Below are 129,232 nucleotides of genomic sequence, written 5' to 3' on the forward strand. Positions count from 1 at the left end.
AGGTTTCTGAATGAAACGTGGCATTAAAGCGTTGTAAATGTGACAAAGTAAAAAAAAAAGTACATGTCGATGGATGGCAAACGTGCAGGATGTAAAAGGATGTATCTTAGAAGTTTGGAATAGAACGAGAGCATGGTGGAGGGATGCCAATTTATGTCGACTTTAGGAACGACTTAGGGGAAAACTAGCAGACGGTAGGGATGGTGAGTTGGTTGTGGTGGCATCAGCATTGATCACGTTTACCTCTTGACCTTGAAACAATGTTTTAAGCGTGTCGATCTTTGGAAACGTTAAAGGTTGGAAGCTGCTCTTGGGACAGCTAATTGCGGTGTTTGAGAGGCGGGATTTTTATGCATAAATGGGACCCAACTAATCGGCCACAAACGTAGTTCATTGCAGATTTTAGTTGACGAATCGTCAATAACACCGCCTTAAAAAAAGAAAACGTTTATAATGGGCATCGTTTTGGACAATGCACATTCACAGCACCTCCGATAATGAACGTACGGTGAAAAACAAGTTCAGCACCTCTGGCTTCTGTGTTGTGAAGAAGTGCCATTGCCCGAAACGTCGTTGATTGCATTTTGTTTAATATATTTCTGTGTTTAAGGCCTCGGTGTTATTGACAAAATGTGTTGATTGTTGTTAACTGTGTTTGTTGCACTACTGCTCACACAGCAGCAGCAAATGGTGCAATTTTCAGGACAGTTCTGATCGTGGTGACACTGGTGGTGAGAATAGGCCCTAAAGAAAGCTGTCTCTGGTATAGGCTAATCAGTTTCAAAGACACTGCATATCTTATTAGTGTTTGCATGTTCACCACAAGTACGTGTGGTTAATGCGAACTTGGGATTCCTCTATTTGGTATATGGACATCTTAACACATCCTGTTTTATTGCCAGAAGGGGTAAAACCTATTGTTATTTTTTCACACTTTGATACTGGCAAAAGGGCCCCATTTTGTAGCTGATCACCCCAACCTATAAATGCTCTGATAGTGGCATTATTTTTGCTGTTCGCCTTTTGGCGTGCTCTGGTTTGACACTCCTACTGAGACTAGGTCCTAAAAAAGTCTGTCTGGTGTAGGTCAATAAATTTCATAAGACTGCCATATATTATCAGATCATCTTTGCTTGAATTGTTCACCACAAGTGTGATGATTAATGCGAACTTTATTCTTTGATAAAAGTTTATATTTGGCGTTTGAACATCTTGAACACCTGTTGTATTGCCATAAAGAGTGAAACCTATTATTATTTCACAGTTCTGTCGTTTTTGCACTGTGAATTAAGGTGGCGGAGTTTGTGTTGTTTGACCTTGTGCATCATTACCAACAGTTGACCCCCCTCATTAGCATCTCATGGTCAAGTGTGTCAGAAGAAGGTCTACATCTTAATCATTACTTAATAAAAAAATAAGTTATAATTTTGTTAATTTATTTCTGACATCGATGTGGTGTGTATATTAGTTTAAGACCAGGTCGCCCCTGAAAAAAAATACTTTTTTGCCAGTAAATTCTCACCTGGTTTTAAATAAATGTATTAAAAATTGATTTCACAATGCACAAATCATCATAAACCGTGGTCAATCCACTGTTGAATGAAGGCCTCCCCAAACCTGCAATGTCTTCGACCCCATCACCTTTGGGGCCGTCTTCTCTGACGTGTTGTCGATAAAAATAAATAAATGTCTTGACTTTAAAGGTACAATGTTTACAAGTTGCATTATTGGTGAAACATTTATCTAAAACACCCACGTGGTTTAATGCCAGTCCGTTTTAGCATTCGGACACAAGCGTACTAACATGAATAATTATTTACAGCCCTTTGTCCAATCCACTGCTGGATGAAAGTCTTCCCACGCCTTGTCGGTGGTGGTGATTTATTGACCATACTTCACCACACTGGTCAGTATGATGGTCACTCTGACCAACGAGACAAAACCTCCCCCCCCTGCCTCATTACACAACTCAGTATTTCACAGAGGTGTGGACTCGAGTCATGTGACTTGGACTCGAGTCAGACTCGAGTCATGAATTTGATGACTTGCGACTCGACTTGGACTTGCATAACAATGACTTTGTCCCACCTATGAGATGTGGACTCGAGTCATGTGACTTGGACTCGAGTCAGACTCGAGTCATGAATTTGATGACTTGCGACTCGACTTGGACTTGCATAACAATGACTTTGTCTCACCTCTGGTATTTCATAGTTTCTTCGTCACGAGTACAATTATTACCAATACCATTATTACTAGTATCGCAAGCACACCGCGATCAACCCTATAACTTCCAATTCGTAAACAAATAAAAACACAACACAAATGTCTGCACACGTAGGAAGGATGGGGTAACGGAGGGGTCAAGGTGGAAGGCGGGGTTGGGGGGAAGAGGGGGGGGGCTCGTCAAGTCCACTCAGTATAAGCCAATGGGGGGGGCGATGCCGGCAACCCCCCCCACTCAATACAAGGGTGAGGGGCGGGGCTGTCGGGGGGAACGGGGGGGGCGTTGAGAACCCCACTCAATACAAGCTAATGGAGGGGGGCGGGGCTGCTGGGGTTGTGGGGGGTGGGTGTCTGATAGCCCCCCGCGGCGCCCCCCGCGGCGCCCCCTCCACTCATTACAAGCTAATGGAGGGTGGGGGGCTGCTGTGTTTTTTGCGGCGGGGGGTGATGGGGGAATGGAGTTGAGGGGGGGGGGGCGAGGAGGAGGAGAGGGGGAGGAGGGGAGGAGGAGGGGAGGGGTGGAGGGGGGAAGGGGTGGAGGAGGGGAGGAGTGGAGGAGGAGGGGAGGGGTGGAGGAGGGGAGGAGTGGAGGAGGAGGGGAGGGGGGAGGAGGGGGGGAGGAGGGGGGAGGGGGGGAGGAGGGGGGAGGGGGGGAGGAGGGGAGGAGGGGAGGAGGGGAGGAGGGGGGAGGAGGGGAGGGGTAGAGGAGGGGTGGAGGAGGGGTGGAGGGGAGGGTGGAGGAGGGGTAGAGGAGGGGTGGAGGAGGAGGGGAAGGGAGGGGTGGAGGGGTGGTGGAGGGGAGGGGTGGAGGGGAGGAGGAGGAGGGGAGGGGGTGTAGGATGATGAGGGGAGGAGGGGAGGAGTGGTGGGGGAGGAGGGAGGGGGAGTGGAGGGGGGGAGTGGAGGGGAGGAGGGGAGGGGGTGTCCCGGAGCCCACGCGAATCTGCGCGCGCACGAATCTGCGGCTGGGCCTGGTGGGACGGGACGCGGGGGGCATCCACCAGCAGCAGCGGCGGCGGCGGCGGCCGCAGCAGCAGCACCACACAGGGCACAGAGGCGGGAGGCGAGCGAGAGGCAGTGACTCTCCCACAATATGCGGCCACACGCCTCTTCTCCTGCTGCTGCTGGCAACCCTCTTGCTGCTGCCAGTCGTCTTGTTGCCGCCGGCGCCCCGACGGGACTACGCGGCCAGACGTGGGTGCCGTTTTGTGGAAGCTTGATGCTGATGCTGCTGATGGTGGTGGTGTTCGTGTGAAGAGGCTTTGGTGGTCGGTGGTCTTCTGGCCGCCTACTACTTCCCGGGGTGTCCTCCACCCCCTTCCTCCTCCTTCTTCTGCTGGGAAGAAGGGCAGAGGGTCATGTCGTCCAGGTCTTCGGGAGAGGCGAGACCCGGGCAGCGACCGGCTGTCAGGGTTCACGAGCAGACGGGAGCTGGAGACAAGAGAGGAGCCGCTGCTGCTGCTGCTACTGCTGCTAGTGCTAGTGAGAGACATACAGTCTACACTGTCATCTGTGTGGAAGCTTCAGCAACATGATAAGCATCGATAACCGCTTCCTCATCATCATCATCAGCAGCAGCAACATCAGCAGCTTCTACATCATCATCGTCAGTCATGAGCGTGGTTATCATGATCAGGAACTTCATGGGCTTCATCATCAACTTCATAATAATTGCCAACAGCAGCATCTCCATCATCATCAGCAGCAGCAACAACTTCTTCATAACCAGCTTCATAATCATCATCATAGTTAACACCAGAAGCAGCATTTCCAGCATCAGAGGCAGGAGCAACTTCATCATCATCAGCAGCAACTTCTTCATAACCAGCTTCATAATCATCATCATCATAGTTAACACCAGAAGCAGCATTTCCAGCATCAGAGGCAGGAGCAACTTCATCATCATCAGCAGCAACTTCTTCATAACCAGCTTCATAATCATCATCATAGTTAACACCAACAGCAGCTTTTTCAGCATCAGAGGCAGGAGCAACTTCATCATCATCATCAGCAGCAACTTCTTCATAACCAGCTTCATAATCATCATCATAGTTAACACCAGAAGATTCATTTTCAGCAGCAAGCGTGTCATCATCATAATCATCCACTTCATTATCATGTCACCATCATCAGCATCATGTCACCATCATAATTACGAGTTACCAACATGATTTGTGTCACGATACAGTATTTTTGTCACCAGCATCATCATCGTCATCGTTGTTTGTTGTCGTCTGAGCCTGGCTGCTGATGCTAAAACGAATTTCAGAGACACAGACTCTGAACACACTCATGTTATTGTATGTACAGTGTCCATGTGTGAAAAATGTATATGTGTACTTTGTTAATTGCGTGTGTCATGATGTGGCGTGTTTGGTGTCTGGCCCGAGTTCAATGTGTACACACACACACTGTGTACACACTCACACACACATGCACAATAAATAGTATGTGCCTTGGACAATATGCTGTGTGTATTATGCATGCACAACATGCTGTCCAATACGCAGTGTATTTTATGATACAATACACTGCTCATTGTACATTAGTATTCACGCAGCACACGTGTGTAGCACACACAGTACATACTAATAGACTCACACCGTTTGGACTCTTGCCATGTGGACAGTGTCGTGTGTGTTTTGCACGTACAGTACACGGTGTGCACTGTACACGCAACACACGTGTTGCGTGTACAGTGCACAGGGCACTGTACGTACTGTATGTCACGTGGGGACACACATACAACACAGACGACTGTGTTGTATGTAGTTATTTTTTGGAAAGTAATCACTCTGTGCGCGTGTGTATTTTGTGTGCTCTATGACGCTTGGGCAATATTTGTGCATGTTCTATGTACGTACACATTTCGTACTGCACACATTTACACAATAGTACTGTTTATCACGTGGACATACACTTTTGTGTATTAACATTCCTTGGGGGGTACATACTTTACACGTGTGTACATTCTTGTCATGTGTTTGCAGTGCATGAACTGTCACGTGTTGAAACAATCTACTCGCTACATGGTACACGTACAGTATGTATTCTGTCACATGTATACTTGTTTGTAGTGTGTTCTACATACATCATACGTATGTGCGTCCTGCCTGTGAAAGTTTGTACGTGGAACACTCATGTGCACAAACTCTTACACTTGTACACATACGATGTGCCCACACTGTCTGCTACATGCAGTGCAAGTCTCAGAAATATGTACCAGTGTGTACACACTGCACGTGTATACACTGTAGGTGCACACGTGCTACAACATAGACTTTGTACTCCACTTGCACGGGGAGTGTATTTCGTTTAATGTCTACATAGCAGTACATGTGTGTACTGTATCTACACGTGTATACACAATGTATGCACACACTAACAACATAATACATGGACAATGTCTTCATCACTGTATTGTACGTGTGTGCATTCTACTTGAAGTACACGTGTGTGAATGCTGTACACGTTTTGCTTACAGAACACGCGTATTCGCACACGTGTACACACTACGTAACACATTTGTACTGAATGGCACGTGTAGAACACGCATTGTGTGTGTGTAATCCACGCGCAGCACATCTGTTTTAGTACTGTACAAGTGTGTCATACAGCCCACGTGTGTTCCAGACTGCGCACGTGTACGCACGAAGCATGCCACAAAGTACACCCATGATGTCCGCCACTTTTACAGGAAGCCCACTTCGTTTTTTCTACGCACGGCTACACGTGTATAAAGTCAACATGTGTGCGTACAGCACAGGCGTGTACGTCCTGCCCGTTCGCACACCACCGATACTGCACGCACATTCCACGTGTGTGTACAGTAGTACAGTGCACGCGTGCAGCACAGCGTGGTATAAGCGTAGCACCACCAGCGCACGTTGTATATGTTCCGTATGCAAGTTCTGGGCACCGTGATGCACTGTACGCACTGTACACAATACAACACATGGCATGGGTATGCGCCTACGTATGAGCGCATTGCACCCTGTGCACGTGTGCGTTATACACCAAGTTGTTTGTTTGGGGGACGGGCAAACATGTTGGACGAGTATGCGACGTGAGTCTATGTGTTCGCGCTCACTTGTACTCGCTCGCTCGCTCGCCTTCCACACGGTGCAGTGTCTGGCTGCTGGAGAACGACCCACGTAGGTTTGTAAGATCGTGGTCGTAGGGATGCTACTGACGTCCTTTCGCCGTACTCGCGGCAGCAGTAACAATAGCAGCAGCGCTGCTCCTGACGGCGCTCACCTCGCCGAAACCCCCCGCCGCTGCTGCCGCTCCTTCTACCACCGTTACTGCTGCAGTCCCTGCTGCTGCTACTGCTGCCACGAACACTGCTGCTGTTGCAGCTTTCTGCTACTGCTGCTGCTGCTGCCACGAAGCCTGCTGCTGCTGCTACTGCTGCTGCCACGAACACTGCTGCTGTTGCAGCTTGCTGCTGCTACTGCCACGAACCCTGCTGCTGCTGCTACTGCTGCTGCCACGAACACTGCTGCTGTTGCAGCTTGCTGCTGCTGCTGCCACGAACACTGCTGCTGTTGCAGCTTGCTGCTACTGCTGCTACTGCTGCCACGAACACTTCTGCTGTTGCAGCTTGCTGCTACTGCTGCTACTGCTGCCACGAACACTTCTGCTGTTGCAGCTTGCTGCTGCTGCTGCCACGAACACTGCTGCTGTTGCAGCTTTCTGCTACTGCTGCTGCTGCTGCCACGAAGCCTGTTGCTGCTGCTACTGCTGCTGCCACGAACACTGCTGCTGTTGCAGCTTGCTGCTGCTACTGCCACGAACCCTGCTGCTGCTGCTGCTACTGCTGCTGCCACGAACACTTCTGCTGTTGCAGCTTGCTGCTGCTGCTGCCACGAACACTGCTGCTGTTGCAGCTTTCTGCTACTGCTGCTACTGCTGCCACGAACACTTCTGCTGTTGCAGCTTGCTGCTACTGCTGCTACTGCTGCCACGAACACTTCTGCTGTTGCAGCTTGCTGCTGCTGCTGCCACGAACACTGCTGCTGTTGCAGCTTTCTGCTACTGCTGCTGCTGCTGCCACGAAGCCTGTTGCTGCTGCTACTGCTGCTGCCACGAACACTGCTGCTGTTGCAGCTTGCTGCTGCTACTGCCACGAACCCTGCTGCTGCTGCTACTGCTGCTGCCACGAACACTGCTGCTGTTGCAGCTTGCTGCTGCTGCCACGAACACTGCTGCTGTTGCAGCTTTCTGCTGTTGCAGCTTGCTGCTACTGCTGCTGCTGCCACGAACACTTCTGCTGTTGCAGCTTGCTGCTGCTGCTACTGCTGCCACGAACACTTCTGCTGTTGCAGCTTGCTGCTACTGCTGCCACGAACACTTCTGCTGTTGCAGCTTGCTACTGCTGCTGCTGATACTGCTGCTGCCACGAACACTGCTGCTGTTGCAGCTGCTGCTACTGCTGCTGCCACGAACACTGCTGCTGTTGCAGCTTGCTACTGCTGCCGCTGCCAGTCACCCTGCTGTTGCTGATACTCTAGCTGCTGCTACGTCTACTGTTGCTACTCCTGCTGCTGATACACCTGCTGCCACTAGCCCCTGCCACTGCTGCTACTGCTGCTACTGATACTCCTGGTGCTGATGACCTCTGTTGATACCCCTGGAATTGCTGCTACCTCTGCTGCTGGCGGTACCCCTGCTGCCCCCTAAAACGCGACTGTCACTCCTGCTGCAGGCTCCGTCAACGGGGTGATCCCTGGAGGAGGAAGCGCTGCAAGCGGAGGAGCGAAGAAGCAGCACTGGAGGAGCTACAAGCTGCTGGTGGACCCAGCGCTGAAGAAAGGCCAGCACAAGCTCTACCGATACGATGGGCAGAGCTTCCAACCGCAGGTGACGTGTGTGAGCGAGTGAGTGTCTTGGCTGACTGTCTGAGCAAGTGGTTCATAATCAACGTTTTTGGGTTTAGAAATAGTGAACTATTTATCTTTTGTCAACGTTACACTTTTTTACTGATTGGCCGTGTCGGGTGGTGGAGGGTTACGACACATTTATAAATAATGCGATCTAACCCAAACACGTTTATTATGAATAATATTGGTCGCGAAAGCCTACGTGTTAAACTGAGCAAGTGGTGTTAGCGAGTGGCACCTATGAAGGCCGGAAAGCTACGTATGGGGGTGGGTTGGCAGCACCACGCCCGACCACCTTTGTCTCCCCAGTGACGATGTTTGCACAACGCGCAAGATACTCAATTGAGGTTGAGTCGACCTAGGGGAGGGCCCAGGACCGATTTTGGCCGTTAGCGGGAATCAAACTCGGGTGCTCGCTTACAGCACTTGATCTTTGTATTTTTCTTCGTCTGCCTGACTGTGAGTACGATTGAGTGAGTTTTTGAATCACTTAGTGTTACATGTTTTCTAATTGGAGTGTGACAGTGTGTCAGTGTTGTAGTGAGTGTCTGAATGAGTGTAGCGGTTGAATATCTGAATGAGTGTGAGTGTGTCAGTATGTTTGAGTGTCTGAATGACTTGGTGTCATACGTGTGAGAGATGGGAGTGAGTGAGTGTCATTGAGTGTGAGGATGTGTGTTGCTGTGTTTGTGTGAGTGTCTGGATGACTAAGTGCGTGAATTGGGTGTGTGAATTAGATTGGGTGAGTGAATGAGTGTGAATGATTGTGTGTGTGGGGCTTTGTGTATGATTCTCTGTGTATAATGGTGCGTGGAACGATCCATGTGTGTGTGTGTGACTTTTTCCAGCAGTATTTGTCACTGTTTATGTGTAACTTTGAGACTGTGTCTGTGTGTGACTGCTTGAAGCTGTGTGACTTTGTGTGTGTGTGCGCGACCGTGTTAAGAGTGAGTGAATGAGTCTGTGAGTTTGAGTGCAAGGTAAAATTAGTTTCTGCGTTTTGGTGTTTGAAAGCAAGAGTGAGTGTCTAATTGAGTGTGATCGAGTGGGTATATATTTACGTCTGTGAGAGTGTGTGTGTTTAAATGCGAGTGAATGAGTGCCTGAGTGTGTGAATGTGTATTCGAGTTAGTGAGAACCTTGAGTGTATGGGTTTGTGAGTGTGTATTTAAGTGTGTGTGTGTGTGTGTTTTTTCTGTGTTCATGGTGCCGGGGAGTGGTGGAACAGCGAACCCAGAAACCTGAGTTTGATACACCGCTGACTTCAGTGGCGAAGTGTTATCACATCCGTTCCTGGGCCTCCTGCCTAGGTCTACTCAACTTTAACACGAGTACCTGTTACAGTGTGTAAGCGTAGGCAACGGGGAGGCCACACCACACATCTGAGCGCTCATGGTGCTCCCTAACAGTGTTTTGAGCATTCTCACATCAGGTAAACCTTAGAGCTATTCTCTGTGTAATCGGTGACTGGGTGCTGTCTAAAGCAGCACCCCAGCCCTCCACCAGGCAAACCACACACAACACCACACCGCCAAGACAAAAACCCGAATCACAACAACTAAACACCACAGCCTCCTGTCTGCCCTCCACCCTGGGTTTCACAGCGCACACATTGGCCTACGGGAGCTCGCGTAGAGCAATAGGGCAATTTCATTGTCCTTTTTAGCTCCTTCCCCCGACAGCGCGCTGATTGAAGCCATTTCACCTGCGAGTGTTTTCACCGCAGCCTCGCCGTGTCCCACTCCTTCGCTGGCCCTCCCCCCTTTGCGATGCCCCCTTCGTGTGCCATGACCTTGCCCTGACCCCTCGCCACTGCCATGGCCCCCACCACCACCCTCCACCCGTGCATCTTACAGAATCCCGGACTGCCGCCCGTCACGTCCGTGCATGACCCGCGCGCTTCCCGGCGATGGACGCGAATCGTGGAGGCCGAGTTGCCACTGCCCAAGTTCAAGGTGAGGCCTGCGACAAGGCTTGTTGTGACGTGGGCGACACCACAGTTCGTCGTACGTACAGTGGTTCGCGAATCGTACGCGCGCTGTACGCAATGCCTGCATGTCACCCCTGCAAGCCAGCAGTGGGCTGTTACATTCACTGCACTGTTTAAAAGAAAGTAATTGTTGAAAAGATTTGCTATCCTGAGTTGTGACAATAGCATTGGAGGGGTAGTTGTGAATGGTGATTCCATCCACCTGTCGTGTCTCGATTCTAATTTCGGAATTAGTCGCAAATCGTTACACACCTAATTAATATGACACTTATATGAAATCATGAGCTGATGGCTGGTTTCACTCGTTCTTTTCTCCGCTAATGCCCCCCCCCCCCAATCCAATGACCCTCACCCGGCAGATTGATGAGTATTACGTGGGCCCGATCCCGCCGAAGGAGGTGACCTTCGCGAAGCTCAACGACAACATCAAGGAGCACTTCCTAACGGACATGTGCAAGAAGTTTGGCGACATCGACGCCATGGAGATCCTGCACCATCCCAAGACGAGGAAGCACATGGGCCTGGCCAAGGTGATCTTCACCACGGTGAAGGCGGCCAAGGAAGCTGTGGAGAAACTGCACAACACGTCTGTGATGGGAAACCTCATGCACGTGCTGCTAGACAACGGAGGTGAGGGGGCGGCAGAGGTGTGGACTCGAGTCATGTGACTTGGACTCGAGTCAGACTCGAGTCATGAATTTGATGACTTGCGACTCGACTTGGACTTGCATAACAATGACTTTGTCCCACCTCTGGGGGGCGGTGTGGTATGCTGCAGCGTGCAGTGGAGGAATGAATGAGAGATAGTCCCTTTCACTTGCTGGATCGTGGTGACTAGAATGTGATGCATAAAAGTCATCGACAAGGGATTCCCTTATAGCCTTTTCAGAATGTTGTGGCAACTGACAACTGCCGTTAGTGTGCACCTAGGAAGGCTAGCACAGCGCACGAGGTGTGGACAGAACCATGATGTTTATACAGCACACCAGGTTGTCCTTCCCCGTACTTCCGATAAGCGTGGTTAGCTATGTACGGTGTGAAATAAGTTCAACATACATACATACTGAGAAGGAGGCCCAGGACTGGTGCAGATAATGGCCATTGGTGTTGGCCGTGAGCGGGAATCAAACTCAGGTCATCGGGTTCGTAGCGCAACGCACTAACCGCTGTACAACCACTCCCCACAAACAAAAAATGTGTCTATACACACACTCAAACACAAACACTGAAATATACATTCACTCCCACGTGTGCACAAAATCAAACACTGTCATTCACTCAAATATGCATTCACTAAAATTCACTCATTGAAACGTGTGCAAACATACACTCACCTCCATGCACATTCAATCAAAGACGCACACCCTCACTCACTCACACACTCACACTCAATCAAACACACTCACTTCAACGAACTCACACTCAAAGATGCTTAAATACACGCACTCCAACACACATACTTAAACACACACTCAACCAAACACTAGGCCACTATCATCCCTTCTAGACATGATGCATACCTGTCAACCCCTTATCAGCGCCTACCTTATTACAGACCAATTCAGACCTTATTGGTCACCTCGAGCCCTTGTAAATCTCAACGTTCGTCCTACAAAGTCCCATCACAAGGGAGAAACACAAACAAATAGACAAAACATTATTTGTGCCCGTATTGAACGGCTTTACACCATATGGACCTGGGTAGGAGCCATGATGCCTCCTACCGAAATCTACTCAACTTTATAACAGTCAAGAACATCGACATACTCGAATCAAAACACATCGATCTTTGCACGTGCAATTTTCTGAATGCATGTATCGGAAAGTAGAAATGGGGACGGAGTTTATGACCTCGCTGATAGCCACTCCTGTGTGTAAGAGCTTTCCAGCTTGATGAGGAGCTTGCGCTCTTTAATCCTCACGGACGCCGATGTTTGTAGCACACAGGCCGGTCAATTCCACGACACAATTTCTCCATTTGTCCACAACAGGCCACCTCGCACTCAAAACTCCGCACGGATAGATTCTAGAATCCGTTGCCATACTGTGATCTCCTGGCCGCTGCGCGGTCCTGGACTGCCAATGAGATTAACGGGACTTTTTTTTAAGTAGCCTTATCCTTTCCTCGAGACGCAAACCTAGATATGTGGCGGCCTGGAAACTGGTGTGTGTTTTGTACTAGGAGCGTGTAAAATTAGCTGGCACCCTTCCTTAATGATATGTGTGCCCGGGCACGTAACGACGCATCACCAAGGGATGCTACACGTATCCATTGTTTCTCGCGAGGATCCATTGTTTTCGATCGATTGTATTGTCACTTTCAATTGGTTAGCGTCATCCCTCCATCCACGGGAGGCGCTGCTCCATTCACCGCAGCGTCAACAAAAACGTTGATTGAATTTACTCGCAGCCTTGAATCGTGACGATTGATTGAATCGCCGGGGTCGGAGGGCGGTGATATTTTTCACCCTGGCTAGGGATCCACAAATTCCTCTCACCCAAAGTTCGCTGTAAAATTTACCAGGGTTGTCAGGTAATTTGAAAGTCTGAATCCATCTCAAATAATTACAGGATTTTCAATCACCTGCAATACACTCCGTATGTGTGAATCGAAGAACTCCTTACGCAGTGTGATTTGATACATATGTGGTGAGCTCAAGAACCAATATTAATTGGTGAATCTATGCATCGTCACACCCTTAATCACCGGCATACTCTGGCGAAATGTTAGAATGCACGGGCCGGAGGGAAGAGAGGTTGGCAGTTGCCAAATTATTTCCCTTTTTAGCATCGCGTGCCGGTTGAGACAGGAGGCGCTTGCTGTGCTCATACATTTCTCTCACACGCAAATGTTTAGCGTCATAGGCTGTCAGGGCAAGTACTGTTGGCAAGCATGTGGCACATTAGGAAGGCCGATGTGGCCAATACCATTCCACAGCCGCCTTTGTCTCCCAAGTACTGATGTTCAATAATAATGATGAGGATAGGAACGGACATGTCGATTGCGCGTAACAAGGGCCCTTAAATCACCGCACCAGCTGTTCATGTAAAGCTGAGTCGCCCTGGGGGAGGTCCAGCACCTATTCAGATGACGCTTGCCACTCGAAGTTTTAAGTTTGTTTTGTTGAACCAGGTGAGAACCCAAGGGACGACGATAGAGTCTCACCTGCAAGAGTTGCCCGGGGCATTAGTCTGCCAGTTGGGGGCGATGATTACTGCTGTGTAATCTCAATCGAGTAACTTGCGACGTCATTTTCGGACTTGGCAAATTTGGATCTTCACGCCGGCACACAATGGCCCGCTCTTGCGAATGACATCAGGGGCGTCTCGAGTGTCAACTGTGAAGCAGACGCAACAATCGTTCCGGTTGTTGTGCTCTTCGTAATAACCAGGGCGGCCGCCGGATTCGAACCGTGAACCTCTGCGACAAACAAGCGGCGAACGCGCCGCTGCTCGGTCACGCCGCCGTACCACTAAAGTTGGCCGCGGTGCCAATAATCGATGTCAGGTCATTGGGTTCGTAGCGCAGCGAATTACGCTACGTCACCGTTCCCCACACCGCCCACAAGTCAAGGCTAATTAAATGCAGCCTTAAGTCTTAACAGACTGTTGGGGAAATTAGCTCGGTTGGCTCCATACGGTGCGAATGATGTTCAACATACATACGTGCGTTAGCGAACACCTGTGAAGGCTAATACGGCAAAGTAATGGGTTGATGTGTGGTGAGCGCCAAGTTTGCTGGGGACACGCAGACACAGCGAGTGTTTGCCTCGTTTGCGTAAATTAGCATGGCGACACGGACGCAGCGTGTGCGTCTCCCAACTTGGGTTACCCGCGACAAACAGACATCAGCGGACCCCAGACAATGTCGTGTAATCTGAGAACAACTGTGCTGTTGGCCGGAAAATCGGCCCCTCAGTTAACTCCCCCTTCCCCTACCTGACCAACGAGTTTGGATGTACTTTTAATTCGTACGGTTTTGGTTAATAACGAACTTTGGGGCCGATGGTTAAGTTGAAAAGTTAAAATTGCTTTCCTCGCCGCAGCATTTTGCGCCGGGCGAAGTTGTCTGTGATGCTAACACACGAGCGTGCAATTGCTGTGGGGTGCTGTGGAGATGCGCCGGTGTTTACGCATTATTCGGCGAGCCCCGTTGCACTCGGAATGAATGAGTGAGAGTGCGGGAGTGTGTGCTTCTGAATAACTGCCTGTGTGAGTGTTTGTGTGTTTGAATGAGGTGTGCAATCAGCTGTGCGGTTTTCAGTGTGCACGTATGATCTCAGGTCAGGTGGCCCAGCGGTAGAGCGAGAGGCTCGTAATCGTAAAGTTGCCAGTTCAGATCCTCATTGGGGTTTAACTCGGCCTATCATCATCATCCGTCCGGGGTCGATAACATTGGGAACCACATGCTGGGGAAGTCAATAGTGGTCGTCATACGAAGAGTCCCACCCCACGCCAAAGGAATTCGGAATTTCCACCACTGGCTCAGGCCTGTAAACAGGAGATGAGCCCCATCGTTTTTTGCCCAGCTGTGACAACTGTGACTGACCATCCCGCGATGGCCCACCTGTGACAGCGGCGAGTGACCGCCACCGTTTTGTTGTTCTTCTGCCCAGGGGAGATGCGGGGGAAGCTTTACGATCTCCTGCTCAGCGGGAAATTCACGCCGCAGACGCTGCCGGTGGAGAAGCTCACGGAGGAGGGGCCCGCCGACACGTGCCAGGTGAGGTTGGCTCTCCTGTATTTACTGTTCGTGTTGTTGTTGTTGTCGTTGTTGTAATTCCCTCTTCTCTAAACTTGTTTTACGGTGACCAGAGGCCTTGGAGGTCAGAGCGCTGAGCTGGCGCTGCTGAAATCCCAAGTTCAAATTCAGACAGACACCGGTAAAACCCCAGGTTCTCAAGCGCAGTGAGTCGATGGTCTCAGCCCAACCACCAATGACCAAGCAAAAAAAATAGCCACCACGTTAAATTTGGTTGTGCACTTAAATTTTCTAAATTCCAGCAGTGTAAATAACATTCTTAATTTTGACCAATCATGTGTGAAACATTACTCTCAGCGACAGGACTGGTGGGAAAGTGCTGCCCCTACTGTATGGACCACAGGCCACTTGAGGTCTCGCTGGTAGCTCTGATATTTGTTTACCTGGGTCGTTGTCTAGCACGAAGGGGTGCATAATGCTCATAGCACAATTGGGATAAAGACATTTCTTTCTTGAAACCCATTTCACCCGGTCTACACTGTGAGCTCACGACAGTAACTCCTTGATGTTTGTGCGTGCCGCTGCTGCCTCCGCTGCCATCTCAGCCCTGTGACCCGCGCCGCCGGACGTTGAGCGAGAACGGCTGCTACCAGAGCGCTGCGTCGGCGAGCCTGGCGTCGGCCGACACGCCCTACTCCACCGACACGGCCTACTCGAGCGGTCTGCGCGATACCCCGGCCTCCTCCTCGGTACTGCCGCCGACGCCGCTGTCGTCGGCGACGCAGCACGGCACGCCGGGCTCCGTCGACTCGCTATCGTACGGCTCGATGCACAGCGCCGGCACCCCGGTCTCTCTCGAGCCGCCGCAGACGCCCACCGCCTCTTGTTCCTCCTCGTCGTCGGCCGCCCCTCTTCACGAGGCGGCCTACCTCCCGACGACGGCGAAGGAGGGCGGGCGGCGCACCTCAACCGGCGCGACTCAGCGGTTCTTCCCGGCGGAGGGGTACGCCGGCCAGGGCCTCGAACACAAGTCGTTCGCGGCGCCGCCCGAGACGACGGCGTGGCAACAGCCACTGCTGCCGTCGCCGTCGGCGTTCCACGGGTCGGCCCACCACGGCCGCCCCGGCGGGTTCCCCAATCATCCGCCCCCCCCGCTGCCTCCCCCGCCGACGACGACAACCTACGCAGGATACTCGGGCTCGTCGGCGACAACCCCGGCGGTGCCGGCGGCAGCGGCGGTGACCGCCACGGCCGCTCCGCCGCCTTCCGCGCCGTGGACGGGAGCGTACGGCGAGCCGGAGCGGCCAAAGTCGCCCCCCGGCGAGGGAGCGCCCCGGCACGGGGAAGGGAGTGATGGCTCGTTTGTGACGGCCAAGGCAGCGGTGGCAGCTGACTCGCCGTCGCTCTCTAGGGAGAGCGGAGTGAAGGTGAGGAGTGATGGCGGTTTGCGTCTGTAGAATTGTCTAAAGGGGCTCATCTTAGACCCACCTCGATGACACCTTTACAAGTTTACAGTCTATTCCATTCAAACAATTCCCACCTTCCCCTAGAGAGCTATGATTAAAATGAATATATCTGTTTTTTTTGCAATTAATGTAGAAAGCATGAATGCATTAGCTCTGGCCGTCCGTCTGTTATGTTGTGCAATACGAAGAAAGCATTGGTATAAATGAGTGTTGATGCAACATTAACGCTGTGTGGGAACTCGCAGGTGTCACTGTCGAAAATTGCTAAATTGAAAAACTACTTGTGCAATTGAGGGTAAAGCCACGTCGCAAACCTCGCCCCCTGCCATGAAACTGCTGCGGACCTGAGCCCCGCCGTGATGGTTCTGCATCGTAAGAATGGCGCCAATACCAAACGCACCCGCGTGATTTGATTCGGCGCCGGTTTGTGTCGCTCTTTCTCTCTCTTGCCGAGAAGACTTCCCGCCGCACGCCGTCGCCCGTGCCCTCCGCCTCCTCCACGCCGCCCCCCTCCTCGAGCCTGCCCGGCGAGAGTCCCCCCGGCTCGGCGCAGCCGTGCAGCCTCGACTCGCGCATTGAGATGCTGCTCAAGGAGCAGAGGGCGAAGTTCCCCACCTTCCTCATGGACGACAACGTCCCCAGCGGCGAGAGGGAGGCGACGCGCGGACGGAGGAGGCCTCCGTCCCCGCCCACACCGCCCACCCCCATCTCCACCATCTACGGCTTTGAGCTGGAGGAGATCTCGCCGACACCATTGGCTTTCTCCGACGAGTCGGACATTGGTGATGAGGTGTATGACAGTCGCGACGAGAGGAGCTCGGTGAGGATGGATCAATTCGTAACTTCTCCCCCGCTGCTGAAAAGCGATTTCGATGAATTGTCGCGATTTGGGCACGGGTTGTGATTTGATTGATAGAATCGATCCTGTATGGTTTTTTTATTTTTCACTGTGTCATTTGAATCGTTACTCACATCTATGGTATTGTGAATTGAAATTCTTTCGCACCGTATGTAGCCAATCGTGCTAATCGGAGGTGCGGCGGAAACACAACAAACTAAACACAAAAAGCATTCATAGATATACTTATTCACATTTAGGCGATTTAATGAATTGTTGTGATTTAATATAAGAATCAATACTTTTTGTCCCATTTGTCGAACCTATATTTGTATGGTTTATTTTTAGTTTGGCGACCTCTAAGTTCTAATTGGCTGACGTTTTATGCCTAGTGCTTAATTTCCGCCTGGTCTGCCCAGAAAATATTTCAGCACCTGGGACGCCACATCCAGTTTTCCTCTCACTATGGCTGTGGCTACCAATTACGAGCCATCTACTCCAGTCCAGCGACCCGAAAAGTATTCAGTGAGAAATGAACCCCTGACTTTGCCCAAGTTAAAAGTACAGGTCACAATTACACTAACGATCGCCCATGTCTTCTTTAAAGTGTCTGCAACGTACGTCCGAAATCGTGTCGTTGCCCTCGCTCGTCGCGCCAACCAAACAAATGAAACGACACTGACTAAGCGCCGCGCCGCCGCTTTTCCCGCAGAGCTCAACGATCCTCAAGGGCGTGGAAGCGATGGTGTCGACGCTGCGCAAGGACAGCGAGCTGAGGCCCTCGAAGCCGGACGTGTTCAGCCCGGACACGCGCCTCTCGTTCAGCTCCGAGAGCGGCGGCGCCCACACGCCCAGGGCCGAGCAGCAGCAGCAGCAGCAGCAACCTCAGCAGCCGCCGCCGACGACGCCGACGACGTCGTCTTCGTCGCGGCCGAGCAGCAGGACCCAGACGCCCAAACAGGACGTTTGGCCGCAGACGCCGAAGCAGGACAGCTGCCCGGCGACGCCCAGCAAGAGCCTCGGTGGCGCCAAGCCCGACAGCCGCCCCTCCACGCCGAGCAGGCCGCCGCCCCTGCCAGCTAGGTCGGACGGCGAGGGCAGGCTGCCGTCGGAGTGCGCCACGCCCATCGTGGACGCCGAGGACAGCAGGGGGGCAGACGTGGAGATGGTCGAGGTGCCCAGCGAGGTAACGCTCCGCGACGGGAGGCGGCGACGCTCGCCTGTGGCACGAGGGTCGGTGGGTCGTGTCGGTTTGTGCGCGGCGGTTACTGGAGCCGAGGGAGTGGCGGGATGTGGAGGGAGAGGGGACGGGAGCGGTAGTAGAGGGCGTGCAGGGGAGTAGAGTGACACGAGAGACGAGAGGGCAGAGCGAGTTAATGGTGGATGTTGGAAGATCGTGAGTGTGATCTCTACATTTATCTGCGATTGGATTGGGAGCCAGTAGAGGGATCTGAGTGTCAGGTGCGAGTCAGGAGCCTGGCAGTGGCATTTTTTATTTTATTTCTCATGACCATTGTTCACGTTGTAAAATGTTTGGTGTTTAATTGGCCTTGTGTTCTTGTTGATTTCCGCAGCCTCCACCTCCCAAAGAGCTGTCGGACGACGACATGGACATCTCAGACAATGAGACGGGGCAGTCCTCGTCCATCTCCGCACCCATCGAAGTGAACTCGCCCGTACCCACCTCGGTGGCCCACCCCCTACCAACGTCCATCCCCCCCACGGGGCCGCCCCCCATCAACCTGCCCCCCCCGCCGATCCCCCCGCCCCCCCACCAGCCCCCGCCGGGATTCCCCCCCTCCATCCCGCCCCCCTTTTCCATGCCACCCCTTCCGCCCCCTCCCTGCGTTCCGCCGCCCCCTCCTCTGCCAACGCTGGTGCCGCCCCCTCTGCCGCCTCCGCCGCCGCCGCCGCCTCCGCCGCCGCCGTCCTCCGTCCTGAGGCCTCCGCTGCCGCCCCCCCCGGGGCTGCCCATGCCCCCGCTGCCCCCGCCGCTGCCCCCGCCCCACTCGGCCATGCCGCCGCTGCTGCCCCACTTCCACTACGGCATGCCCAACCAGGCGGAGCTGGTGCGGCACTGGTTCCGCAGCACCGCGCCGGGGGCGCCCATGTCCTTCCAGATGCAGACGCAGATGCTGAGCCGCATACACATGATGCAGCGCTACTCGGCCAACTCGGCGGGGATGCCGGGCCAGCCCGCGCCGGGCCAGCCCGCGCCCCAGGCTCCCTACCCTTACCCGTACCCGCTTCCCAGGCCTTCTCACGCCGGCGGCGCCGGCGGTCCCGGCGGTCCCGGCGGCGTCGGCATGGGCGGCATGGGTCACTTGCAGGGGCCGCCGATGTCTGGCGGCGCCGGGCCGCCCTTCCCGTCGGCGCAGCTCTACCCCAAGCTGCCGCTTCCTCTGCCGCTGCCGCTGCCGCCGGTGACGTTCAACCCGGCGGTTCCCCCGCCCGGGTACAGGCCGCCCCCCAAGAAGAAGGACGACCCCCACCAGGCAACGATCGATGGCGTGCTGGAGGCCGTGATGACCGAGCTGAAGAACATCATGATACGGGACGTGAGGAAGCGAATGGTGGAGGGTCTCGCCTTCAAGACCTTTGACCACTGGTGGGAAAAGCAGGAGAGGAATTTCAAGGTGAGGTGCTTGAATGTCGCTCGCCGGGATGGGGAGTCTTTTCAGGTTCGTCACCGTCGTCATCCTCGTCAGCTCCGTGGGCCTTACCTAGTAAAATGAAAATAGTTTAGTTTGTCTCACACGGACCACGGCACTGTTATCCCCTTATGCTTGGAGGGGGGTTACAGGTTCTCTGAATTCCTCCGACCTGAAGACGAACGCTTGTTAATTAACTTAAAATATCCTCCTCACAGCAGTCGGTTAACTTGACAATGTGAGTTTTCACAGCCAATATGCCATTTGGTTCATAATGAAATTTTTAGGTCGCAACTTAATAATTGTAACTTGGCCAAACTCAACTCCGTTATGAATCGCGCGACTCATTAATTTAATTGGCCAAACCTCTTGTGGTGTAAACAGAAGATTACTAAAGAAATCTTGCCCACGCAAATCAACACATTAATCTCTTATTTGTCAACCATTCATTCAATATATTTAGCGAATTAAATACTGGACGCACCCGTAAAGACAATGTCAAAGCGAGTGTCGCGCTCGTGTCCCAACAGTGCTGAGATCCAACCGCTCGTTCTTTTCTCTCCTGCGTCCGCCGCGCAGACGCCCTGCAAGGAGGAGGAGGCCGGCAAGTCGGAGGAGGTCGCCAAACCGGAGGACGCTGGCGGAAAGAGCGACGAGCCGGGCAAAGCGGCGGCGGAGCCCATCTCGGCGTTGCTGTGCGGGCCCTCGCCCTTCGAGAGCTGGGGGAAGGGCTCGGTGCTGGGCGTCGACGGCCTTGGCTTCGGCATGGGCCTGCGCGGCGCGCTGAGGTTGCCCTCCTTCAAGGTGACTCTCAGTCCCAGGCCAAAGGGATGACTCGCCCTCGTGACGTCGCTTGGAGCCGACGTTGTTGTCGGCCTCCTGTAACTTCACACTGCTGGGCGAAGGCCTCCCCCCCCACCCACCTCGCTCTCTTCCGTTACTTTCTTTCCTCAGCTGCTGCTGTACAATAGCGGCCTCCAAACTCTCTCTCTGTGGTGCCGTCTCGCTCCTGCCTTCCCTTCCCCTGTCTTCCTCCGATTCTCTTCCCTTCTGCCGGTCTCCCCTCCAGCGTTAATCTTCCGTCTCTCATCAGTCGTTCTAATCACGTTGTGCTGCTCCATTTCCACAACATTTTTATTATAACTTGACAGCAGCATCGTCAGTGACCACCGAACGGTTCCTTCCCGTCTTCCTATGTCCCCAGGTGAAACGGAAAGAGCCCCCGGAGCCAGCTGCCGTGTCGGAGCAGAAGAGGGCGCGCGTGAGCCCCTCGTGCGAGCTGGAGGAGGAAGACGATGAAGGTTTCCACCAATAATATTTCATTATACTTCGCCTGTATTCTAGCATCAGCGTGGCCTTAAACCGTTGCATGCCGGCACATCTCCACCACTGCCAATAGCACAATGGACGACCACCTTTGTGCGTGTGCTTTTGTGTGCGTGTGTGTCTGCGCGCGTGTGTGTCTGCGCGCGTGTGTGTGCGTGAGCAGAGGAGAGGATGAGCGACGCCTCGGAGGCCGAGGGGCAGCCGGTTGGACGCGTGCGGAAGCACAGGGTGGCCCGGCCGCTGGAGCTCGACAGCGAAGGGGAGGAGGAGGAGGAGGAGAAGAAGGTGGGGATCCACCATGTAGTCGCCCCATCCAAACGGCGATCCACCCTGCGTCGCCGTCGTCACACGCGAAGGGCGCTCCACGCCATGGAAATAGTCGATCGATCCGTCGATCATTGCTGCGATGAATTAAATTGTGTTAGCAGAATACGGTTGGAGACCGGGGGAGAGATGAAAGGATGTGGTGGAATGAGATATGAGGATAGTGCATGGCACAGAATAGAAGTTCATGGAGAAAGAACATTTCATCAGATGACCCGATGCCGTCATCGGACTTTGGGTCAAAAAACAACAACCCTTTTCAGATGAAGCTTCACTTTACACTGATTCTATTCCGCCCTTTTTTCCCAGGAGCAAGAGATGTCAGTGGAGGAGGAGGAGGACGAGGAAGAGGAGGAGGATGAGGAGGAGGAGGAGGAAGAAGATGATGATGTGGAAGAGACGGAAGAGGCAGCGGTGGAATTGGCGGAGGTGGTGGAAGAGGAACGCTCTGACGTGGAGAAGAAGGCCCGAGCAGTCGACGTGAAGATGGAATCGGATGGTAACGAGGCCGGCCGGACCACAGACACGATTCCAACAGTCGATTCGCAAAATCGAGTTTAGACTGCGTAATGTATGCACGTTTTGAACCGGGACATGATCCTGCAAAGGGGATCGGGCATTCCTCGGGGCCGCTCGGTTCAACACAAATACAAAAACCGCCCTTAACGCTTTTCTTTCCTATTGACTCATTCCACAGGCGCTCAGACGGCCAGCGAGGTCTCCTCAAAGTCCGGCACGGAGTCGACCTCCGCATCCGGCTCGGAGTCGCCGTCGGAGTCGCGTTCTGGCTCGGAGACGCAGTCGGAATCGGAGCCGGAGTCTGAGCTGGAGACGGCGAGTCGCGTGTCTCCATCGGACGCCCGCCCCGCGGACAAGGCCTCGTTGTCCATCTCCTCGTCCTCCTCGTCCTCCTCGTCGTCGTCCTCCTCCTCGTCGTCCTCCTCCTCCTCGTCCTCCTCGGAGTACGAGAGCAGCTCTTCGTCGTCCGAATCGTCCGAGTCCGAGTCGGAGGAGGAGGAGGAGAGCGCTCGGCGTGAGACGAGAGCGCGGGCGAGCGCTGGTGCCGTGGCGGCGGCGCTGGCGCGCGACGACGAGGACTACACGTTCGACGCCGACGACGAGGGCGACGAGGTGCCGACGGCAGGTATGGGTTGCCCCCTCTCGCTCCGCCGTCCCCGCCTACCCGTGAAGTGTTCACCGCCCCCCCCCCCACCCCCGCCAGCAGGCTGGTGCTGGCCATGTCGTCGCTGGCAGTCTCGTCGGCCTGTGCGTTTGGCGTCGGTGAGATCGGTGGTCGTGCCGAGGCAGCTTCGGGCATGCAGGTCAAAGTTTGGTTGGGATTTGGGATCCAAAACGTGCGCTCTGTAGAATTCAATTGGCTCCATAGACTAACAAAGCGCCCATGGACTGCTGTAGAACCCTTAGATTAATATAGGACTTAACTAACGTTGAAGTCATACGAACAGAACCCATATAATAACATAGGACCCGTAGACTGATATTGGACCCATAGATAATTATCAAAACCCATAGACTAACATCACGTGCCGATACTGTTGCAGACGTGCCGGCGTTCTGCGAGCACAAGAGTGAGCCGGGTTCCCCCGTGGCGGCATCGCCGCCGCCGCTTGCCGTTGCGGCCGCTCCGCCGGGCCGGCCGGTTGCACCGCTCGGCGTGGGGCCGGCCACGCCACCGGGCGCCCCGCCGCGCTCGGACGAGAGCGACCTGGAGACGGCCGAGTGCGATGACGAGGAGGAGGGGGACGTGCCTCGGACGCCCGGCAGGGACCCGCCGCCGCAGTCGACGTTCTCCGACGTCGACTTCCCCGAGTCGCGGGGGCCGCGGCTCTCCTCGTCGGACGCGGACTCCTGCGGCGGCGGCGTCGTCGCGTGGAGGATTGCGGCGCAGAGGCCGCCACCGACGGCGCCGCACGGCTTTGCCGTGCCGCAGAGGGTATCTCCGACGGCGCGGACGTCGCTGTCGGACTCCGTCACTCCCGCGTCGCTCCTGGGGTCCCTGTCGGGGTCGACGTTGCTCCCTCCGCGGTCGCCGAACATCCCCGTGACGCCCGGCAGGGACATGGGCTTCGTGTCGCCATTTGCCGAGGCTTTGCCGCGCAGCCCGGCCACCGGTGACGGCGAGAGCCAGCGGCGCGTCCTCGCATCGGCCGACTTTGGGCCGCTGCCCGGCAAGGAGTTTCCTTCGTTTCAGAATTCGCGAACCTTTGTCGGCAAGGACGACGACACTGCGATGGACACCTCCTTGCCCCCGCTGGACGGCAAGGAGACGTCGAGCGGCCAGAAGAGGACCGAGAGTCTCTTCAGGAGGGGCGAGATCGAGTGCGACATCTCATCGGACGACGACGTCCCGGAGCACAACGGGGCCGTGTCGGCCATACTCTCCTTCCTGTCGGAGGACGAAGCGCTGGAGGAGAGTCGTCCCTCGCCCGAGCCGCCGGTGGACGAGAGGGATCGGTCCGAGACGAAGGACGACGTCGCTTCGCCGCGAGCCTCGTCCCCCGCCGTGACCCCCGATGACATCTGCAAGCCGAGGTCCGAGGCCAAAGTCGCCGACGTTTGCGAGGAATCGAAGAGGTCGACGTCGGACAAGATCAAGCTGCGGCCCGTGGTGATGCTGCACTCGAGGGACTGGGAGAAGCTCAAGCAGTTCCGCTACGTGGACGCAGACCGGACGGAGAAGGTGGTGACGCTGAAGCTCTCGGCGCAGCAGTCGGCCTTGCAGGCGGAGCTCGGCAAAAACCTGCGGTACAAGGCCGACTCTGGCACCGCCGCCGACGTCGCCGCCGAGCTGCTCGCCGAGATCACGCAGAAGGGCGCGCGGGAGTCGCGGGCCGACGGAGCGACACGGCCGTCGGAGGACGAGCGGGAGGACGGAGAGCTCGGGCGCCCGGCGGCGGAGAAGATGGAAGTGGAGGTCGTGTGCAAGCGAGAAGTGGAGGCGCCGGAGGAGACCACGGAGGAGACGGAGGAGGCGGAGGAGGAGGAACGGGAGGAGGATCGTCGCGTCGTCGGCGAGCTGCGCCTGCGAGCGGCCTCGTTCACCGAGAGCCCCAAGCCGGCAGAGACCAAGTTGAGATCGAAGCGCAGGGGAGTTGTTCCCGTGGAGACGGTGCCCGCGCCGTGCGTCACGAGCGAAGCCGCCGCCTCGTCTCCCCTCCTCCCGGGGCCCCCCTCGTCCGCCGAGAAGACGACGCGGTCCTCTTGGGACGGCGGGGAGCTCGTAGCCCGGGACTCGGAGTCTCGACCGATAGGGACCTCGATCGAGACCGAGTCGAGGCTCACTCCGCCGGACGAGGAGATGTCGCCGCCGCGTGACGAGGTGGAGGGCGACGCTTCGGCGGCGTCGCCTGCCGAGGAGGCGGTGCGGGATTCCAGGACTCATGACGCGGAGGACTTGAGGCGTTCGGGCGCGGCCGAGGAAATGGTTGTTCAAGCCAAGCTCGTTGAGAAGGTGCACGACCTGAAAGAGGAGCTGGTGTCGGTGGAAGAAGAGGAGTTGAAAGAAGAGGTTTTGAAGAGGAAGGTTCCAAAAGAAGAGGTGTTGAAAGACGACGTGGATGTCACCAAAAATGACGACGTCATCAACAAGAAGACGGTGAAGGATGAGGTGTTGAAAGAGGAGGTAATGAGAAAGAAGCCACTGAAGCAGGAGGCCTTGAAAGACAACGTTAAAAAGAGGACAGTTCAGGAGGAGGTTTTGAAAGAGGAGGTCTTGATAAAGGCACTGAAAGATGAGGTTTTAGCAGACGACGCTGTCATAAAGAGGACGGTGAAGGAAGAGTTACCGAAAGATGACATCGTGACAAAGAAGGTGCTGAAAGAAGAGGAGTTGAAGGAGGAGGAGAGGAGTGAAGACCGGCTCTCCGAGACGATCAAATCCGAGGTCCTGCCTGAGGCCTTCCTCCCAAAACCCCTCGCTCAGGAGCCGCCCCACTCAGAAGCTCCCAAGGTGGACGTGAGAACGTCCACGCCGCAGCCGGGCGTCACGCCGATCGCCGCCGCCGTCGCCGCCGTCCCCGTCCCCGACGCGCTCACGCCCGTCGGCGTTTGCGGCGGCGGCGGCGGCGTCAGCAGCGGCAGCGACAGGGGCGGCGTCGAGACGGCGCTGGCCGAGGGCCTCCTCGCGGAGGCGACGGCGGCCACGCGGCCCAAGATGGGTCGGAAGGGCCGGCGGCGCGGCCTGCGGCCGTCGGAGGGCCTGGCGGCGCGCATCCCCACGCCGCCGCCCTCGCCGCCCGACTTCCAGTTCCGCCCCCGCAGCCAGTTCGAGGAGATGGCGATCCTCTACGACATCTGGGACATGGGCATCGACGCGGAGGACGTGGAGTACCTGCGCACGACCTACGCGAGCCTCCTGACGCAGGACAACAGCATGGAGTGGCTCAACGACACCCACTGGGTCCCTCACCCTCATATCCTTCCCGTGATGGCGTCGCGCGCACGCACCCGCACGCGTACACGCCGCGACACGCCTGCGTACAGACGGCTGAAGCAGAGGTCACTTCTTTAGCCTTGAATGTACGTAAGTGCCGCCAGCGTGCACCTATTAAGGCTGGCATGGCCAGACACCTTATAGGGGGGGGGGTCTGTGGCCAGTTCAGGAATTGCTTGCTACTCACGATGGCCGTGGCTGGAAATCGGATTTGGGTTATCAGGTTCACAGCACTAACCACTGTACCACCGTTCCCCACCTCCCCCACCCCAATGCACGATCACACAAATATAAAGATCCTCCGTATAGCCTTAACAGTCTGTTGAGGCAAGTGCTGTTAGCGAGCACCTATGAAGGCCGGCACTGCACACGAGGGTGGCCAGCACCACGCCCGGCGAGCTTTATCTTCCTTGTGGCCATGTTTTACACACAGCACCAGGTCCTCATATGAGGCTGAGTCGACCTAGGGGAGGCCCAGGACCGGTTCAGATAATCGTCACTAATGTTGGCCGTGAGCTGGAATCGAACTCGTGTTACCGGGCTCGTAGTACAGCTCGCTAACCGCTACACTACCACTCACACGGGCACACTAACTCAAGCACACAAATACACCAACACCACCAGATGCAAACACATGAACACATTGATGCACGGACACACAAACGTGAGTACAGCAACAACAAAACAAAAACATCAATATTGTAGAGAATGACTACATGGTCTTCGAGCAGCATTGCACGACTAACCGAAGAGAAATTTTACGAGGTAAAGGGAAAAACCACAGGTGGTTATGGGTCAACGCAAACACGTGGGTGCGCGGTGACCACCACGCGCGGTGACCACCACGCACGCACAATTCGCCCCGCTGCGCTCCTTGACGGCGCCGCACACACGCACATCCCGCGTGCCGAGCGCCCCGGCGGGCGCGGGCACCGCAAGAAGGTGGCGAGCGACGGGCTGCGCGAGCACGCGACGGGCTGTGCCCGCAGCGAGGGCTACTACAAGATCAGCATGAAGGAGAAGGCGCACTACCTGGCCGAGCGACTCGTCGCGCTGGACGAACAGCTTCCGGCCGACACGCAGGTGACCCCCCACGACCGCCCGTCCCCCGTGCGCGCTTCGCTCGTTGCGCGCGCACGGCCCGCGCTTTGCTAATGAGACCGTCCTCGTACCTGGGGTCCTCACCGGCGGGCGACGCGGTGGCGAGATGTTAACCACTTGGCCTCGTATGCAGGACGATCCTGACCTTGACGCCCGCTGTATATTTGGACTTTGCGTGTCTCTCTCATGCTTTTTTCGCGTGGATTTTTCACCGGGTCCTCCAGTTTTTCCCCCCACATTTATAATCAACGTGCTTTTGGAGTATTTGGCTGCAATACATTTCCAGACGATAAGCCACTTTATTGAGCTATCAGTTGTGGCCAGGTCACTTCTGAAAAAGAGCTATACAGCTCAGTGGGTCTTACTCGGTAATTTTTTAATATAGAGGGTGTTTCAAAAAGATGGACCGATTTGAGATCGCTATATCTGCAACCACGAACCGCCCATGAATGAAACTCTTACCACTTGAAAGGGCGGGGCATAGAGTTTCAAATGATTACCGCTCGATGCCTCTCCCAGTGCACAAACAGCCCCTAGCCTCAGTTATTCGCAAGATGGTGACCCCGCAACACAAGGGGCGTTTTGCGTTCTGCAGTTCAGCAAGACCGAATTCGTAATTGCGGTGCAGCAGCGTGCGTTTCAACGGCGATTTGTCATTGATCCGCCGATGTCAAAGAGCATTCGTCGTTGGTACCGACAATTTGAGGAACCAGGCTGTTGATGTGCGGGGAAGAGCACGGGGCGACCACGCACCTCGGAGGAAAACGTGAGAAGAGAGACGTTTGGGACGAATTCAACTATCGTCTCGATGTTGTCCGTACAGCAGGTGGAGGGCACATAGAGCATTTATCAAATGTTTAGTAAAACGTGATAACTCATTAAACCGTTTGTAACTTTTTGTGTAATTGTAAGATGTTGCCGTCGTGAAATATGCTGCTTTGAAATAAGGTCCATCTTTTTGAAACACCCTGTATATCTTGATTTGAAGCTTTCGTGACTTCAGGAATCCATACTCTTTGGTTCTTTCGGTAAAGTCACGTAGGTAGAAAATAAAATAAATCACGACGTTTCGGGGGCAACACAAGCGTCCGTCATCAGGTGGGAAAGCATGGTCTGCTGCTGAGGCAGACGGACGCTTTACCGAAAGAATCAAAGAGTATGGACCCTGTATATAGTTGATAGTTTCACTCTGCTCGTTCCGCATGCAGGGGCACGCTTTGCCACTGAGACCGTCCTGGTCCCGTGGACCCTCACTGGTGGATTAACAAACTCGCGAGCCGGCCTGACCCCGACGTCATTTTGTTGTGGTTCCATCCTGACCACGGTGAGATGTTGTTGTGCTTCCGGCCGGCCTCATCCTGGCGTCGTTCTGTCGGTCGTCTCGCTCGCAGGGCATGAGCATCCCGGCACAGCCGTCTCTGTCGACGCGCGCCGGCTCGGAGCGGCGCTCGGAGCAGAGGAGGCTGTTGGCGTCGTTCGGCAGTGGGGGTCCGGCTGACAGCGACCTCTTCAAGTTCAACCAGCTCAAGGTGCGCACCGCTCACGATTACAGGACGACGCCTGTCCGTGCGCGTGTGTCCGTGAGCACGCTGCGCTACGAACCCGGCGACCCGAGTTCGGATTCTCGCTCACGGCCAATTACGATGGCAGAGATGACCTGAACTAATCCTGGGCCTCCCCTAGGTAGACTCGGCTTGAAATGAGAATCTGGGGTGATGCGTAAACATCATCACTGGAGAGACGAAGGGGACGATCAGGCATGGTGCTGGCCACCCCATCCCTCGTGTGCCATGCAAGCCTTTATAGGAGCTCTCTAACAGCGCTTGCTGCTCCAACAGTCTCTTAAAGGCTGTGCGGGAGATCTTTACCTTTGCGTGTGTACGCATGTTCCTGTACGCATATATGTGGGAATATCTATATGGCTGACTTAGGCCTACTTGCAGGCCATTCCTGCATACACCTCGTGCCGCACAGAGACGGCTGTCACTCAAGTTCAAGTGTATTTATTAGGTGTAGCCCTGTGAGCCATTCGGCTCTTGATTCGGGTGCGACCGCAACAAAAAAAACATGAACAAGAAAACATCTTAAAATGAATATGTGACTAAGTGCAAACAGAAAATCCACTGAGGGGGGTCTCCTTGGCTAGACCGTAGCAAGCAGTCGGAGATGTTAGGCGCTCATGAGACACAGAGGAATTTAAGCAAGGTCTCCGTATGACCCTTTGTGTGTGTGTGCGCGCTCCCGTCTTTGTCTCCAGTTCCGCAAGAAGAAGCTCAAGTTCACCAAGAGCGACATCCACGACTGGGGCCTCTTCGCCTTGGAGCCGATCGCGGCGGACGAGATGGTGATCGAATACGTCGGCGAGGGCATCCGGCAGGTGGGTAAACCCCCCCCACCCCCACCTCCCCACCCACCCCAACTCAGCGTCGGACGCTCTCGCTCGGAACTCGGTCTGATTCCAGGGACCACGGAAGCGTGCCGGTTAGCTTTGCCGCAGTGACTGAGGGAATTCATCGGCGTAGATTGTCGGGGCAGCCTTGGATACCGCGTTGCCATGGGACGGCAGACTCGGACTTGGCCTGGGTTGCTCAAATTGCGTGCCGATCTCGAGTTGAACGGACAGGTTGATTTGATTGAAGGAAAAGTAGTGGGTTTTTTTTCCTCTTCTGTGATGTGCGTGCCAAGTTACCAGAGTTGGGGCTGCCCTTTCCCAGCATTACTTTTGCGAACCAGTAGACAAGCAACTGAAGATGCTGCAGGCGCCGTAATTGTGAGAACGAAAAAAAAAACTTGAATTCATCGAATAGCTGAGCGGAGGCCGAACTGAGACGTGGCGAGTAGCGGTCGATGGATCGTGCGCACGCACGGTCGTGGACGCGCGAGTAAAGGGAGCGTCTTGAGTCACACATCCCATCCACAAGCGAGCAGCGGCCGCGTGGATGTACCGTACCGTACGCTGAACTTCTTTCGCACCGCACGTAGCCAACCGTGATTATCGGAGGTGTGCGGCGGAGGGCGGAAGGACACCAAATTGAACACGTGAAGCGGTTCTAAAGAAAACGAGTGGTTGTGCGGCGTGAGAAGACGCTTGCGCGTTTGGCCGGGCCATGCCATCGCGTATTCACCTCCGGGGGACAGGCGTACGTCAGGGGACGGGGGGGGGGGTGCGGCAGGGGGTGGCAGGGGGCGACGTTCCTCGATGGGTGACGGTTTGGTAGGAGGGTGGGACGGGTTTTGGGGGAGGGTGGGACGGATGTGGGGAGGGGGGGGGTCCTTCTTCCATGCGGCTGATGTAGATGCAGAGCAACAACTACAATTTCACATTCGGGTGGTCGTCTCCTGCGTATTTGTGGTGGGTGGTGGTGGTGGTGGGGGAGGGCGGGTCCTGATCGTGTGCCACGTGGCGCCGCAGGTCATCGCGGACATGCGCGAGCGGCACTACGAGAAGGAGGGCATCGGCAGCAGCTACATGTTCCGCGTGGATCACGACCACATCATCGACGCGACCAAGTGCGGCAATCTGGCGCGGTTCATCAACCACAGCTGCAACGTGAGTGGCGGCGTTCACCCGCCCTCCCCTCCCTTCGCGATCTCACGAAGGAGGCTTCCGTTGTTCGTGCTCCTCCAGGCGAGGAGCGGAGAACGTTGTGAACCATCTTTCTTTTGGAATCTAGGCCTATGGAAGTTTGCGTCTGCAGATTTTATGGGGTGCTGAATACAAATATAAATGTATTTAATTTGATCTTGAAAATAACATTCGGCCATTTGGGCTGCCAAAAATATGTATCAACTTTTATTTTATATTTTTTGTTTAATTTTTTATGCTAGGCCTACAAATGTTTAGATATGGAGGTTTTGAAGGGTGCAGCTTCTTGACACTTGTGCCTGATCCGTTGGCCTCAGTGTAATCTTTGCATCTAATTGTCATGCGGTGTAAATATCCGTTTCACACGTGATTGTAAGCATGGCTAGTGTTGCGTAATAATTGGTTTCATCGCAGGCTTTCTAATCAACCCCCCTATTAACTATCCACGTCACGTATCAAAGCCTTTGTTGGTTGGTTCGTCTGATGGGACACGGCGTGCCGAGTGACGGTGGCGCTCTCACTCGTGCGCGCAAAACCCAGAGCCCGCGGCGTCGCGTGCGCTGGCTGGCAGTGACGACCGCCGCCGCTCACCTCCCGTTCGCTTTGTTTTCCCCATCTTCAGCCCAACTGCTACGCCAAGATCATCACCGTGGACTCGCACAAGAAGATCGTCATCTACTCCAAGCAGGCCATCGCCGTCAACGAGGAGATCACCTACGACTACAAATTCCCGATCGAGGACGAGAAGATCCCCTGTCTCTGCGGCGCCGAAAACTGCCGGGGAACCCTGAACTAGCGACGCCGGCACATCATCCGTTCGCCCGCCCGCTCGCTCGCGCGCCCGACCAGCTCGGCCGATCTCACCTCCTCGAATGGGGCAGGGCGAGCGGGCGAGCGGGCGGGCTAAGTTCCCTGGGTCGGCAACGAGGACAGGAGCTGCGCGTGTGGGTCGATGGTCAGCAAGGGCAACTGGCGCGTCGCGTGAAAGGCCGTGAAGGACCTGAGCAATTCTAGGGCAATGGTTACCGGCAATCTACTCCAGCAAACGCATTCACGGTGGCAACTTGGTACGCCATTTGGTATGGAGGCATAGAGTTCCCCCCTAGCCAATGAAAATAGAGTTTTTCTTGAAAGTAGCAAAACATACCAACACAGAACAGTCAAATCGACATGTGCAATAACATACCAAGGAAACAGTAAATCTATGATTAAAAAGTGCGTTTGATGAAGAGTGATTGCTTTACAGAGCACATCACCTCGGGTAACCATATAAAGCCACGTGACGCCTGTCTTGTGATCCGATTGGCAGCCGCCCATGGGCAGAGCAGCGGTCAGATTTGTCCAGATTTTGGACAACTGCATTGTTGACGATAGAAAGTCATTTAGCAACTTCACTGCCAGCGACGATTCCCACCGATGATCGCCCTAAAATGAGCGTGGGGGCGCCACGGCCTTTGACAGCGACGCGAAGGGCCCGACCGGTCTGAACGGCGCGGTGACGAGGACAACGACGACGTGGAACCGGCACCGCCGAGAGGAGGCCGATTGTTTATTTTCACATTGCTGCTACTGGTGAACTTTTTGAAATGCGTGCAAAAGCAAAAAAAATGTAAATAGTATATTTTTGTGACGGGAGAAGCACTCGCAAAGGAGGGAGGTGGAACTCTTTTTGTTTGCTCAATGCTGGCGAGGAGGAGGAGGAGGACGACATGCCAGCGTTTCATTATGCGCACACGTTTTTACACGCCCAATCCCCCGTCCCGTTCTGCGTTTTCCGCGGAGCTCTCGTCGTCATTCGCGCCCGGTTCGAGGAGCTCGTTCACGTGTTTTTCTTTCCCCGGGTTGACTTGACATGGGGGGGGGCACGGGGTGCCACGGTTTACAGCGGCGAACAGCGAGCACGGTTTTTTTCCGGGAAGATCGCAAAACTGGGAAAACCGTTTTTTTGGAGAAAAAGTTTGTTGCTTGAATATTTAGTTTTCGTTTTTGCGAGTGTGACTTTGCGGATATGACACACGTGTCCCCGTCGCCACCGAGAATCTGTCCCTTCCTTACCGGCGCGGCGCAGGGACTTGCCGTTCCGGCTGGCTCGGACGCCCGGGCGTTCTTCGTGTGCGAGATTGTGGATTTATGGTTTTGTTGTTGCGAGTGACTGCGTTAGGGGTTTTGTTGGGGGGGAGCTATGATGACGATGTTTTCTAAGTCACTTTCATTTGGGGTGGGTGGGGTGGGGATGTTTGCGTATCTTGTATTTTAATCGCTTTGGTGCTGTACATAAGACACCCGGGGGTCCAAGTCCGCGCGGCGTGGGCTCCCACCGGAGCTTCTGGCTCTTTCTCCGTGCACTCTTTGTAATTCTGTCCTGTATATAGTTTTGTAATTGAGCGCTGGCGAATGGAAACACGTGAGTACTGTTAAATGGGGCGTTTGTGATTTTTTTTTTACTTTGACGTTAGCCGAATTTTTGGTTTGGCGGTGACGTGGGGAGCGCGCTCGGGTTCTCTAGGAGCAGCGCGTCATTGTCGTTGGGGTGATGCGGGAGTGAAGTTTGCTTCGCCGGGCGAAGTCACTTGTGTGCGGGCATGGTTGCTGGTCTCCGGCACAGGTAAGATGGTGTGCGGCCCGGCGTGACGCCATCGGGATCGGAGAAGTGCTCGCACCGCACGCTCGGACCTGGATTTGACACCGGAGTCGATCGTCGGGATTTTAAATGTTTACCGCGTATCAAGCTCAGGAGCGGGGAAAGCAGGAGCAACGTTTTCTCTGAACACTGTGCCCATGGTGCACCGCGGGTAATTTTAGGATGGTCGCCGTCTGCGAATGAATGGTTTGCTGGAAAGGCTTCATCACCCCACATTCATATAACCCATGCTAAACTTCTTTTTGAACAGGTTACATGCCATTTTCATAGTTTTTATTGTGTCGTGTACGCACACATGGTCGCACAATGACCTGAATCACATTTTTCATCCGCTTAATTAACTGACTGTGAACAAAAGCCTCCCACTACTTTCTGGACAGATCTTGTGGCTTGTCGAGTTTTTTCAGCACATCCCTCGATTTATAATGATATCAATGTGGCTGTCCAGACCCGGACAAGTGTATTATCGCTGCTCCCCTTCGTGGGCAACTGTGATGGCAACGTCCATTGGAGTCACCAGCAAGAGGTAAAAATGACGATCCGAGGTTGTTGTGCTCTCAAATCGAATACATTCTTTCTAAAAAGTTGTTTTAATTGGCCGGAAAGAAATGTGTGTTTCCCTGCCCTTGTCGATGCCACCGCGTTAACAAATGCTTCACCGATGGCAAATTGGCCGAGTTTTATCCTGGCGTTTAGAAATCTGCAGCGCTGGCCCATCGTCCTTCGCGCGCACGGTGACCGTTGTCGAATTGGCTGTTGTAGAAATATCGGTCCGAGTCTTTTGGCGTTGCCGGCGATCGGCGAGGCGGTTCGAACTGTGAAGTTTCTCGGGGGGTTGTGTGCCCGCGTGCGAGGAGCGATCGGTCCCTCGGAGACGTTGGTGGAGCGGTGTCGCGACACGGAGGGAATGTTGCCGCTCTGCACGACGAGCAGTTCGGTTGGGATGAGAGCGGTGTTTAGTCAGTCTCCACGTCAGGTCTGTTTCGAGTCTTGTCTTGACGGCAACCTGTGGAATTTTAGTCTGGATTTTATTTTGTCAGCATTTTTTGCTGACGAGATGCAATCCGCCGACGCATTTTTGTTTTTAACTCCACGCGTATCGTCTTCGACTCGACTAAGACTAGAATCATTCACACACCGATCAAACGAACACTTGGACGAGAGCGAGCGAGTGCTGTTAAGTTTGTTTTTTGTGTTTGTGAACGCGTCTGGATAAGAACGCGTGTGCATCCATCACTCGGTCTGGAGGAGATGTGATTCTAACCCGCAGGGATCGACGACCAAAATAACGAAATCATTTTTTTTGACTTCCGAATTCAATAGAAAACAAACCCCCCCCATCCCTCAATATATCAAGAGCCACAATATGCACCTGATGAAAATACGTGACGGGAGGCCATTAATAAATAATGCCACGAAGCAAGTTCATTTTTAGAGCCGCAAGGTTTTGTGACTCCTGTTCCAACTCGTACCTTGGATTTTTTCTTTTTTTCTGTCTCGAAATGTGTCCGGGGCTGAAATTCGTTTTCTGCAACCATTGTTTTGTTTGCCCTAAACTCAGCCTCAACTCTTTTTTTTTTTAACGATTGTTTTTCTTTATATATTGTGCCTGTTTTGGTGCTAGACAAATTTAAAGCGCGTGAATATTTATTATTTTTTCCCAAACAGTCGTGGCTGTAATGTACAGAGTTGTATATATCTTGTAAGTTAAAATTTAACCCCTTCTCTGCCAGGACCGCGCCTGGGAGATGGATGCCGAGCGGTGATTTTGGTTCATTGTTAAGCACTCTTGCGCTGTGTACATAATGTTTATAGCCGGACGAATCTACCCAGCCCTACATTGTCTAACTGTACCACAGTATGTTTTATAATATAAAGAATTAAAGCCTTCAAAGGTCTTTTTTTAAAAATATGTAACAAAGATACCTGCTGTGTTGGTGTGTATCAGTCATTTTGGCAGTGGCCTTATATTCATGATCGGTGCTAAAGAGCAGAGCTCTCTCATGGAGCCCGAGCCTATGTTATATCCCAGAGCTCTCTTGCGGAGCTCTGTCGTGGAGCCAGAGCTCCCTCGTGGAGCCAGAGCTCCCTCGTGGAGAGCTGTCGTGGAGCCACAAATGTCTCATGGAGCTGAGTCTGTCATATCCCAGAGGTCCCTTGCGGAGCTCTGTCGTGGAGCCAGAGCTCTGTCGTGGAGCCATTGCTCTGTCGTGGAGCCAGAGCTCCCTCGTGGAGCCATAAAGGTCTCATGGAGCTGAGTCTGTCATATCCCAGAGGTCCCTTGCGAAGCTCTGTCATGGAGCCAGAGCTCTGTAGTGGAGCCATAGCTCTGTCGTGGAGCCAGAGCTCTGTCGTGGAGCCAGAGCTCCCTCGTGGAGCCATAAAGGTCTCATGGAGCTGAGTCTGTCATATCCCAGAGGTCCCTTGCGAAGCTCTGTCATGGAGCCAGAGCTCTGTATTGGAGCCATAGCTCTGTCGTGGAGCCAGAGCTCTGTCGTGGAGCCAGAGCTCTGTCGTGGAGCCACAAACGTCTCATGGAGCTGAGTCTGTCATATGCCAGAGCTCTCTTGCGGAGCTCTTGTCATGGAGCTAAGGTCTCTCGTGGAGCCAGAGCTTCCTCGTGGAGCGAGAACGCCCTCATGGAGCTACAAACGTCTCATGGAGCTGAGCCGATGTCAAATCCCAGAGCTCCCTTGTGGAGCTCTGTCATGGAGCTAAGGTCTCTCATGGAGCCATCAAATCTCACGGAGCCACAGAATCTCACGGAGCTGAGTCTCCCCCCTCTGAGCTGCATCTTTGTCGTGGACCCGGGCTGTCGCACGATTGGGACGTGGAGCTGAGTGGACTTGCCGATGACCGGTACCAGCGGTGTCAAGATCGGCCTCTGTGGAGGAGGCTCGTGGAGGACGCTGCTACTGGGCAGACGGAGGGCAGAGGAGCGACGCCCACAACAACGAGCGGAGCGCTGGGCGGATAAAATTGGCACAGATTGGAATACAGCTGGCGCATCTGCCACTTATCTCGGTCGACCCACGGCGCCTGGTTCTGTGCTGTGACTTCCTGCCAGCGAGCCATCGACTCTTCCGCGTGGCCTCGGAGTGCACGTGGCACTCGGCACAAGCGCAGTGGGGACATCACCGCCACTTAGTGGCGAATGGCGGGTTATTGTGCGCGCGTAATAATATCGATATGTTATACAGAACACGTGGCCCCTAATACGCAACGCATGTACCGGAACTCGCATTACCAGCAAGTTGAGCTCTCGGCTCATCGAGTGAATTATTGTCCATTCAGTAAGTACGCATGGAGGTGGGGGGGTTAACTCAAATGCGTTCGCTTGCATATGGGGGGGGGGGTCTACTGACAATGTACGCATAGGAAACGGGGGGGGGGGGGGGGGTGAAGCCTCGATAATTTGTCGACATTGGCCTCCAAATGAGTTAGATAGTCCGGCGGTGGACTGTCTGCTTAAAACACGTTAATATTATTAATCATTGATCGTTTCTGCGTGGATTAAATATCGCCGTTCTATAGGATTCGGGGGGGGGGGGGGTGTAAAAAGGTCAAAAGTCCGCGTGTGTACAGGGAGGGGGGAGGGGTACATTTTTTAGAGATGTGTGCGCACCTACTAAATGGATGGCCCCTTTTCAGCCCTACTGCTCTCAATGGGTCCCAGGCTCTTTGATGGATCGCACACAAAATCCCAAACCTGCTGGCAGTAGAGGAAGTGGGATCGTGACCCCCCCCCCCACCACCCCCGCTGTGAGCAATGCTTGGGTGAATGTTTCCCCAGGGTTCTCGGTTATCCTCCAAACACCAAGCCAATGAATGAACATGGAATTGGCCAAACATTCCCAAAGTGGCGGGGGGCCCTTCCTGGGCGGACACGCGTTGGCATTGTATCTTGAAAATTGGCTTCATATCTTCATTGGGACCTCTATTGCCAGTATGAAAAAAAACAAGAATAAGTTTGACCCTTTAACAGGAAAACCGGTGTTAAGATGTTCAAACGCCAAATAGAAACATTTCGCAAGGAATCAACTACTGCATTAACCGCACACTACTTGTGGTGAACATGTAAACAAACATGCTCTATTCTTGGTTCTTTCGGTAAAGTCACGTAGAAGGGAAATAATAAAATTATAAAAATAAAACATTATAAAATACAATTCTCACGACGTTTCGGCCACAACGCAAGCAGCCGTCCTCAGGTGAAGAACAGGTCTGTCGGAAAGACAGCATTTGAATGTCTTTCCGACAGACCTAGAGTATGAATCCCTGCAGTCACGAAAGCTTCAAATCGAAATTTAAACATGCTCTCATCATTTCTAGATTTGAAGCTTTCATGACTGTAAGGATTCATACTCTAGGTTTTTTCGGTAAAGTCACGTAGGTAAAAAAATTATGAAAATTTAATAATAATAACTGATAATAAATCAATTAAATACACCTGATGAAGGAAGCTTGTGTTGCCTCCGAAACGTGATTTAATTGATTTATTTTCATTTATTATTCTTTTTATTATTTTTTACCTACGTGACTTTACCGAAAAAACCTAAGAGTAATGCTCTCATCGTGTATGATGCGTTGTCTTTGAAACGGATTGGCCAACACGAGAGACTGCAGCCTTCCTTATAGGGCCTCGTCTCACTGCCAGTGTTAGGGGCCGTCCATAAATGACGTCACGCACCTAGGGGGGGGGGGTGAGAAATGTGACGTCACATCAAAATGCGCAACTTTAAATAAATATAGAAAAACGTTATACTTAATTAAATAGACTTTTTAATAAATGTTTTCTCCTACAACTTCAGAGTGCAGCGCCACATTAAATACGCATATATGACAATAGTTTAAAGCGATTTGAAGCATTTTTTTTATTTGGGGGGGGGGGGGGGGGCAGAGCTTTGTGACGTCATTTTTGAGGGGGGGGGTCTGACTTTTTGTGACGTCGTGTGACGAAGGGGGGCGGGGGGGTCAAAAATCGTCCAAAATCGCGTGACGTCATTTATGGACGGCCCCTTAGGTCAGAGAACGCCAAAAGGCGAACAGGACAAAGACAATGGGGCCACGTATCAGACCATCATCATCGTCGTCGTCGCAACAATGTTCCAAGTCAATCGTTAACCAACACGTGAACACTTTGCGAAGCACTTCTCTTGAGCAATTGTGATGCTGAATCTTGGGGCTGGAAAGCCAAGAGGCTCACGGACTAAACACGTGCACGTGCAGACACACAATGGACTTGTATTATTGTTCACTCCCAAGGGAATTATTGACGGTAAAGTCGCAATGATTTTGAAGATTTGAGCTCGGCTCCATGGGGTTGAGGTAACTGCAGTGGGAGGCGACGTTGAAGTCGATCTTGTGTTTCTGTGGGAGAGTGTTTCTGTGGGAGAGTGTTTCAAGGGATAAGAGGAGAGGGAGGGGGGGAGCGTGGCTCGCGGTTGTACCGCTGACCTCAAGTGACCCAGGTTCGCCCCCGGGTCTCTTGCCACGTGACGACCACCCGAGTCTCCATGGCGACACGAGGCCATCAACTTCTCTGTGGTCGAGTGGGGAGTGCGCGGGGCTGCGAGTCGCGAGCTCGCGGGTTCAAATCCCCCCCCACGGCTCGATCGTTTAATATTTTTTGTTAACGTCATTTTACTTACAACGATCAAACGCAAAACATTCATGGACAAGAAATCGTGTTTCTCTCTCTCTCTCTTCTCTACAGCTTTTATTTTGTACGACAAATACATACGTGGAATTGTCACTAGGGAGACACCTGGAAGGGACAAAGGCGGTCGAGACCTGAACACATTTTTTTTCAGTTTTCAAATCTTCGCCACCAGGGGGCGCTGCCCTAGCGGCAAACTGCCACGGGGCGCTGTTCGTTGAAACATTTTCCATCAAACCCTCGTTTTCGTGCAAAACAACGACTTTACATCGGTTTCTTCAACAATTTTAAGCCGTGAGCGGTGGTTTGATGCAAAATTGCGGCGAAATGCAGCAAACAGCGCGCGCAAACGTGCCGTGAAACGGTGAAATCGCCAAATGCTCTGGCAGATGACACTGAGATTTGGAGCAAATCCACTTAAAACCAGCATCCCAAGCAAGCCAACCAGCCCCGCCGCTCCGCAATTCATCAACGCAACGTTGAAGGCCTCCAGAGCGAAATGTGAGGTCTTGTCAAAAATATCTAAACAAATAACGCAGAAGATCGATGTCATCGCCCTTCCAAAAAACCCCCCACGCACCTCAACCCAACCCATGCCGGACGAAGATGCCACCGATGCCGCGTGGGTAGCCTGACGATGCCACGCGCAGCGCACGGTGCGTTATCGTCGTTTATTGTGTTTAGGTCGTTTATTGTGAAAATTCGGTCACAGTTCCTATGACCTGCACTGTCTCATTGCTTTCATGGCTTTATTTTGGTGATTTTCGATCCGTTTTTTGGTTTGGCCACGTTTGTTTGTTGTAGTACGGAGTTAGACTGATGGGCCTTAATCTAAGTTGTCTTGTGGTTGTTGTTATTTGACTTGAATCCCACTGGGATTTTTGCACATTTTTGTGTGCGGTGCTTTTTCAGCAACATTTTACTGTCTTTTCTTGGATTTTCTGTTTTGCACTCAGTCACATATTCACTTTAAGATGTTTTTGTTCATGTTTTTTGTTTGTTGCGGTTGCACCCGATTCAAGAGCCGAATGGCTCACAGGGCTATACCTAATCAATGAACTTGAACTTGAACGGCGTGGCCACCACGCGCGTCCGGCCCGACCTCACGACTCGAGCTGAATGGAATCCCGGTGAATCTCGCCGTTTTCACCGTCACCAACAAGCGTGGCAAGCCGGCCATGGCGATCGTGCACAAGAACTCCGACGGGAGTCACGGCCACCAAAGTCCCCCACCAACCGCTCACCACCCACAGCCGTCTCCCAGCGTGCACCCCGCAGAACCGAACCCCGTGTGGGTCTCCGTGTTAAGTCGTAGTGCCTCTGTGAGTCTATCGGTCCGTGTGTGAGGCTGTGGGTCTCTATGTGTAAGTTTATGGGTCTAGGTGTGTGCGTCTGTAGGTCTGTGTGTGAGTCTACGGGTCTGTGTGTGAGTCTACGGGTATCTGTGTGAGTCTATGGGTCCGTGTGTGAGTCTATGGATCTCTGTGTGAGTCTACGGGTCTTAGTGTGAGTCTATGGGTCTGTGTGTGAGTCTGTGGGTCTGTCTGTGAGTCTACGGGTCTCTGTGTGTGAGTCTATGGGTCTGTGTGAGTCTATGGGTCTGTGTGTGAGTCTACGGGTCTCTGTGTGAGTCTATGGGTCTCTGTGTGAGTCTATGGGTCTCTGTGTAAGTCTATGGGTCTCTGTGTGAGTCTGTGGGTCTGTCTGTGAGTCTGTGGGTCTGTCTGTGAGTCTACGGGTCTCTGTGTGAGTCTATGGGTCTGTGTGTGAGTCTGTGGGTCTGTGTGTGAGTCTACGGGTCTGTGTGTGAGTCTGTGAGTCTGTGTGTGCGTCTATGGGTCTGTGTGTGAGTCTATGGGTCTGTGTGTGAGTCTATGGGTCTGTGTGTGTGAGTCTACGGGTATCTGTGTGAGTCTACGGGTCTTAGTATCAGTCTGTGGGTCTGTCTGTGAGTCTGTGGGTCTGTGTGTGAGTCTACGGGTCTCTGTGTGTGAGTCTGTGGGTCTGTGTGTGAGTCTACGGGTCTTAGTGTGAGTCTATGGGTCTCTGTGTGAGTCTATGGGTCTGTGTGTGAGTCTACGGGTCTGTGTGTGAGTCTGTGAGTCTGTGTGTGCGTCTATGGGTCTGTGTGTGAGTCTACGGGTCTCTGTGTGAGTCTACGGGTCTTAGTGTGAGTCGATGGGTCTCTGTGCGAATCAATGTCGCCATGAAGTGTTTTTAGATTTGCTGGTTTATCCAGGATGTTACTGTTGCGCGTCGTCGCTTTTAGATGTTCTCTGTTCATATTTTGTTTGTTGCGGTTGCACCCGACTCAAGAGCCGCATGAAACTTGAAACCAGGCGGATGTTCGCGCGGCTCCCCCCTCGCGGCACGGGAGACGCAGAGCTCAGTTGGATCCCATTACCCGGCGCACGCAGCGAGAGAGGGGCGGCCACCACACTCGCACTCCCTGGAGACAGCCGAGATATCACCTGACCTCCCGGCAGTGCCGGATTAAGCTAGTGCGGGGTCTGTAGCAGATCCTATAAAGGGGCCCTAAATATATAATAAAAACGACACGTAAATATGAAAACACAATTTTTTTTACTTGCACAGTAAAGTAATTGTATTTTTTTCATTTGCTATACAGCCAGATAACACGAAAAAAATCGCTAACCTTAAACACCCAGTCGTTCGTAAAGTTATAGTACTATAGCAATAGAGCAAGTGCAGAATCACTGAACCGGAATTGATAGCTTGAAAGCATTTAGCGCGGGGCCCTTGAAAGTGCGGGGCCGTAGCTTCATATGTAGCTACATATGTAGCTTCATATGTAGCTACATATGTAGCTTCATATGTAGCTACATAAGTAGCTACATATGTAGCTACATATGTAGCTTCATATGTAGCTTCATATGTAGCTACATATGTAGCTACCTTTGCTACGAGGATAATCCGGCACCGCCCCCCGTCTGTGTTCACCCGAGTCACGAAGGGAATTCCCCGCTTCTCACCCTGGAGTTGAACCGATCCGTTCCGTGGGTGAGGATCGACTCAGTTCCACCACGTGACGTCGGCACTTGAGCCGACAGCTCACCTGGCTGGTAATGTGAGTTCCGACACATATGTTGTGTGCTAGGGGGCCACGTGTGTGTGTGTATGTAGATCGGTATTATTACACAACACACACAACAACCCGACATTCGTCACTAAGTGGCGGTGATGTCCCCACGGCGCTTGTGCCGAGTGCCACGTGCACTCCGAGGCCACGCGAAGAGTGGATGGCTCGCTGGCAGGAAGTCACGGCACAGAACCAGGCGGCCATGGGTTAGAGGCCGACCGAAATTCGGGTTCGGCGCCGAAAGTTGACAAATGGCCTCTTTCGGCATACTTTCGGTTTCGGCCGAAAGTCAATGTTTAACTTTCGGTTTCGGTCGAAAGTTAATGTTTAACTTTCGATTTCGGCCGAAAGTCAATGTTTAACTTTCAGTTTCGGTCGAAAGTCAATGTTTAACTTTCGGTTTCGGTCTAAAGTCAATGTTTAACTTTCGGTCTGGTTTCGTTTTCGGCCGAAACCAGAAATTCAGTTTCGGTCGGCTTCTACCGTGGGTCGACTGACTGTGTGGACTGGCAGATGCGCCAGTTGTATTCCAATCTGTACCAACTTGCGCGATTTTATCCGCCCGGCGCTCCTGCGCTCGTTGTTGTGGGCGTCGCTCCTCCGCCCTCCAACTGCCCAGTAGCAGCGTCCTCCACGAGCCTCCTCCACAGAGGCCGATCTTGACACCGCTGGTACCAGTCATCGGCAAGTCCACTCAGCTCCACATCCTCCTGCACCACATCACTCCATCTCTTCTCTAGCCCGTGCAGCGCCCGTTTAGCCCCCACGCGTCACACCTATAGAAACGTGTGTGTACGTGTGTGTGTAGATATCTTAATTACACACCACACCTGCATACGCGCGTGTGTGTCAAACAGATCCACCTGTAAGTGTGTAAAGACAAATATCCCCCGTATAGCCATGATAAGATTCGTGGCAAGTGCTGTTAGCGAGCACCTATGAAGGCCGGAGTGGCACGCGAGGAATGGGTGGCCAGTACCACGCCCGACCGCCTTTGTCTCCCTAGTGGCGATGGACAGACATCGCACCAGGTACTCATTCGAGGCTGAGTCGACCTAGGGGAGGCCCAGGACCGGTTCGGATTATCGCTTGGGTTCGTAGCACAGCGCGCACCAATCACTGTGCCACCGCTCCCAACTAACACACACAACACACACAACACACACACCACACATACACAATACACACACAAAACACACAACACACACACACACACCAGCGCGCACGCACAGACGATTAAATGCCCCACCCAGAACGTTGCACCATCAGCAGCAGCACAATTAAAACTGGAACAAAAATTAACAAAATTTGAAATGATTTTTGCCTTCGGTTGTCGGAAGGGGGAAAGCAAACTCAATCAATACTAAAGCCGACACTGCCAGGATCGATAACGCTACAGCGATCATTAATGACAGGGTGACGCATGCGTGGTTCGGGCTTCGCGTTTTTTAGCGATCATCAGCGACGAAGCGGCCTCAACGCCGTCTGCCACCAGAGGGCGCTGATGAGATTTGCGTCCCAGTTGCATTCAATTAATCAGAATCATCATCAGCCATGATCAATCCACTGCTGGATGAATGCCTCCCCCAAGATGTGTCGCTCATGGAGGTTGTTTGACCATACTTCACCACGCTGGTCAATGCGGATGAAGGAGGATGAGAAGCTCCGGAATCGGTTCAGGTAATCCACTCGCCACTGATGTTAACCGTGGTCGGGAATCGATCTCGGGTTGCGCCTACTAACCACCTCCGAGTTTCAGGTTTGTTGAACCGGGTGAGAGCTCAGACTGAGCCCGAATTAGGGAGTCTCATTTGCAAGCGGGACCCTGGGGATCACCAAAAAACGACGAAAGCAAAATAAATACAATAATGTTAATCGATTAAGCAAATAGAAAGCAAAATAAATGCAATAAAGTTAATCTATTAAGCGGATAGAAAGCTAAATAAATACAATAAATGTAATCGATTAAACGAAGAGAAAGCAGAATACAATAAATGTAATCGATTAAGCGAATAGAAAGCTAAATAAAAGGCAATACATTTAATCGATTAAGCAAATAAAAAGCAATACAATAAAATTAATCGATGAAGCGAATAGAAATAAAAATAAATACAATACGGGTAATCAATTAAGGGAATAAAAATCGGCGCAAAAAAACAACCGGTTGCAGGAGAAATTTAAAATATTGCGCAACACATAAATCATCGTGAAATGATAAATGCCCTGAAGCGTGAGAGATTATGTTTAGACTGACCGTAGTGCAATTAAAAACTTCACACAATCGTCAATTCCCCTGCGGCCTTAAAAATGGAAAGTAAACAATTCGGCGACGTTTCGGTGCAGTGACCCTTTCCACACCACAACACGTCTCGAGGCTGGGTTCACAACAAAGGTCGCAAACGAGTTTTGATTCCTTACCCGTATCCGTACCCGGCCGCACCACGGTCGCACCACGGTCGCAAATGGGTACCCGTACCCGGCCAAGTACGGGTAGCCGGGTATCGGGTAGGGTACCCGGTTGCGACCTCTGGTTCACATCCTACTAGGCTCACCAGGGGGCAGCTTCTCCTCGCGGCGCGCTATGACGGCTGCTCGCTGCGCGGCACTCGGGCTGATATCAAATATCTGAATCCTCAGCAGAGCTGGAATGTACGGAAATTAAATGTTAAATACAATCCAGAGCGATGCGATCGTTGGTGACCGGATTGAGACTCATTACCCTTGAGGTCCCGGTTTGATTACAATTCAGTCGATGCTGGTCTATGTACCTCTATGGGAGTCTATGGGTCTCTATGGGAGTTAATGGCTCTCTATGGGAGTCTATGGGTCTTTATGTGAGTATGTTACTGGTAGGAACCTCCTGGTTAAACCAGCCCACAGGGGATTATTTTGTCCGTCCGTCCGTCGTGCATCCACAAATGAGAGGGGTGGGGCTGAGTGGAGAGGGTGGGGAGGGGCTGGGTGGGGAGGGTGGGGAGGGGCTGGTGGGGAGGGTGGGGCTGGGTGGGGAGTGGGAGGGGTGGGGCTGGGTGGGGAGGGGCTGGTCACCCCGTGGTGCCCTTATAAAACGCAACATTTAACCTACTCACGCCGGCTTGTGCCCGTCCTCACAGTCGGGCATATTTGCGGAATACACCACGCCGCCGTTGACCCTGGCCATTGACCGAGCAACCCAACGTTCCTACCAGCTCCCTCCGCAGGAATGTGTTAATCTGCATGGGAGCCTATGAATTGATGTGTCGGTCACGGTGAACCGGGACTGATGCCATCGACTAAAAATACAGTTGAGAGCCCGCAGCAATCCCTGTTGTTGGGGCGGCTAACACCTGGGTTCAAACCCAGGCTTCCCATCGTCTGTGACCTCTGAGCCGCCCGACGCATATGAAAATGTTTTCATACATTTTTATTTTATTTGTAATGTCTGCAGGGTTTACACAACTGCCAACACATCCACCCAATTTATTTTCTTACTTGATAGGAAAAAAACAACAACCCAACACGTCGAGACACTTTGAGCATCTCTTGAGTTGTGTTGCATCATTGAGGTTTGGTTTTCTGAAGCAGGAGGAGGAGGAGGAAGAGAGAGAGAGAGAGACGACATCTCGAGGGCGCGATTACCAGGCGATGATGCCACCCCGCTCTGGGGCAGGAGGTGGTGTGGGGTGGGGAGACGGAGCGAGCAGTGCGTGGATTGATGCGGGTAGCCACACGGGTGCCCGGTGGTGTGTTCTTGGAAGTGCCGCGTGCCGTTTCAGAAGTTCGCGGTTCGAACCCCACCCCCAACCACTCATCCAAATTCTAGATTTGAAGCTTTCGTGACTGCAAGGATTCATACTCTTAGGTTTTTTTCGGTAAAGTCACGTAGGTAAAAATAAAAAATAATAAAAATAATAAAATGAATAAAATAATCACCCATTCAAACCCACGGCCGCCCTGGTAAATACGGCGGGCGCATTAACTATGAATACAGTGTGCCGTGTGCTTCGCAGTAAATGTCACAGATCTCGTGATTATACTTGTAACGCCGGCGCTACGGTCCAAATTTGCTGATATTTGAAAAACAAAAAAGGTTAAATTATCCGAATACCAAATGTGCCACTCGTGAAAAAATGCCTATATCCTGTCTCTCCATTCGTGGTGGCTATAGAACGTGGCCTCTAATCCAGCACCGTCTAGGCGACGGTTGGTAGATCAACGCAAAAATGTCGTGAAACTCCCCCTGCCCGCGGGCGTCGAGGAGGAGGAGGCGTAGCCACCAATACCACCACCACCACTGTCACCACTGTCACCACCACCACTGTCACCACCACCACCACCGTCACCACCACCACTACCGTCACCACCACCACCACTGTCACCACCACCACTAGTCACCACCACCACCAGTCACCACCACCACCGTCACCACCGCCACCACCACCGTCACCACCACCACCACCACCACCGCTGTCACCACCACCACCACCACCGCCGTCACCACCACCACCGCCGTCGTCACCACTACCACCACCACCGTCGCCACCACCACCACTGTCACCACCACCAGTCACCACCACCACCACTGTCACCACCACGGTTACCACCACCACTGTCACCACCACCACTACCGCCACCACCGCCACCACCACCGTCACCACCACCACCACCGTCACCACCACCACCACCGTCGTCACCACCACCACCACCACCACCGTCACCACCACCACCACCACTGTCACCACCACCAGTCACCACCAGTCACCACCACCACCACTGCCACCACCACCACTGTCACCACCACCACTGTCACCACCGCCACCACTGCCACCACTGTCACCACCACCGTCACCACCACCGTCACCACCACCATCACCACTGCCACCAAAACCACTGCCACCACCACCACTGTCACCACCACCGCCACCACCACCCGCTCACAGATGTCCAGTATAGATGTCCATAGTGGGCCACGTGTATCCCCGTGTGTGTGTGAGCATGCAGTGCCATGCACGTGTCGTGTGTCTGCAGTGTGCGTGTCGCGTATGCGGTGTGATGTTGGCGCTGCTGCGTAGGCATTGGTGCACAAGCACAAAGAACAACTCGACACGCTCCGTGTCGTTATCCCCACGTGGCCTTTAGATGAATTATACAACAGGCGACGTGTCGGGCAATGTCCCTTCTTCATAATGAGACTTGTGGCGGTGCAGTAATGAGACTTCTGGTTTAGAAGCAGCAGCATCAGCAGACGAGGAGGAGGAGGCTCGCACCCCCCCCCACTCTCCCCGGAACGCGTGAATTATAAACGAGGAGATGCGAGAGAGTCGTGCTGATGGGACCACGGGGAGGTGACGGCCAATGACAGAGACACGTGGGGGTGGGGGAGGGGGGGATATGTGCGGCGAATGAGGAAGACAAGGAACGGAGGACACGTGGGAAGAGGAGATACAGATATGATGCAGGGGTTGGGAGAAGAGAGGGGATGTGATGAGCGCACGATGATGGGTAGAGAGAGGTTGATGTAGGGGATGAGAGAGAAAATATGAGAACGCGTGAGAAGACAGGGATCAGAGAGAGAGAGGGAGGTGGGAGACACTAGGAGGAGGGAGTGAGGATGAGAGGTGAAGGTGGAGGATGAGAGAGGGTGGAGAGGGGAGAGAGAGAGTAGGCGGTGCTGCTACTCGCTACTGACAGCACTTGCCCCTACAGCCCTGCTAGAGGCTACCTGGGGGAGCTTTATCTGTGTGTGCATCATAGGTGGTACTGCTACTCGCTACTGACAGCACTTGCCCCTACAGCCCTGCTAGAGGCTACCTGGGGGAGCTTTGTCTGTGTGTGACAGCACTTGCCCCTGCAGTCAAAACAAAAGAGAGAGGAGGAAGAAGAAGAGACAGCGCGGACGAGGAGGAGCGAGTGAGAAAACACGCGGACGAGAGAGGGAGGAGGGAGACGGAGCGAGAAGATGAGTTGGTAGGCGGTGAATTACTCGTGGGCGGACGGGGACCAGGAACGAGAGGGGGGGGAAGACGCGAATCTTGAGCGCGGGTGCAGTGGCGGCACGGGACGACTCGGCGCCCTGGATAGCTCGCAGCGCTCACGGCGGTGCCGATAAGTGGCAGCAGAGCCACAGAGCCAGAGACTCCGTGCCGAGTGTCCTCTTCTCATCCTCCTCCTGCTGCTGCTGCTGCTGATTCCGTCTTAAGTGCTCTTGGTTGTCGTTGTTGACGCCGCGGCTACTGCTGCTGCTGCTGCTTTGACCTTGGATGCACGACGCACCGTCGAGGAGGCGAGCGGGGAGTGGGGGGGGTGAGTCCGTGGTCTTGAGTGGTGGAGGTGGTGGAGGAGGTGGTGATACAGCAAATCTGGCTGTGACGGTCCCACCCGATGAAGGAGACTTGTGTTGCCTCCGAAACGTCGTGATTTTTATTAATTTATTTTTTATTAATTTAATTTTTTACCTACGTGACTTTACCGAAAAAACTAAGAGTACGAATCCTTGCAGTCACGAAAGCTTCAAATCTAGAGGTGGGGAAAGATGGTGGAGGTGGGACGAGAGTGCTGCTATCGTTACTCGGCTCCATGAAAACCGCGCCGGGTTCCTCTCCCGCAGAGAGACGACGCCACGCGCACTGCTGCTCTGGTGTGTGTTAGTCTGTGGTCATTACCCCGCTCCTCCGATGAGCGCGGTTGGCTACGTGCGGTGCGAAAGAAGTTCAACGTAGTACGTATGTACTCGATGGTGAACTTATTTCGCTGCTGCCGCCTCCTGGGGCACAGGACGATCCCGAGTCAACGAGGACCGGTGGCAGCCGTGGTGGTAGTGGTGGTGGCGGCGATGATGGTGGTAGTGGTGATGATGGTGGTGGTGGTGATGGTGGTGGCGGCGATGATGGTGGTAGTGGTGATGATGGTGGTGGTGGTGATGGTGGTAGTGGCGATGATTGTGGTAGTGGTGATGATGGTGGTGGTGGTGATGGTGGTGGTAGTGGCGATGATTGTGGTAGTGGTGATGATGGTGGTGGTGGTGATGGTGGTGGTAGTGGCGATGATTGTGGTAGTGGTGATGATGGTGGTGGTGGTGATGGTGGTGGTAGTGGCGATGATTGTGGTAGTGGTGATGGTGGCGATGATGGTGGTGGTGGCGATGATGGTGGTAGTGGTTGTGGCGATGATGGTGGTAGTGGTGATGATGGTGATGGTGGCGATGATTGTGGTAGTGGTGATGGTGGTGGCGATGATGGTGGTGGTGGTGATGATGGTGGCGATGATGGTGATGGTGGCGATGATGGTGGTGGTGACGATGGTGGTGGCGGCGATGATTGTGGTGGTGACGATGGTGGTGGTGGCGATGATGGTGGCGATGACGGTGGTGGTGGTGATGATGGTGGCGATGATGGTGATGGTGGTGATGGTGGTGGCGATGATTGTGGTAGTGGTGATGGTGGTGGCGATGATGGTGGTGGTGGTGATGGTGTCGATGATTGTGGTAGTGGTGATGGTGGTGGTAGTGGCAATGATGGTGGTGGGGAGTTGTGGTGCAGTCGCCAGCGCGCCGCGCTACGAACCCGGCGACCCCAGTTCGATGCCCGCTCACGGTCACCAACACCACGTGACGATTACCTGAACCGGGCATTGGGCCTCCCCTAGGTCGACTCGGCCTCAAATGAGCACCTGGTGCGATGTGTAAACATCGCCGCTCGGGAGACAAAGGCGGCCGGGCGTGGTGCTGGCCACCCCACCCCCTCGCGTGCTGTCCCCGCCTTCATAGGCGCTCACGAAACAGCACTTGCCCCTAACAGTCCGTTACGGCTACACGGGGGTTCTTTGTCATTTATGGCGGTGGCAGCGATGGCTGTGATGGTGGTGAGACATCTTTCAAATTCCCTTCCCTTCAAGTTCATTCACGACCGGCCCATCACGTAAGGGGCCGTCCATAAATGACGTCACGCGATTTTGGACGATTTTTGACCCCCCCCTCGTCACACGGCGTCACAAAAAGTCAGACACCCCCCCCCCCTTCAAATATGACGTCACAAAGCTCTGCCCCCCCTCGCCCCAAAAAATAAAACATGCTTCAAATCGCTTTAAACTATTGTCATTGTAGTGCGTATTTAATGTGGCGCTGCATTCTGATGTTGTAGGAGAAAACATTTATTACAAAGTCTATTTAATTAAGTAGAACGTGTTGTCTATAGTTATTTAAAGTTGCGCATCTTGATGTGACGTCACATTTCTCACCCCCCCCTCGTCACACATCGTCACAAATGTCTGACCCCTCCCCCCCGCCCCTAGGTGCGTGACGTCATTTATGGACGGCCCCTAATAGAAGAGGCCAACGTTTCGGGCAACGCTCCTTGCCGCAGCCACCGCGAGAATAAGAGGGCGTCTCTGTCGCGAGGAACTAATCTTGTCTTCCACGAGTTTAGTATTCCAGGGCTCCGCACGATTTGGCCGCAAAGCAAATGACTTCGCTTCCCCACACAAACTGTTGACACGGCCCGTGGCGGGCACCTCTCCGAGCGGATTAGAGCGCAAATAAACGTTTAACGTCATAGCAGTGCCGGTCTTACATGTAGCACGTGCTGTGTGTGTGTGTGGGGAGCGGTGGTGCAGCGGTTAGCGCCCTGCGCTACGAACCTGGCGATCCGGGCTCGTTTTGCCGCTCACGGCCAATACCCAGTGACGATTATTTGAACCGGTCCTGGGCCTCCCCTAGGTCGACTCAGCCTAAAACGGGTACCTATGTGTAAACATCGCCACTAGGGAGACAAAGGCGGCCGGGCGTGGTGTTGGCCACCCACCCCCTCGTGTGCCGTACCGGTCTTCGTAAGTGCTCGCTAACAGCACTTGCCCCAACAGTCTGTTAAGGCTATACGGGGTACCTTTGTCTTTGTGGTGACTAAAAGAGGCACAATTCCCCCGTGTATCTTCCACGGGCCGGTGGGGCAAGTGCTGTTATCAGCAGGCACCTAGGAAGGCCGGTGCGGCGTGCCCGGACTGCTGTGTCCGTCACCCCGCGTGCGTTCACAACACAGCGCCGGGTTCTCATTTTAGCCCGAGTCGACCTAGGGGAGGACCCAGGGCCGGGTTGAGGTCATCGCCACCGAAGTGGGTTTTTTTTTGAGGCCGAGTTCGACCTCGGGGCAGGACCCAGGGTTGGCTGCGTTGGCTACGTACGGCGCGAAAGAAGTCCAACGTCCGTACATAGGCAAGATAATAACCACCGACGATTTGGGAACGGAACACACGGGTTTTCGGGTTCATAGCGCAGCGTGCTAACCACTGCGCCACCGCTCCCCCCCCCGCCGCCCCGTACCATCGACAGAATCACCACCACCACCACAACCACTGCCAGCAGCACCACCACCGCTACAACCACGAGCACCGCCAAAACAACCACAACCACCACCACCACTGAGCGCCACTCTCATGACAAGAGGCACGGTGGAGTTTCCACAATGGGGGTGGAGAGGGGCGGGGGGCGGAGTTATTGATTTATTGAGCGAATGCGGATCAATGGGGATGATAGGGGGAGGAGGGTGGCGGTGTTCGCCACACTGGGAAACAGCACCCCCCGCATCGATCGACGAGACCGCCCTCCCTGCTTCCTCCACCCCAATGAAGAGCCCTGGGGGGCAATTGCAGGGCTGCGCCTTCACTCCCCCCACAGCTGTTGAGTTGTAGGGTGGGGGTGGGTAGTGGGGGGGGGGCACGGATTTAGCGATTGGTGGGTTCCGTCTGTGGGCGGGGCGAGAGTCGTGACGTAGTCAAACTACAACGCCCTTGCTCCTCCCCTAACCGCTGATTGGCTGGCAAGCTCAGGGAGAATATTCTTAGTTTTTTTCGGTAAAGTCACGTCATCAGGACGGAGACTTGTGTTGCCTCCGAAACGTCGTGATTTTTGTTTTATTTTATTTTCATTAATTTTGATGTTTTACCTACGTGACTTTACCGAAAAAACCTAATATGATTCCTTTCAGTCACGAAAGCTTCAAATCTAGAACTCAGGGAGAATTCCTCCCGAGAATTCCGCCTGGTGATGCTGGTTGTAATTACTGGCGAAACGTCGGACTCGAATTGTAAATGTTGTGGGTTTATTCTCCAACACACCAGTGTTGCTGTACCAGTACGTTGCAAACCTTACTAATTGGCTGTGTCGGGTGGCGGCGAGTTTAACGACACATTCATATATTCACGCGATTTCACACAAAACACCTCTGTTATTGGAGCTTTAGGGTTTGTATGTGCATGTATGTTGAACTTCTTTTGCACCGCACGTAGCCCAACGGCGATAATCGGACGCTGCCACGCCCATTGCCTCCTGCACGCCGAAGCCAGGCGGAGCGTTGCAGAGCTCAAGCGTGAGGGATGGCGGAGACTTGGGTCGTTATGTCTTCATCCAGCAGTGGATTGATCAAGGCCGATGTTGATGACCATCACCATGACGACGATGATTGTACATGAATCAGGAGCAGTTGACAATCCTGTACATCGCCCACCGGTGGAATACTCACAGCCAATTGGGCCAATTGGTACTCAGGCAATTGCCTGAATATGGCTGATCGGTACCTCTCAGGGTGAAATATGCTAACAAGGTTTTTTTCCAAGCGCCGCACCTCTAAATCACATCTGTGCGTGATAGCAAGGTGCCCACGGTAGCTTCACTGAAAGGCACCGAAGTACCCATTCAACGACCTTTTCTTCCGTGCCGTGCTGCAATAATCCACGGCACGTGGAGAACAAACAGCGAGCGGCGTGCCTCTAAAACCGACGGTCGATACCCCAAGCATCGTGCTCACGGTGGACACTGGGGGCAATTGCCACCCAAAGTGGTAGCGACCCACCAACCGCCTTGGCACACGCGCTGGCAGGGCGCGCTCGCGTGCCAACCAGCAATGGCACCGGATAGCGCCGCAAACTCGGCTTGGTGGCAACTCTCGCGCCTGACAGCCAGGGGAGGCTGGGTTCGACTCCCGCGTGGGGTGTGCACGCTCTCGCCGCGGTATTGCTGCAGACTCTCCGGTGTGCTCCTCCCCACAGTTAAATAAACAACGCGCCGTGCGCGCTGTAACCGCGACTGAACCACACACCGCCAAGATTAGTTAACTCGGTTGGGGTCACGCACGCTCACTCTCGCTCGCAGCAGCAGCAGCTGCGGCGGCGGCGGCATCACCCGCCCACCTTACTGAGAAAAACTTGGCAGGACCCTCCTGCAAAAAAGTCTTGAGACTCGGCGAGGCTTTACTGGGTAAGCGAGAGGTGCAACGACGACGACGACAACAACAACGACAACAACAACAACGCGACGCGCGCTTCTGCGCCAGACTCGATATCGGCACGAGGTCTCCGCCTTCATCGTCCGCCACCGAGCGCGAGGCCCGGGTCCAACGGAGACGGGGAGATGCGGGGGGGGGGGGGGGGCTCCCCGTGGCGAGTGGGGGGGGTGATGCCCGCCAGGCCCGTGGTGGAACGCGGCGCGCTCAACACGCGTGTCGCTACCGAGCGACAGCGAACCGCTCGTTAAACAAGAAGGTAAGAAGGGTGCAACGGGTTCCACCGCCGTGCCGCGGCCTCTCTTCCTCCCCCTGCACCCCCCCACCACCACTCCCGCCGCACCCCCCACCGCCACCACTCCCGCCGTGGCGACATCGCTCAGCTACCTGGATTGAGGATCGCGATTCATTTAGGAGAATCGGTTGTGCGTGCTGTTTCTTCTTCTACTTCTACTTAACGTTGCGCTGAGCGGTGGCGCCTCGAGTGACGCGAAGCTGCGGCTGACGATCCAGGGTCGGCACCGCTCGGCGTCGCGAGCGAACGACACCCACGGCGCAGTCAGAGCGTCTCCCACGGTTCCAGCGGGCACCGCGCGGGCGGAGGGGTGGGTGCTGCGGCAGCTTCTATCCCTTAACGACGGTCCCGAGCCAGCGGTGTCAACTCCACATTCACACGGCGGGGGGCCCAGTCCATCCGTATTCTCGCCACCGACGCCGACGCCGCCGCCTTCCGGCAAAGTTCGTTGCGCGGGCTCCCTGGCCCAGGGCTCGAACTCGCGACCTTCCGACCGCCGCTCGCGCCCCTCTGTGCCCCGGACACAGTCACACGTCACACGCGCTCCTTGATGCGCTCCATGTAGTTCCGGAAGGCGTCGGGCTCCCGCAGTCCCATGTCGCGGCACACCCACTCCAGGTCCTCCGCGCTCGCGCCCACGGCCGGCGGGGACGGCGGCGGTCGCGGCGGCGGCAGCGGCGACGACGCCGACGGCGCCGCCGCCGCCGCGTCCGGTGCTCCGGCCGCGAACGTCGTGAACTTTACCCTCTTGCGCTTGGACGTCGGCGAGTTGAGCGAGGCTTCCGCGACGCCGTTACCGACGCCACCGCCGCCGCCGTCGACGTCGCCGCCGCCGCCGCCGCCGCCCGGTCCGAGCGGCGCCGCGTCGGAGCGGCCGCCGCGGCCGGGGGGGCCGCCGCCGTCGGTGGGCGTCACGTCGGTGGGCGTGGGCGAGCGCGGCTGCGGCTGGTTGAGCCAAACCCAGTCGTGCGGGCGGCGAGGCTTGGCGCCGGACGGGCAGCGCTCGTTGCCGTTGGCGGCCGCCCCCGCCGCCGCCGCCGCGGGGCCGCCCGCCCCGTGCGCCTTCTTGCCGCCGGCGCCGCGGTAGCGCAGGGCGAAGGTCAAGCAGTTGACGAGGAAGACGGCGATGGCGAGGCAGAAGACGGCGAGCAGCGCGTACATCCCGATCTCCAGGTCGGTGAGCGAGCGCGGCGACGGTGGCGGCGGCACCTCGGTGCGCACCGCGTCGTTCCCCACTTCGTTGTCGTCGTCGTCGTCCTCCGACGTCATCACGGCCTCCCGCTGCTCGTCCGGCTCCTCCTCGTCGTCGTCGTCGTCGTCGTCGTCGCCACGCTCGCGGCTGCGCGGTGTCCCCTGGAGGCTCCTCTCCAAGTCGACGTCGTCGGGGATGCCGCGGAGTCGCTCGTCGCTGCTCGTCGTCACCGCCGTCGTCGTCGTCGTCGCGGTCGACCCCGCAGAGGAGGAGGCGTCAGCGACCCCGCGGCTGTTGTCGTCGCCCTCATCCGAGGCCACGGGGAGGCCCGGTGGTGGAGACGATATCGGAGGCGGCGGTGGCCGCCTGTCGCCGCCCGGCGGATCGCCGTCAGCGTCGCCGCCGTAGTCTCCGTAGTCGTCCCCGGCGGCGGCGGCACCGAACTTGACGTTGACGGCGCAGGTGCTCGCCGCCACGACGCCGCTCCTGCGCTTCGACTTCTGGCAGACGTCCGGCACGCCGAGCTCGGCGCGGAGGAGGTCGCCGCGGCCCTCGCCCTCGGCCGTCACCGTCGGACCCGCCCAGGGGTCACCGTCGCCCCGGCCCCCCCGGGGAGCCGGAGGGCGCACGGAGACCACGGACTCGTCGAGCGACGTGAGCGTCAGCGAGAAGGAGCCCGGGTCGTAGATGTCGAGCGGGGCGGCCGTGTCGTCGCTGAACTCGAGCCACGCGCTCAGCACCGCCTCCTGGGCAGCGCACGCAGCAAGGTCAGAGGTCACCCGAGGAGCCTCATCAGACTGAGGGGGCAAGCGCTGTCAGCGAGTGGCACCTAATGAAGGCCGGCGTGGCACACGACGGGGGGTGAGGTGGGCAGCACCACGCTCGGCCGCCTTTGTCTCCCCAGTGGCGATGTTTACACATCGCACCAGGTACTCCTTTGAGGCTGAGCTTACCTAGGCGAGGCCTAGGAGCAGTTCAGATAATCGTCACTGGCATTGGCTGTGAGCGGAAATCGAACTCGGGTCGCCGGCTTGTATGTATGATGTAGCCAACCGTGCTGACCGGAGGTGCAGGGGAAGGACAAGAAACTACACACACAAATAAATGAGTTTTCAATCTAAATGATTTAAAAGTGCATAGCTCCAGTGGCTTCCTAATATCGCAAAGAAGAGCGTTCCAGACGGCCGCAAAGCGCATCTGAAAGCTCGCCATGTGGTGACCGTCTTTGTTCGATGGCCAGCCAAAACCTGCTCCTGCTGCTTCTGCGTGGATGAGTTCACGTGATGGTTTATCCAAGCGTGAGTGAGCGAACATCTGTGAGCGAGCATTTGTTAGTGAGCGTGAGTTTGTGAGCGCATTTGTAAGTGTCTTTGTGAGCAAGTGAGCGTGCATTTGTGAGTGTGTGTTTGTGAGTGTGTATGTGTTGTTGTTGGTTGTTTGACTTGCATCCCACTGGGATTTTTGCATACAGCGTTGGTGTACGGTGATTTTTTCTGCAATATGTTGCTGTCTTTTCTTGGATTTTCTGTTTGCACTCAGTTACATATTCACTTTAAGATGTTTTCTTGTTCATGTTCTTGTTTTTTGTTTTTTGTTTGTTGCGGTTGCACCCGATTCAAGAGCCGAATGGCTCACAGGGCTATACCTAATGAATGAACTTGAACTTGTGAGTGTTCGCTTGTAAGCGAGCGCGTGTTTGAGCAAGCAAGCGAGTGAGCGAGCGAGCAGACCGGACCTGCTTGTGGGCGTGCAGGCGCTGTGCGGCGACGCTGGCGAGCACGGCGGGCAGTGGGCCCGGCGCGGCGCCCACGGTGAGCGAGAGGCCGCCCACCAGGAGGAGACGCAGCGCAGCGAGCGCCACGCGCTCCTCCAGCACGGACAGCGGCGCCTCGCCGTGCACGCCCTCCGACAGCGGCGACACCACCTGCACGCACGCGTAGAGCGGCACGCGTGCGGAGACACGCGCAGAGTGACACATGCGCAGAGACACACGCACACGTAGAGACACGCACACACAGAGACACGCGTAAAGTGATACGCGCGCAGAGACGCGCGTAGATTGACACACGTGCAGAGACACGCACACACACACACACACGTAGAGACACACACACACCACAACAACCGACATTCGCCACTAAGTGGCGGTGACGTCACCATGATGCTTGTGCCAGGCTATGTGCACGTTGAGGCCATGTGAAGTGTCCAACGCCCGCTGGCAGGAGGTCACGGGGCAGACCCTGCAGGTGCCACGGGTCGACTGACTGAGATGACTGGCTGATGCACCACCTGTGCCCCCAACTGTGCCAACTTGTTGTACTTTAGCCACCCGGCGATCCGCTTTGTTGTTGAGCGTCGCTCCTCCGCCCTCCGTTGTTGTTGGAGGGCGACTGCCTCCAACTGGCCAGTAGCATCCTTCACAAGTCTCCTCCACAGAGGCCGATCTTGACACCGCTGGTACCAGTCATCGGCAAGTCCACTCAGCTCCACATCCTCCTGCACCACATCACTCCATCTCTTCTCTAGCCCGTGCCACGCCCGTTTAGCCCCCTCAATCCAGCCGAACAAAAGCTTTTTAGGCATGCAGTGGCTGGGCATGCGGGCTACATGACCCAGCCAACGCAGCCTTGCCTGCAGGAGGAGCTCACCGATGGGGCTTTGTCCAGATCTTTCAAGGATATGTGAGCTCCTCACACAATCCAGCCTAAATGTTTATAACCGGCGAATATGTTCAATTAGGGGGGTTCACGTTTTGCAAGCGTCGATAAAGGAGGGAATGATTGTGGTCGAGAAGACCTGAAGCTTCTTGTGGAGCGACGGACCAGGTAGCTTTGAAAAGATAATGCCGCTCGACTGATTCGGAGCGAGATCTCTGCTGTCAAATCGGAGCCAGTCATGAGCACACTGCCCAGGTATGGGGAAACTCTTCACTCTCTCCACAACTGCCCTATCACCAATTTGGAGTTGTGGGGGTGGAGTGTCCAATGGTACAAAATACCCAGGCAAGTGCTTAGTTTTGGTGGGGCTGATGGTAAGTCCCCACCTCTTAGTGGCAATCTCCAGGTTCAGCAGCAGCGCCTCCAACTCCTCCTCAGAGTGAGCAGCAATTAGCAGATCATCGGCATACATAACATGGTTGAGCAATAGGGAGCCATCCCTTGACCGCACCTGAGCATCGATCAGCCTCCCATTATATCTGTACCAGATGGAAATTCCTCCGGTACAGCTACTGAAGGCTTCATGAACTACGTGGTCAAAATAGATGTTAAATAATGTGGGAGCCAGAGGACATCCCCGTCACACAACATAGTCCTAAACCTCGCCCAATTCCCCTCAACATCAGGAGGAGTGAGGGACGATGCCAACCCCAGCCGCAAGCGATGATGATATTCTCGCTTGCAACTTTCATCAGCTAGCTGAGACCATACAACTATGGTTTGAATGGGGTCCTGGGTGTACACTCACCACCGGAGTGGAAAAATGGCAGGCGCATATTACAGATGACAAGTCGATGGTCAGTGGGCAGATCAGCTCCACGGTAGGTCCTGGTGTCAAGGACATGGGCCCGCATCCGCTGTTCCGTCACTATGTAGTCCAGCAGATGTTCTTGCTTGGACCTGGCATGCATCCATGATGTTGTGTGGATGCACTGATGCCGGAACAGCATGTTGGTAATTACAAGCCCATAGGCTACACAAAAATCTAGCAGCTTCCTACCGTTGTTATTGAGCTGATCTGGCCCATGGCTTCCAATCACTCCAGACCAGGTGCCAGTATCATGACAAACTCGGGCATTGAAGTCACCCAACAAGATATCTCTATCCCGAGGGGCCACTTTAGTCAGCACCTGTGACAGGAGGTCATAGAAGGCATCTGACTCATCGGCTTTGCCTGCATCCCTCCACGGATGTTCATCTTCGGTGGGGGCATAAGTAACCATGACCACCACTCCTCGCCTCTGGTTGATGGGAAGGCGAGCCCAACGCCTGGGGCTTACAGCTTCCCACAACTCACCGCCACGCTCCCACGCCCCCTTCATTCTTTTGTTCAGAAGAAGAGCCACTCCCTGTTGTTTGGCAGTCTCCTGCCCCGAGGAGAGGACTGTCCACCCCTCATGGTGGCAGGAGCCAGATCTGGTCCACCGGACGTCCTGAATACCACAGAGATCCAGGCGGTACCGGTCCAGCTCCCGAAAGAGGAGTGGCAGCCTCTCCTCCGCAGTGAGTGTTGGAACATTCCACGAGGCCATCCGAAGTGGCTTTTTGTTGTTTCTGGAGGAGCCCCGAGGGTAAGGATTTGGCCAGGAGACGTCATAGACGCCTGTCCCCCCGGGGCCTCGGTAACAAGCTTAATACGTTTTTTACATCGTAATTTAGTGGTAGTTAATTGAAGGTGGAGGGGTTACCAGCCCCTCGCACCCATCCAGAGCCCCCATTTGGCTGCTGTGGTGGTTACAAACGCCATGAAGGGAAAGGCCAATCTAGATTGGCCCTCCCCCCATGGTACTGCCCACCACAGCGTTGCCGTCCGGCACCACGAGGAGGTAGGGGTTGTTTTTGCCGGATGACACACACACGCACACAGAGACACACACACACGCACATGTAGAGACACGCACACGCAGAGACACACACACACGCACATATACATGTCTAGACACACACACGCACACGTAGAGACACACACGTAGAGACACACACACACATATGTCTAGACACACACGCACACGTAGAGAGACACACGTAGAGACACACACGCACACATAGAGACACACACAAGTCTACATACACACACACGCACACGTAGAGACACACACAAGTCGAGATACACACGCACGCACACACACATAGGGCCACGTGCGTGACCACGCGCGTGCCCACGCGTGGCGATGTTGCCGAAGAGGCCGCGGGCGGGCGCGTCACCTGCACGGCGGTAACTCCGGCCTCCCGGGCGATCACCACGAGGCCCGCCTGCTGCCGCACCTCGGCCACCGCCGGATTGGCGACCCGCACCAGGCCGGCGCGCGCCACCACCTCGCTCACGTCCAGCAGCCAGTCGGGCCCCAGCATGGGCGTGCGCAGGCCGGAGCCCTCCGAGGCCTCGGCCTCAAAGCGGGCGAGCACGCGCACCGTGGCACGCTGGGAGAGCAGCGTGCAGCCACGGCCGCGGCGCTCCTCCGCCTCATCGGCGGCGTCGGCCCCACCTCCGGCCCCACCTCCGGCCCCACCTCCGGCCCCACCTCCGGCCCCACCTCCGGCCCCACCTCCGGCCCCACCTCCGGCCCCACCTCCGGCCCCACCTCCGGCCCCACCTCCGGCCGCCGCCGCCGCTTCGTCGTCATCGTCGTCGCGGTTGTCTTCGCCCCGGCTCGCCCTTGAGGATCTGCGGGGTGGGGAGCGACAGTCTCGACTCGGTAAGTCTGTGAGTCTCTGTTGCGAGTCTATGAGTCTCTGTTGTGAGTCTGTGAGTCTCTGTGTGAGTCTGTGAGTCCCTGTGTGAGTGAGTCTATGGGTCTCTTGAGTGACTGTCTGAGTCTCTGCGTGAGTCTATGAGTCACCGTGTGAGTGACTCTATGAGTCTCTGTGTGAGTGAATATATGAGTCTCTGTGCGAGTGACTCTATGAGAGTGATTCTGTGAATCTCTGTGTGAGTGACTCTATGAGTCTCTGTGCGAGTGACTCTATGAGTCTCTATGAGAGTGACTCTATGAGTCTCTGTGTGAGTGGCTCTATGAGTCTCTGTGTGAGTGAGTCTATGAGTCTCTGTGTGAGTGAATCTATGAGTGTGTGACTCTATGAGTATCTGTGCGAGTGACTCTATGAGAGTGACTCTATGAGTCTCTGTGCGAGTGAATCTATGAGTCTCTGTGCGAGGGACTCTATGAGATTCTGTGTGACTCTATGAGTCTCTGTGTGAGTGACTATGAGAGTGACTCTATGAGTCTCTGTGTGAGTGAATCTATGAGTCTCTGAGTGAGTGACTCTATGAGTCTCTGTGTGAGTGACTATGAGAGTGACTCTGTGAGTCTCTGTGCGAGTGACTCTATGAGTCTCTGTGCGAGTGACTCTATGAGTCTCTGAGTGAGTGACTCTATGAGTCTCTGTGTGAGTGACTATGAGAGTGACTCTGTGAGTCTCTGTGCGAGTGACTCTATGAGTCTCTGTGCGAGTGACTCTATGAGAGTGACTCTGTGAGTCTCTGTGCGAGTGACTCTCTCCGCGTGGACCCTACCTGCCGGTGAGCGGCACTGCCCCGGCGGCGCCGGCGCCGTCGGTGACCGGCGGAGGCACCGGCACCGCCGCGGCTGCTCCGCGGGGGGCCCGCCAACCTTTGACCTGCTGCAGCTGCGAGTCGGAGAGCAGCACGGTGAGGGGCAGCCGGGGCAGCCACACGGCGACCGTGAGCGTGGCGCTCAGGTGCTCGTAGGAGAAACGGACGCGAGCAGCCAGCGAACCCTTGCTCTCCTTGCCGTTCACATAGACGTAGTCACAGCCGTCGGACACCTGTGGGCGGGGTGATGGAGGGCGACATGCCACCGAGGTGATGATGGTCAGGGGTTTGGGTCATCGTTTAGGTCGATCTATACGGTGTGCAGTGTTTGATGTCGAGATCCCCCGTGTAGCCTCAACAGACTGTCGGAGCAAGTGTGCTGAAAGCGAATAGCACCTATGAAGGCCGGCACGGCACACAAAGGGGGTGAGTGGCCAACACCACGCCCGATCGCCTTTGTCTCCCGAATGGCGATGTTAAACACCGCTCCAGGTACTCATTTTAGGCTGAGTCGACGTAAGGGAGGCCCAGGAACCAGTTCAGATAATCGTCACTGGTGTTAGTTGTGAGCGGGAATCTAATTCGGGTTGCCGGGTTCGTAGCGCAGCGCGCTAACCACGCACACGCACAGACGCACACAGATACTCGCGCAGACATGCACACACACAGACACGAACAGAAACACGCACGCAGACACACACACACAGACACACACACACACACAGACACACACAGACACAGACACACACACACACAGACACACACACAGACACACACACACACAGACACACACAGACACGCACCTTGACGGTGTCGGGGCTGGCGGAGGAGCACTCGACGAACCCCGACACGTCGGCCAGCGCGCCGCTCGACTCCACGGAGAGCACGCGCACCGGCACGGCGACGGTGCGGCCCGACAGCGCCGCCGTGTTCACCAGCTCCGTGTCCTGCCGGCGGCACCCACCACAACGCCGTCACCGCGCGTAACCGCCAACACCACAAACCACCACAACCACCACAACCAACACCACAACCACCATAAACACCACAATCACCACAACCACCACAAACACCACAACCATCACAACCAACACCCCAACCACCAGAACCACCACAAACACCACAACCACCACAACCAACACTCCAAACCACCAGAACCACCACAAACACCACAACCACCACAACCAACACCACAACCACCACAACCAACACCACAACCACCACAACCAACACTACAACCACCACAACTAACACCACAAACACCACAACCAACACCCCAACCACCAGAACCACCACAAACACCACAACCACCACAACCAACACCCCAACCACCAGAACCACCATAAACACCACAACCACCACAACCAACACTCCAAACCACCACAACCACCACAACCACCACAACCAACACCACAACCACCACAACCAACACCACAACCACCACAACCAACACCACAACCACCACAACCAACACTACAACCACCACAACTAACACCACAAACACCACAACCACTAGCACGGCCAGTACGGCCACCACCAACGCCATTGCTACCAGCACAGCCACCACTGACACCACCACCACCACCACGGCCACGACCACCATTACTACCACCGCAACCACCAACACCACAGCCACCACCACCACCACCATAACGCCGTCGCCACGCATTACAACCGACACCACCACTACGGCCATCACCACCACCGCTGCAACGCCATCCACCACCATCACCACCACCACCCTAGCATGGCACAAGCGCCGTGGTGATGTTCGCGGATGTGGGGGGTGGGGTGGGGGGATGCAGATGAGGACCTGGACGGGAGAGAGGGGATGAGAGGGAGAGAGAGAGAGATGGGCAGAGCTGTGGAGGCCTACACATAGATTAAGGCCACAACAGAAGCCTGTCCATTTAGCAAATCCAATTTGGCACTGTAGGGAGATCAATGGGGCTTAGGCGAACACACAGGAGGGAGGGAGGGGGGGGGCAGGAGTGAGGGGGGCTGTTTCACCCACCACTGGATAGATTTACACGGGGAAATCTCTACACTGTAAGTGACGGCAGTTGTCACAATTTCCACCTGCGCCGTGCCTTTAAAATCAAGCGTTCGACATCAAAAGGTCAGCACATGGGGTCAGGTTGCATGGGTAGAGGAATACGAGACCAGGTGTGTCTCATGGTCGTCGTCATCATCATCATCATCAATATCACCAGCAGCCATTGTCAATCCACTGCTGGATGAAGGCCTCTCCTGCGATGTAACGACCCACCCCGTGCCTCCACACGGAGGGATTCCATCGCTCCGTCTCTCCCGGTGGACGCCTCTCGGAGGCGTTTCCACTCCTTGGCTGTCGCTCCGTTGTTGTTCTCGACCAATCGCACGCACATCTCGAGATACAAACACTGCCACGTGTAACACTGCCATCGGTACATCCCGCTTGCTATGCACAGACCCGAAGCAAATAAAACGGCAAGCAGCCAGCAACAAAAGCTATTAAACTTGTAGGATAGTTTATACGTTCTCTCTGAATCACGCGAGGCTATAAGGATGATGTGTGAGCGATCCCTGAGTGATACCTGAAGTGACACCTGAGTGATACCTGAAGTGATACCTGAGTGATACCGAAATGTTACATGAAGTGAGATGCGAGCCGGACCAGGGGGGGGTTCCCTTCACACAAAAAAGTGGACCGTTGTGGTGAAGTATTGTGAAACAAAGACCCCACGTGATTGGCATGGCATGGGGGAAGGGGTGGCTTTCATCTAGCAGTGTATTGAGAAATGCGCTGTCAATTCTGGCTACGAGGATTATTGTTAACGACTGGCTGTGCGCTTAAGTTGATTCACCTCATAGTTGTTGATGTCACAGGCCGCTCGACTATAAACTAAACTAGATAAAAACTATTTTTTATTTTTTTTACCAAGTAAGGGTCCACTGAGCGATGTAGCTCTATTTCAGAAGCGACCTGGTCACAAGTGGTCGCTCAACGAAGTGGCTCATCACAATGTGGACATTTATAGCAGTATCCAAATACTCTAAATGCGTGTTTCTACAAGTGGAAGGAAAAACCGGAGGACCCGGAGAAAAATCCACGCGACCACGGGGAGAGAGAGAGACACGCAAACTCCAAATATACGACAGGCATCAAGGGTTGGGATCGAAGCCACGACCTCCTGCGTACCAGGCGATGCAGTTAACATCTCCTAGCCCACCGCGACGCCAATTGACTCTCATTGCCCGCGTCTCCTCCCCGCCGCCTTTGTTTCAGATGTCAAGGGACACCACCACGATGCTTCGTCGTCGCCTCACCCGGCCTCAGAGCGCACACAAGGGCCCCAGCCAGGGCCCTCTAGAACGCAGGCCTCACGGTGAAGGGCCGGTTGTGAACTGAGCCGTTTTAGATGACGGATGATGATGGCGATGATTATCTGTACCATTTGTCCATAATATAGGTTTTTGGGTCAGATCGCGTTATTTATAAATGTGTCGCAACCCTCCAACCACCCGACACGGCCAAACAGTAAAGAATGTGTCACGTTTTTCAAAGGACAAAATCATTCACTTCTTTAGCCCACCGGTGTGCTGAAGAAAGAATCAACAGCATTTAAAAATTTGCTGAAGAGAAAATCAACAGCATTAAAAAATTTGCTGAAGAGAGAATCAACGGCATTAAAAAATTTGCTGAAGAGAGAATCAACGGCATTTAAAAAAATTAAATGCTGTTGATTCTCTCTTCAGCACAGCGGTGGGCTAAAGAAGTGAATTATTTTGTCCTTTGAAAAACGTGACACATTTTTTTTTACTGTTTGGCCGTGTCGGGTGGTGGAGGGTTACGACACATTTATAAATAACGCGATCTGACCCAAAAAAAAAATCTATATTATGAATAATATTGGTCGCGAAAGCCTACGTGTTAAATTGTACCATTTGTGCTAGTTTTTACCAGGGATAGCCCCAATGAGCTATTTTTCAGAGGCGACCTGGACGCACGTGATGACAGCTTATCGTCGAGGTGGCTGATATCATCATCATCATCATCATCGCCACCACACATGGGCACGTGTAGCCACTGCACTGCCGCTCCCCATGCCAATAACACATTCACCGCACACGCGCACACCAAGACAAAGACCACCCATACCATAGCTCGAACAGGCTGCCTAAATGTTGTTAGCGAGAAGCACCTATTCAGGCAGCCACAGCACACGAGGGGGGTGGGTGGCCAGCGCCACGCCCCGGTCGCCTCTGTGCGTCTCCCCCAGTGCCGGCGTTTGCACACTGCCATCAAGATGCTTGTTGAAGGGCGAGTCTACGTCGTCACTGGCGTTGGCCGTGAGCGGGAATCGAACTCGAGGCATCGGGTTCGGAGCCCTCTGCGCTCACCACGACAATGCCACTCCCTCAACATCGCCCGCGTGTGTGTGTGCGCGCACACATACACACAGATAAGAAGTGTGCACGCCTGTGCAGTTTTGGCTTCCGAAATGAATACACTTGACAAACGTCTTCATTAATTTTCGGCGTCTGACAAACACATAAATCACGGGCTGCTTGAGACCACGCACGGACATCGCTCATAGGGGGCCCAGAGGGGAGGCGGTACAGCGGGCACGTGGGTGTATGTGTGCGTGTGTGCGTGTGTGTGCGTGCACGCATGTGCGTGCGTACATGTGCATGTGTGCGTGTGCATGTGTGCGTGCGCTCGCGTGCGTGCGCGTGTGTGCGTGTGTGTGTGCATGTTTGTACGCGCGTGGGTGTGTGTGTGTGTACGCGCGTGTGTGTATACGTGTGTGTGTGGACGCGAGGAAGGGAGGCGGGCAAGGGAGGGTGGGAGGGAGGGGGAGGAGGCAGGGATGCAGGGAGGGGAGGGAGGAGGCAGGGAGGGAGGCAGGCAGGCAGGGAGGGAGGGAGGCAGGCAGGCAGGGAGGGAGGGAGGGTTGAACGGACGAAGAGAGATAGAAAAGCGACGGAGGGAATCGGGAAGGTATAACAGAGAGGGAAAGAGGGAGGGAAGGAAGGGGAGAGGGAGCAGAAGATGGGGAGAGAAAGACAGAGAGAGAGAGGCGATAGAGGTTGGGAGGGAGGGGAAGAGGTTGGGAGGGAGGGAGCAGAGGGAGCGGAGGGAGGGGGGAGATCGGGATGGAGGGAAGGCCACAGAAGTGACGGATCAGAGGAGAATGATAGAGTCGGGGGTAACGAAGGAGGGTGGCTGGGCAGGGAGGGGTAGTCAATCAGGTACCATGGCGACCGGGACGATGGCAACAATGTCCTTCTGCATGGCCGTGAGCTCCGTCATCACTCGCTCCGAGTCGGGCGACGAGGTGGACGACGAGGTGGACGATGACGAGGAGGAGGAGGCAGAGGCGGTCCTCTTGGCGCCGTGGAGCTCCAGCTGCCAGAGGATGCGGCGCGTCACGGACTGGCTCGTGAAGTTGCCCATCGCGAAGTCCACGCGCAGCACGGCCACCGCCGCCTCCTCCCTGCGCGCGCACCACACCGAGCATCGTCGTCGTCACCATCATCGTCGTCACCATCGTCGTCACCAACATCGTCGTCGTCACCATCATCATCGTCGTCACCATCATCATCGTCGTCACCATCATCATCATCGTCACCATCGTCGTCGTCATCATCGTCGTCACCATCGTCATCGTCATCATCGTCGTCACCATTATCATCATCATCATCATCGTCGTCACCATCATCATCGTCGTCACCATCATCATCGTCACCATCGTCGTCGTCATCATCGTCGTCACCATCATCGTCATCATCGTCGTCACCATCATCATCGTCATCATCGTCGTCGTCACCATCATCATCGTCGTCATCATCGTCGTCATCATCGGCCTCACCATCATCATCGTCGTCACCATCGTCGTCGTCACCATCGTCGTCGTCACCGTCGTCATCGTCATCGTCGTCGTCACCATCATCGTCGTCACCATCGTCGTCGTCACCACCATCATCGTCATCGTCGTCGTCACCATCATCGTCGTCACCATCGTCGTCGTCACCACCATCATCGTCATCGTCGTCGTCACCATCATCGTCGTCACCATCGTCGTCGTCACCACCATCATCGTCATCGTCGTCGTCACCATCATCGTCGTCACCATCGTCGTCGTCACCACCATCATTGTCATCGTCGTCGTCACCATCATCGTCGTCACCATCGTCGTCGTCACCACCATCATCGTCATCGTCGTCGTCACCATCATCGTCATCGTCGTCGTCACCATCATTGTGCTTGGTCTCGTTTATAAAACCGGCATCGTCATTATCACTGCTGGTAAATCTGAATTTGTATTTATACCGCAGGAGGAATCCGATGAGCTGTGAAGCTCTTTCTTAGCGGGCACAGGGGTCAGAATGTTACAACAACAAACACAAAATAACAAAAACACGATAGGAGTGCAAAGTATAGTAGAGTTAAACAAATCACTTCAAAAGGATATACAGTACAAATATAACTAAACCGTTTTTTTTTATCTTACTATATAAAGCCCATTGAACTATTAATATTATTGATTTAAAGCATTCGTGACTGCAGGGATTCATATTCTTGGTTCTTTCGGTAAAGTCACGTAGAAGGGAGATAATAAAATAATATAAAACAATAAAAATTCTCACGACGTTTCGACTGCAACACAAGCAATCATCATCAGGTGTGAAATCCACAGCAAGAAAATTTGTGGATTTCACACCTGATGATGAATGCTTGTGTTGCAGTCGAAACGTGAGAATTTTTTTTATTGTTTTATACTTATATTATTTTATTATCTCTACTCTACGTGACTATACCGAAATAACCAATAATATTAATATTATGTTGAACTTCTTTCGCACCGTGCGTAGCCAACCCTTGCTAATCGGAGGTGTTGGGGAAGAAAAACAAGCTCAACACAAAAATCAGTTATAAAAAAATGAGTTTTCAATCTGGACAATTTAAAAGTGCATAGCTCCAGTGGCTTCCTAATATTGGAAGGAAAAGCGTTTCCAGACGGCCGCACAAGCGCATCTCAAAGCGTGTGCATCATTAATATCATCGTTAATTTAACACGTAAGCTTTCACGACCAATATTATCCACAATAGAGGGTTTTTTGGGTTAGATTTGCGTAAATATAAATGTGTCGTTAAACCCGGCACCGCCCGACACAGCCAATTAGTAAGGTTTGGTGTCGCGTAGTTGGCGAGTAAACCCACGACATTTACAATTGGAGTACGACGTTTCGCCAGTAACTACAACCGGCATCATCAGGCGACAGCCGGAGTTGTGGAGAAATCCTCCTCCTGTGTGTCGGTCTTAAATAGCGGGCTAAATGTGATTCCAATCAGCTGTGAAGACCAGAGTGGGGTGGGGGGGGGCGGGGTTAATGTATGAATATTCATTACAATGGATATCCATTGCCGGTTGGGTTATTCCGCGGGTAATCAACATACATTGCGCGTGCACTTGATGCACGCGCACCGTGCATGCACATCCTGACGTTTTTGGGTGCAAGAAATGGCAGTAGCTGTTATTGGCTGCTCACAGTTAATGACCATCGACTTATGGTGACCTGTACAGGCATTGCAGTTAAAGAGTGCGGTAGTATTACTTGATAATAGGCTTCCAAGCAGCTCATAGCCTGTAGCTATCAGAATGGTAATTTTTTTTCTATCTCAATTTCAATAGGTTATCTAATTAGTCTTGGCTAGTAGTAACTAGTTTTTCACAGAACTTCCAACATTATCACAATCTATTCAGCGTGTTCCTGTTGGCACGCGTGTTTTGCCACTGCCGACAAGCTGGGAGTATCTACACTATGGGAACCTCATTTGCCAGTAAAAATATGATAATTGGTTCTTTACCCTTCTATCTGGCAACAAACTGACACCTTTTTACAAGGAGTCATGTTTGCATAGACCGCAATACCTGCAGCCATAATACAAACAAAAGAACATAACTCTGATAATGTATGCACTGTCCTTGAAGTTGATTGGTCCACACCCGAGACAGCTTTCCTTAGAGCCTAGTCTCACATGGGTTGGACCAGATGACGCCAAAAGGCGCACAACTCAAAGACAATGCACCATCAGAGTATGAGAGCTCGGGGCAAGCATCTACACTATGGGAACCTCATTTGCCAGTAAAAATATGATAATTGGTTCTTTACCCTTCTATCTGGCAACAAAACTGACTCCTTGTAAAAAGGTGTCAGTTTTGTTGCCAGATAGAAGGGTAAAGAACCAATTATCAAGCTGGGAGTATTTAATATTACTTTGGTGTTTCTTTATTCTCGTGCGGATAATTCGCCCTGTCTGGCCAATGCAGCGTTTGCCACAGGAGCAATTCAGTTTTCAGTTTCATGTATTAGGTGTAGCCCTGGGAGCCATTCGGTTCTTGAATCGGGTGCAACCGCAACAAACAAAAACATGAACAAGAAACATCTTAAAGTGACTACGCGCAAACAGAAAAATCCAGGCAAAAACAGCAAAGTCTTCCAGAAAAAGCACCTTGTATCAACGCTGTGTGCAAAAATCCCAGTGGGATGCCAGTCAAACCATAGCAACCACAAGACAATTTAGATTAAAGGTATCAGTCTAACTCTGTACTACAACAAAATAAATATGGCTAAACCAAAACGTTTTCGAAATCACCAAAATAAAGCTATGAGAGCAATGCAACAGTGATCATAGGAACTGTGATTTAAATTTCACAATAAACGATATACATAACAACTAAAAACGGCAGGATGTGTATGCATGGTGCGCGTGCATAATGCGCACGTGCAATGTATGTGCATCGCACATTCAAATTTTGTATGTTGATTACCAGAGGTGTGGACTCGAGTCATGTGACTTGGACTCGAGTCAGACTCGAGTCATGAATTTGATGACTTGCGACTCGACTTGGACTTGCATAACAATGACTTTGTCCCACCTATGAGATGTGGACTCGAGTCATGTGACTTGGACTCGAGTCAGACTCGAGTCATGAATTTGATGACTTGCGACTCGACTTGGACTTGCATAACAATGACTTTGTCCCACCTATGAGATGTGGACTCGAGTCATGTGACTTGGACTCGAGTCAGACTCGAGTCATGAATTTGATGACTTGCGACTCGACTTGGACTTGCATAACAATGACTTTGTCCCACCTCTGTTGATTACCCTATGAATAACCCAACCGGTGATGTCTAATCCGTTGTAATTTATATGCATGCGTTTACCCCTGCCCCCTCCTGGTGTTCACACACGATTGGTTCAAAAGTGACGACATCACATGCATCCCGCGATTTAAGATCGGAACGAGAGGAGTTCTCCATGATGCTGGTTGCAATTACCGGCGAAACGTCGTACTTGAATTGCAAATTTCGATTTAAAGCTTTCGTGACTGCAGGGATTCTTCTTCTTGGTTCTTTCGGTAAAGTCACGTAGAAGGGAAATAATGCAATAATAAAAATAAAACATTTTGTCAAGGCGCTCTTCCCCCTCCAACCCAGCTTAAATATACGCTCCAAGCCTGGTGGTGTTTCATTCAGACTCTGTCTTTCCGACAGACCTGTTCTTCACCTGAGGACGGCTGCTTGCGTTGTGGCCGAAACGTCGTGAGAATTGTATTTTATTATGTTTTATTTTTTTTATTTTATTATTTCCCTTCTACGTGACTTTACCGAAAGAACCAAGAAGATGAATTGCAAATGTCGTGGGTTTATTCGCCAACACGCAAGTAAGGAATCGGCACTCTTTGTTTACGTGGCAAACCTTACGAATTGGCTGTGTCGGGTGGTGGCGGGTTTAACGACACATTTATATTTACGCGATTGAACCCCAAAAACCTGTGTTATGGATACTTGTTAATGTAATGTTATCGTTAATATCAGCATTGAATCTTAGCAGTGCAACAACAACAACAATGTGGAAACACACGTGGCGGTTGTTGTTGTTGTTGTGCTTCAATATTCACAAAGGTCAAATATCCCCTGTATAGCCTTAGACTATTGGAACCTCATTTGCCAGTAAAAATATGATAATTGGTTTTTTACCCTTCTATCTGGCAACAAAACTGACACCTTTTTACAAGGAGTCATGTTTGCATAGACCACAATACCTGAGACAGTGCACATTATCAGAGTTGTGTTTTTTGTTTGCATTATGACTGCAGGTATTGTGGTCTATGCAAACATGACTCCTTGTAAAAAGGTGTCAGTTTTGTTGCCAGATAGAAAGGTAAAAAAACAATTATCATAGCCTTAGACTGTTGGGGCAAGTGCTGTCGGTGGCCACCAGCACCATCACGGCGGGTCGCCTCTGTCTCCCAAGTGGCGAGGCCCACGACTGGTTCGGATGATAATCACTGCTGTGTTTGCCACGGGGCGCAGTGGCTTAGTGACGATATTAGCAGCCGAAGGGGTGTGGCAATCGGTCAGTTGGGGGCCCCAATATTTGATTTGTCTCGCACGGTCGCACCTGATGCCATTATACATCCGCTGGCTCCTCTTGTCCAATCGCATCCTTGTGACGCTCACCGTCTCGGACACTTAACGCCGTAGGGACGCGAAAAATCAGTGTCGTCGTTCTTTGACACCGTTGTTGAAAACACATCTCGCCGTGGTTGTCAAAGGGGCCCCGCAACTCGTAGCTTTGGCTACCAGTGGGGGGCCAGGGTGGGGGGGGTGGGAAGGCACCCCACCTGCCCCCCCCGCTAGCTACGCTGTTGGGTGGGCGGCAATGGAGCTGTGGACGGACCGAGAGCGGTGGGACGTGGACAGCTTGCGGCGAGAGAATGGACGACGAGCCATTCATTAGCACCCCGCGGGGGAGGAATTACAAACCACTGCCTTGACACCCCCCCACCCCACCCCTCAAACTCCCACGCGACAACCCTCAATCAGCTTATCTCCCCACAATTATTCTCAACTTTTTTTTTTGTCGTGGAAGACCACCTTCCCCTCCCCCCTATCTTATCGCCACCAGAAAATCGCAAACGACCACCACCCCCCCCCACCCACCCCACTCAAACCCAGCGTGCCCCCCAGACACCATCGCAGTAGCGAGCGCGACACTACGGGGGGAGGGGGGGGGGGTGAGGACCACGTGAGTTTTCACGCAATCTATTCACGTCAGCTGTCCGTTCGGCGGCTGCCCCCCCACCCCCCGACACGACCGAGGGATGGCAGGAAATCGATAGAAGTCTCCGTGGGGAATATCCTCATCCCAGATGACGCGGGGCCCTGCCCTACTGGTGGCCAGCAGCGACGGCAGTGACCCAGATAACGAAGAATGGCGCCCAATGATGCCACTAGGTCCGGCGGGCTCTGTTCTTGACATGAATAATGCAGCGTGTGTACACGTGTGTGTGAGTGTACGTGTGTGTGTACGTGTGTGTGTGTACACGTGTGTGTACACGTGTGTGTGTACGTGTGTGTGTGTGTACACGTGTGTGTACACGTGTGGAGTTGTGTGTGTACACGTGTGTGGTTGTGAGTGTGTATGTGTGGGGTTGTGCACGTGTGTGGGGGTGTGCGTGTGTGTGTGGGGTTGTGCGTGTGTACGTGTGTGGGGTTGTGTGTGTTGAAAAGCTCGCGAGCCGAGTTCGATTCCCGCTCACGGCCAAAACCAGTGACGATTATCCGAACCGGTACCTGAGCCTCCCCTAGGTCGACTCAGCCTCAAATGAGTACCTGGTACGGCGTGTAAAACCTTGCAAATGGGGAGACAAAGGCGGCCGGGCGTGGTGCTGGTCGCTGTGTCGACCCCCTTGTGGTCTGTGCCGGCCTCCATTAGGTGCTGCTCGCTAACAACCCTCACCCCACACGTCTGTTATGGCGAAATGTGAGTGTCTGTGTGTGTCACACACACAGAGACACACCGACGCCACATCCTGTGCATGCTACAGCAGAGGTGTAGGGGATTTCAACAGGACCTAGTGGCTTGGTCAAGCAAGGCCTGCGATACTATCGACAGGCCAGGGCTCTGGATCCCTAACTGTCTGCTCGTCATCACGGAGGGCCTTGTTGATGGTGGGCAGGCTCAGGCAAAGCTGCGTTGCCCGGAGCCAGAGCCATTTCCCGTTCACCTTGGGGTGCGCGACAGGGGTGTCCTCTGGCCTCAATACTATTGAACATTTTCGGTTGACAATGTCGTTCAATTAGCCCTTCATGGTTGTACCAGAGAATGCAATACAATGGGAGGCCGATCGATGCCAGGGCGCCGTCAAGGGATGGCTGCGTCTTACTGGCCATCCATGTTACGTATGCTGAAGATGTGGCAATTGCTTTGTGCTCAGACGAGGAGTTTGAGACTCTGCTGTTGAACGTAGAGCGTGCCACTCGGAGGTGGGTCCTCACCATCGGTGCCACTTACAACAGAGATCAGCCTGCCTGGATATCATATTCTTAGGTTTTTCGGTAAAGTCACGTAGGTAAAAAATTTAAATTAATAAAAGTAAAATAAAAATAAAATAAAAAATCACGACGTTTCGGAAGCAACACAAGCTTCCACCTGAAGGCGGAAGCTTGTGTTGCTTCCGAAACGTCGTGATTTTTATTTTATTTTTTATTTTACTTTTATTAATTAAACATTTTTACCTACGTGACTTTACCGAAAAACCTAAGAATATGAATCCTTGCAGTCACGAAAGCTTCAAATCTAGAATGCCTGGATATCGTCTGTGCCATGGATACTCCAGCCCCGGAGGCGGTTTTGGAGTGGGTAGAGGAGTTCCCGTACCTGGGCCGTTGTGCACTTGGTCAGCTCCAGTCTGCCAGCGGAGATGTCACTTGATCTTTTCATCAAATAGTCAAAGTGATATCCTCCTCCAATGAGCATCGAGGTGGTGATCGCTGCCTGTTTCCAGCCCTGAGCCCGTGATGCAAGTTCCTCATTCATATGGCAGGGGCGAATATACCCTGTGTGGCCTTTAAGGGGAAAAAAACAATCTACAATGGGAAACGTTTCAGGTAATGGCCCTTGTCCATAGCACACGCCCATATTACAACCACTCATGACTTCCCCTCAAAGTGGTACTCGCTTTATCGACCCCAAGAGGGATGATGGGCTCATTCAACCCCCAGTCAGCCGTTGAACTCGTGACCTTTTGACCTCGGGCCGCTCGCTCTGCGCGCCGAGCCAATCGGTCCGTCTGTGGCGACGGCCGTGACATTGCCAGGGACCTCGCGGCAATCCGTCCGGAAACAAATCGGCCAATAACACCACAACAACAACAAAGACAAATCTCTCCCCCCCCCACCCACCGCCGTATGGCGTTAACAGACTGTTGGGGCAAGTGCTGTTAGCGAGTAGCACCGATGAAGACCGGCACAGCACACGAGTGGGAGGTGTGGCCATAACCGCCACCCCGACACCGCCTTTGGCTCTCCAATGCTGACGTGTTTTTTTTCTTTTTACGAAATGTACGCACTGCACCAGGTACTCGACAACACCGCACGCAGACACACACACACACGTGCGGGTGGGCATGTGCTCCATCATGCTGACGGTGGAGTAGTAGGAAGGGGGGGGGATGTGGGAGGTTGATTGAGCACCATCAATCAGCTGGTGGCACTGCAGTGGGGGGCGGGGGGGGGGTTATGGGGGGCTTAGACGGCAGGGCACGGTGTGGGGGTCCCGGGGACGCGGGGGAGGGGGGGGTCAGTTAACGAGATATGACATATTCTTTCGGTAAAGTCGCGTAACTTTACCGAAAGAACCAAGAATATGAATCCCTGCAGTCACGAAAGCTTTAAATCGAGAGATATGACATTGCAAACAAGCTGGTCAAGCCAGTCGATTAAGTGAAGCCCCTATCGTGTGGGGGGATTTGACTGTTGAATGGAGGCCCACAGAGACTCACATTACAGAGAGATACACAGACTTACGAAGACCAATCGACATATATAGAGATCCATATACTTAGGCAGACTCACAGACTTGCACACACAGGTTGACGAAGTTTAAACATCACCAATACATCCGTCAACAACCCTGCCCTCGTATAAATATAGCCGAGATACCATTAAGAAGGGCCATTGCCCGGAACGTTGCCCATTAAACAAATTTTGTTGAAGGGGCATCCCTACTCAAATTAGCTTTGAGGCATTGGTGCTCGTCTTCTCTATACAGCCCCTGATTGGAAATTCCACATTCCTATGGCGGGGTGCGAGTCTCTACATAGGACAGTCACTGTTGTTGACTTCCCCCCGCCCACCCCCATACAAAGTGGTAGTAATTTTATCGACCCTGGAGGGATGATGGGTCAAGTCGCTGCTGTTATTGCTGATACTACAATAACTACTACTACTGCTGTTGTAGATGATGGTGATAATGATGATATTGCCATTGACGCTACTTGCTGCTGCTGATGATGATCACGACGAATATTTTAGAATTTCTTGAGCTGCTCGGAATGATCAGGATGATGATGATGCTGATGACGACGACTCCCACTGCACAGCGGCCATCTCGGTCATTTCCAAACGACCTGCATCTGTCACTGACACGAGACAGATGGCCTTCGCCAGTCAGCCCTGCTGCTCGATAATTACAGCAGAGGAAGGCCACTTCACACCCACGTGCCCCCCCCCCACACTACCCCTCCTACCTCATCGCGTGCCACCGCTCCACTCGGCTGCCTCCTCTCAGCTACGCGCGATACAAAACTTGCGACAGGGCCCCCCCCACCACCCCGCCCCCCCAACCTTCGCTTTTTCCACTGCCACACATCTGAGCCGAGCCAGCGCGGGTGCCGCACGGTCACGGGTGGTTTTCTGTCGAGTGTCGTGGACTCGCACATTTACCCACCCAGTGACGATAACAGCGATGACAAAGATGACGCCAAAGTTGACGTTGACAACGATGGCGATGGGCGATGACGATGGCGTTGCCGATCGAGGCTAAAATGATGACGAGGAGGAGGAGGAGGGTGATAATGATGACGGTGACGACAGAGTTGGTCTCGTGATGACTGCGATGATGATGATGACGGCATGGCGCCCGCCGCCATCCCCCTCCCCTGCGCTCCTCGTCTCCCACCTCTTCCTCCTCGACGAGAGCGGCCTGGGGCGAGCGGCACGAACCCAGCGCTCAGCGACGCGCTCAGCTCGCTTCACTGAGAGACCTGTGCGTGGCTACAGCTGATGAGGGCCAGCTCCCCCCCCCTCCCCCACTTCCACCCCACCCACTTCCCCCCCCCCCCCACTTACATCCTCCCCCTCCACCTTCCACCACCCGAGTTGAACCGCCACAACGTGGAGCGGAGTCATTGTGGAATGGAACCACCGTGGAACGTAACACTGTCAAGTGGAACAGATCAACTCCAATGCTACTTGGGACTGTAACCCCTGTGAAATTGGAACCGCTCTGCAACAGAACCATGGGACCACTCTACAATAGAACCATGGGACCACTCTACAATAGAACCATGGGACCACTCTACAATAGAACCATGGGACCACTCTGGAGCAGAACCACGCGACTATGGCACCACCCTAGAGCAACACAGACCCAGGAGCCTGGGCCCCCCGAGTCTCTGCCCACAAGAAATGCGCGTCCACCAGCGTCTCTGCCCCCGAGCGAATCCGTGCACTTCGTGACCTCTCGTCACGTGACCTCCCGTCACGTGACCTCCCCTCACGTGCACGCTTCTCCATGGCATCTCGAGTCGCCCACGATCATTCCCTCCCACCCCACCCCAGCCCGCCCCCACCCCGCCCCGCCCCCGCCCCGCCCCGCCCCCGCCCCGCCCCCACCCCGCCCCCACCCCATTCCAGAGGAGAGTCGCCATATGCCGCGGCTTCATCATCGGGGGGGGGTGGGGGTGTTAGCACGGCCATCTGGCACGCAACGGCCAACTCGCCATTTGCCAGATAAGCGCAAAGGTGGCGGCCCTGGTGAGATTACGGGATCATAATCATCGTCATCATCATCATCATCGGGGGGTACATTTACAATGTCACTCAACGTATTCGCCGGGAGACATCAGAGTTGGGATATGAATAGCCCCATCCATAGACGGGAGGTATACTGGATGTGGTGTGCCGGCAAAGAAAATGTCTTCCGGCGGGTTTCATGGCCTGTGATTGGCTCGGTGGGTCCCCCTGTGGCCCTGTGATTGGCTCGATGGGTCTCTCCGAGGCCCTGTGATTGGCTCAATGGGTCTCTCCGAGGCCCTGTGATTGACTCGATGGGTCCCCCTGTGGCCCTGCGTTTGGCTCGGTGGGTCCCCCCGTGGCCCTGTGATTGGCTCGATGGGTCTCTCCGAGGCCCTGCGGTTGATTGGACTCCTCACCCGACGGCGAGGCTGCGCCCCGGTTGGCGCCGCGTGGCCGCCACCGCCACCACGTGGTGCTTGCCCGAGTTGATGATGTCGCTGCTGAGCTCCCAGGCGGATGGGTCGACGGGCTGGGCCCCCAGCACCTCGATGCCCTTCTTCGCCTTGGCCCTGCGGCAGAGACGACCCCCACAAGCCCGCCCCGAACACGACGAGTTAACGACCCGCGACGCCACGCATCAACGCGCAGGGTCGTGCGGAGCCCGGGGCGAATCACACGGTGCCCCCCCCCCCACCCCTCCTTCCCCATCCCGACGCCTTAACACCAAACGGGAAGTGTTACATCTGACACCGTGACGATGAAGCGCGCCCACGGGCGGGAAGGGAGTTTCACAACAACATCCGTGCGTGATCCACCAACCCTCGATGCAGCTGCTGCCTCTACTAGCGCTGGACTAGAGGCAGCCACTAGCACTGCAGCAGCTGCCACCACCACCACGGCCCAGCCAACACTCTCACGAGCACAGCCGACCGCAGGCACCGCCGCGCGTCACCGCGCACCAACTGCGATAATTACCGGCGCATCTCCCCCCTCGGCGTGAGGCCGGGACCGACAATCTTCGCCAGGGTCATTCATCATCGCCACCGTGCCAGGCAGCAGTGCGCCAGTGCGGTTTCAGACCTGGGAGTTCGTGCACAGACGCCATACGCTGTTCCGTCTGCTACAGCGGAGGTGTAGGGAATTTCGGCAGAGCCTACATATCTGCTTTGTTGACCTGGTTCAAGGTCTATGATACGGTGAAAAGACCGGGGATTTGGGTTATTCTTGGTGATTTCAGGGTACCGGACTCTCTGCGCATAAACCTTCAAGGACCTTCATGATGCCAGGTAATGCTGCTTGGCTTGGGAGTCGGAGCCATTTCCTGTTCACCTTGGCGTGCGACAGGGATGTCCTCTGGCTCCCACATTATTTAACATCTTTTTCTTAACAACGGAGTTCAATTAGCCCTTCATGGCTGTACCGGAAGAATTTACATCTGGCACGGAGGTACAATGGGAGGCCGATCGATGCCCGGGTGCGGTCAAAGGAAGTATCCCCTTCTGGTCAACCACGTTATGTTTGCCGATGATCTGGTCATTGCCGCTCACTCCAAACAGGAGACTCTGCTGCTGAGCCTGGAGCATGCCAGTTACCACAACAAAGACAAAGATCCCCCATATAGCCTTAACCGACTGCAGGGACAAGTGCTGTTAGCGAGTGGCAGCAGCAGCAGTAGTGGCAGCAGTAGTGGTAGCAGCGGCAGTGGTAGCAGCAGCAGTGGTAGCAGCAGCAGTGGTAGTAGCAGCAGTAGCAGCAGCAGCAGCAGTGGCAGCAGCAGCGGTGGCAGTAGCGGCAGCAGCAGCAGCAGTAGTGGTAGCAGCAGCAGTGGTAGCAGCAGTGGCAGCAGCAGTAGCAGTAGTGGTAGCAGCAGCAGTGGTAGCAGCAGCAGTGGCAGCAACAGTAGTGGCAGCAGCAGTGGCAGCAACAGTGGCAGCAGCAGCGGCAGAAGCAGCGGTGGAATTTGTGTCGTTGAGGACGCGCAGATCAAGCGTCTGCGTGCAGCGGAGGGGAGGGCCCCGGTGCACCGTTGACCTCTCGTGCTCTCGGGCCGCATTAACGCTCGGAGCCCAGAAAAAAAAATTCCGCATTACGATGGAAATGTTTTTCTAGAGTGATTTCTAATGGGCATCGGGGCGGCACTCATCTTCCTGTTTACAGTGGCGGACATTCCACGTTGCTATAGCGGTTGGGGGGGGGGGGAGAGCGAGGACATCCAATGAGACGACCACTGTATGTTGACTTACACGCAGTGTGGTACTCGTTTTATCGATCCCCGGAGGGATTATGTGCCGAAATCACTCCCCCCACCAAACACCACAACCAGGATTTGAACTCGAAACCTTCCGATTGATGCCAACCGACGTTGGTGGAGCAGCCACGTGGCCGGACGATGACGTCACTGGCGCCAGCGTCCAGAGGTCACCGGTTCGATCACCCGGCGCGGCAGTTGAAACAATAGGGGGGGGGGGGGAGTTTCGTTAAATTCCCTCCCTCCCACGCCTCTGTTCACCCAGCAGGTCACGTGCAGTGGGGTAAATTGTGGGTGCCGCCACCCTCGGAGCAAGTCGTCTGACCGGCGTGGAAAGGGGAGGCCAACGACCGTCGCAGCGGCAGCGGCAGGAGAGCGATTCGGAGGCGACTGACCGACCGGCGAGCGACCGGCGTGACCTGGCGAGTAACTCGATCGTTCATCCGTCAGCCCCTTCGAGCGCGTCGGATTCTCCACCAAGCGAGCGCAGGGCGGTAGCCGCTGGGTTGCCGCACCCCGGACGTTCGCAAGGTGCGTATATTTATCCAACGTTCAAGCGAAGCAAGCGAGTAAATAAATGATGAGAGCGGAATTGGAGGTCGAATGTCAAATAGAGAGGGGGAACACCCCCCCCCCCCCCCCAAACAACGGTCCCCGGCGCTTCGCGACCTCCCCAAGACGCTCCCACATCCACCCTCGCCCATCAATAACCACGCCTCATTAACCGCCGATTAATGGGCTTCCACATACTTCCTCCTGCGGCCGTCCCTCCCGGCCTTCCAGGGTGGGGGGAGCGGGGAGGAGAGGTGGCGGTGGCATCGTCAGCCATGGTCTATCCGCTGCTGGATGAATTCATCCCCCCACCCCCCCACAAAACCGTCCCCGTCTCTCGTGAGCTTGGCGAAGCCACCTCTTCGCATGGACATTTACACAAACGTTCACACAAACATTTGGATGAACATTCACATGCCATGCACACTTGAGACGCGCGTGTAGACAGACGCACACAGACGGACAAACAGATGAACAGACAGACGTAGATAATCAGATGGACCTATGGATAAAGAGGAATAGCAATGTAGATAAACGGACAGACATGAAGATAAGCAAAGAGACACGCATACAGATTAAGAGACACACACACACAGATAATTATCAGACACGCACACAGGCAGCCAATTCATCTGATGGCTCGAGGGGTGGTTGCGGTGGCGGTGGGGGTGGGGGCCGTGGGGTGGGTGGTCGAATGATCGTTGCGATGTCGTGAATATTTAATGAGCAATATATTGCAGGTGAATCTTCTCGTCCCAGGGTCGTGACCCCTCACCGGCGGTTCCCCCCTCCCCCTCCCCCCTGCTGCTCGAGGGGTGATCCTCGTTTGGGGATCAAGGGCATCTCAGGGGGGGGTGGGGTCGTGATCACCGAGGTGTCAGTCTCAGTCTGTGTACCAATATATTCTTGGGTTTTTTCGGTAAAGTCACGTAGGTAAAAAATTAAAATTAATAAAAGTAAAATAAAATAAAAAATAAAATAAAAATCACGACGTTTCGGAGGCAACACAAGCTTCCGTCTTCAGGTGGAACCGTCACAGCACGATTGCTGTAATCAAGTAAAGAGAAATTCCAAGAGACCCTCACTTGATACAGCAAGCGTGCTGTGACGGTTCCACCTGAAGACGGAAGCTTGTGTTGCCTCCGAAACGTCGTGATTTTAATTTTATTTTTATTTTACATTTATTAATTTAAATTAAAATTTTTAATATATATGAATCCTTGCAGTCATGAAAGCTTCAAATCTAGAATGTGTACCAATATGTCAGTCCCGTCGTGCGCCTGTAGATCGCCTCATCAATCTGTCTCTCCACATTCGGAGCACGGCAACAGGGTCGCGATTCCCAGACGAGCCCGACCTTTGTGGCTTCTGCAGTTCAATTTCTCCGTCGCGGTTTATTTATCAATCGTTGTAATTTTTTTCATGCGATTCCCCCGGTCCAACGTTATCCAGATTGCGCCATCCTCATCATCGTCGCCGCGTCGTTACGAGACAAAGAAACCGATTGGACGCCTGCATATTTGGAGTTTGCACGTTGCCCCGATGGTCGCGTGTATTTTTCTCCGTGTCCTCCGGTCTTTCCCTCCACATTTGGAACCATGTGTATTTAGCTGCAATAACTTCCCACGTGATAAGCCACTTCTCGTTGAGCTACCATTTGTGGCCAGGTCGCTTCTGAAAAAGAGCTGTATAGCTCAGTGGGCCTTACCTGGTAAAACATAAATAGTTTCGTTTCTAGTTTTACTTTTGTATATAACAGCCCATGGGAGTTGATATCACAATGATGTCCATGGGATTCACCTTCAACCCTTCTTGGCCGTGGCCGGGAACTGAACCTCTGGTCGGTGACCGCGTAGCTGCACCACCGCTCCACCGCAAGTCCGTGACAGTGCGGCTGGGCGACGATCAACAGCGCGATGTGATCGCCAGACACAGCTCCGAAATTAAACTTCCAAAATTAAATGGCAGCAACCGGATACAACAAAACCCCATCATCATCAGGATCAATTTTAACGCATTCTCAGAAACTAATTAAAGAAGTTCTGCTTGGTGAGGCGAAACACACGAAGCACTCGTAAAGCACTCATAGAATACCCCCCCAATCCCTGCCTCCTCCCCCCGGCCCGAGTCGTTCCGCTCATTGCCGAAGCGGCGAGGGGGGGGGGGGCGATGGCGAGCGCGTCTCACCGCAAGGTGAAGCGCTCCAGCGTGGAGTTGCGCGGCAGGGTCACGGTGACGCTGATGACCTCGCCGGGCCGGAAGGACTTTTCCGGAACGAGCAGCGCGACGCCGCCCTCCAGCCGCGACTCGGTCACCGGGGGCGACGGCGGCGACAGGAGGAGGCCCACGCTGCCGATGCGCAGCAGCGGCCTGTGGTGCTGCCGTGTGTCGGGGTCGTCGCGGCCGCGCCGGGAGCTGGAGTTGCCACCTCTGGAGGCATTTAAACAAAAAAAACGGGACGTATCATGGATATGGCTGGAGAGGTGGCAACCGCTCTCTGGTGATGGTGGCGGCAATGGTGGTGGTACTAGGGTTGTCACCTCCGGGCGTAAGAAAAACTAAACTGGGTCAAAGCATGGGAAGTAGAATATCTTACGATACCAGAACTACGCGTGAATCCGTTGTCTGGAGTGGTGCATGATTATCGTGATTATTTTTGTGTTTTATGCAATTGGTAAATACGGGGACTATATATCCTCGATGAAAAATAAATAAAATCAGAAATGTGCACCCGGATGCGAAATATCGGATGAGTCCAAAAGGTCCGCTTAGTTTCAGACCGATCCATAAGAGCGAGGTGACAGGAAGTGACGCGGCTCACATCGCCCTCCCCTCCTCGCTGTTCCGACCAAGAGTGGACGTCGCATGGGAATTGGGTGACGTCACTTTTGTTCACACGAAGACGCGTTAAGCTACGACGTAATGCCAACGATCAGAAAATGTTATTGAAAAAGCAAAAGACTGCAAAATATTGGAAAATAATCCTAAATCTTTACAAACAGAACTCATTCCCAATAGACGTTGGCCCAACGTTGCACGTTTACTGGCTTTCTATTCCTGGAAGGTCTCGGAGATCTCTCAGGACAGCCACCTCAACGAGAGATTGATCCTAGAGACTCCAGAACAGACGGCAACCCTAACTGGTGCAGGTGTGTAGTCCATGCTACCTGACACCTCCGCCTGCCCGCTGCTGCTGCTGCCTGGCTTCATCACCACGGCAACTCCCATCAGCCTCGGCCGGGCGGACCGAGAAGTAGAGCTCTACGCGGGCCGCAGCCTGGGACTCGCCCAAGGGCCTCTGCCTGCGACCCGGCACCACGGTGGGGGGCGCGAACCAGGCGAGGGGTAGGGCGAGCCCGGCCAGGCACAGGCCCAGGTTGGTGTCGAGGCGGCAGGAGCCGCGCGCCTCGCGCGTCTCGCGGAACGCGTGGAGGTGGACGCACGGCAGGCTCGCGATGTCGCTGTGGTCGTCCCAGTCGCGGCCCGTCGCATGGAATAGGACCTTGGTGCACAGGAGAGGATGATCACCGATCCGACGACGGATAACGTTGACGCAAGCCGGCCTTGTGGCCGCATTGGCGGTACTAATAAAGTTACGCAGCAGCTGCTTGCTGCAAGTATTTTATTCTACGATCCATCACATTAACTCAACAGGGAAGTTCAACTTCTGTCGGCCCCACTCCTTCCGCTTTAGCCCCCACCCCTTCCTCTTTAAGCCCCGCCTTTTCCCTCTCTGTGCCCTACCCCCTTTCTCCTTAGGCCCCACCCTTTCCCGATTTGCCCTGCATCTTTCTGTTTCGGCTGTTTTGGAGGTGCCCATCTCTGCCACAGTTTTCCGCCCTCCTCACCTGCACTTTGGGCGAGCTGGAGTACACCTTCTCCTGCACCAGCACGGCCCGCAGCCTTGCCGCCTGGCCACTGCCGCCGCCGGCAGGCCCTCCTCCTCCTCCAGAGGAGGAAGAGGAGGCGGCGTCTGAGCCGCCACGAGGTCCATCCGACCAGCCGCCCAGCGACGGCCCCAGCAGCTCCGGAGGGATGGGGCGAGACACCCGGAAGGGGCCGAACGTGGCGTTGACACGCGGCTCTGACAGGGGACGCACCCCCCGCGCGCCGAGCATCACGAAGGGGGCCTGCGTACGTGGGAACACACGCATGTGTGCAAAAGGGTGGGGGGTGGGGGGTGGTGGGTGGCGGCCACAGAACGCGAGGTCGTCACGGTTCCGTACGGAGAGAGAGGATGACGAGCAGCGAGAATATTTCACACTCGCTTGTGATCATTCTACTGTGGATTACCCTTGCACCCTCTAGATTCTGGTCGTGAATTAAATATATATACTCGTATTGCCCGCGTATTTGCGAGGGTGGTAATGTAAATCCTGCAGATGTGCGCGGTGAGGTTACCACCATGCACATTTGCCAGCCAGCCAGGCAGGTAGGAATCCATCCAGGTAGCAAACCATTTTTTTCTAATATAGTATACGATTAGCAATATATACTGCAATACAAATAAATGTTAATAAAATTATTTCAGCCTCGCCAAAGCTGTGGCTGCCCAAAAGAACACTTTCACCCATGTGCAGTTTTTCAGTGGGGCTGTGTGCCGAATATGCTACTTCTCCCGAGCTTTTACCTTCATCGCTGCCAACCCACACGGTTCACCCGTATTCTTGTACAGGGAAATTGAGCCGTTTCAATACGGGCAAAACCAATGTTTTTTGTTGCCTATTTGTTTGTGTTTCTCCCTTGTGATGGGACGTCGGAGGATGAATGTTGATATAAGGGGCACGTGGTGACCAATAAGGTCTGAATTGGTCTGTAATAAGGTGGGCACTGATAAGGGGCTGACAGGTATGCACTTTGAACATTCAAATCCAGACGATGCCCGCAGGAGTGCGTGGCGAAAGCTTGCGAGAGGAAATGTTGAACGTGCGGCCGTGCCTAGGAAACCACGCTCGGGTGATGTTCCCATTGGGCAGGCTGAACATTTTTTCTAGTTAGGGCTGAAATACACTTATTTAATTATTATTTGTATTATCATCATCATCATCGTCGTGGGTTTATGCAGTCCCTCGGCCCCGTGGCCTCTGCCCCCCTTCTGCTTTCAGCCGCATCCCAAATCCTACTGCACCACGTGGTGCCGACCTCGATGAAGCTGGCTGTGACCCACGGTTGGCGTATCCCACCGTGGACCTTGCTTCTGATCTGTTCTTAACGCACCCTCCGCGACACACACACACACACAAACACTACAAGCACACAACAACAAAGATCCCCCGTATAGCGAACACCTATGAAGGCCGACACGGCACACGACGGGGTGGGTGGCCAGCACCACGCCCGGCCGCCTTTGTCTCCCTAGTGGCGATGTTTACACACCGCACCAGGTACTCATTTGAGGCTGAGTGGACCTAGCGGAGGCCCAGGACCGGGTCAGATAATCTCCACTGATGTTGGCCGTGAGCGGGAATCGGATCCGGGTCGTCGGGTTCGTAGCGCAGCGCGCTAACCGCTACACTACCGCTCCCCACAACACACAGACTCACACACTACACACACACACTATGCACATATGCTACACGCACACACTACATACACTACACACACTACATACACCACACACACTATGCACGCACTACGCACACACTATACATGCACACGCCATACACGCTCGCCCGGCACCTGCAGCAGGCGCGCGCTGGCGTTGCGGAAGAGCTCCGCGTGCGGGTTGGCCGTGTGCAGCAGGAAGGCCAGGTGACCTTCCGGCAGGGTCACGTGGGCCCTCAGGTGCACGGGGGTCAGGGGTCGAGCCGCAAAGCCGGGGCCCTCTGCGACTGGGTCACCGCCGGACGCCGCCGCCGACTCTGCCGGAGAAAACGCGCCACGGTGAGCGGGGACTCACCACCCCCCACAGCACGAGGGGGGGTGTAGGGGAGCTCAAGGACCCCCCACTTGGTTTGGGTGAACCACAGACGAGAGGGTGGAGTGTCACGTGCAAGAAGCGGGTGGTTGGGCAGGTGGGTTAGTGATTGAGTTAGTGAGGGGGCGGGCGAGTTAGTGAGTGAACGGGTGAGTGGGTGAGTGAATGAGTGAGTGAACGAATGAGTGGGTGAACCAGTGGGTGAACGAGTAGGTGAGTGAATGAGTGAGTGGGTGGGGTAAGTTAATGAGTAGGTGGGTCAGTGAATGATTGAGTGGGTGAGTGAGTGGGTGAGTGGGTGAGTGAGTGGGTGGGTAGGTGAATGAGTGGGTGGATGGATGAGTGGGTGGCTGAGTGAGTAGTTGAGTGAGTGGGTGGGTGAGTGAGTGGGTGGGTGAGTGGTTGAGTGGTTGAATGAGTGGGTGGGTGAGTGAGTGGGTGGGTGGATGAATGAGTGGGTGGGTGGGTAGGTGAGTGAGTGGGTCAGTGAGTAGTTGGGTGAGTGAGTGAGTGGGTGAGTGAGTGAGTGGGTGAGTGAGTGAGTGAGTGGGTGGGTGAGTGGGTGAGTGAGTGGGTGAGTGGGTGGGTGAGTGAGTGAGTGGGTGGGTGAGTGGGTGAGTGGGTGAGTGAGTGGGTGGGTGAGTGGGTGGGTGAGTGAGTGGGTGGGCGAGTGAGTGAGTGGGCGGGTGAGTGAGTGGGCGGGTGAGTGAGTGGGCGGGTGAGTGAGTGAGTGGGGCGGGTGAGTGAGTGGGTGGGTGAGTGAGTGGGTGGGCGAGTGAGTGAGTGGGCGGGTGAGTGAGTGGGTGGGTGAGTGAGTGGGTGGGTGAGTGAGTGAGCGGGTGGGTGAGTGAGTGGGTGAGTGACCTGGGATCAACACAAATGACAAAAGCACAAAAACCAAACCAAACAAACCAAAGCACAGCAATGAAGCAAACAGCAATCGGCACAAAAACCAAAGGAAGAAGAAAGACGCAGCACAACACGACGAATGGAAAACATCACACACGCGTAAAGCAGATGCTCAATCAATGCTAAATATTACATTCCCAGCAGCGCAAAATCGGCTTGGGCAGATTACCTCGGGGGGACTGATTACGGGAGCACAACAGTGAGGAGGGGGGCCTCTGGGGTCACTGGAGAGCGAGGGGAGGGGAGAGGAGAGCGGCGGCAGCAACCAGCCGGCCGCGCGGAAGCAGCTGGGGGAGGGACGGGAACGCGGGAGACTGGGGGAGGCTTTTGCCCGGCAGTGGGAATATACAGACTATGCACGCATGTTGAAGTTATTTCGCACCGTACGTGGACGACCCTCCTAATGGGAGGCGCGGGGGGAAGAAAAACAAACGATAAACGAGACCCACAGACTCCCATAGAGACCCACAGACTCCCATAGAGACCCACAGACTCCCATAGAGATCCACAGACTCCCATAGAGACCCACAGACTCCCATAGAGACCCACCGTCTCACATATAAACTCTTAGGCTTAAACTGAGACCCACAGGCTCACAGACCCACAGACTCACATAGACACCCACAGACTCTCATAGAGACCCACAGACTCCCATAGAGACCCACAGACTCCCATATAGACCCACAGACTCTCATAGAGACCCACAGACTCCCAGAGAAACCCACAGACCCACATAGAGACCCACACACTCATATAGAGACCCACTGTCACACATATAAACTCTTAGGCTTAAACTGAGACCCACAGGCTCACATACCCACAGACTCACATAGACACCCACAGACTCACATAGAAACGCATAGGCTTGCACTAGGACCTACAGGCTCACAGACTCACATAGAGACCCACAGACTCACAGACCCACAGACTCGCATAGAGACCCACAGACTCACAGACTCGCATAGAGACCCACAGACTCACATAAACGCATAGGCTTGCATTAGGACCTACAGGCTCACAGACCCACAGACTCACATAGAGACCCACAGACTCACATAGAGACCCACAGAGACCCACAGACCCACATAGAGACCCACACACTCATATAGAGACCCACAGACCCACATAGAGACCCACAGACTCACAGAGACCCACAGACCCACATAGAGACCCACACACTCATATAGAGACCCACAGACCCACATAGAGACCCACCAGACTCACAGAGACCCACAGACCCACAAAGAGACCCACAGACTCATATAGAGACCCATAGACTCACATAGAGACCCGCAGACTCATGCTCCCTGCCTTCAACAACCCGCATTGACCGGCATGGTGAAGTATGGCCAATTGACCGCCGCGACCCGCTGGAGCGTTGCGGATATCCCACCACGCCCCACTGATGTCAGCCGTGGCCCAGAATCACAGCGCAGTGCGCTAATCACTGCGCCTCCACTCCCCGTCGGGATGATTTCATTCAGATGATTTCCCCACGCGGTGCGCTTTGTAATTCAGTCGCGACGCGTCTCTCTGCTCGAACGCCCTTTGTGTTGGCTCCGATCTCCACCGACGGGTTCGAAAGCAAGTGGTGGCAATTCCACGTTCATACGACGGCGCCCAGACCACCTTGCTGGGTACATCACATCTCATACGTCCAGATGACCTTGACCGACTCACGAAAACGTGTACTGTGGCCATGACAACGATGTTCTATTAACAGGAGACCAGGGAGATAAGCATTTGGCAAATTGGGGGAGGGTGGCTGTGAGAATGTTTGTTAAAGATGTTTGGTTTGTTGTCGTTGATGTTGCTCGTTGATGATCGCTAATGATGCACTCGTGAAACCTCCCGGTCCACAGCTTCTCTGATTGCTGGGTGGTTTTTTTTATTGGGGGGGGGGGGGGGGGGTGAGTTAGAGAGCCGGCAAAGCGCTCGTAGAGAGGATAGAGAGGGAGATGGAGAGAAATCTCCGCCCTTGCTCTGAACACGCGACACGGGGAAGACGTCTTTAGTGGAGCTGATCGACTCTTTATTTATCGCTGTGCCCGGCAAGTGCACTCGACTGTCCGTGTTTCCGTGTGTGGCTGCGTGTGTGTTACTGTGTGTGTGGCTGTGTGTGTGTGTGTGTGGCTGGCTGTGTGTGTGGCTGTGTGTGGCTGTGTGGCTGTGTGTGTGGCTGTGTGTGGCTGTGTGTGTGTGTGTGGTTGTGTGTGTGTGTGTGGTTGTGTGTGTGTGTGTCTGTGTGTGTGTGTGTGGTTGTGTGTGTGTGTGTGGTTGTGTGTGTGTGTGTGTGGCTGTGTGTGTGTGTGTGGTTGTGTGTGTGTGTGACTGTGTGTGTGGCTGTGTGTGTGTGTGGCTGTGTGTGTGTGTGTGGTTGTGTGTGTGTGTGGCTGTGTGTGGCTGTGTGTGTGTGTGTGGTTGTGTGTGTGTGTGTGGCTGTGTGTGTGGCTGTGTGTGGCTGTGTGTGTGTGGTTGTGTGTGTGTGTGTGGTTGTGTGTGTGTGTGTGTGGCTGTGTGTGTGTGTGTGGTTGTGTGTGTGTGTGACTGTGTGTGTGGCTGTGTGTGTGTGTGGCTGTGTGTGGCTGTGTGGCTGTGTGTGTGTGTGGCTGTGTGTGTGGCTGTGTGTGTGTGTGGCTGTGTGTGTGTGTGGCTGTGTGTGTGTGTGGTTGTGTGTGTGTGTGGTTGTGTGTGTGTGTGTGGCTGTGTGTGTGTGTGGTTGTGTGTGTGTGTGGCTGTGTGTGTGGCTATGTGTGTGTGTGGCTGTGTGTGTGTGTGTTTGTGTGTGTGTGTGTGTGGCTGTGTGTGTGTGGTTGTGTGTGTGTGTGGCTGTGTGTGTGTGTGGTTGTGTGTGTGTGTGTGTGGCTGTGTGTGTGTGTGGTTGTGTGTGTGTGGCTGTGTGTGTGTGTGTGTGTGGTTGTGTGTGTGTGTGGCTGTGTGTGTGGCTGTGTGTGTGTGTGGCTGTGTGTGTGGTTGTGTGTGTGTGTGTGGCTGTGTGTGTGTGTGGTTGTGTGTGTGTGTGGCTGTGTGTGTGTGTGTGGCTGTGTGTGTGTGGTTGTGTGTGTGTGTGTGTGGCTGTGTGTGTGTGTGGTTGTGTGTGTGTGTGTGTGGCTGTGTGTGTGTGTGGTTGTGTGTGTGTGTGTGGGCTGTGTGTGTGTGGTTGTGTGTGTGTGGCTGTGTGTGTGGCTGTGTGTGTGTGTGGCTGTGTGTGTGTGTGTGGTTGTGTGTGTGTGTGTGTGGTTGTGTGTGTGTGTGTGGCTGTGTGTGTGTGTGTGTGCCTCGCGTGGGGAGCGGGAGTTAACTTGGCGACCCACTCATGGCCTAACACCAGTGACGATTATATGAACCGGTCCTGGGCCTCCCCTAGGTCGACACGGCCTCAAATGAGGATCTGGTGCGGTGTGTAAACATCGTCACTGGGGAGACAAAGGCGGCCGGGCGTAGTACTGGCCACCCACCCCCTCGTGTGCCGTGCCGGCCTTCATTAGATGGATACTCGCTAACAGCACTTGTCCCAACAGCCTGTCAAGGCTATCCGGGGGAATGTTTGTCTTTGTCCGCGTGTGTCCACGTGTGTTTGTTCGTGCGTCCAATGTCACTTCGCAACAAACAAAACAAAAACAATCACAAGACTCACAACTCGACCTCACCATCACAGGTGATCACACCAAGTCAGCGTGAGAACATCACGTTGTACCGAGTCGGCATTGTTTGATGCTAGCGGCGGAGCGAATCGAAATAGCTTGGGTTTTTTTGGGGGGGGCGGGGGGAGGGCTGGGATCGTTCGAGGCGCGATTTAGCGCGGTGGGCTACGTGCGGTGCGAAAGAAGTTCAACATGCGAGAAAGGACACGGGGCACGATGAGCAAAGCGAGCGAGCGAGAGGGAGGGAGGGGGAAGTGAAATCCACGAACTCGGCCCGAATTCGACGTCCGCAGGTCGCCGTCATCGCTGCTGAGATGCGGGGGGGGGGACACGTGGACTTGAAAGCTCTCTCGTGGGACTACTCCCTTTGCCGGCTTGGAACTCTACGGTTCTCTCTGAAGGTTACAGCCCCCCTCCCCTACCCCAACCCCCCTCCCCTATCCCCGAAACCCCCCTCTCCCCTCCCCCAACCTCCCCTCCCCCAAGGCCCCCTTCTCCTCCCCCAACCCCCCATCCCATATCCCCCCCAACCCCCCCTCCCCTCCTCCAACCCCCCCTCCCCTTCCCCAACACCCCCTCCCCCAACCCCCCTCCCCTATCCCCCCAACCCCCCCCAACCCCCCCTCCCCTACTCCAACCTCCCACTCCTCCCCTAACCCCCCTCCCCCAACCCCCCACCCCCAACCCCCCTCCCCCCCCTACGCACGACGGTTCGCTCAGCACTGCGGTTCAAGCCGCCTAACGCGGCGGGACAGCGTCACGAGTCGTGGAGAGGGGAGGGGTTCAGGGGGGGAGGGGTTGTGGAGGGGAGGGGCGCTGTGCTCACCCCTCCCTCCCTCCCCACCCCCCCCCCGCCCTCCTCCTCCTCCTTGACGGCAGGGAGACAAAGGCGAGGCGACAGGTGAAGCGGTAACGCGGACGGACGACGCGGGAGGAGCGTGCGGAGGGCGTGAGGTCACGGTCGCGGTGGAGCACCGGGCAAAGTTGGTGGTGGGGGGGCATCAATCGTGCCCCCCCCCCCTTAACCCCAACAGCCCCCCAGAGTTAAACGGTTTTCTCTTGCGGTTGTGCCCCCCCCCCATCCCTAACCCCGCACGCCCCCACCCGGCCACCACCCCCCCACCGCGAAATCGGAGACCGTGCGGCTGGAGGAGTGGTAGCGGTGGTTCGCGTCCCTCTCTCTTCGTGTCTCTCACTCTCCACGTCCCTCTATCTCCGCGTCCCTCTATCTCCGTGTCCCTCTCTCTCCGTGTCCCTCTATCTATGTCCCTCTCTCTCCTTGTCCCACTCTGTGTCCCGTGTCCCTCTCTCTCGGTCCCTGTGTCGCCTCTGTCTCTGCCCCCCCCCCTCTCTCTCTCTGCAGCCCGGGCCGCTCCCCCCCGTTACTGATGATTGATGTCCCCCGTGATTCATAGGGCCGATGGGTTTGCGGGTCTGCGTTTGTGTCTCCGGCTGTGTGTCTGGGTTTCCAATCAGAGGTTGTCGGAGGCACGACTCCACTCACACAAATTAATGTCGTGTGGTTGTGTACGTGTTTGTGTACATGGTTGTGTACGTGTTTGTGTACGTCTTTTGTACGCGTTTGTAAGCTCCTCTGGCATGTGAGGCTGCTATGGCTGGGGGTCACGTAGCCCGCATGCCCAAACAGCTTCTGTTTGGCCGGATGGCGTGGGGGCTAAACGGGCGCGGCACGGGCTGTAGACGAGATTCAGCTGATGTCGTACGGAGGGACGTGGAGCTGAGTGGACTTGCCGATGACCGCTACCAGCCGTGTCAAGGTCGGCCTCCGTGGAGGAGGCTCGTGAAGGACGCTGCTACTGGGCAGTTGGAGGCAGTCGCCCTCCAACATCAACAACAACAACGGAGGGCGGAGGAGCGACGCTCGCAACAACGAGCGGCTAAAACGCAGCAACGTGACCACAGTGGTGGTGCATCTATGGGTCTCTACGTCAGTCTCTGGGTCTCTGTGCGAGTCTGTGGTGAGCGGTTCAATACCTGCGGTAGCGGCAGCCGAAACCCGGATTCGAACCCAGGATTAATCCTGGCGGCACGGCTCTATCAGCGGCATCGTCTCCGCTCCACTGAGTCACCAGGCGGCCTACGCGCTTGGCACTGAACAGCGATGGCTCCGTCCGCTGCCTTAGGCTGGCGCCGCCAATTAACTCGGAGCCCGCTAATTGCTGCTGCCCAGTGGGGGCTGCCTCGGGAACGCAACATCAGCGTCGGCAAATTAGCGACGCCGCCAATAAATTAGGGGCGCATCCACACGGAGCCACGGAGCTCTGTTCCGCTCGGATATCCCCCATGCTGCTGCTGGGCAGTAGTGTCGTGGTTATTGTCAAAGCGGTGCTCATTTTATCGACCCCGCCCCCCTCCCCCGGCAAGGATGATGGGCTGAGTTGAGTGGGGTTGAGTCCCCCCCCCATCCACCGCCCGCACCCCACCAACCAATCGCAAAGTGAACTCGCGACCTCCGCACCGCGAGTGACATGCCGAGTGGACAGGCCGACTGAGACCGATACGAGGACGGGCAGGGCTCGCATCCACTGCCAGGAGTCGCCAGTTCGATTCGATCTCCCGGCGCGGCACCCGCCTAACGTGCATTCTGGTGCTGCTGACGCCTTCCTCACCACCACCACCACGCCACTACCATACAAAGACAAATATCCCCCGTATAGCCTTAACAGACCGCCGGGGCAAGTGCTGTTAGCGAGCACCTATGAAGGCCGGCACGGCACACGAGGGGGTGGGTAGCCAGCACCACGCCCGACCGCCTTTGTCTCCCCAGTGGCGATGTTTTACACACCGCACCAGGTACTCATTTGAGGCTGAGTCGACCTAGGGGATACCCAAGACCGGTTCAGATAATCGCCACCGGTGTTGGGCCGTGAGCGAGATTCGAACTCGGGTCACTTGGTTCGCGCTAACCGCTACACTTCCATACAAAGAACAAAGAACCCCCGTATAGCCTTTAACAGACTGTAGGGGCAAGTGCTGTTAGCGAGCACCTATGAAGGCCGGAACGGCACACGAGGGGGTGGGTGGCCAACACCACGCCCGACCGCCTTTGTCTCCCTAGTGGCAATGTTTACACACCGCACCAGGTACTCATTTGAGGCTGAGTCGACCTAGGGGAGGCCCGGGACCGGTTCAGATAATCGTCACTGGTGTTGGCCGTGAGTGGGAATCGAACTTGTGTCGCCGGGTTCATAGCGCAGCGCGCTAACCGCTGCACTATCGCACCATCACACACACATGTACGTGGAGCAGCAGCAGCACAATCCACCACGACCGCCACACACACAACCACCACTGGCACGCGACCACCCACCAGCACCACCAGCACCACCAGCACCACCAACAGCAGCAGGCACAGCTGTCGGTTTCGCGTGTGGGTGGAAGGTCAACGCGGCATTATTAGAATCTCACACACGGCAATCTACATGCGCACGGGCAGCATAGACCACGGTAGGCTGTTTTTATGCACGTGCTCATGAGGATGTATCAAGAAAGACGAAAATTAATCCCCCCCCCCCCAAAAAAAAATATATTAAAAAATAAGAATAGGAAATGCAACAGGAGGTGTGAAGATGTTGCAAACACCAAATCGAACACTCTGATACTATATTGCATTGTCTTCGAAACCCATTGTTCTACACCAGAGACAGCCTTCTTTAGGGCCTAGCCTCACCACCAGCGCCTCACCACCAGTCTCACCACCAGTGCCTCACCACCAGTGTATCACCACCAACCACCACCAACCACCAATGCCTCACCACCAGTGCCTCACCACCAGTGCCTCACCACCAACCACCAGTGCCTCACCACCAGTGCCTCACCACCAACCACCAACCACCAGTGCCTCACCACCAGTGCCTCACCACCAACCACCAGTGCCTCAACACCAACCACCAATGCCTCACCACCAGCGCCTCACCACCAGTGCCTCACCACCAACCACCAATGCCTCACCACCAACCACCAGTGCCTCACCACCAACCACCAGTGCCTCACCACCAACCACCAGTGCCTCAACATCAACCACCAATGCCTCACCACCAGCGCCTCACCACCAGTGCCTCACCACCAACCACCAATGCCTCACCACCAACCACCAGTGCCTCACCACCAGTGCCTCACCACCAACCACCAGTGCCTCACCACCAACCACCAATGCCTCACCACCAGTGCCTCACCACCAGTGCCTCACCACCAACCACCAGTGCCTCACCACCAACCACCAATGCCTCACCACCAGTGCCTCACCACCAGTGCCTCACCACCAACCACCAATGCCTCACCACCAACCACCAGTGTCTCACCACCAGTGCCTCACCACCAGTGCCTCACCACCAACCACCAATGCCTCACCACCAACCACCAGTGCCTCACCACCAGTGCCTCACCACCAGTGCCTCACCACCAACCACCAATGCCTCACCACCAACCACCAATGCCTCACCACCAGTGCCTCACCACCAGTGCCTCACCACCAATGCCTCACCACCAACCACCAATGCCTCACCACCAGTGCCTCACCACCAATGCCTCACCACCAACCACCAATGCCTCACCACCAGTGCCTCACCACCAGTGCCTCACCACCAATGCCTCACCACCAACCACCAATGCCTCACCACCAGTGCCTCACCACCAATGCCTCACCACCAACCACCAGTGCATCACCACCAGTGCCTCACCACCAATGCCTCACCACCAACCACCAATGCCTCACCACCAGTGCCTCACCACCAGTGCCTCACCACCAACCACCAATGCCTCACCACCAACCACCAATGCCTCACCACCAGTGCCTCACCACCAGTGCCTCACCACCAACCACCAATGCCTCACCACCAACCACCAATGCCTCACCACCAGTGCCTCACCACCAGTGCCTCACCACCAACCACCAGTGCCTCACCACCAACCACCAGTGCCTCACCACCAACCACCAATGCCTCACCACCAACCACCAGTGCATCACCACCAGTGCCTCACCACCAATGCCTCACCACCAACCACCAATGCCTCACCACCAGTGCCTCACCACCAGTGCCTCACCACCAACCACCAATGCCTCACCACCAACCACCAATGCCTCACCACCAGTGCCTCACCACCAGTGCCTCACCACCAACCACCAATGCCTCACCACCAACCACCAATGCCTCACCACCAGTGCCTCACCACCAGTGCCTCACCACCAACCACCAGTGCCTCACCACCAACCACCAGTGCCTCACCACCAACCACCAATGCCTCACCACCAACCACCAGTGCATCACCACCAGTGCCTCACCACCAATGCCTCACCACCAACCACCAATGCCTCACCACCAGTGCCTCACCACCAGTGCCTCACCACCAACCACCAATGCCTCACCACCAACCACCAATGCCTCACCACCAGTGCCTCACCACCAGTGCCTCACCACCAACCACCAATGCCCCACCACCAACCACCAATGCCTCACCACCAGTGCCTCACCACCAGTGCCTCACCACCAACCACCAGTGCCTCACCACCAACCACCAGTGCCTCACCACCAACCACCAATGCCTCACCACCAACCACCAGTGCCTCACCACCAGTGTCTCACCACCAGTGCCTCACAACTCACCAGCACTACGCCCGGCCGCCTTTGTGGCGATATTTACGACATCGCCCAGATTCTGAGTGGAGGCTGAATAGACCGAGGGGAGGTCCAAGACCGGTTCAAATAATCTCCGCTACTCGTGAGCGTGAATCGAACTCGGGTCGCCGGGTTCGTAGCACAGTGCGCTAACCACTGCGCCACCGTTCCTCCCACTCCCCCCTCCACTCAGAACACCAACACACAGCATTGGCTTCCACTCCATCACCCCTTTGAACTGCCCTGGACGTTAAACAGACGTTCAACAATACACAAAGACAAAGACCCCCCTCCCGTATAGCCTTAACAGACTGTCGGGGCAAGAGCACCTATAAAGGCCGGCACGGCACACGAGGGGTGGGCCAGCACCACGCCCGACCGCCTTCGTCTCCCCAGTGGCGATGTTTTCACACACCGCACCAGGTAATCATTTGAGGCTGAGCCGACCTAGGGGAGGCCCAGGACCGTTTCAGATAATCGTCACTGGCGTTTGCCGTGAGCGAGAATCGAACCCGGGACGCCAGGTTCGTAGCGCAGCGCGCTAACCGCGACACTACCGCTCCCCACACACACAACACACATACACATGCACACACATGCACACACATGCACACACATGCACACACATGCACACACATACACACACAACACATCCCGTCAGCCCAAGGCCGTAGCCATGGAGTCAACCTTGAGGGGGGACCAAATCTTCCAGGGGGTCTGGGGGCCCCCCTCCAGAAAAAAAAAATCTAAATTTGAAAACTCATGTCCTGCCTAAAATATTTAAAAAATTCACTAACACACAGGATGAACTTTTTTTTTACAATGTCTAATAGTGTAGTGTATTACATTGCTCTGTTTTTTTTCTTTTGAACCTTTTATTGTTTCATTGTATGTAATGGCAGAGATTGGGGATTAATAAAGTACAACCATAACCACAATCATATCAACATAAATCTATTTTATAGATATATATTATAATATATTATAATTACGGCCTTGCGTCAGCCACACGCGGCCTACCTACTGGGAGTGCGACGATTTCAGCAGCGAATGGTTCAACTTGAGCGAAACTCAGGAGCGGTTTCGACTTTCAGTATCTCGTCAGCAGAGTCAGGCTCGCTCGAATCAATGATGGTGAACAGCCAAACGTTCATACGACATAAAGACAAATAACCCCGTCTCTGCGCGCGCGTGCGTGTGTGTGTGTTAGATATGGGTTGGGAGTTTGACAGAAAGCTATATAGTGATACATAACTCAACATAATCACTCGCCTTGTTGTGGAGAATATAATGACCAAATGAGCATGTATGTATGTATGTTGAACTTCTTTCGCACCGTACCCCCATGCATCTGTTCCTCCACATAGCAGCAGAGTAGCACACGCTCAGAGCAGGGCGTGTGGCTGACGGGATGTGGAAACACTGTACTGCACCTGTGTGTGTCTTATGTGGAGTTAAAGATGTGTGAAGGAGACATGGTCTTGTCTATTCCCCGTGTCGTGTTTGTAGTGCCGGACCAAATCTGGACCAGATCCGGACCAAATTTGAACCAGATGCATCCTCCGAACACTCACGCCCACCCTCAACCCCACCACTCACCCTCATTCCATCCCAGCCCCACGCGGCTTGATGATTTAACGAGGTCACGTGACGTGTCCTGCCACGAGGAGCCACGTGTAATTAAATTTAAGTTGTCAGGGGAGCGATTCGTTTGTTGGGTGGGAGGGAGGGAGAGGGGAGTGGGAGGGAGGGAGGGAGAGGGGGGAGGGAGGGAGAGGAGAGCGGGAGGGAGAGGGGAGAGGGAGGGGGGGAGAGGTGGGAGGGAGGGAGGGAGAGGCAGAGGAGATAGATGGAGGAAGAGAGAGGGGAGGGAGCGTGTAATTGAGATCCCGTCTGCCGCTCACTCTGGCACCCGTAACGTCGACCGTGGTCTAAATGGGCCACTGCATTGATTTCATCAGCAACTGCAACAGCAGCTACACCAGCAGCTGCGTAAGTGACGGGAGCTCCAGGCGCATCATCAGCAGCAGCAGCAGCTGCATCATCATCATCGTCACCGTCACCACGACCTGCTTCTGCTTGGTTTGTTGTCCTGCCCACGCAAATGCGATTAGCGCGCTTGGCGAGGTGCTGCGAGAAAGGCGCTAAAGGTACATAAATACACAACCTGAATCATCATCATCATCATGAAGCAACGATTTTAGACGTCGCGTTATTGTTACTATTCAGTACACTCACCAAACTTAGTAACCAGGCTACAGTCGACATTATAGACTGCCAGTACACTCCGATTTGGAACCAGGCTACAGTCTACTTCGCGACCATCTCCCTTCGTGCAATGCGGGGGTTGTCGTGCCCCCCCCCCCGCCTCACCGCCACACACGTGCACATGTTCACACGTATATAAGCACACGTACACACACGTACGTACACACACACTCGCATCTGTCACCAAGAGGTGTATGGTAAAAGGGGGACAGTTGCCAGCAACAGGCGGTGAATGTTGTTGGGTCAACATCGTCGGTTCTTGTTTTGTGGGAGTGTGCCCCTTGAGGGCGAGTGGGTGGGTGGGTGGTCGCAATGAGTGTGGGTGGGTGAGTGGGCGGGTGAGAGAGGGGTGGGTGAGTTGGTGGGTGAGTGGGAAGGCGAGTGGGTGGGTGAGTGGATGCATGAGTGAGTGGAATTGGTGGGTGAGTGGAATGGGTGGGTTTGGTGAGTGGAATGGGTGGGTTTGGTGAGTGGAATGGGTGGGTTTGGTGAGTGGAATAGGTGAATGGGTGGGTGGGTGAATGGGTGGGTGAATGGGTGGGCGAGTAGGTGAGTGGATGGTTGCATAAGAGAGGGGTGGGTGAGTTCGTGGGCGAGTTCGTGGGCGAGTTCGTGGGCGAGTTCGTGGGCGAGTTCGTGGGCGAGTTCGTGGGCGAGTTCGTGGGCGAGTTCGTGGGCGAGTTCGTGGGCGAGTTCGTGGGCGAGTTCGTGGGCGAGTTCGTGGGCGAGTTCGTGGGCGAGTTCGTGGGCGAGTTCGTGGGCGAGTTCGTGGGCGAGTTCGTGGGCGAGTTCGTGGGCGAGTTCGTGGGCGAGTTCGTGGGCGAGTTCGTGGGCGAGTTCGTGGGCGAGTTCGTGGGCGAGTTCGTGGGCGAGTTCGTGGGCGAGTTCGTGGGCGAGTTCGTGGGCGAGTTCGTGGGCGAGTTCGTGGGCGAGTTCGTGGGCGAGTTTGTGGGCGAGTTTGTGGGCGAGTTTGTGGGCGAGTTTGTGGGCGAGTTTGTGGGCGAGTTTGTGGGCGAGTTTGTGGGCGAGTTTGTGGGCGAGTTTGTGGGTGAGTTTGTGGGCGAGTTGGTGGGTGAGTTGGTGGGTGAGCGGATGGGTCGGCTCCGCGTCTAACGCCTTCTCCCTGCGCTCACCATTTCCACACACCAGGAGCGAGCGGACGACCACCGCTATCCACCGACATCACCCGATTCCTCACCATCCGCTCACCCGCGCCCCGCACTCACCAAGCAGCAGCAGCTGCCACGTGTAAGAGCGCGCGCGTGTGGAGCCCGAGGACACAGCTCATTAACCCCCCCCCCCCACTGCCTCACCCAGCAAGCCCCCCCGCACCCACCCAGACCCAGGCCGTGATGGCCCAAGAGGTCAGTGAAGTGACTCCGTGATCGATAATCACACACGGCACACACGGTCAATCACGGCTCAAAGATGACACACACGCACGCACATGCACCCCCCCCCTCTCTCTTTCTCCTCTATCTCTCACTCACCTGCTCTCTCGCTCTTCATCCCCCCCTCTCTCACTCGCCCTCTTGCTAACACTGCCCCGATTCACTCCGGCTACTCCTCAAGCACTGCTGGTCAGTCGCCTGCTGATCACTCTTCCATCGCTACCCGCCCTTGCCCCATGAACTTCACTCCCTCGCTTCCTCAGCCCGTGTCGAGCGCCTCCTCGGGCTGAGCCGGCCGACGGTCTCCGTCCTCGTCCACACGAATCAACACATCTTTAAAAGCTCTACGGAGACACTGCAATCATATATATATCTCCATATATATAAAAGTCAAAGTTGGGAATATGTGTGTCTGTTCAAAATGTTTAGCGTACTTCCCGACATGCAACAAACTGGAAATTTGCCATGTGGGTACTTTCCAGACTGTACACCATGCAAAAATTATAAAAATACATTGTTTTTTTTTGGGGGGGGGGGGGGGGGAGCTCAATAATGCAGATATTTTTTGCACGGCAAGTGAGCTGTGACGTCACATCTGTCACGTGACCCGCGCACGTGGAACCGTAACGCATTGTCGTGTCGCGGTTAGCGCGCCGAGCTACGAACCGGGCGACCCGAGTTCGATTCCCGCTCACGGCCACCGCCGGTGACGCTTATTTCAACCGCTTCTGGGCCTCCCCTAGGTCGACTCAGCCTCAAACGAGTAACTGCTGTGGTGTGTGAACATTGCCACTGGGGAGACAAAGGCGGCCGGGCGTGGTGGACCCAAGTCCCCGGGCGAAGCCGGGTAGGAAAGCTCGAATTCTATATATTCCATATATCACTTTGCGTTCCTTCACAGGTGTCCCGTAACACATTTCTGACACGCCCCCCCCACTCCCCTCCCCCAATCCCCCCCGCCCCCCCCCCCAATCCCCCCCGCCTCCTCCCCCTCCCCCCTCCAGCTGCTGCCACTCCCAGGCCACACACACGAGGCGGAGGACCCCATCGGAAGATTTTTGATTTTTATTTCCCGAGCGAACTCCGCTCGCGAGTTCCACCGCTCGGTATCATGGGAAACGGCGTCGGACCTCGATGTGGGATTCAGCCGTGAGGAGGAAGAGGACATTGGGGGGGGTGGGAAGGAGGAGATGTGGGAGGGGGTGAGAGGATGGGAGAGGATGGGAGAGGGGAGGGAGGGGAGGGAGGGGAGGGTACTTCGGCACGCGTAAATAATAAGAGCAATGCGGACGTCCGGTATAAACACCGCAGCCGTAACCCGAACACTGCACCTCCTCCTGGCTGTGACATTCCTCCTCCTCGAAGACGCTGGCGGAACCACTCACCCACTCGCTCACCGCTGGTCGAATCATCATCAACTCACCCACCCACTCGCTCACCGCTGGTCGAATCATCATCATCAACTCACCCACCCACTCGCTCACCGCTGGTCGAATCATCATCAACTCACCCACCCACTCGCTCACCGCTGGTCGAATCATCATCATCAACTCACCCACCCACTCGCTCACCGCTGGTCGAATCATCATCATCAACTCACCCACCCACTCGCTCACCGCTGGTCGAATCATCATCATCATCAACTCGCCCACCCACTCGCTCACCGCTGGTCGAATCATCATCATCAACTCACCCACCCACTCGCTCACCGCTGGTCGAATCATCATCATCATCAACTCACCCACCCACTCGCTCACCGCTGGTCGAATCATCATCAACTCACCCACCCACTCGCTCACCGCTGGTCGAATCATCATCATCAACTCACCCACCCACTCGCTCACTGCTGGTCGAATCATCATCATCAACTCACCCACCCACTCGCTCACCGCTGGTCGAATCATCATCAACTCACCCACCCACTCGCTCACCGCTGGTCGAATCATCATCATCAACTCACCCACCCACTCGCTCACCGCTGGTCGAATCATCATCATCAACTCACCCACCCACTCGCTCACCGCTGGTCGAATCATCATCATCATCAACTCACCCACCCACTCGCTCACCGCTGGTCGAATCATCATCAACTCACCCACCCACTCGCTCACCGCTGGTCGAATCATCATCATCAACTCACCCACCCACTCGCTCACCACTGGTGGAACCATCAACTCACCCACTCGCTCACCGCTGGTCGAATCATCATCATCAACAACTCACCCACTCGCTCACCGCTGGTCGAAACATCACCAACTCACCCACACGCTCACCACTGGTCGAAACATCATCATCAACAACTCACCCACTCGCTCACCGCTGGTCGAAACATCACCAACTCACCCACTCGCTCACCCGCTGGTCGAAACATCACCAACTCACCCACTCGCTCACCGCTGGTCGAAACATCACCAACTCACCCACTCGCTCACCGCTGGTCGAACCATCATCACCAACTCCCCCACTCGCCCACTCGCTCACCGCTGGTCGAACCATCACCAACTCACCCACTCGCTCACCACTGGTCAAACCATCACCAACTCACCCACTCGCTCACCGCTGGTCGAACCATCACCAACTCACCCACTCGCTCACCGCTGGTCGAAACATCACCAACTCACCCACTCGCTCACCGCTGGTCGAACCATCATCACCAACTCCCCCACTCGCCCACTCGCTCACCGCTGGTCGAACCATCACCAACTCACCCACTCGCTCACCACTGGTCAAACCATCACCAACTCACCCACTCGCTCACCGCTGGTCGAAACATCACCAACTCACCCACACGCTCACCGCTGGTCGAAACATCACCAACTCACCCACTCGCTCACCACTGGTCGAAACATCACCAACTCACCCACACGCTCACCGCTGGTCGAACCATCACCAACTCACCCACACGCTCACCACTGGTCGAACCATCACCAACTCACCCACACGCTCACCACTGGTCGAACCATCACCAACTCACCCACACGCTCACCACTGGTCGAACCATCACCAACTCACCCACACGCTCACCACTGGTCGAAACATCACCAACTCACCCACACGCTCACCGCTGGTCGAACCATCACCAACTCACCCACACGCTCACCACTGGTCGAACCATCACCAACTCACCCACTCGCTCACCACTGGTCGAAACATCATCACCAACTCACCCACTCGCTCACCACTGGTCGAAACATCATCACCAACTCACCCACACGCTCACCACTGGTCGAAACATCATCACCAACTCACCCACACGCTCACCGCTGGTCGAAACATCATCACCAACTCACCCACTCGCTCACCACTGGTCGAACCATCACCAACTCACCCACTCGCTCACCACTGGTCAAAACATCACCAACTCACCCACACGCTCACCACTGGTCGAAACATCACCAACTCACCCACACGCTCACCACTGGTCGAACCATCACCAACTCACCCACTCGCTCACCACTGGTCGAACCATCACCAACTCACCCACTCGCTCACCACTGGTCGAACCATCACCAACTCACCCACACGCTCACCACTGGTCGAACCATCACCAACTCACCCACACGCTCACCACTGGTCGAAACATCACCAACTCACCCACTCGCTCACCACTGGTCGAACCATCACCAACTCACCCACTCGCTCACCGCTGGTCGAACCATCACCAACTCACCCACTCGCTCACCACTGGTCGAACCATCACCAACTCACCCACTCGCTCACCGCTGGTCGAACCATCACCAACTCACCCACTCGCTCACCACTGGTCGAACCATCACCAACTCACCCACTCGCTCACCACTGGTCGAACCATCACCAACTCACCCACTCGCTCACCACTGGTCGAACCATCACCAACTCACCCACTCGCTCACCGCTGGTCGAACCATCACCAACTCACCCACTCGCTCACCGCTGGTCGAACCATCACCAACTCACCCACTCACCCACTCACTCACCGCTGGTCGAACCATCATCACCAACTCACCCACTCACCCACTCGCTCACCACTGGTCGAACCATCATCACCAACTCACCCACTCACCCACTCGCTCACCGCTGGTCGAACCATCATCACCAACTCCCCCACTCGCCCACTCGCTCACCGCTGGTCGAACCATCACCCACTCACCCACTCGCTCACCACTGGTCGAACCATCACCAACTCACCCACTCGCTCACCACTGGTCGAACCATCACCAACTCACCCACTCGCTCACCACTGGTCGAACCATCACCAACTCACCCACACGCTCACCACTGGTCGAAACATCACCAACTCACCCACTCGCTCACCACTGGTCGAAACATCACCAACTCACCCACTCGCTCACCACTGGTCGAAACATCACCAACTCACCCACTCGCTCACCGCTGGTCGAACCATCATCACCAACTCCCCCACTCGCCCACTCGCTCACCGCTGGTCGAACCATCACCAACTCCACCAATCGCTCACCGCTGGTGGAACCATGAACCGCATCAAAACATGGACACGAGGCCGTTGCTGCAGCACATCGCCCTCACGAATGGGACATCAGAGGCACGTGGCCACAGTGGTGCGATAGTGGGCACGTGACCCGCACTATGGACCCTGCAGTAAATTCAGAGACACACAGAGACTCATAGAGATACACAGAGACTCAGAGAGATTCATAGAGATACACAGAGACTCAGAGAGATACACAGAAACACGTAGTGATACACAGAGACTCATAGAGATACACAGAGACGCATAGAGATACACAGAGACTCACAGAGATAAACAGAGACTCAGTGATACACAGATACTCATAGTGATACACAGAGACGCAGTGATACACAGAGACGCAGAGACACACAGAGACTCATAGAGATACACAGAGACTCAGAGATACACAGAGACTCATAGGAGATACACATAGACTCATAGGAGATACACAGAGACTCGGAGAGATACACCGACTCATAGTGATACACAGAGACTCATAGAGATACACAGAGACTCAGAGATACACAGACTCATAGAGATACACAGAGACTCAGAGAGATACAGAGAGACACGTAGTGATACACAGAGACTCGGAGAGATACACAGACTCATAGTGATACACAGAGACTCAGTGATACACAGAGACTCAGAGATACATAGAGACTCATAGAGATACATAGAGATACATAGATACTCAGAGAGATACACAGAGACTCAGGAGATACACAGAGACTCATAGAGAAACACAGACACTCATAGTGATACACAGCTACTCTTAGAGATACACAGAGACTCAGAGATACACAGATACTCTTAGAGGATACACAGAGACTCAGAGATACAGCTACATAGAGGCCGTGTAGTAAAACCACTGTTCGTTTGCGCTCCATCAACTGAGGAGGAGGGAACGGCAAGAAGACACGAGATCTCTCTCTCTGCTGAAGCCCTCTCGTCGTCACGAGTAGCAGCAGCAGACCTCAACATTTGTGGAATTTCGTTCCTGCACCACATCGCTACTGGCAGGGCCGTTCATTTGGGGGTGGGGGCCGGGGCAAACCCCACACCGCGTGGACACCCCGACGCCTTCAGACTAACGCGGAAGTATTACATCGGACACCGTGACGTCGAAGCAAATCTCCCCCCGCCCCCCCACCCTGAAAGCGCGGGGCCCGGGGCGGTCGACTCGATTTCGCATAGCCTCGGGACGGCTCTGGCTGCTGCCATCACAAGCGGGGATAGATGAAGAAGGCTGCGATGATAATTGTTTTTTACCCTTCTATCTGGCAACAAAACTGACACCTTTTTACAAGGAGTCATGTTTGCATAGACCGCAATACCTGCAGTCATAATACAAACAAAAGACATAACTCTGATAATGATATGCACTATCCTTGAAGTTGATTGGTCCACACCCGAGACAGCTTTCCTTAGAGCCTAGTCTCACATGGTGTTGGACCAGATGACGCCAAAAGGCTGCGATGCCAGCAGGCGGAGACTCGGCGAGGGGTGGGGCAGGACGCCGTCACGCGGCTCAAGGAAGGTTGGATGATGAAGGTCGATCGATCGGTCAAGGATAATCATCAGAATATGTATTTATACTGGAGGAATCCGATGAGCTATAAAACATTTTTTTACACAGATGTCCAGTAGAGGCACGGGTTCAGAGCGTTACAAAAACAAACAATGCTGAATACACGCTCGGAGTGCAAAGTATAGGATGGGTAAAACAAATCACTAAAAAAACTATATTCAAATAAAACGAAACTATGTTCTCTCTTTGCAGCTCAAGCCCACAGAGCTATTAACTCGTTAATCAGAAGCGACCTGCCCCGCAACTGACGCCTCTCAGGGGCAGAGGTCGCAAACGGGTTTTGATTCCTTACCCGTACCCGGCCGCACCAGGGTCGCAAACGGCTACCCGTACCCGGGTAGCCGGGTATCGGGTAGGGTACGGGTATCGGGTACCCGGTTGCGACCTCTGCTCAGGGGTCGGCTCGTTGAGGGCTGCCCCGTCGCGTTCTTCACCCACGTCGCATTGCGGCTCTCGAGCAAATATTGACGGTTTTTTTAATATACCGAATTCGACATTCAATTTCGATTTAAAGCTTTCGTGACTGCAGGGATTCGTCTTCTTGGTTCTTTCGGTAAAGTCGCGTAGAAGGGAAATAATAAAATAATAAAAATAAAACATCATAAAATATAATATTATTTTATTATGTTTTATTTTTTACCGAAAGAACCAAGAAGACGAATTCGACATTTTTCTTTTTTTTTCTTTTTCTTCTTATGTTGGTTTGCCTTGCGACGGTTCAACAAAGTGACTCAACACGGTGGGCATTTATAGCAGCAAAATTAACTAAATGCACGTGTTTTTTATTTTAAATTTGTAAGCAATAATTACAACAACGGGCCGGCAGACGGAAGGAACTAACGGAACGCTGTCTGTGCAACCGAGGACGGAGATGGCGCGAGAGCTGCGTGCAGAACGAGAGAGAGCGAGAGATTGAGCGAGAGATTGAGCGAGAGAGTGAGCGAGAGAGTGAGCGAGAGAGTGAGCGAGAGAGTGAGCGAGAGAGTGACGGAGAGAGTGAGCGAGAGAGTGAGCGAGAGAGTGAGCGAGAGAGTGAGCGAGAGAGTGAGCGAGAGAGTGAGCGAGAGAGTGACGGAGAGAGTGACGGAGAGAGTGAGCGAGAGAGTGACCGAGAGAGTGACGGAGAGAGTGAGCGAGAGAGTGAGCGAGAGAGTGAGCGAGAGAGTGACGGAGAGAGTGACGGAGAGAGTGACCGAGAGAGTGAGCGAGAGAGTGACCGAGAGAGTGACGGAGAGAGTGACCGAGAGAGTGAGCGAGAGAGTGACCGAGAGAGTGACCGAGAGAGTGACCGAGAGAGTGAGCGAGAGAGTGAGCGAGAGAGTGACCGAGAGAGTGACGGAGAGAGTGAGCGAGAGAGTGACCGAGAGAGTGACGGAGAGAGTGAGCGAGAGAGTGAGCGAGAGAGTGAGCGAGAGAGTGACGGAGAGAGTGACGGAGAGAGTGACCGAGAGAGTGAGCGAGAGAGTGACCGAGAGAGTGACGGAGAGAGTGACCGAGAGAGTGACCGAGAGAGTGAGCGAGAGAGTGAGCGAGAGAGTGACGGAGAGAGTGACGGAGAGAGTGACGGAGAGAGTGACGGAGAGAGTGAGCGAGAGAGTGAGCGAGAGAGTGAGCGAGAGAGTGAGCGAGAGGGTGACCGAGAGGGTGAGCGAGTGAGTGACCGAGAGGGTGAGCGAGAGCGAGCGAGAGAGTGACCGAGAGAGTGAGCGAGAGTGTGAGCGAGAGAGTGAGCGAGAGAGTGAGCGAGAGAGTGACCGAGAGAGTGAGCGAGAGGTGGTGGGTTTACATAAAGCAAAGTTATAAAAAAAAAAATACGAAATGATGAACGAAGCAAAGTGCCGACTACACCGAGCATCTTCTTGTTTCCACTAATCGTAAAAAACGAGGGATCGCCGGCCCTGTGAAGATCGCCACCCGAGCTCTCTCTAGCCACGCGTCCGCACCCTCCGATTAGCGCGGGTTTGCAACGTACGGTGCGAAAGAAGTTCAACAGACAGTGCCGCGCGTCCACCCGATTTTATTTTGAAAATGGTTTCCCCCTCTTCTGCTTCTGTTGACCCGGATCGATCAAAAGTTGTTGGAAAGCAGCATCAACAAAAGACATAGATGGGAGACGTCACTCTTGATTGTAAGTGGCTCGTAAAATATTATACTCGTAAACTATACAGCCCCCGCCCCCCACTCAGCCCCCCCCCACTCAGCCCCCCCCACTCAGCCCCCCCCCACTCAGCCCCCACCCCCAACGAGGCTGGGCGATGAGATGGGGTGAGGAGATCGTTTCCTGTGGTCGTAAATTAATCATTATACTCTTCATCATTACCAACGTCATCACGATGGTGAATCATCGCCATAATCACGACCATCATCATCACCACCACCATCATCACCGCCATCATCATCACCGCCATCACCATCATCACCACCATCATTATCCCTGCACCACCATCACCACCATCATTATCACCACCACCATCATTATCACCATCATCATTATCACCATCATCACATTATCACTACCACCATCATCACCACCATCATCATCATCACCACCACCATCATCATCACCACCACCATCATCATCACCACCACCACCATCATCATCACCACCACCATCATCACCACCACCATCATCACCGCCACCAACATCATTATCACCATCATCAACCATCTGTAGCCGACGACAAATCATCGAAACATATTTTTTTGCTTCATATATATAAAGCCACCTTGAGTTCGCAGCTCGCGAAAACGGCTGGAGAGTTAAACACCACGCGGACGCGCGCCGGTGCATGCGCATGCGCACAGGCTGCCAGCCTTGCCCAGGCCACCAGCTCCAGAGAACTGCTTTGAGTGGCCACCGTGCCGTTTGGGAGACTCGCCCACAAACGCGCAGAAGGGTTGCGAGGAAATTTGGCCGACAATGCGAGCGAGCTGCGGTTGTGGTGATGCAGAATCGGATTCTTTCGACTGGAGGAGGAATCCGATGAGCTGCAAAGCTCTTGATCACAGATGGCCAGTCGATAACGGCGCCGCCGCCATCGCTTACACCACTCCTCATCCTCATCATACACACTCACACTCACCTCACACTCACCACACACACACACACTCACCTCACACTCACCACGCACACATTCACCTCACACACTCCCCACAAATCCCACACACACTCTGCAGATTGTTCAACAATCACATTTCCTGCACACTGCCACATCACTCGCCCCACACTCTCTCACTACACTCCCTACACTCTCCCCTTACTCTCCCTGCTCACAATCCCCACTCCACCCTTCCTCTCCCTTCTCACAATCCCCACTCCCCCCTTATTCTCCCTTCTCACAATCCCCACTCCCCCCTTACTCTCCCTCCTCACAATCCCCACTCTCCCCTTACTCTCCCCTTCCTCTCCCTTCTCACAATCCCCACTCCCCCCTTACTCTCCCTCCTCACAATCACCACTCTCCCCTTACTCTCCCTCATCACAATCCCCACTCTCCCCTTACTCTCCCCTTCCTCTCTCTTCTCACAATCCCCACTCCACCCTTACTCTCCCTCCTCACAATCCCCACTCCCCCCTTACTCTCCCTCCTCACAATCCCCACTCCCCCCTAACTCTCCCTCCTCACAATCCCCACTCTCCCCTTACTCTCCCCTTCCTCTCCCTTCTCACAATCCCCACTCCCCCCTTACTCTCCCTCCTCACAATCCCCACTCCCCCCTTACTCTCCCTCCTCACAATCCCCACTCCCCCCTAACTCTCCCTCCTCACAATCCCCACTCTCCCCTTACTCTCCCCTTCCTCTCTCTTCTCACAATCCCCACTCCACCCTTCCTCTCCCTCCTCACAATCCCCACTCCCCCCTTACTCTCCCTCCTCACAATCCCCACTCCCCCCTAACTCTCCCTCCTCACAATCCCCACTCCCCCCCTTACTCTCCCTCCTCACAATCCCCACTCCCCCCCTTACTCTCCCTCCTCACAATCCCCACTCCCCCCTTACTCTCCCTCCTCACAATCCCCACTCCCCCCTTACTCTCCCTCCTCACAATCCCCACTCTCCCCTTACTCTCCCTCATCACAATCCCCACTCTCCCCTTACTCTCCCCTTCCTCTCTCTTCTCACAATCCCCACTCCACCCTTACTCTCCCTCCTCACAATCCCCACTCCCCCCTTACTCTCCCTCCTCACAATCCCCACTCCCCCCTTACTCTCCCTCCTCACAATCCCCACTCCCCCCTTACTCTCCCTCCTCACAATCCCCACTCCCCCCTTACTCTCCCTCCTCACAATCCCCACTCCCCCCTTACTCTCCCTTCTCACAATCCCCACTCCCCCCACTCTCCCCTTCCTCTCCCGCTGCCAATGGCACCATCCTTCCCCAGGGGAGTCGGCACGAACGAGGAAAACACTCTCCAACACTTAACTCTCCCAGGAGAGACTCTCCCCCCCCTCTCCCTCTCCTATCGCTGTCTCGCACTCTCTCTCCCTCCCTCCCTCTCGCTCTCCGCTCGCATCAAACGTGCGGCCACACGCAGCAGCAGCTGCCTCGCTCTTCCGACCTCCAGGATCATCGCTTCCACAACCTCCTGCCTCTCCCACGCAAATTCGTGAAGCGTTCCTCTCGCCTCTCTCCCTCCCCCCCTCTCGCCCCTCTCCCCTCGCTCTCTTCTTTTTCTGTCTTACGATCAGAGGAAACAAGAAGATGCTCGGTGTAGTCGACACTTTGCTTCGTTCATCATTTAGGTGTTTTAGTTTTTTTTAATGCTTTGCTTTATGTAACCCCCCCCCCCCCTTTTTTAAATGAAAGATTTCACAAAAGATGTCACGCTCTGCTCTCCTTACCACTTCCCTCTCCGCCCCGACCACCCTCCTGTGTCTGCCCCCCCCCCCCCCCTTGTCTCTCTCTCTCCGTGTACCACTTTCCGTGTACCACTTTCCACGTACCACAACCACCCACACCACCACTCTGCCGTTCTCTCCCCCTTAGCTCTCTCCCCGCTGTCGCGTTTCTTGTCCCTCTGCCTCTGCCTTTCACTCCTCGTGTCACTCTCCCCATGTCGCTCTCACCCGAATCGCTCTCCTTGTGTATTTGTCCCTACCTCTCTCGCCGCCTGCCTAATCCCCTGTGCATGTCTCTCCCCCCTTCTCCAATCTCCCCGTCTCTCTCCACCCCATCTCTCGACCCCCGTGTGCCCCTTTTCTCCCCGTCTCCCCCCCACCCCATCGCTCTCCCCCTTCTCCATCTCTCCCGTCTCTCTCTCCCCATCTCTCTCTCTCTCTTCCTCCCCTTCTCAATCTCCCAGTCTCTCTCTCCCCATCTCTCTCTCTCTCTTCCTCCCCTTCTCCATCTCCCCGTCTCTCTCTCTCTCTGCCCCGACACTCCCCGTGTCTCTCCGTGGCCAGACAAGGGGTTGCATAAACTCGGGTGACCGGGTTCACAGTGACGTCTCGCAAGCGATTAGCCCCACGATCATCGTGCCGAGCGCTCTTCTCTTTGTTGTTGTTGTTGTTGCTGTAACATTTGTCCTCAAATAGCCAGGACACAATCGCCTGCTGAGTAATTACAATTAATACAATCAATAGCCTCATCTCCCCAGTTACTCGCAGCCCCTCCTCTCCCTCCCCGTGTCACCGTATTCTCCAGACTCAAGGACGCGCCGGAAAATAAAATAAAAACGCCCGAATGTAAATGTACGCGCATCTGGTGTAACACAAAACAAGACAAAGATCCCCCCCCCCCCTCCCCCGTATAGCCTTGACAGACTGTTGGGGCAAGTGCTGTTAGCGAGCACCTATGAAGGTCTCACAAACACTCGCGCCGGATTGTGTGCTCTGGAAAAGGGCCATTGTCCGAAACGTCACCTATTACATATGTTTGTCCCTTCGAAGACCACACTTTGTTAGTGACGATCCCGTTGAGTGATTTTTAAAAAAAAAATTCAGTTTGCGGTTCTCGGTCAAATCACTCCACTGCTGGATGAAGGCCTCCTCCCCATGCCGTGCCTGTTAATGGAAATCGCATGACCATACTTCACCGCGCTGGTCAGTGCGGATTGTATGAAGGTGGCAGGAAGGGGGTGGAGGCGGTGTATATACAGGTGCGGCTCGGATATCGCTCGCCGCTGATGCTAGCCGTGACCGGGAATAGAACTCGGGTCTCCGGGGGTTGATGGCGCTGCGCGCTCCCTCCGCGCTCTAAGTAATCGCGAGCGGCCGTGTGGACAACATAAATCGACAATCAATGCCCCCTCCACAAAGCCGCCTCTCGAACGGCCTTCTGGGAGTGCGTCATTTCAGCAGCGTTGCTTCAAGACAAGCAACACGGAGAGAGAGAGAGTCAAGCAAAGGCTCACTGCTGCTGCTACTGATGAGACACCGCGAGCCGAAACCCGTCCCGAGTTACGTAGAAGGGAAATAATAAAATAATAAAAATAGAACATAATAAAATAATTCTCACGACGTTTCGGCCACAACGCAAGCAGCCGTCCTCAGGTGAAGACCAGGTCTGTCGGTGTGAAGATGAATCCCTGCAGTCACGAAAGCTTTAAATTGAAATTTAACCGTCCCGAGTTGTTGCTCAGTCCTGAAGCAACGCTGCTCAAATTGTGAACTACCGCGAGGGCCTTGCCTGAGCACGTGCGGCTGCTGATGGGATGTGTAAAAAAATTTACCCGTAAAAACAAAGTTTTTCACTATAAATCCTTTATATGCGTGGTATCGGTTTTATTTTATTATTCATTTCTGTTTTTCTTGAGTAAGAGTTTCATTTTTATCACATTGGTATTTTTAATTAAATATGGAAAAAAAAATCCTAAAAAGTGGAACATTTTGGAAAACATTTTTCACGAAAATAAATTGTCACGCACAACGAGTCTGTGTGCAAAATGTCAGCTCGATTGGATCACGGGAAGTGGGTTAAAAAACGACCGAAAGATTTGCACGGTCGTAAGCGCGCAAGCAAGCAAGCAAGCGAACTTAATATAAAGGATTTAAAAAAAAGAAAACAGTTGCAAGCGGAGAGGCGGACGCATGCGTCGTGGCGAGGGAGTCAACGGATTTTGTGAACCACCCACAGCGACAACGAAGATGCTTCCAAGCCCGGCACGGCGTGGTGGGTGGTGGTGGTGGTGGGGTTGAATGTTTGGGATGGTGGGGTTCATCCAGCAGTGGATTGGTATCACGTTAACGCCAGTGCGATGCATCACCGCGACAAGAACGGCGATGATGGTGGCAGTGAAGACTCACGGTCATACCGCGCGCGTTATGTGACCTCGACACTGATAGTGAATTCCTCCTCCACCTCGGAGGAAATTATACTGTGATTGTATCCATCCCCCAAACACACCCCCACTTCCTAGCACCCTCCCCTCCACCCCGCCCCTCCTTACCCATCAATCTACCCCCCTTAGGATAGTTGGTGTAACGCATCAGAAATTGGTTTGCATCCAACCAGGACCCGTGTCTAACAGAGAGGGGCCCACGTCAATAAACATCTGGCGCTTCGCCCAGCATTGGTTCCAGGGAGCCTGACGACACACCCGATGAGACCGCCGAATGTCGAAACCGGGCAGGAGTGTTGGACCCACATCGGGAGAGAGGCTGAAATCTGCTGATGTCGAAAGCGGTCCAGCCTTTGCGTTGAACCCAATGCTGCCGATGATGAGATGCACTTTCCAGAATAAGGCCGTGTGGCTGATGCGATGCGTGAATGTTTTAATACTTTTATTCATTGTTTTTTCTGTGGAGCGACAGATAGGTGGGAATCGACGTCTAGTCTTCGCCTGAGGACGGCTGCTTGCGTTGTGGCCGAAACGTCGTGAGAAGTATTTTATTATGTTTTATTTTTATCATTTTATTACTTCCCTTCTACGTGACTTTACCGAAAGAACCAAGAAGATGAATGCCTGCAGTCACGAAAGCTTTAAATCGAAATTTAGTCAGACGTTGTACTTGTTGTTATTGATGTTCTTCACAGCGACGCCGAATGATTATTAAGTCATGGGTCAGGGGGGTTCATCGCTCAGAGGGTTGAGAATAGGAATTTCACATCCATCACTCTACGTGTGCGATGTGGAACTTCTTTCGCACCGTACGTAGCCAACCGAGCTCATCGGAGGTGCGCGGGGGAAGGACAAACGCACAGGAGGAGAAGCATTCGCGTGGTAACGAGCACAAGCTCGGATATGCGAACGTCTAAAGCCTGCGGTGCTTAACCTCGTGCTTAAGCACGCACTCCCTGGGGGTGCGAGACGTGGGCAGGTTTTATTTTAAGAAGGTAAATAATCGAAAACACAAATTTAAGCACGGACGCGTAAGTTAGCCAAATGAGCTTGTTTCATCAAACCTCATGAATTTATGACAACATACTATTTTTTTAACGATTTAGAAACCAAAGGGGTTGCAATGCTGCAAGTAATAAAGGTTTAATAACCGTCGGGGCCCAAGGGAGTGACCGGGTTACCGTCGAGCGAAAGCAAAGTGGAGCCCGTAGTGGGTGCGGGCGGTTAAATGGTCAAGCGGGTGATTTGCGACGGCCTTCTGATGTGTGAAGGCCTTCTGATGTGAGGGCCTTCTGATTTGCGACGGCCTTCTGATGCGTGAGGGCCTTCTGATGCGTGGGGGCCTTCTGATGCGTGAGGGCCTTCTGATGTGCGAGGGCCTTTTGATACGTGAGGGCCTTCTGATGCGTGGGGGCCTTCTGATGCGTGAGGGCCTTCTGATGTGCGAGGGCCTTCTGATGTGCGAGGGCCTTCTGATGTGCGAGGGCCTTCTGATGCGCGAGGGCCTTCTGATGCGTGAGGGCCTTCTGATGCGTGGGGGCCTTCTGATGCGTGAGGGCCTTCTGATGTGTGAGGGCCTTCTGATGTGCGAGGGCCTTCTGATGTGTGAGGGCCTTCTGATGCGCGAGGGCCTTCTGATGCGTGAGGGCCTTCTGATGCGCGAGGGCCTTCTGATGTGCGAGGGCCTTCTGATGCGTGAGGGCCTTCTGATGCGTGAGGGCCTTCTGATGTATGAGGGCCTTCTGATGCGCGAGGGCCTTCTGATGTGTGAGGGCCTTCTGATGCGTGAGGGCCTTCTGATGCGTGAGGGCCTTCTGATGCGTGAGGGCCTTCTGATGCGTGAGGGCCTTCTGATGCGTGAGGGCCTTCTGATGCGTAAGGGCCTTCTGATGCGTGAGGGCCTTCTGATGCGTGAGGGCCTTCTGATGCGCGAGGGCCTTCTGATGCGTGAGGGCCTTCTGATGCGTGAGGGCCTTCTGATGCGTGAGGGCCTTCTGATGTGTGAGGGCCTTCTGATATGTGAGGGCCTTCTGATGCGTGAGGGCCTTCTGATGCGTGAGGGCCTTCTGATGTGTGAGGGCCTTCTGATGCGTGAGGGCCTTCTGATGTGTGAGGGCCTTCTGATGCGTGAGGTCCTTCTGATGTGTGAGGTCCTTCTGATGCGTGAGGGCCTTCTGATGCGCGAGGGCCTTCTGATGCGTGAGGGCCTTCTGATGCGTGAGGGCCTTCTGATGTGCGAGGGCCTTCTGATGCGTGAGGGCCTTCTGATGTGTGAGGGCCTTCTGATGTGTGAGGGCCTTCTGATGTGTGAGGGCCTTCTGATGCGTGAGGGCCTTCTGATGCGTGAGGGCCTTCTGATGCGTGAGGGCCTTCTGATGCGTGAGGGCCTTCTGATATGTGAGGGCCTTCTGATGCGTGAGGGCCTTCTGATGTGTGAGGGCCTTCTGATGTGTGAGGGCCTTCTGATGTGTGAGGGCCTTCTGATGCGTGAGGGCCTTCTGATGCGTGAGGGCCTTCTGATGTGTGAGGGCCTTCTGATGCGTGAGGGACTTCTGATGTGTGAGGGCCTTCTGATGCGTGAGGGCCTTCTGATGCGTGAGGGCCTTCTGATGCGTGAGGGCCTTCTGATGCGTGAGGGCCTTCTGATGCGTGAGGGCCTTCTGATGCGCGTTCGTGCGCCCTGTGTCACTGCAAAGGGACCGGTCCCCGTACAGTGGCAGAATTTCCCGACTCGTCCTAACATTGGAAACACTGTTGTCGTTGTTGTTGCTGTTGTTGTTGTTGTTGCTATCATCGTTGTTGTTGCTGTTGTCGTTGTTGTTGCTATCATCGTTGTTGTTGCTGTTGTTGATGTTGGTGGTATTATTGTTGTTGTTAGTATTGATGTTGTTATTGTCGATGTTGTTGATATTATCATTGCCGTTGATGTTGTTGAAGTTGTTATTATTGTTGTTGTCAGCTGCTGGAGTAATATCCCCTTTGCACCCCTCCCCCGGCGCTGCAGCGGCAGATTGTTGCGACCACGACGCTCGCAGAGCCCCGGAGTGGAGTGAAGTCGTGGCTCGCGGGCGCGGGGCTCCCAGACAGCCCCCCCCCACAGCGTCACCCACGAGGTTTCTCTGTTTGTGACGAGCGGGGTGCGAATACCCCCCCCCCCTCCTCACCCCTCCCCCTCCTCACCCCTCCCCCTCCTCACCCCTCCCCCTCCTCACCCCTCTCCCTCCTCACCCCTCCCCCTCCTCACCCCCCCCCTCCTCACCCCTCCCCCTCCTCACCCCTCCCCCTCCTCACCCCTCCCCCTCCTCACCCCTCCCTGCCGCAGCCGCCAAACACCCCGACGGCCTCTCCCCTAAAAGCCCTCAATCGTGATAAGGAGCCTTGCACCTGCCCCCCGCTCCTACCTCCCCCCTGCCCCCTCCCCCGACCCTCTACCCCGCGGGGTGTCGTCCCTCCTCCTCCTCCCACTGTTCCTGTCTGATAACGCCCCCCCTTCTGCCCCCCCCCCTCTGCCCCCCCCCCCACCCCCCCTCCCACCAACAACTCCACAACCTTCTCCGCGGTGGCTAGGAGATGTGAACTACCTCGCCTGCGTTACAGGAGGTCGTGGGCTCGACCCCGACTCCTGCTGCTGCTGCTGCTGTATAGTTGGAGTTCGCGGTGCGTCTCTCTTCTCCCGGTGGTCGCGTGGATTTTTTTTCCTCGGGGGGGGAGGGGCGGTGTCATCCGGGTTTGCCATCCACATTTGGAATCAACGTCACGCGTTTAGAGCTTTTGGCTGCCGCTGTAAATTGCCACGTGATAAGTCGTCTTCGTCGAGCTATCATTTGTGGCCAGGTCGCTTTTGAAAAAGAGTTACATAGCGCAGTGGGCCATTATTTGGTCAAATAAATAAATATATATTTTTTCAATCCACCATACAGCATCAAAAACTTCATAGCGTGATAGATTGTTCACATTTGGTCACGGGGGGGTGGTGACCGACTCGGCACGTTACGTACAAAAATATGTGGAGAAGTCAACAAGCCAGTTGTCACCATGGATAGACTCGCCCATCCCCCATCCCCCGTCATAGGAATGTGGAATCGTCATCACCGCCTCGGGACTGTAAACGGGAGACGAGCAAACCGATGCCTCGATGCGGATGTCACCACCGTGGCTGCGGCCGCTAAATGATTCAGCAAGGCCACGTAAACAAGAATAAACATTGTTGCGCATGCAGCAAAGATTATTACGATACAACAACACAAATATCTGCTGATGTTTGTGTGTTGCCATTTATGCACGAGCAGCAGTAGCAGCAGCAACAACAACAACCCAATTAATTCGTCAATAACAACAATGCGGCCTTTAAAGGAAATATATAATAGATGACGTTTCGGGCAATGACCCTTCCTCATCGACCCACAGACTCACAGGGGGATCGATAGACGCGCACAGATAACTGCAGACTCACAGAGGCATCGAGCCACCTGGACACATCCAAGCCGATAGCATTACACGGCATAGCAGTGGACAAAGCCAAAGATCCCCCGTATAGCCTTCAACAAACCGTTGGGGCAAGTGCTGTGAGCGAGCACCTTTGAGGGCCGAGACGGCACACGAGGGGAGTGGGTGTGGGTAGCACCACGCCCGGCCGCCTTTGTCTCCCCAGGGTTGATGTTTACGACACACCGCACTAGGTACTCATTTAAGCCTGAGTCGGCCGAGGGGAGGCCCAAGACGGGGTCAGATATTCGCCACTGTGATTCTTGTTGGGCGCGAGCGGCAATCGAACTCGGCTCGCCGGCGGTTCGCAGCGTAGTGCGCTCACCACTGCGCCACCGCTCCCCCGTGATGGCAGGAGAGTGCACAGACACACACAGAGACAGAAACAAAGACACACACAGACACACACATACACACAGAGACAGAAACAAAGACACACACAGAGACAGAAACAAAGACACACACAGACACATACACACAGACACATACACACACACAGAAACAAAAACACACGCAGACATACGGAGACAGAAACAAAGACACACACGGAAATACAGAGACAGACACACACACACAGAGACAGACACACACACAGAGACAGACACACACACACAGAGACAGACACACACACACACACAGACAGAAACAAAGACACACACACACAAACAGACACACACACACAAACAAACACACACACACATACACACACAAACAGACACACACATACACACACAAACAGACACACACATACACACATAAACAGACACACACATACACACATAAACAGACACACACATACACACATAAACAGACACACACATACACACACAAACAGACACACACATACACACACAGACAGACACACACATACACACACAAACAGACACACACATACACACACAACAGACACACACGTACACACACAACAGACACACACAACAGACACACACATACACACACAAACAGACACACACACACACAGACAGACACACACACACACAGACAGACACACACACACACATACACACAGACAGACACACATACAGACACACATACGCACACAGACACACGCACACAGACACACACACACATACACACAGACACACACACACTCGTGCCCCCACCCGCACTCTCCTCCCCGTGCCACTGATCGAACGCTGCCCTCTCCATTAACGCTGAACGGAAGGCGAAACACAATGGCTTACAGCCTTACAGGCACCGTGCAAGCACCACACCCGCCCCAGCCCACGCAACCACCTCACGTCTGCCTCACCACGCAACCGCCTCACAAAACAACATACACACTCACCACCCAATACAGCACACTCTCTCACATGACATCCTACATAGCCACACACTCACCCACCCCACCCCACCAGTTCAGACGTCACTCGCATCTGATGTTAGCCGTGGCCTGGAATCGAACGTAGGTCGAGCCGAGACCACTGCGCAGCGCGCCAACCACCGTGATGAAGACGACGACGACGACGAGAAACGACGACGGCAGACACATCCACTCAGCAAAGTCTCGCGGAGTCACGAGACATTTGCTTGAAGCCCCAATCTCTCTCTCAGCGCGCTATAAGCTCGCCCTCTCTGCGCGATCCACCAAACCTCGTTCTCCACGCCTCTCGATTGCAGCCGCCTATTTAAAAGAACACGAGTCGGGGCCCCCCTTAATTCGAGGAGCACCCGACACCCCGAATCCAGTTGGGACTCAAGGCCCCATGAACCTGGGACTCAAGGCCCCCCAGTGGTGTACTCAAGTCCAATATCAGGGGGACTAAAGGTCTAAATTAATGGGACTCAAAACCCATACCAAGGGGACTCAAAACTGCTTACAGGGGTAAGCATTTACACCATTGGAACCTCATTTGCCAGTAGAAAAAATATGATAATTGTTTTTTTTTACCTTTCTATCTGGCAACAAAACTGACACCGTTTTTACGAGGAGTCATGTTTGCATACACCACAATACCTGCAGTCATAATGCAAACAAAAGCATTATGACTGCAGGTAATGTGATCTATGCAAACATGACTCCTCGTAAAAAAATGTGTCAGTTTTGTTGCCAGATAAAAGGGTAAAAAAACTATTATCATGCTTACAGGGCGTCTAAAAGCCTCTATAAGGGGAACTCAAAACCTTCTATCAGAGGGACTCAAAACCTCCTATCAGGGAGACTCAAAACCTTCTATCAGAGGGACTCAAACCCTCCTATCAGGGAGACTCAAAACCTTCTATCAGAGGGACTCAAAACCTCCTATCAGGGAGACTCAAAACCTTCTATCAGGGTGACTCAAAACCTTCTATCAGAGGGACTCAAAACCTCCTATCAGGGTGACTCAAAACCTCCTATCAGGGTGACTCAAAACCACCTATGAGGGTGACTCAAAACCTTCTATCAGAGGGACTCAAAACCACCTATCAGGGAGACTCAAAACCTTCTATCAGAGGGACTCAAAACCTCCTATCAGGGAGACTCAAAACCTCCTATCAGGGGGACTCAAAACCTTCTATCAGAGGGACTCAAAACCTCCTATCAGGGAGACTCAAAACCTCCTATCAGGGAGACTCAAGATCCACAACCCACAAGATCTCCGCAGGAGGTGGACGCGAAGGTTTGCGGGATATCTTTGGAACTCAATTCCCGAGGAGACGTCATCCCTGTCCCGGGGAGTGTGGGGATCTCTGTCCCGGGGGTAGAGTCACTCACGGAGAGCCGACGCCGCCGTGACGAGGAGGAGGAGGTGGAGGAGGAGGAGGGGGAGGTGGTGGAGGGTGGCCCTGCGCCACGCGAAGGAGGAGAGGCCGGAGCGCTCCTCCATCACGAACTCTCCCGCGGCTCCGCTACCCGTGGGGCTGATGCTACTGCTGATGCTGCTGCTGCTGATGCTGCTGATGAAGCTGCTGCTGCTACTGCTGATGCTGCTGATGATGCTGATGGTGGTGCTGATGATGGTGCTGATGATGGTACTGCTGATGCTGCTGCTACTGCTGATGGTGCTGCTGCTACTGCTGATGCTACTGCTGATGCTGCTGCTGCTGATGAGGCTGATGTCGGGCCCGTTTCCGTTGCGGGACGCGGCTGAGTTGCGGTGGGAGAGGAGAGACGCCTGGACTCTGCCTCCCTCTGCTCTCTCGCTCCCCACTGCTCCTCCCTCTCCTTTACTCTCCTCCGGTCTCTCCTCTCTCTCCTCTCTCTACTCTCCTCCTCTCTCGTTCCTCTGCTTCTCGCCGCTCTCCTGCCCTCCGCTCTCGTCTTGCTCTGCTCTCTCTCTCGCTCTCCCCTTCTCTCTGTGAGCGCACCAAGTTCACAAGAGCCTCGCTTCATTTACAACTACACGCTACCCCCTCCCCATGCACTCACTCACTCCCTCCGCCCTCCAATCATCCCCCCTCCTCTTCCCTGCTCGCCCCGACCCTCCCAGAACCCCCACCACTCCCTCTCCCCTCCTCCACTCTCACGGCGGCTTCCTCCTCACCCTCCCATCACTGCACCCACTTCCCTCCCACTCTCCATCTTTCCCTCCTCCGCTCTCCACTCCTCATTTCTGGTCACTCCCTCGCACTCCCCGCCACTCCTAAATTCCTCCCCCCCTCCTCCTCCTGCCTCGTCCCTCGCTCTCGGCCCCGCATCCAACCTGCCCTCCCCTCCCCTCCGTGACTCCCTACCCCATAGTCCATACATCCCACTCCTCCTGCCCCCCCCATTCACTCCCTCCACATTCACTCCCTCCCCCCTCCATCACTCCCTCCCGCCCGCCCACCCACTCACCCACCCGCTCCCCCCACTCACTCCCCCACTCCCCCCCATCCGCTCCCCCACCCGCTCCCCCGACCCCTCCACCCACCCGCTCCCCATCCTTCCATCTCCCCCCGACCACCAACCTCTCCTGGTCCCTCCCTCGACCACCCCGCGAGCACAGATCCCCCCCCCGCCAGACCCCCCTCGCTCCCCGACCCCCCACCCCCCCGACCCCTCCTCCTCCCTCCCCCGACTCCCCCGGCCCCCTCCCCCGGTCACGTCGCGCGCACGCTTCGTGTGGCGGAGTCGGTCTACGTGAGAATTGATCAAACAGTGCGACGGCAGGAGAGAGACAGACACACACACAGACACACACACACAGACAGAGAGAGACAGACACACACAGAGATACACAGAGAGAGACACACAGATACACAGAGAGAGACACACACAGATACAGAGACACACACAGACACATAGAGAGAGACAGACACACAGAGATACAGAGGACACACACACAGGACACATAGAGAGAGACAGACACACACACAGAGATACACAGAGACACACACAGATACACACAGAGAGGACACACACAGATACACAGAGAGAGACACACACACAGATACACAGAGAGACACACACAGACAGAGAGAAAGACACACACACAGAGAGACACACACAGATACACAGAGAGACACACACAGATACACAGAGAGAGACATACACACAGAGAGACACCACACATATACACAGAGAGACACACACAGATACAGAGAGAGACACACACACAGAGAGACACACCACAGAGACACAGAGAGAGACACACACAGATACAGAGACACACACACAGATACAGAGAGAGACACACACACACAGATACATAGAGAGAGAGACAGATACAGAGACACACACACAGATACAGGGAGAGAGACAGACACACACAGAGAGAGAGACAGACACACAGATACACAGAGAGACACACACACAGAGAGACACAGAGAGAGAGAGACAGAGAGACACACACAGATACAGAGAGAGACACACACACAGATACATAGAGAGAGAGACAGATACAGAGAAACACACACAGATACAGGGAGAGAGACAGACACACACAGAGAGAGAGACAGACACACAGATACACAGAGAGACACACACACAGAGAGACACAGAGAGAGAGAGACACACACAGATACAGAGAGAGACACACACACAGATACATAGATAGAGAGAGACAGATACAGAGACATACACACACAGATACATAGAGAGACACACACACAGATACATAGAGATAGAGACAGATACAGAGACACACACACACAGATACATAGAGAGACACACACACAGATACATAGAGAGAGAGACAGATACAGAGACACACACACAGATACATAGAGAGACACACACACATATACATAGAGAGAGAGACAGATACAGAGACACACACACAGATACATAGAGAGACACACACACAGATACATAGAGAGAGAGAGACAGATACAGAGGACACACACACACAGATACATAGAGAGAGACACACAAATACAGAGAGACACACACACACACAGATACATCGAGAGAGAGACAGATACAGAGAAAGACACACACAGATACAAGAGAGAGAGAGAGAGACACACACAGATACATAGAAACACACATACAGATACACAGAGAGAGACACAGATACAGAGATAGATCCACACAGAGACATATAGAGAGAGAGACAGATACATAGATAGACACACACACACAGATACAGGGAGGGGACACACAAATAGAGAGAGACACACACACATATACATAGAGAGAGACACACACACAGATACATAGAGAGAGACACAGATACAGAGATAGACGCACACATACAGAGACACACACACAGATACAGAGAGAGAGAGCACGTGGGACCATTGCGAGTATTCTACAACACGAATCACAATGAGATGAGATGAGGACAATAATGACGATGATGATGATTATGATGATGACGATGATGACGATGGTGATTATGATGACGATGATGATTATGATGACGATGATACCAAATACCGTAAATGCACATGCAGCCAATGGCTCGATTCACCACCAACAAGCAAAACTAGAAGACAATGAAATCACACTGAAGGTTATTTAAAACTCACTTTCATCCGAATGTCCGTCATCTATATCACAATACTATTTAAGCTGCTCACGTGTAGATTAGTGTTATTAATTTAGCGGCTTAGTCGTCGTTCACGCGAACTGCACGTCTCACAATCGTCCAGGAATCACGGACACGAGCCGGAAGGCAGCAGCAGCAACCAACAATTTGCCCAACCTCTGCGGTCCACTATATGTTAAGATATTATCAGCTGATTACTAATGAATTGAGTTTTCTGTTGTTAAATTTCAATTTAAAGCTTTCGTGACTGCAGGGATTCATCTTCTTGGTTCTTTCGGTAAAGTCCACGTAGAAGGGAAATAATAAAATATAAAACATAATAAAACAATTCTCACGACGTTTCGGCCACAATGCAAGTAGCCGTCCTCAGGTGAAAACCAGGTCAGACGCTGTCGCCTCGACAGACCTGGTTTTCACCTGAGGACGGCTACTTGCGTTGTGGCCGAAACGTCGTGAGAATTGTTTTATTATTTTTTATTTTTTATTATTTTATTACTTCCTTTCTACGTGACTTTACCGAAAGAACCAAGAAAATTTTCTGTTGTTGTATTAATCGGACAAAACTCCACGCGTGTGAGCGAGAGGACAGCACTCTATTCCATACGGATGGAACAGATTCAGATGACGTAATGTTGAATTTCTGTCTCACCGTACGTAGCCAAGCATGCTAATCGGGAAGACGCCAGCCATGCAAATAGGAGATTAGTCCACACTTGCTGTACTGCATTCTCCTGGCGCCGACAGGCAGGGAGTTCCACAGCCCATCTGTGCGTGATCCAACAACCCTCACTGCTGCCTCCACAGCGATGTCAATCCACTGCTGGATGACGATCTCGCCACGTCACGTGGGATGTCACGTGGCCGTGCTCTCTGCTGCACGCTACGTGACCTCGGTCTCCTATAACAACCCTGTTATGTATGGTGGTTGCCTATCCAATCCAAGCAGCCTCGAACCTACTTCGCTTGTAAGATTCTGAATGATGTCTTGCTCATAGTCTGGTCGATAAGGGAATAATCATTATTATTTCATTATTTCGATTTAAAGCTTTCGTGACTGCAGGGATTCCTCTTCTTGGTTCTTTCGGTAAAGTCACGTAGAAGGAAAATAATAAAAATAAAGCAATAAAATAATTCTCACGACGTTTCGGCCACAACGCCAAGCAGCCGTCTTCAGGTGGATTCTCACGACGTTTTCGGCTACAACGCAAGCAGCCGTCTTCAGGTGGAGAACACCTGAAGACGGCTGCTTGCGTTGTGGCCGAAACGTCGTGAGAATTATTTTATTATGTTTAATTGTTATTATTGTTATTATTTTCCTTCTACGTGACTTTACCGAAAGAACCAAGAAGACATTTCATTATTATTATAACCATCATCGTCATCGCCGGAAGGCAGCGATGGCGAGGTTGTTTGGCATCCCCACAGCGACCATGCAAAGAGCTGCCAATCACTCACGGTGGGGTAAAATGTGGGTGACGGTCATTCTCGTTTGACGATAACTTGTGGTGAGTCGATGTGTGCACGTGTGAGTGTCTACGAGTGTATGTGTCTGTCTGTCTGTATGAGAGAGTGTGTATGCATGTGTGTGCGCATTCGTACGAGTGTATTTGATATGTGTTGTATGTCTGAATGCATGTCTGTATGTGTATGTATGCGTGTGGGGAGCGGTGGTGTAGCGGTTAGCGCTACGCTGCGCTACGAACCCGGCGACCCGAGTTCGATTCCCGCTCACGGCCAACACCGGTGACGATTATCTGAACCGGTCACGGGCCTCCCCTAGGTCGACTTAGCCCTAAATTAGTACCTGCAGCTTTGTGTCAACATCGCCACTAGGGAGACAAAGGCGGCCGGGCGTGGTTTTGGCCACCCACCCCCTCGTGTGTCGTTCTGGCCTTCTCATAGGTGCTCGCTAACAGCACTTGCCCCGTAGGTCTGTTAAGGCTACACGGGGGATCTTTGTCTTTAATCTGTGTATGGGGTCTATATGTATATCCGTATGTGCACCTGTGTTTCTGTATGTATATCTGCATGTCTCTGTGTTTGTGTATGTCTGTGTGTCTGTATGTCCCTCTGTGTGTATGTCTGTATGTATGTATATTCGTATGTCTCTATGTGTGTATGTCTCTCTGTATATCTGTCTGCATATATATCTGTGTGGTCTGTATATATATTCGAATTTATCTCTGCACATCTGTCCGTATGACCGTGCGTGCGTGCGTGCGCGCGCTTGTATATTTTTCATTAGCAAATTGATCGCGCGGTTTATGACCGCGAATCTTTTGACTTCCTTCTTGAAAGCCAAAGGGAGAGAGACGCTGGCACCAACAGCGTCGGCTGCAGCAGCAGCAGCAACAACAAAGATCAGCAGTGACAGCGCGGATAAGAGATTGGAAAAGTCTCTCTCCTCCCAGCGACGATACGACGAAATCCGCTCATCGCCAGAACGCTGCACGTGGTGATGATGATGATGATGACGACGACGATGATGATGATGAAGGCGTTTGCCCGTCGAACGGAGCACAGAGAGAATGAGGAACCACGTGCATCTTCGCTCACGGCACGGGGATACGCGTGTGCGTTGCGCCAGTTGTGTGGGGAGCGGTGGCGCAGGCGGTTAGCGCGCTGCGCTACGAACCCAGCGACCCGAGTTCGATTTCTCGCTCAGGGCCACTGACACCGGTGGACGATCATCTGAACCGGTTCAGGGCCTCCCCTAGGTCGACTCAGCCTCAAAACGTGTACCTGGCGCGTTGTGCAATACACATTAGCACTGGGGGAGACAAAGGCGGTCGGGGCGTGGTGCTCACCACCACGAGCTGCCTACATTGGGATGTGTGGCCCAAGTGCTCGTTTTGTTGGCAGGTAACCAGCACACTGCGCCACGAACGCATCATCCACCTACTTGCTGTACTGCCAACCTACTTGCTGTGCTGCCACCTACTGGCCGCCTCGGCAGGGTGGGGACGGTGAGGTGGGGGTGGGGGATGGCTTGGGCTCTGTCCTCTAATCCGCCATCATTCATTAGACCTCGCGGACACAGGCAGGACGAATAAGCCCCCGGACATATTTTCAAATTACACATCCCAGCCTCCCCCCCCAGCCCCCCCTCCCCCGCTCCCACCCCCACCCCAATCCACCCCTCCCCCGCTCCTCCCCCCAGCCCCCCCTTCCCCCCCAGACCCCCCTCCCCCGCTCCCACCCCACCCCCAATCCACCCCTCCCCCGCTCCTCCCCCCAGCCCCCCCTTCCCCCCCCCAGCCCCCCCTCCCCCGCTCCCACCCCACCCCAATCCACCCCCCTCCCCCCGCTCCTCCCCCCAGCCCCCCTTCCCCCCCCAGCCCCCCCTCCCCCGCTCCCCACCCCACCCCCAATCCACCCCTCCCCCCGCTCCTCCCCCCAGCCCCCCTTCCCCACCCCAGCCCCCCTCCCCCGCTCCCACCCCACCCCAATCCACCCCTCCCCCCACAATCCCCCCCCCCCCCCCCCGCTGCCCTTGCAAGCAACACCGAGTCGAGCCAAGGTCAGAGTGGCACCCGTTAGACGAGCGTCGCGGTGACGCGCCGTGGCTGACACGGGCACCGACGCAGCTGCACCGCCTGCGCACTCCATCGCTATGTCACTGTATGGGTCTCCATGCGAGTTTGCGGTTGTTGTTGTTGTTTGACTTGCATCCCACTGGGATTTTTGCACAGCGTTTGTGTGTACGGTGCTTTTTTTCTGGAAGACTTTGCAGTTTTTTTCCTGGATTTTTTCTGTTCTGCACATCGTTACTTTAAGATGTTTTCTTGTTCGTGTTTTATTTTTTTTGTTTGTTGCGGTTGCACCCGATTCAAGAGCCGAATGGCTCACAGGGCGATACCTAATAAATGAACTTGAAACTGAACTGAGTCTGTGGACCTCTCTCTCTGTGAGTCTATGAGTCTCTGAGTCTCTGAGTCTATGAGTCTATGAGTCTATGAGTCTCTGAGTCTATGAGTCTCTGAGTCTCTGAGTCTCTGAGTCTATGAGTCTATGAGTCTCTGAGTCTATGAGTCTATGAGTCTATGGGGTTTCCGTGTGGGTTTATCAGGCCTCCATCAGAATCAGAATCTTTGCTTTATACTGCAGGAGGAATCCGAAGAGCTATGAAGCTCTTTCTCTCTCACATATGTCCAGTTGGGGCACGGGGTCAGATCGTCAGAACAACGAACAATACAAATTCATAATCAAGGTTTTTGGGTTAGATCACGTCAGTAAAAACGTGTCGTATAACCCTCCACCACCCGACACAGCAACACACCGGTGGGCTGAAGTAGTAACTATTTGGCGTTTTGTTTACGTGATGACTCCCCTACTAATTGGCTATGTCGGGTGGGTAGAGGGTTAGGGGGCCGTCCATAAATGACGTCACGCGATTTTGGACGATTTTTGACCCCCCCCCCCCCCGCGTCGTCACACGGCATCACAAAAAAGTCAGACCCCCCTCAAATATGGCGTCACAAAGCTCTGCGCCCCCCCCCCCCCCAAATAAAAACATGATTAAAATCGCTTTAAACTATTGTAATTGTAGTGCGTATTTAATGTGGCGCTGCACTCTGATGTTGTAGGAGAAAACATCGATTTAAAAGTCTATTTAATTAAGTAGAATGTGTTGTCTATTTTTAATTTAAAGTTGTGAATTTTGATGTGACGTCACATTTCTCAACCCCCCCCCCCCCCCCATCGTCCCACACATCGTCACAAATGTCTGACCCCCCCCTCCCTCCCCCTAGGTGCGTGGCGTCATTTATGGACGGCCCCTTACGACACATTTATACTTTTACGCGATCTAACCCAAACAAAACCTTCATTATGAATATTACTGGTCGCGAAAGCCTGCCTGTCAAACATCACAAAAACCCACGATGGGAGTGCATTGGTTATCTCTGCGTCACTCTCTGCGGGCATCTCTGTGCGAGTCCATGGGCCTCTGTGTGAGGCCGTGGGGCCCCCACGGGAGTCTGTGCGCTCCAGCGAGAAGGAGAGCACAACCCCTGTGTGTGCACCTCCACGGTGGTGTTTCAAGTTTCATGCATTAGGTAGAGGCCCTGTGAGCCATGAGGCTCTTGAGTCGGGTGCAACCGCAACAAACAAAATATGAACAGAGAACATCTTAAAGCGACGACGCGCAACAGAAACATCCTGGGATAAACCAGCAAATCTTCCAGAAAAAAACCCCACCGTATTACAACGCTGTGTACAAAAATCCCCAGTGTGATGCAAGTCAAACAATAACAACAATAGGATAATTTAGGTGACAATTTAGATTACAGTTGTCAGGGCCAACTGCCCCACTTCCTGCAAGAAACATGGCTTAACCGTGTTTTCGAGAAATCACCAAAATAAATCTATAAAATTACAATGTGCGAGGGGTGTGTACCGCGAGAGATGGCAACGCTTTGGGGAGGCTTCCATTCAGCAGTGGAGTGTTGATGGACCGATGCCTGCTTGCTGCTGCTGCTGCTGATTTATCCACGTCGGGACTTCATTAGCATGTAAAACACACCACCCCCCCCTGAGTTACTTTCGCCCTTTTGTGGCGACGTAACTCTGTCCTTCTAATTACGCACACGTAGTATATCCCGATCTGATAGGGTATTTAATTACGCGAATCAATGTGCCTACGCGTCAACGTGGGGGGGGGGGGGGGGACAGATTTATTTTGTCTCGACACGTGAGCGCCCCAACACATGGCCGTTAAACGAGGCGAATTGAAAATGAAGGGAAAGTGCGCAGAGCGTCGAGGGGAGGGAGGAAGGCGGGCGTGGGAGTCGCGCAGAGAGGACGGAGAGAAAGAGAGAGAGGGGCAGGTACGTGGATTAGCCATAGCAAGCAACTGTTGTTACCCGTGCCAAAGACAAAGATCCCCCCCCCCCCCTATAGCCTGCACAGGCTGTTGGGGCAAGTGTCGTTTAGCGAGCACCGATGAAAGCCGGAACTGCACGTGACGGGCTGGGTGGCCCGACACACCACGCCCCGGCCGCTGCTTACACGCCGCACCAGGGACTCATTTGAGGTTGAGTCTATCTAGAGGAGGCCCAGGACCGGTTTATAAACTCGTCACTGGGTGGTGGCCGTGAGCGGGAATCGAAACCGC

The 129,232-nt window shown here is 54.2% G+C and overlaps 2 protein-coding genes and 1 long non-coding RNA gene across 3 annotated transcripts in view; 2 read left to right on the forward strand and 1 right to left on the reverse strand.

The window, feature by feature from the left end:
* Window positions 1-1,702, forward strand: part of LOC144730941 (uncharacterized) — a 14,547-nt gene extending 12,845 nt beyond the window's left edge. The window contains exon 2 of the long non-coding RNA XR_013587878.1: window positions 1-1,702. This exon is cut by the window's left edge and continues 3,186 nt beyond it. This is a non-coding gene — a long non-coding RNA (uncharacterized LOC144730941).
* A 1,494-nt stretch (window positions 1,703-3,196) lies between these two features.
* On the forward strand, window positions 3,197-32,417 carry LOC144730942 (histone-lysine N-methyltransferase SETD1B-like). Its single transcript, XM_078611821.1, has 20 exons — window positions 3,197-3,708; window positions 7,934-8,088; window positions 9,965-10,063; window positions 10,458-10,728; window positions 14,715-14,821; window positions 15,406-16,227; window positions 16,724-17,086; window positions 17,817-18,290; window positions 18,679-19,740; window positions 20,335-20,559; window positions 20,960-21,056; window positions 21,245-21,366; window positions 21,715-21,904; window positions 22,103-22,549; window positions 22,968-25,864; window positions 26,798-26,941; window positions 28,351-28,488; window positions 29,217-29,336; window positions 30,372-30,509; window positions 31,168-32,417. Exons 1-20 carry the CDS (start codon window positions 3,585-3,587, stop codon window positions 31,339-31,341), a joined length of 8,169 nt encoding a protein of 2,722 aa, XP_078467947.1. The 5' UTR covers window positions 3,197-3,584; the 3' UTR covers window positions 31,342-32,417.
* Window positions 32,418-53,542: 21,125 nt separating this feature from the next.
* On the reverse strand, window positions 53,543-120,571 carry LOC144730949 (transmembrane protein 132C-like). Its single transcript, XM_078611829.1, has 13 exons — window positions 119,919-120,571; window positions 85,292-85,473; window positions 83,461-83,742; window positions 82,780-83,114; window positions 81,800-82,042; window positions 77,229-77,381; window positions 66,191-66,431; window positions 61,755-61,898; window positions 60,913-61,184; window positions 59,993-60,063; window positions 59,604-59,932; window positions 56,417-56,605; window positions 53,543-55,427 (listed from the first exon to the last, which is right to left on the reverse strand). The coding sequence occupies exons 1-13, from the start codon at window positions 120,028-120,030 to the stop codon at window positions 54,024-54,026; spliced, it is 3,957 nt and encodes a 1,318-aa protein (XP_078467955.1). The 5' UTR covers window positions 120,031-120,571; the 3' UTR covers window positions 53,543-54,023.
* Between the last annotated feature and the right edge of the window lie 8,661 nt (window positions 120,572-129,232).

This window comes from Lampetra planeri, chromosome 37 (genome assembly GCF_965212315.1).
Source record: "Lampetra planeri chromosome 37, kcLamPlan1.2.h2, whole genome shotgun sequence".
NCBI classification, from domain to species: domain Eukaryota; kingdom Metazoa; phylum Chordata; class Hyperoartia; order Petromyzontiformes; family Petromyzontidae; genus Lampetra; species Lampetra planeri.

Coding starts and splice junctions, on each gene's coding strand:
- LOC144730942 (XM_078611821.1), top strand. CDS start 3,585: ATGTCGTCCAGGTCTTCGGGAGAGGCGAGACCCGGGCAGCGACCGGCT. Junction 21,057..21,244: donor GGAGGAGGAAGACGATGAAG/GTTTCCACCAAT, acceptor GTGCGTGAGCAG/AGGAGAGGATGAGCGACGCC. Junction 26,942..28,350: donor AGCTTCCGGCCGACACGCAG/GTGACCCCCCAC, acceptor TCTCGCTCGCAG/GGCATGAGCATCCCGGCACA.
- LOC144730949 (XM_078611829.1), bottom strand. CDS start 120,030: ATGGAGGAGCGCTCCGGCCTCTCCTCCTTCGCGTGGCGCAGGGCCACC. Junction 59,933..59,992: donor AGCGGCGGCGGCGGCCGGAG/GTGGGGCCGGAG, acceptor GTGGGGCCGGAG/GTGGGGCCGGAGGTGGGGCC. Junction 56,606..59,603: donor CCGGAGTTACCGCCGTGCAG/GTGACGCGCCCG, acceptor GCGTGCGTGCAG/GTGGTGTCGCCGCTGTCGGA.